This window comes from Triturus cristatus, chromosome 2_2 (assembly GCF_964204655.1).
Source record: "Triturus cristatus chromosome 2_2, aTriCri1.1, whole genome shotgun sequence".
NCBI classification, from domain to species: Eukaryota; Metazoa; Chordata; class Amphibia; order Caudata; family Salamandridae; genus Triturus; species Triturus cristatus.
In genome coordinates, this window is record NC_140582.1 from 597,633,819 (window position 1) to 597,777,997 (window position 144,179).

Genomic DNA, 144,179 nt, shown 5'->3' on the forward strand with positions numbered 1-144,179 from the left:
AAAAACCTGGTAAAATAAGTGGGGGGACGCCGTCCACCCGCGTGGTACCCCGACTCGAGCCCTGCTGTATTCCCTGTAAACACACTTACATATTAGCAGACAGGCCCGGCACACAGATGTATAAGTTCATACCTCTATCAGCCAACACAAACACATATGTTCTCCAGTCTCAAATACACATATGCGAATTTGAGAGAACATACATGACTCGAAGATCATTTTACTTTTCACAAAAGGATAACAGATTAACCACATTAGCCCGCACACGCACGTTAGCATGTATATTCTTGAAAATAAACATGCCTATATTTCCCCTACGTGCTTGTTAATTCACACACATTTCACCCACATGTGCAGAAGGATGGTTTCATCTCTGTTTTTCAGTGGGCTCTACACGTTGATTGTGCTAATAAACAGCCTGCACGGTGTTAGCTCATTCTAAACAGGGGTTGATGCCTTTATGAGACTAATTGCAAATGAAAAGCAAAACGTTACAATGCATGCCATTTTTAAAACGCCACTCGCGCTCCTTCATCTAGCATCTGTACAAGGATGCACGCTTGGTTTCACTGCCATGTGGGGGATGATGGGGCTGTTGGACTTCGGTGGAACATGCCCTGTGCCATCTTTCCACTAAGTTTTAAGTCACTCCCAGAGTACAGACCATCGCGCGCTGGTGTAACCTGCAGGGTCTGAGTGACAGGCACCCTCAGCATGAGCTGCAGTGGGTGAGAGGCCTATCTCTGGGCTGGGCTGGGTGAAAGGTCGCACTGTCTGCATGCACTGGAGTCAGAGCTGAGAGGAGTCCCTGTGGGTGCTGGAACCCAGGGGGACTACGAATGAAACACTAATCAATGTATGAAGAAAAAAAAAAACTTTTTCATAAACGGTGATACAGGTAGGATTATTTAATGACAGTGAAGAATTCTTTTGAAAAAAATACGCTCGTTCTTCGGGTCGACGTCTTGGTTTGTTATGCGTGATATATATAATAGTAAATATCTTTAAGGTGACATGAAAGAACAATACATTATAAGGCGGCAGAGTGGACATTAAGACGCAGATCAGAACAGTTCATTTGAGCTAAAAGTGGCGTGGTGGGCCCGGGCCCCCTTTGAAAGTGAAAGCGCGCATGGAGCGCTGCACATCCTGCCTGCAGGACCAGAAACGCTTTTAAGAAAATAGCGCTTAGAGACAGAAATAAACATGCGGAGTCGCAACGAAGTAAAAGGGCCAGTCCTCATGGAAGGTTTCAAATGGAGACAAGGCGGTACTTAGTATAAGGAGGGACTAACAAGGCTGTTAACGAATCAGAAGCCAGAATTTACAAAGGACAACGACACAAGCCTATACAAAATATGGGCGGATAGTGGGTGGGGCTTCCAGTGCGAACTCAATACAGCATGGCTCACAAAGCAGCACATGCGCTACCCAGGCTCGACCTAAAAATTACAGTGGACATTGCGGATGCACAGGGAACACACTCCAAACACCTAGGGTACGTAGGAGCACAATAAGAGCCCCCTACCCCACAAAATGTGAAGAAAATCGCTGATTTGTGAACCTTATAATGAGGACTGAGGGCTACAGGCAAATTTATGGAGACACAGTGATGCACTTTAGTAGACGCAGCTCGCTCAAGCGTTGCAAATAGTTTTGCTTGACAAGGGGCCCACAAACGTAAGACAATGATTAAATTAAGAGAACCGCATCTGTGTTCAAATGAATGAACAATGAGGACAGGTGGACTAGCTTCATAGCCTCATGCCCACGGAGCAAAAGGCCTTGTGCAGCAGGGGTTCACTTTGTGCAGGGTATTAAAACACATATTGATATCAGTTTACTGCTACAATAGGTAAATAAATAAAAATGGATAAAATAAATATAGTAACCTTTTCAGTGGAACATAACAAAGTGTTCAGTGTATCAATCGTCTCCTGACCTGTTAAAACGGTTATTTAACCAGGAGAATTTTACTTCGGATTGATGAAATACCCCAGCTGTGAGAGCAGATGCTGCTGTAATTTATCTTGACACAAACTCTAAATACGTTTATTAAATGCCTAAAAGAACATTCACTTTTGTGAGCTGCATAAATTGTTTATATTGATGTAGATGTCTTCCAAACATATATTTTTGACTTTGTCCTCGTTCCTTGTGAAAGTGATGTCACAAATACCATTGATATGATAGATGGGCCATCTGAAAATCTAAAATGTGAGTGCTACCCTATATCCGTGATTTGGCTAGTGTATCTTGTAATGTTGCTGGTATGTAAAGGCCCTAGATATCACAACCTCCAACAGTGTTATTGTCTTCCTTGACAAATTAGATAAATTAGTTACACAAGAACTGCTACGACTCCTTGATATAGACACAGAGTGTTATTTCAGTAACTGGCTTGATGATTGTCTCTGCATGTTTTCACCCCCCAAAAAGTCAGATATCATGTTTGAAGAATACAATACATTCACTGGATGATATGTGAGGCTCCTGATGCTACAGTGCTTTAGGATGGTGACTTTGCTAAGATTTCATTCCAATATGACATTAAATTCAATAATGGATAACTAAGGCCAGAAGCGTTTCCCCTACTTAAAATATCACAATCTATAGATGTAAGTGTTAAACGATACCTGGCAATGATTCATGTTCATCAAGCCTAAGCACTGCTCTGTTGGTTCAAATCTTCATGAACAGAAATGATCTAAATTGTGTGACATTCTTCACTATCATAAAAAAACTAAAGAGTGATTGCTTTATGTAATTTATATCCATTATCAATAGCACTAACAAGTTAACTTGCTAAAAACACTCAGACTGTTCAGGGAAATCCATCCCTGTCTGAAAACAATTTGCAGAGGCTAGTCACACATATCAATTTTTTGAACCCAGACAATATTGGCTCTTGATGACCAACAAAGGTTCTACAGCATCCCTTATGATAAGGTGATAGAGGAACTGGAAGACTAACTGTTTCACAGCCCACCCTTAACTGCACAGTGCTGACTATGGGGCCCAGCTAGAGTCTGGCAGAGACGGTACTCTGTAGCAAAGGCAATGGTGTACCTTCTCCTCTACGCCATACTGAAGGTCCCACCACCTTATTTACAAACAGGCACACGTTCAGTATGTCCACAGCAGAAACTTCTCTGTCTCTTCCCCCTACATGCTCCTCCAATGGGCCTAGAGAGTAGCTTGTTGGAGGTTTGGCCATGTGTCTGACTACCTGACTTAGAGTGGGTGGACACATGGCCATTACTTTCACAAACCACCACTCATGTCTCTTGCCACCTCCAGCTTCTTATTGGCTGTTGTCAGTGTCCTTTAATAACGTTGCTTCAAATTGGAAGATGATTCCTGCTTGTCCCGCCTTTTTTCTCAGTTGTTGACTCCTGTGGATCGCCCCCAGGACTTGTCCTCTTCCACTTGTGCAATCGTATGTCCTGTCTTGCAGCTTTTTGTTTTACATAGCGCTGCACCTGATTTACAGCTGCTGTGCTTCAGTGCTTGCCAGCTGGTTATTAATTGGAGAAATGCTTAAAACATGTATCCTTGAGGTATTGCAGCTTTATTTATGGTTTATATTTTGTCCCTTCGGCTTTTTTTTTTTTTTCCTCATTCGCCTCCGACCCCAGCTGACCTGAGGTCAGAAGGTCGCCACTGTCGCTCAAATTAGGAGGAGTAAGCTTTGGGGTAATCCTTCACACCCTTCCTGTCCCCCACTTACCAGTGGCACACCGACTTCCCTCTAGTTGCTGACCTCCCGTTGTTATTGAGAGTTTGACCATGCTCTACAGGATCCTTAAGACCGACGACTAGTGCTGGTTGCCCACTGTTGATCGACAACTAGGACTCCCAGGATAGTAACTCAAACCAGCACAGTCTAAGAGCTTCCCTGAGGCTTAATCATAGGACAAAAAAAGTTGGTGACAAAAAAAAAAGGTCAGACTGAAGTCCAGCCTATCAGGCAGTCCCAAATAGTTCTCTTCTTGGAGTTCTTCAATCTGGCCAGGTCTGTCTTTGATGTTTTATACAGGGCAGATAGCCAATCCGAATGTGTGGGGGGTGTAATCTCAATCCATCTCTTACATATTTCCCGTCTGGCTAATAATATAGCAAAAAACAAGAAGCCTCTGTTACAGCCAGTGATGTCACTTAGTATACCAAAGATAGTAAGTTTAAGGGAAATCTGTATTGGGTGGCCCAAAATAGATGTTAGAGAGACTTCAACCCCCTTCCAAAATACAGAAAGAGATGGGCACTCCCAAAACATATGTACATCAGGGGCACTCTCCAGATTACATTTTTTACATCTAGCATGTGAAGCTTTGAACATTTTAGAGAGCCTTGCTGGGGAAAGATAGACTCTATGTGTAGTAAAATAGTGGTTCCTCCTCAGCCAAGCTGGTTTGACAGCTGAGAAAAGAGTGTTATAGGAACATTGTCACAAATCCACCAAATCTGTCCCCGGGAAGGATCCCCCCCACAACTCTCCGGCTAGCTCAAACTCCCCATCAAGAGCTTCTTCAATTGCCCAATAAAAGAACGAAATCTCTTTCTTCCCTGCTAGTCTATTAGCCAGATGTTCTTCCAAAGGGTTCCCCAACCCTATCGTTTTTTAAATTCCTGGGACCAGCTTTTTAACTGCAAGTATTTAAATCTAGACATACCGTCTTCCAGTTTCTCATTTAATTCGGTCCAAGATAAAAGTGTTCCATTTTCCGCGAAGTCTCCACATGATGATAGTCCAGCTGTTTTTAGTGGGACAGCCAACAAATCTTGAAGACAGTTAGGAGTTCCTGGACCATCCCACAAAGGAGCTAGCCTTGAGTAGTATTCGAGGCCCGTTAGTTTTTTAATTCTGGCCCAAATCTGAGCTGCACCACCTAGGACTTTTAGTCTAACCTTCTTGAAAAAATTTTTGTCCCCATATTTGAATAAAAAACCTTCCGATGGAAGCCCTGATTGTTGTAACATAGCTAAAAACATTTTACCTCTATCCGAAGCGTCTGGAGATTTTAGCAACATTCTAGAGTGCACTACCTAAAAGGCCCAAGCATAGTACTGTATGTCGGGAAGAGTGAGACCCCCTTTCTCCCTTCTACATCTTAACTTTTTCCACGATATTCTGGTGGATTTATAGGCCCATACGAACCCGTTGATAGCTTGCTGGAACTTATCTATCAATGGTTTCTCAAAATTTAACGGAATCATATTAAATAAAAAGGTTATTTTTGGTTAGATTATCATTTTTATTAGATTCATCCTTCCCAATATAGACAATGGAAGATGGACCCAACCCTTCATGAGTTTTTGACTCTCTTTTAAAATATTCCCAAGATTTACTGTAGCTATCTTATCTATCTCTGGGACTATTTTGACCCCTAAGTAACGCAACTCACCCTTGGTTTGGTATCGGCACTCCGGCATATAGTGGTCATTAATTCAGTTTTATCCACATTAATCTCATAACCAGAGACATGGCCGAAGTCTCGCGCCAGATCTATGACCCGGGGAAAAGAAGATTCTAGATCTGAAGAAAGGACAAGAATATCATCGGCATACAAGGCTACCTTCCTCTTCCATGAACCACTCTTAAATGATGAAATAGCTGCCTCATCTCTGAGACGCTGAGCAAGCGGCTCTCTATATAGGTCAAAAAGAAGAGGGGAGAGGGGGCAGCCCTGTCTGGTTCCTCTTTTGATTTTAAACGGCCTGGTCACTCTACCATTCACAACCAATTTTGCTGAAGGCTCGCTATATATGATACGAAAGGTTTGACAGAATCTAGGCCCGAGATTACATTTCTCAAGGACTGCCATAAGATATTTCCAATTGACTCTGTCAAACGCCTTGGTTGCATCCAGCGTCATTGCTGCCAGAGGAAGAGAGAAGTTAGAGGCAGATCTATTGCACCAATGAAGTCATGTGTAAGGTGAAAGAGGTTTCTGCCTTTTACAAAACCCTTTTGGTCAGTATGCAGTAAGTTCCCCACCACTGCCCCCAATCTATCTGCCAACATTTTTTGAAAATACCTTGTAGTCTGAATTTAACAAGGAAATGGGTCTATATGACCCACATTTTATAGGGGGTTTATCAGCTTTCAAAATTAAGGTGATATTTGTTTCTCCCCATGTGGTGGGTGGTTGGACTCCGTCAATTAGAATTTGTTTAAAGACCTCTAACATTACAGGAATTATTACGTCCCCTAGTTTTTTATAGTGTTCGACGGGCAGACCATCCGGCCCAGCAGCTTTACCCTTTTTACTCTCTAAAAGTGCCTTCCTCACTTCTTGAGATGTTATTTCGGCCTCTAAATTGTCGCGTTGAGTTACTCCTAATGTTGCTAGCTGAATTGGTTTTAGCCAATCTTGGATATATGTTCCATCTAGATGTATTTCCTCGTCATACAATTCTTTAAAGTAGGCGTGAAAGGCCTCTCCTATTTCATCTTCCCTACTTATTAGCAATCTAGTGTCCACATTCTCAATTTCTTTGATATAATTTCTGACTCTATCCGATTTAGCCTTCCAGGCCAATAATCTCCCAGCCCCCTCTCCATATTCAAAGTGAGCGAGCTTGCTCACCTCCCACCTATTGGAAATCCTGGTCTGGATTATATTATCCAGAGAGATTTTCAAGGATTCCAGATCTGCCACTAATGTCTGACTAAGTTCCTGTTCCTGGTCAGTTACTTTGTTAATCTTCTTCTCCTGCCACTTCAATTGGCGCTCAATGGATGCGATCTCCTCCCTATATTGTCTATTCTTAAAAACAGTTTTGTTTGTAATTAGGCCTCTCAGAAAAGACTTCAAGGCATCCCAAACAACCATAATATTTGCCGAACCTATATTAATATCCAAGAAAGATGTTGTCTCCTGGATTAAAAATTCAGTTACGGCATCATCTAGACCATCTATGGTCAAAGGTCCATACCTTCTGTTGTTCCTTCCCCAACAGGTCTAAATCTACCCAAACTGCCGCATGGTCTGATAAATGGGGTGTCAGATAGTTTATCTTCTTAATATTTCCTCTTAGATTACTACTAATTAGAACACAATCTATTCGTGATTTATGTCTATATTTTTTATTATAAAATGATACTCCCAACTGAGAGCCAGATCTCTCCCTCCATATGTTGCATGTGGTGTATTGCTTCATCATTTTTTTAAATATGTCCTGGATTTGGAAGGGGTGTTGGTTCTACTTTTTGATGATTTATCTAATTTTGGATTCAATACTATATTGAAATCTCCTGCAAGAATGATTGTATCAGGAAATTCCAAAAGATTCATAAAGATAGTTTTTAATGTTGACGGATCATCCTGGTTGGGGCCGTAGTAACCTACTACCGTAATAAGTATATTTTCTATCATGATCTTAGCTATGACCCACCTGCCACTTGTATCTGTTCTAACCTCCTGAAGGGTAGCGTTCACTTGTTTTTTTATTAAGATAGCCACACCTCTGATGTTAGCCGTCTGGCATGAGGAGACACAGTGCTCCACCCACCTAAGCTTCCCACAGAACTCGCTAATCTCTTTTTTTAGGAGGTGCGTTTCTTGTAAGATGAATATTTGTGCAGGTGAATCTCTTAAATATTGGAAGATTTTCTCCCTCCTGCTCTTGACTCGCAAACCGTTCACGTTCCACGATAGACATTGTAAAGTCCTCATGGGGGAGCGCAAATACTGGGTTTTGACTTTACCCCATCCTACGGAGTTCCAACACCAAACCAGAAATAGAACAAAATTAACCTCAGCTGAGATAAAAGGCGAACAAGTTTTTCTTTTTTCAACCGCCTGCCCCCACACCCGTGCTCCCCCTTCCCCTCCCCTGACACCCCCCACTCTCCCCTGGAGAACCCTACCCCCATTTGCCTGGAAAAATCCAGGTTCTACCGGCCGGTAAACTCTAACCGCTCCAGTTTTATTCTTTAACTATTTTTTTTTTTTCAGAGCTGTATGTATCGTCTTCCTATTTTCTTAGATTACCTTTAGGAGAAAAACCTATAGGTGTAGATATAACAAATTACTAGTGTACATAGATATATATATTGTCCCTTTGGCTTGTGTTAAACTTTTGTGCCTTTGCCTCATTTCGTTACAGCGAGTGCTTTCAAGGTATTCCAGAGTATTTTTGGTGTACATTTTTTCCCTTCTGCTTTGGTTAAAATTTCATGCCTGTTACAGCAACCAACCTAAAGTACATGATTATGAATTTTTTAAAACAGTTTGTAAACAGCAAGTTTATGGTTTGAGGTGAATGGGCATTTGAGAGGAAGGGTCCCTTTGGTTCAAATAAAAATGTCAAAAGATCAAGGAAAGTTCAACGGCGAATGAGTATGGACGTCGGTAGGTGTGTTTCATGTAGAGCACAGTGAATCCCTTGTTACAACACATTAAAAGAAAAATCCTCCCTTGTGCAGGTTTATGTGCAAGCGAGTACCTGAAAAGCTGTGATGGCAAAATTGTTCCTACTTGCGCCTTTATTGCCATCTGTAGTCGTTCTCTTCTCCTACACCACACTTTTTTTCCTCCATTAGCGCATGCTCTTCTCCTCCATTACCCTCCTCCCCAACCTTCATTATGCACACCCCACCCACCCCTCCTTCTCAGTGACCTCTTGTTTATACTTGCAATTGCAGCTGAATATAAGTGAATTGGGGCCTTCGAAACACCTTTACTTCGTCAACCACAATGCTGCAGGTTTATGAATTCTAACATTGAATGTAAGATTCACAAAACTAATTTGAAGAATTTTAAAATTAAAGTATGTGGTTTCAGACTGGGGCGCCGACATTTCACTGAACTTTGATAGGGTATTGCCGGTCTCCATAGCCTTGCTGCTGTCCAATCACACTGCAGTTTGTGATGTGGCTGTGCCATAGACTTACCTTTCTGGTGTCCCTGCTTCATTTCACAGTTCACATTCTCCAAAGGTTCCCTCGGATCAGGTCAGAAGTGATTAGATGTCTCTATTCTCCAAAGATATCTTCAGCCGAGAATGCTCCGGTGTTTGCTGTACTGAATAGATTTGGGAAGAATTACATTTTTTTAAATGTTTCAGGCATGTACTGCTTCGGGGGACCTCATTTGAAGAGAAAGAATCATTATGGACTCACATATTGATCCAAAATATCAGTTTTAATGATAAATGCTTTAATAATTCATTTGGTTCCTTGAGGCAGTGCCATCACATTAGTGACGCCAATAGCTCTAGCTAAACACTTATAAGGTCCCAAAGGCAAGACCTGTTGGCTATGACATTGCTTGTTCTACAGTGTTTCAAACCAAAAGAAGAAAGAGTCAGAGGATGCGAAAGTAGGAGGAGATGATGCAGAGGGAGGAGAGGCAGAAGACGCTGAGGGAAAGTAGGATGAAGCACGTTGACATGGTGAGGATGAAATCACAGCTGGTCTCTGTACCAGAGCCAGCAAGATGATGCCATCACAACAGATGCTGATAGGAGCAACCAAGCCACCATGAGAAATGTACAGACCAGCCAGTTGGTTGCTTACTTGCTAGGTTTGAGGTTTGAAGCACAACACAGAAGTAAAGGGTACACATAGAGGAAAAGTATCAGTCACAGATTACTGTTCCCCTTTGATTTTTTAAAAATAATCCTTTAAAGTCCCAAATTAACTATTACTGATTTAAAATTGGGGAAAGGAAACCTGAAAGGCAAACAAGCAATATCAGGAGACAGGAAAGGACTCTTCTGGTCCTTTGAAACTAAGAGCAGCCAGAGAAACCATAAGGACTGCAGAAGTACAAGAAGTAATAAAATCTTCAGGACCCGGAAAGTCTTAGAAGAGACAGAGAAACCATAAACTAGAACAAGAGATGCCAAATGGCATCTTTATTTGATTTGTACACTTACCTGTGTTTATCTGTTATTTTGTTCGATGGTCTGCAGTCTGGCAGCTCCCCACCTATAAGTGAAAAAGAGTGCATCAAGTGAAGAGGAAACAATAAGAAAGGCACAAAACTACGTGAAAAAGGACCTTTTCAACCCAATTGGTTGGCTTTGGGAGGAAGAAAATTAAAATCGAAAATCCAAAGTACCCCACTCATGGGAGTACTCTTGCCATGGCAGGCGTAAGGTATTCTACTATAGTAATTGTACTAACACATTCTGCCAAACTCTAAATGAGCCCCTATGTTAGGTATATTGTAACTTTCTTGGAATGCTATACTGTAAAAAATAAATGTCCTAAATAATCAACCATCCATATCAGCTTCAACAATCACTGTACTCTAACAACTGGGTGACAATGTCGCTGCTGGATAGGTGAATTTATTGGGTAGGGCTTTGTTGAGTAAAAAGACCCCACTGCTATCTTATCCTTTTGCTTTAAATCTGCTTTTGGTATCATTGATAGAATATTATAGCGGAACAAATTAGCCCTAACTATTCATCATTCTGTGTTGGTGGTAGTACAATCAATATACTCCAACACTTGGGCAACTGTTTGGCCTCTGAATAGCAAGAAATGTACATTTAAAGTATCCTTTAATTAGAGCATTGAAGAGGGGTGTATTAGCCCCTCTATTATTTAACTTTACGTATGAGTCATTGGTATGTTGCTGTATTCTATAAATGTTCTCCACCATTTGATTCTTATCACACACTAGCCCTGGATTAGGAAACATAAAGGAGGCAGATGCAACGGCAGTCAACTGGGGATAGTTCATTCTTATAAATTCTTAGGTCTCTGGTTTAACAGTAGTTCTGAATTTAAGACTCATCTTGCTGAGGTGAAAGCAAGAGCTAAGACTATAGTCAGGGGCTGCAATCATCTTAATAGCCATTTTGAGGACCTTCAACTAAGCCTTTTAAGCTTGACTATTTTAGTAGACCAGTCTGAATTTTAACGTATGAGACTTTGGTCTAGTGTTTGGAAGGTATTCCAAACTTAGAAACATAGAAACTCAATATGGAACAAAGAGTTTTCTTGAGCAATATTCGAAATACTTCTGAATGCTATTTTTAATTGTTTAAAAAATGGTGATACAGCTCAAGGACAATTTCAAGGGTACCTTTTGATCAAAATATTTGATGATGTTTGCACTTTAGGGGCCTGATTCACAAAGGTACTTACGTGTAGTAAATTTACTCTGCGACTCTGTTTGGACCGAAGGTAACTTATTCGGCTTCTCAGCTGAAATCACGTAGGCAGATTTGCATAATGCTTTCTCCCATACCCTAGTCCATGGGGAGGAAGATGCCAGGCGCAACCACTGTGGTTTTTCTCCTAAACCCGTTGCTAGCTCCATTTACCGATCATGGACATGTATGTACTACTAGCTGTAAAATGTTCAGTATCAATTGCCGTTCCCTAGTATGTCATCATGTCAACATTTTTGACCTTATATTAGATCAGTTACAAGATGTACTGTTTCTCCCTGAAACTTAGTTAAACCAGTCAACAAACGCTGAGTCAGCATTAGCTCTACCTCCTGGCTACTACATTAAAAGAGGTGACAGACCCTGCAGGCGGAGTGGGGTATTGCTATCATTCACAATACTACTATTGGATGCAGTCTGGCCCCAAGATTGTTTTAAATTCACTTTAATAAGAATTTTACCTTTTTGGGTCCTCTGAGCTACAGACCCCAGGTCCACTTAGACATTTAAGAGAAGCAGTAACAGACTATATTTCTCAGTTGGCACTCAAACTATCTAGTATTAATATAATTGGCGACCTAAATTTACATTTTTATCTGACTAATGATAACTGCATTCATAATTTTACTGATGACCTAGTAGCCGGGCAACTGATTAAGTTAGTGGTGGGTTTGATGTACACTGTGGAACATCTTTTGCTTCCTGTTTTTTCGAACCTTCCCAACCTTCAAGTGTCTATTCCTATTCCTGTGACATGGTCAGACCATTGTATGGCAGCCATGACTATCAGCATCACAAAAGCTGCTAAGAATACACACTGCCAATCCTATTATGAGAAGGCAATGTCATAAAATGGACCTGCCACATTTTGGCTGCTATATTCAGACCAATATCCTTCAAGGAAATTTCAATATAAACACCGCTGAGCCAAACACGGAGGTCTGAGTCACTCTGTCCTTGGATGTTTTTTACCTGTCCATCAAGGCTGGATGAAAAATAGACCCTCAGCCACTTGGTTTAATGACACATTGATCACCGAAAAAAAAGAACTGCAAAGTGCATGAATGTAGCTGAGGGAAAACCTACAATGGCAAGCATAAAACTGGGATATAAAAAGGGTAATAAAAACCTATTACAAAAATGATTAAATACGCCTGTACTTACTTTTTTACAGATAAAATTAAAAACAGCAGTAACTCTACTAGAGAAATTCATTCCATTGTGAGGGCCATTTGGGGCCGATGGAGGCTTCCAAAAGCCACTGTGATAGATTTGCCGACCACTTTGTAAAAAAGTTTCATGACATCTACTCAAACTTCTTGGTAAGCAACAGACTGTAAGAGTTTGGCCTACCCTGTATGATGGGTGACTTACCCCAAAGGGTAGAATTGAAAGAGCTAGCCCTGTTTGATAACGCTTCTTTTATCACCATGATGATCAAGTTAAGTCAGACTCTCCTTATGACCCAATTAAACCTGAGTGCATTTTAAATCTTCAGGAGTTCATCACACACAGATTTATAAAGCATGCTAATCTTTCTTTGACATGGGCGGTGGTGCCTATGGCATGAAAACACGCCAAATCTTCCCCATTTTGAGGATACCCTCTCTCAATGCTGCTCAGCCAGAAAGCTACCATCCTATCCCCTAGCTACCTTTTTTATCTATAGTAGTTGAGAAACATGAAAAATAACCTCCTCACAACTTTCTTAGAGCAGAACCAAATTTTAGACGCTTCACAGAATGGTTTTAGACCCTCCAACGGCACAGAATCTGCTCTACTAATGGTGACAGAGAGAGACTCTACGTAGTGCTGCGGATGAAAGTAGCTCATCTGCACTTATTCTTTTAGACTTAAGTGCTGCCTTCGACACAGTAGCTTATACAGTGCCTCTATGAAATTAGGGTTTGTGGTAAGGCCTTGACTTGGTTTGCTCCCTTTTTAAGTGATCAGTCTTTTCAAGTGATATCCCTCCCTTTTTGATCATAAGAGCGCTGGAACACAGCATCCTCCAAGGCTCAGTGCTAAGCCCCAGCCTCTTTAATATATTTGTTAGGTTGCTAGCAGATGTATTGAAGTCCTTTGGGGTCTCTGTGATTTTGTATGCGGATGATACCCAACTTATTGTCTCTTTATCAGCAGTTTCGACCGAAGGTATAGCCAATGTTCAATATTGTATGACAGCTGTTGTAGATTGGATGTGTGATAATTGACTACAATTGAACACCAACAAAACTGAGATCCTCCTGTTGGCAAAAAATATTAAGACTTGGGGAGATCATTGATGGCCAGATGTGTTAGGGCCCCAGAGAAAGCCTAAATTGTCTGTAAAGAATCTTGGTGAATGGTTTGAAACACACTTTTCTTTGCGACACAAGCTATAAAACTAGCTGACACGAACTTTGGCGCACTGAGAAGCCTCAAACAGATCGTTGGATTTTTCAATCGACATATTTGGTAAAAGATTGTACAGTCTCTAAAAATTCTGTTCTGTCTAGGCTTCTCTACAAACTTCTATGGCTGCCTCTTGACAAACACACGAAATTCAAAGCCTTGTGCATTGCCCATAGGATAATTAATATGCATTGTGCCCCCAGCTTAGCTGTTCTGGTGCAACCGTATTTGTCTACCAGAGCTCTTTGCTCGTCTGATCCAAATTGGGCCCTTATTACACATACTAAAAGGGCAAGATTGGGAGATTGCTCCTTCCGAGTATTGGCACCAGTCCTATGGAAACCTCTGCCTCCACAACTAAGGAAAGCTCAGAAACATTTGAGTTTTCAGTCTAGGTTTCTTTGTGCTTTTCTATGTCATGCTCTATTGCCATAACAGCAGCCAGCACTGGGAAGCCCCTTTCTGGGGCAACTATGGTCTTTAGAAATCTCCTTAATATAACATAGCATAACATCTGTTTTTGCTCCTGAACTTTTAACTATGTTCACTGGCCTGAGAAAGGGTCCAATTCTACTGGCAAGTAACTATGAAACAGAAATCTGCATTTCCGTTCACCACTAACACATTGGTCCTCTCAACATTCAGCTTAAGCTAATCACTATCCATTCACTCCAAGAAACATCTCATGCAGTGCTGGAAATGTACTTCCGAGGCAAGATCACACTTTGATCAGCAGGGTTCTTAGATTATTGATAATTTATGAACTGCAGGTAGCATACAACAGCTCTGCTGTTGACATAACTCAGTGAGTACAGATATCAGCCTTTTATAATGGCTTGGTTGGGTGCTGGGTTTAGCCTTTTGCCATGCACCTCACCGAGCCACAATGTGGACTTAACCAATTGGGCATAGGCTTCGAATTTGCAGAACAGAGGTAGTGCACACACTCTGATCTTCAGCCAGATCCTGTACTTAACCCCATATCAAAAAAACCCTCTGCATGCAGCTTTTGGCTTTGCAAAGTAGAGGAAGGGTCCAGGGTTTTGCCCACTCCTGGATACTCAGAATTTGACAATGTTTGCCTTTTTTGGTGATGCAGCAAGCACAATGTAAATAGTTTTATTTATTTATTTACTTTCTTTACTCCTGGCCGTCATGTGTCTGACTCCACTACACCCCCACCCTGCCCCTTTCCCGTCTCACCGCCCGCAGCACTCCCTCTGCGAGCCGCCACTGTGGTCATGGGTGGATACCTCATATTGCTTAATAATAGGTTTACAATTTTCAGTTGCTGCCAGACAGATGACAGGGATCAGCGGATTTTACACATTCACCCATCACAGTGTCCACAGAGGGTGCTGTGAGTTTGATATGGAAATTTAAAAAGTGTTTGCTTATGTGTTTCACGAGTCCGCATCCAGATCCACAAACATGACAATTTTCCTTTCTAGCTCCCAAAATAATGTTTGATGTCTACTATAGCAACGTCTGCTGAACAGAATAAAACTAACTTGACATTTAAGTACAACTTTATTCAGAATAGATGCTTCATGTAGGCCTATAAGTTATCATGACATCTGGGTCTGCAGACCATGAAAGTGCCCACAGACCTGAGCAAACAGATAGCAACACAAAACATTGTGTTGATGCTGAGGCAGCAAGCACAGGGTGAGAGGCACAGAAGCTTGCATGCTAAAAAGAACTATAAGGGAGTATAAGTGGGTGAGAGAGCACCCCTCATCCCACATTGAATGTGGTGCACTGAAGCACTCTTTACAAAAACAAACAAGCATTGGCATAGCCAATAGGTCTCGCTTTTGGGACCTTATTAGTATTTAGTTATGCAGCACAATATCCTTGGCGCAACAACATCAGTTGTTGCATAGCTAACCACTTATAAGGTCCCAAAGGCGAAACCTATTGGCTGGTTAACATAGCTCTGTCTAAACACTTAAAACGCCCCAAAGGCAAGACCTATTGGCTATGCCAGTGCTTGTTTTATTTGTGGCTAAATTACAGATAAGTAAGTATGACACAGGAAGCAGATTCTACCTCCTTCTGAGACCCAAATACAGGTTCAAACCTTTATACCAGTTAAACCCTAGATGCTAGATTTTCCATACTATTAGTAGCCAATGTCATTATAAGTGGCTTTGCTTAGGCCAACACCAAGGAGTAGGATTTGTGTGGTTGCTGAGAAATAGTCCTCTGATGCTACAGTTGATAAGAGGCCAGTCTAACAAAGTAGCAAAGATGCTATAATATATCTGGCCCTCTGTTTTAGTAGCTCTGGGTGCAGAAGTAGCTAATTTAGCCACCGGAATTACCAGTCACAAAATTAAAACAAGCTTTGGCAAAGCCAATAGGTATTACATTTGGGACCTATTGGCTTTGCCAATGGTTTGCAGTGCAGCATGGCTAAAGAATGTATTACATTATTTTTAAAAAAGCATTGAGCAGGGCAGGTATAGTAGATGTGCATGCACAAATCTTTTTAATACCAATTAGAGTTGGCTTTGCAACCAAAAAGGAAAAAAACAAGCAAAAGCTTTTTTATTTCTAAACTGTTAAAAGAAATGCAGGTGGGGAAGAAAGCAACATAGAGGCACGGGTGGATGAAAGCAAAAAGGGGATACTGGGAGGCGGGTGGCAAACAGAGGTAGCCGGGTGGAAAAAAGCAAAGTGAAGTGCTGGGGAGCAAATGTTCAAGAGAGCAACAAGGAGCTGGCAAGGAGAAGCACATAGGCGAGAGAGCAAGTAGTCAGGATGAGGCACACGGAGCATGGTGGAGAGAAGACAGCTGGAAAAAACAAACATACTCTGGAGGAGGGCTTAAACAAAAAGAAAAATAATTGTGCGTGAAAAGTGAGCAGAGGAAGTACACAAGTAATGCGTCCATGATCCAGGGGAGGCACAAACAAGATGAGGAGTGAAATACCACACACGCTAACAAATAAGCATTGCTAAATGCATTAGGTTTCACCTATATGAATAAAAATAAGCAGTTTTTGTTGGAAGATGTAGCTTGCTGAGTAATTGTACAGAAAAAGTTGTAGAAAGTCTGAGGAAAGAAGGAAACATATAATGAACATAAATGGGCTCATACAGACCAATGCCTGGACCTCATCCAAAGGCTATCAATACTCGTATTGCTAAACTATAAAGACAGGGATGCAATTCTCAGACTGCCAAGAAAGAAAGGGAATACACAATATGCTGAGTGCCAGATATCATTCCACCCTGAGCTTACAAGTGAGGTATGTGTAGCCCACTGCAAATTCATCAATCTAAAGAAAAATTTGCAAAGAATGCAAATCTCGTAAACCATGCTCTAGTGCGCAAAGCTGAAAGTTACATGGCGCAACAAAGCACATCGGTTTCCAGATGCGTGAGCGGCAGCTGACTCCTTCAAGAAGATTGTTGGGAAGGGGAGAGATGCAGCTGCAATGTCCCTGCCAGAGAGTGGTGCAGAAAAAGGTGCAATGGAACGCTTCGGACGTTCTAGTAAAATAGTATGCATTACCATGGGCACTACCTAACCAGCTACTTTCACTGCAATTAACACAGCCTCCACTGAATAGTAACGTTTAACCTAATTGGTGTAGGTTAATTGACTAGATTGTGAAATTCTGAGATCGTGACTTTAACTCACCATACACAATACTACAGTAACAAGGTAAATGATGGGCGGGTGCCCAACACACTACCTGGTTGGCACACAAACACTGCAATGCCATGATGAGAGGCCATGAGAGTGCAGAGAGCAAGGTCCTTGGCAATCCGGACTATTAGTGGCATTAGCTAAATCTTTACTAAATGTTAATTTCTGTATTGCTAATTTGCATTAACATGGTTATTTTGAGGTTATGCGGTGCAAGGACAGGACAGCAAGCAGTTAGCTGTTGGAATCCGCACCAAAAGCACGTCCCACTTCGTGGGATTTCTTACATGTGGAATAAGACCTCTTCAATCATCTTGCCTACGCTGAAGATTCGTTCATCTTGTTACACAGACACTGTTCTGAGTACCTCCAATGCCTTAATTTAAAAGGGAGAGAACCTGGACTTCTGAGCTATTCTACAATACATTTAAAATAACGGCACTTCCAAAAAGCATACTGGATAGTGAGTAGATGCACTTCAGTATTACCACTTAAAACTTTGCTCTAATCACACACCCTACAAACGGTACAGCAGACAAGATTTTCAGCACCCGATTTAGAGGTAACCCGTGGCGCTAGTAACTCAAATTTCACCCTTCTAATCATTAATGGAGTTTGTCCAATGGGATCACATCGGAATCGGGTCACCGCGAATGTTCCGTAACAATGCCCCCGGATCCCGCTATTCCAGTTACATAGCTCACCTGGTGCCAAGCCCCAAAGCCTGCAACCAGCACGACCTCCGCTCAGCAGTAAGCTGAAGACAAACGATTGGATAAAGTGGACCCACGGAGCGTAAATATCGCAATCGTCCAAGAGGTCATATTTTTTTAGCTAATTAAGGAGAAATACAACCATTTACTTACTGTATTTTAAAAACAAACGAATATATACAATTAAGAAACCTAATGTTCCCAGTTAAAGGTTAATATAAGAAATACATTACTTCTGCAAAAACTGTGCCAATAATTATTTAAAATTCACAGTATGTTCACTTTTTTAAATCAACAACGTTACAATCAAAGTTTTTTAATATAAGTTCAACATAATTTACTTGTAGTTGATCTCGACATATTTAAAGATGGCCATTAAACCGAGGGTAGCTTATTACTCCCTCACCCTCAGGCGAAGTTGTCCATGTCTATGATTCGGTGTATGGGCCATGGACAGTGACAGAAATAGGCACAACTATCTGCTCTAACGGCGGGGTGTGGAAGTGAACGTGCGCATTATAGCTGATTTCGTAACACGAGAGTCTCACATCTTATAAACATTACACTCCAAAGTAGATTAATTGACTGTATAGCACGAGTTTTGATAATATCGTCTCGCTACTTTCATTGCTGGTATCAGAGGACATAACGGTCGGCCCCGCGGTTCATGTACAGGATGTACAGGATGGAGCAATCCAGTCCAGTACCATAGCTCCATGTGGATGTGCCCTGGGCATGTTTGTTGCTAACTTGGTGACTTCTATCTTGGTAGTGTATCACTGGATGCCACCGGCAGCCACCATGGAAGTCGGCAAAGACATACCTTGGAAACGCTTGCAAGGAATCTCTTTTGGGATCTACTCAGCCGAAGAGGTCAGGTGAGGGCAGCTCTTGAGTTAGAAATCTAGAAGTGCAGATACTCCTTGCATCAGACCTGTTTGCTGCTGAGAACATGACATGATTCTTAAGTAGATCTTTCCAGGGCACAAGTCCTAAACAAGCATTGCCCGCGCAGCCGTAAAAGTAACGGCCGCGCGGCCGTAAAAGCGAAAGTAATCGCGATCAAAGTGAAAGTTATCGCGATCGCAAGGACGGGACGCGCTGTGTGGTAAGCACGCGAGTGGTGCACGCGCAGCAGTGATCGGCAGCTGCACGCGTGCACGCTCGCGTGAACTCAAGCGTTAGGCCAGCGAGGTCTGGTAGCACTTTGGAAACCTGTATACTAAATGTCTCTCCGTGCAGCGCATGCGCTGGCTCAGGCGAGACCCAAAAAGCCCCTGTTTTATGGTGTGATCCAGGGCAATATGCACTGTTTCACAAAACTCGCCCAGTGTTCGCAGTCCGATTATAGGGTCCACAATTTTTTCCAATGTACGTTTTTTTAACGCATCTACAACAATATGAAACAAAAGAAAATTCACAGTATAAATATACATGGTTGTGACAGGAGCACTGTGGAGGCTATGTGCACAGTATTACACAAATCAAACACCCACTTAAACAACCATTTACAATGCAACAGGTCTAGCATTTACGCGAATTTAAGCTATTGGCATTGTAAATGACAATGCGTTTTATTTATGTTTCAAAAACCAAAACATACATAAAAGGCATTGTCATTTACAATGCCAATAGCTCAAACTCATGTAAATGCGAGACCTGTTGCATTGCAAATGCTTGTTTTATCAGCTTCAGGTCAGGAACAGTTTTGGCACAGACCCTATCTGTGGGTTGTGACGTTTCCTAAAGTTTTACCGAGAATATAAGGGTTGCCCCCATACTCAGAGAAGGAAGGTCTGGTGACAGGACGGACTCATTCATCCTGTTTGTTTTTTAAATTGAACAGGCCCTTGTGCTTTGCTTACCAGCGTGATGTGCTCTTTAACATCAGACCCCAGGTGAGACACTGCTGCTGAGCTAACACTCTCACCCTTTTTGAATCGGTTTCCATCCAGCAGCCAACTAGAAATTTCTGTATTATCCTTGTGGTCTTCTGTGCACTCTACAGAGAAACCAGTCCCCCAGGGGATTCTCATAATACTTCTAAAAATGCTGCTGGTGAGGAGGGAGATGGGTTGTTGACCTCGATGTTTACAGGCCAGTTCACATGCTCTCAGAAGATAACTACTGTCTGTAAAATCTCTGGATGGGTCACGGGAATGCAACGTGATGTAAATATTGGCATTGGTTTAAAGGGCAGTCGAGCGGGCTCCTCTCTAAGTACCTTCCAAGGCCTGTTTGTTCCGGTTCTGGGCTGGTGAGAGTCTACTTCAGCTTTTCGTCTTAATCTTCATTAACTTTATTCCACCATCAAGGCTTTTCTCCTCCTCTGCTTGTGGTAAATATTTCATTACCGGTACTATTTTTTATGCGGTAAAGTCAAGTAAGAATAACTCAGTAAATATAAGAGGCAGAATCCGTGGTATTAGAGGTTTTAAAAGGCTTTATTCCTATACAAAGGAATGTAATTCGAATTACAGGCTTCTATTCCATCACCACGAAAGTTCAGGAAGGAAGGGCATACATTATTGACAGGTAATCACTTTTATAAGAATTACATTATAGTGTAACAGATGCAGGAGGCGTAACAGCTGATAAGAGAGATAAAATATGCATACGTAACCAAAAAGACGTAAACATGGGTGTAACTAAAATACGTCATTAAACATGATGTCACAAATGGGTGGATCCATAAGAGAATCCTGCAATGTCAGCAGAAATATTTGGCAGAGATGCGTGCGCAGCCGCATGACGTGTGATTGACGTGCAACTAGAGGGTGAAGGGGACTTGACATTTAGCTCTACATGTGGAGACAGAAGTCTGAGGGTCATGTCAACCTAATCCCAAATCATATCTAGTATCCTATGTTTAAAGAACTGTATTATCCAAAAGGAAAGGTCTCTCGGACAGAATCTATTCTATACTGACTGTTAGTGCGTGTACGGGCGTCTAAGTGTCTACATGAGATGCGAGGGGGCAGGAATCTTCCATGGTAACGGGGCTATGAATTACTTGCACGAGGACAGTGAGGCCTGGCCTCTTTGCACGGTAGCTGGAGGAATGTTTACCTAAACTGCTAGACAGGAATGCATCGGATGAGGAGCGAAGCAGATAATCTTGAAGGTGAAATACAGTTTTTGGCAGGCAACTGGCTGGATCAGGCACCGTTAGCCGCGCAGGGAGTAGGACAAAGTTCATGGATACAGATGCAGGCTCGGGCTGGAGCTTTCAGAGGCAGAAGACAGGAAAAGGCTTGATGACAGAATTCAGGGCCTACTCGCTTGAATCTGTAAAATGTGGAAAGTGAACCACATAAAGTCGGTGGCCTTTCATACTTAGGAATGGAATATCTGACCCATTCATGGTGGATCTGAAAGAGGACATGTTGACGGTGGACGCACATGTATTTGCGTCTTCAGAGCTGGAACTGAAGGGAACATACATGTACTTGTAGCATGCACATGGAGCCGTTGGGGTCTACGATAGGGGACATAACTGATCACAAAATTCATATTTCCTCATGCTCATGGACTGGACAGAGACAAACCTCTCAATTCTCACTGATTTGGAGGACGTCACCTTTTCTAGACTCATCTTCACCAGACTCCCAAACAAACAACATGTCGCCCACAGACTTCCCTTGGATCAAGCGCACTGAAAACTTTACTTGTCTTCTCAAAAAATGAATCTATTAAATTCAATAGGTTCTTCCTCCCAAACCACCCCATCATTGAGCGATAGGGCAGACCCTGCACTTTGCTCCAAGCCGCTGAGAGGCACCCCGTGTACTTTCGGCCCGCAACCAGATGTCCATGGAGCAGACACAGCTGCATCACCAGCAGCGGCCCACATAAACAAACAAGCATTTGAAATGCAATAGGACTCGCATTTACGCGAGACCAATTGCATTGCAAAGGGGAGTGCGGCCGGGCAAGAAGGCTCGAACAACGGGAGTGTGAGGGGGGCGAGAAGACACGGACTGCAGGAGGTGCGGGGGGCTAAGTAGTGCTCACAATCTAGAAAGCAACATACTGTGCAACACTGGAAGTGAAGGGGCTAGTAACCATGGAAGGATACAAATGACGACATGGCCATCATAAGGAGGAACTAACAAGCCTAATACCAAGCAGCATTTAAGACACAAGCCAATGAAAAACATGGGCAGAGAGTGGGCGGAGCTTCCACGGAGCTTCCACTCCATACTGAATAGGCTCGACCTAAAAAATCTGCAAAAGCAACATTATAAATATTTTTTATTTTATAACAAATGCTGCTTACAGGATGTTAACAACTGTTTAAAAAACTGAAATTCCTGTGAATATGAAAATCCTGCAACAGAACATGTATTCTCTGTTTATGATATATTTACTGTGAAACTTGAATGGCAGTAGTAAACACTGTTCTATTAGCTATTTGGCATTTGAGCGCATTTAGATAATGGCAGCCCAAGTGTTTTGCAAAGCATCAGAACTGCAGGCTTGGGAAAGGAGGAAGCAGTGTCACAAACTGCCTACAAAAGAGGAGTCAGCATCAAAATAGGGCTAAATCACTTCGTGATCTCTAGTAATAAAGGCATTTTGAAGTACATAGATAAGTACTCCTGAAGTACTGTTTTACGTACTCTTACGTGCCTTTGTAAATTGATCCGAAATCTCAAAATAGGGAAAACAATGAGATTTTCCCCATATTCACTTCAAATCGAAGGACCACATCATTTTTACTCTTTTACTAAAGTAGAGTTTGACATTTTAGAGCAAATTCAGAACCACTTTAAAGAATACATAATAGTACTCCTGAAGTAACACTTCCAGTACTCATAAATTCTTTTTGTACCTCTGTCAATCCCTCTGTGTGGAAAAGGCGCACATAAAAGGACCACCACATTAAAAAGCACATGTTCCCAGAACCTTTCATTTAAGCTTTTCCTCACTTTTTCTCACTTACTAAATGCTGAAAAACCACTATCTCAACATAATTTAAGTATGAAGCCAAAACAGAGGAGAGTCGCACTGCTTTTCTATAACTTTATGTCTATTAATGTCAGGCCTAAATGAGACTTGTGCGTTTTGAAGAACATACTCTTTGAGTTGCACTCTGAATCTTAGACTTGTGATAATGTATTTATACAATTGCTGCAATTATGAGGAGTAGTATTTGATGTAAGTGAAGTAATGGAAAAATGAAAACTGAGAAAACACATCAGAGGAACCCAAACCATGGATAACCAATTTTAAAGAAAGACAGGTTTAAGGTAATATGAATAAAGCGACAATTAAAGGAAACATTTGAAAGAAATTATAAGTTTAAGGAAAAATTCAAAATTACATTAAACATGGCTGGAGTTTAAGGATAGTGACGGGTTTTTGGGTTCGGGACAGGGTAATGTTTAGGGGTGATGAGAGTTTGTTAGGGATTAGGAATGGGTGGAGATCAGGTGTAGAAAGGGTTTTTTAGGGTTTATGGATGGTGGTGAGGGCTTTTTAGGAATTAGGAATGCATGGACTTTATAAGTGGTGAGGGATTTTAGTGTTTACAGATGAGTGAACTTTATGAGTGGTGAGTTTTTTTGGAGTTTTAGGGTTCACAGATGGACAGAGTTTAAGGCTGGTCACAGTTTTTAAAGTTCAATGACAGGTAGAGTTTAGGGGTGGTGAAGTATGTTTAGGATCAGTAATGGTTGGGGTTTAAAGGTGGTAAGAGGTTTTTTTGGGGGGCTAGGAATGGCTGGACTCTAGGGTGGTGAAGGGCCTAAAGGATTTAGGGATGGGTAGAGTTTAGATCTAGAAAGGGGTTTATAGGGTTCAGTGATGGCTTATGTTTAGGGGCAGTTAGTCTTTTGTTACAGTTCAGAGATGTGTGGGGTTTAGGTGTAGAAAGGGTCTTTTTGCTGGAGAAGGGTAGTCAGGAGTTTTAGGGATCAAGTTTGTGTGGAGTTTATGGGTAGAAAGTGCTTTTAGAGTTCAGCAATAGGCAGAGTTTAGGGGCTAGAGATGGGTGTAGTTTTATTGTAGTGAAGGTTTTTTAGCATTCAGAGTAGGGTGTAGTTTGGGGTAAAAAGACTTTTAGGGTTCAGGTATGGGAAAAGTTTGTCAGTCAGCAATGGGTGTAGTTTAGTCATGGTGAGGGAGTTTTCAGGGGGTAGGGATGAATGGTGTTTAAGGGTTGTGATGTGGTCAGGGATGTATGTTGTTTAGGGGTGGTGAGGGGTCAACAATTTAGAAACATCTGAAGAAATTGTTTGACAATGTAAAAGATATAGCTCTGAAAAAAATCTTGTGAAGTAAAGCACTGAAATAAATACCTCAGACAAAAATATTTTTGACATTAAGATCTGCAACCATTGCTTTAACCCCTTTAACAACAAGCATGCAAAAAGCAATTAAAAACACTTTCTAAAATTGTATTTTATAGAATGCTCAATGCCATTAATCCTGCAAATTTCCATAAAAAATCTTGCTTAAATGATTTTTCAGTCATTGTATTGCATGAAATCTTTTTTCTATGAAATCACATACAATCATAGTATCACCTCAAGCCCAAATGAAAAAAGAGCTAAAAATGTGTTACCACAGGTGCACAAACTTTCCCCACAACATTTCCATTAACTACCATCAGCCTTTTTTGTTGGTTGGATTTTCCGTGCCTGCATTAGTCAAAATCATTGTTACATGTAGATATATGTAGTAATGACTGTATGTATTTTATGATTTGTACTGCATTTTCAATGTGCATGAAATTATTTTTCTTGATTCTCTTTACTTGTTTGAGAAACATTGTTTTAATATTTGTTTCATGCCCTTGGGGGGGAAATACATGCATTTGTGTTGCCTTATCTACTAATGGACTGCATGCCAAGAAATAATAACCGAGGGTGCCATGCAATAATTGCAGTGATTTTGAGAGCTATATGTAAGATACATACAATGAAAGGTTCCCTGATGTCTACTGATAACAGACCAATTGATGTAAGAGTTGCTCCTCTGGGTTAAGACATTCCATTCCCACCATTCACTAGTGTTTTATAATAAATATAAACATCACAAGGAAATGCATTTAAGCATGTCAGAACGTTTTTTCAGAGGGCCACAGGGCAAGCAGGGGTTACTTGGCTCAACCATGTGGTTTGAGGCCATTTACACCTGATGTCCCAGGGCACAACTTACCTTTGACTCTGGGTAACTGGGCCAGGTGCCCCTTCTGCACTTAACTCTCAGGGTAGCATAGCCAGAGTAGTCCAAGGCTCCCTGGGGGGAGGTGTGTATTCATATTGGTGAACACAGGCTCATGACTCAAAATGCGCACAGCAGCAGCAATAAATCATTCTCCAGCCAAATACTCACTTTTATGAAAAACCTATCCACAAAGAGGAAGAATGCTACATTCACTAACAATTACACAGTACTCCTCTGAGGTTGGGGCTCTAGTGTCTCTCTGACAAGTCCCTGTCCCACTCACTTATCTTGTTAGCAATCATGGTTATTCCCCATTCACTACTGGTAACATCCTCGGTATGTCAAGCACCAGAAAAGCCACCAGTGTAAATGATAATTTATTCCTCTATGAGTGATCGTCGACCTCAAGCTTATCTATGGACACACACAAAATTGTGACGGTGAAGAACCAAGACCTTATGGGCCTGGTGGCGCAGGGTATGCCTTAATCTCCTGAGTTCACCTGCTTTGTCTTACAGAGACACGAGACACTCCGTTAGACGTAGAAGATAAGGTTTATTAGCTGCAGCTAAGTACAGTTGTCCCAGAAGTACACTCGGTATGTTCTTAGGAGGCTGCCACTTTACTTCATGGCGCACAATCTTTTATAACACACATATTCACAAAGAACACTCCCAATGCATACAGGGTTAACCAATGAGAAGAATGTGAAAACAAGATATTAAGTAACTCAAATAAGCCTCTCTTCCAACTGTGTATGTCACCCTTTCCCACAAGTTAATCAGTGGTAGTGTTTATAAGTCGACCTGCAGGTGGCAGGACACATTTGTATGCCCCGGAGGACAGTTGTGAAATGAGAGAATACGAGTAAAGAATAGCGAAGGACAGAGGATAAGATAAAGTCAGGAAAGAATGTTGCGAACCAACAGATAGTTGAAACAGGGATCAGTCAGACCAGACGAGGATTGGTGAAGTCGGCCGGACCCTGACACCAGCTATAAACAGAGGCAGGAGGTTATTTGACACGTTGCAGCAGGATGAGGGAAAACAACACTTCGTTCACCATGCCGTCTGAGTGAGGGCAACACAAAATGGCGGTAAGACACAAAATGGTGGCTAAATACGAAAACTGAATTACCTCAGACCCTCCTTTTGCCATTACTCAGGCAAGACACATAGACTCATTTTAATCTGAGTAGACGTCAATGGCCATGAGGTCATCAAGCTGTTGCTGCAACATCATTTTAATGCTCTCCGTCTTCCGTGGCACAGGCCTTGGGACACACATAGTGGCACAAAAATCACAGATAGCGGTGCCACACTGCATACAGAGACGACAGGAAAAAATGATGGCCAAAACCACTCCAAGGAATGTTAATACCTTCCATCCCCATTTGGACAGTAATCCCCAAAACCATTCCAATAAAGACCAATCTCCTTCGTCCTGATAAATCGACTCGGAGATCACATGTAATTTGGAGATGGTTTGGTATACCGTAGGGGCACCGTCAGGTATATAAATGCAACAGCTAGATCCGATCAATTTACAGACTCTACCACGATCCACAAGAATAACATCCAGAGGAATCCAGTTCTGCAATGTCATGAGACGATCCGCCTGAAGTTCAGCTGTGAGATTACCCAAAGCACCCACAGTGACATCCATGGTAGTCTCAACAACACGAACCAATTGTCTCATGTTTCTACTGTTGGCCATTGGGCCCCAAAAAGGTAGAAATCCTTTAAGGAAATCACCTCCCTCTTGTCCTGCCGTGTCTTTAGAATCAATAATCCCTCTGCCATATCTGTTTCTGTGATGTTCCGAAGGAGCAGTGTATGTAGGAGGGAGAAGAAAGGCTATATAGCATGTTCCTGAAAAATCTATCGGTAGCCATGTATACGCTCTATCGTGGCAGACAAAATACGTGCCCTGGGATGGTACTAACGGTGGTGAATTCTGAGATGTGTGTATGTATGTATAGGGACAAACACTTTTTTCTTGTCCAGTGTCAGTAGTCTGGCCATTCATTTGTAAACAAAAGTTACCTCGATGAGGCACTGTCCAAATTGGTGGAGATTTTCCCTGTTTAACTCTATCTGTAAGGCTAGTAGCGTAACAAGTCACTTTCCAAGCATCGTATGCCCGTTTCTCATCAACAGAAACCCTGCTATTCTCCACAATTCTGGCCATAGCCACTATTCCTTTTATCAGAGAACTATGACTAAAATCTTGTCCACTACCATATGAACCAACTGGACATCTAAATCGGTTCTGATATGCATTTGAAAACATCACAAAATAGGCCCAAGCGAAACCTTCATAAGAAAATGGAAGGTCTAAATATGGCATCCCTTTTTCTGTGGTATAAGGCATAAGTCCACACACCCAACAGTCGGTTGTGTTGACTACCAATTGGTGTTGATGCAACAACTGGACAAATGAATTGTTAAAATATTCTGTTTTCCTTATTAGTTCATGTTGGGGAAGCGTATATAATTGATGTGGGGAGATAGTAGAATGAAAAGGCAAGGAAATAGAAGTAGGAACAGATTTGTGCTGCATCCCCTTAGATAACACACACGCTCTGGTCAATGCTATCAGTTCAGCCGCCTGAGCTGAATTATGTCTGATGCGTGCTGTCTCCACGATTGTATGCAAGGTGGTAACAGCATAAGCTGAAGTTGTTTCACCATTAGGGAGTTTAAAACAAGAACCATCCACCCATAGGATCCCATCCGGGTCCATTAGTGGTGTATCTTTCAAATCAATCCTACCTTTTGTCTCCTCCTCAGTATGGAGAAAACAATCATGTTTTTCATACCTTTCTCTTCTGGAAGAGGTAACAATGTGGCTGGATTTAAAGTGTTACATAGTTTGATGTGCACATGACTAGCCAAGAGCGTCAGCTCATACCCAGACAAGCGAGCGCTTGTAAGATGCTGCATTTTTGTCCTATTTAGCAAGGTATCCACTGCATGTGGTACCATGACAATAAGAGTGTTATCAAGCACCACTCCAGCAGATTGATGAATAGAAATTGCTGCTGCTGCTGCTGTAGCTTTAAGACAACTAGGCAATGCCTTGGCTACTGGATCTAATGTAGCCGAAAAGTAGGCACATGGCCGCTGCTTGTCTCCAAATCGTTGTGTTAAGACTGACAACGCACAACCCTCTCTTTCATGGACATAGAGCGTGAAAGGCTTACTGTAATCCGGAGTACCCAACACAGGAGCAGAGCACAGGGCAGCACGTAAATCAGAAAAACTCTTCTGACATTTGTCAGTCCAAGGAAGGGGTCGGGGTGTGTCTTTCAAAGTGAGTGCCAACAAAGCTTTAGCCAACAAAGAAAAATTTGGAATCCACTGTCTACAATAAGAGGTAATGCCCAGAAAGGCACGCACTTCTCTTTGTGTGGATGGAACAGACATTTGTGCAATTGCTTGAATACGTTCTGGGGTCAGTCGCCTTCCCTACTTCGACAAGAGATGACCTCGATAGGTAACCTCTTGGCGGGCATATTGTAATTTAGAAGGTGAAACCTTATGGTGAAGGTCAGACAAGTGACGCAATAGTGCCATAGTCACTTTCTTGCAAATATCCTCTGAATCAGCAGCAATCAATAAATCATCCACATACTGAATAAGGGTAGCATCTGGCGGCAAAGGAAAGGCATCAAGCTGGCATTTCAGAGCTTGGCTATAGATGGAGGGACTTTCACAATAGCCTTGGGGTGCGCGCTTGAACCAGAAACTTCGGCCTCCTAAAGAGAAGCCAAAAATATCCCTACTCTCTTCAGCAATGGGGATGCTGAAGAAAGCCTTTTTCAGATCAATAACAGAAAACCAAGCTGCCGAGGCAGGTATCATAGTTAACAGGGCAGTGATATCTGGAACAACAGGAAACTGTTGTACAACAATTTTATTAACCTCCTGGAGATCAATAACAAAGCGATAAACAGGAGGCTGAGAAGGATCAGTGCGTTTAAGAACCGAGAGAACAGGACTATTGCATACATTTCCCCTTGTCTCCTCGACCACACCCTTCTGAACCAAATCATAAATAATAGCAAAAAGTGCTCTTTCACCATCATTGGGAATTTTGTATTGAGGGATGCGTGGCAATTTAGCATTGGGCTTGAGGGTAACAACATAGGGTGGGATCTCAAGACAACCAACATCATTTGCACCCGTAGCCCAAAGTGTTGCAGGGAGAGAGAGCAATTCAGGTGGAAATTGATCTTTAGACAAATACATTGGAGAAGTCAGTTTCCGCCCCAAAACGAGATGCACACCAGAAGGAGAACAATATATCGTTGCATGCAATCTTTTCAATAAATCCAAACCCAACAGATTTTCGCCGCAACCAGTCGTTAAAAGAAGCGGAGCTTCCAAATCATAAGAACCAATCGATAGAGGCAGAGGACAAGAGACCGGGCTATGAACTGGGGCGCCAGAAAATCCTACGGATACGTTTGTTAAGCCAGACAAAGGTGCCCCAGGGAGTTTGGAGTGAATAATAGAACTTCTCATCGCACCAGTATCTAAAAGAAATGGCTCTGAAACACCCATTGTAGTGACATTAACATAAGGCCCATTCTGATCTACTGGAATCGATACAACTCCCTCACTTTGTCTATGGCTGTCCTCGTTAGCGTGAAGACCGTCATTCTCACCTTCAACATAGTAATCATCATTGTAATACTGTGTAGACTGAATATTTTGCTGATCAAAGTAGTTCATAGAATGTGGAGGTGGAAGGGAACGCTGTGTCTGGGGCGACATACCTCGACCTCTACCCCTGGGCGCTAACTGGGAACCACCACGACCTCGTGGAGTAGATAGTCCTCCATTACGCTGTAATAAAACCGGGCAGCTATTCTTAAAATGACCTTCCTCCCTACAATAGGCGCATTGGTTAGGACCTAACAAAGGCCGCGGAATATAGGGCTCAGGCTTTTGAAACACCCTCTGAAATTGGGGAGGCTGTTGAAACTGGTGCTGAGCAGAGCGAGGAGGATAAGCTTGTTGCAGAAGAACCTTTGTTTTTAATTCTTTAGTCTTCTTCTCTTCCTTGTCTTTTTCCTCTTTGTCCCTGTTTTCGTAGTAATGAGCAGTAGCCAATATCTGAGCCGAAGAAGAAACAGCCCATGAACTTTCAGAGTCTTTTAACTTATGTGACAACTCGGGGAGCAAACTAAATACGAATTTATCTACAAATAATCGCAGTCAACCCTCCGTAGTCATATCCTGACCACTGTGATCAATAAACGTCTCCTTAAAACGAGTGAAGAAAACGGAGACACTCTCATCTTTCTTCTGTTTACACGCAGCTAATTTATCCCAATTAACTCGTAATGCGGGCATTATTGTTTTCATTAAAGTAATAATCCTACCAGGGAGTTCTGTGATCAAAACATCAGGCTTAGCACCACCCACTTGTGCTCTATCCGAGGCAGTTATAGCATTCCATGTACCACCCAATTCTTGAACGTGATCCTCTCTACGAATCCGAGCCCATAACGCTTGTAGGACTACATTTCCCATCAACATGTCAATATCGGCTAAATTCATAATACAGGCATCAACAGTCTGGGACAATTCTTTATAGTAACCAGCAGGGTTTTTACGGGGATCCGGAAAAGATTGTTTGAGGGCCAAAACATCAGATCTCTTTCAGGGGACATGTACCCATATACGCTGGAAGTGAGCGGGAATAGCTGGATTATTACCTGCTTGCTCAACCTCTTCCCTCCATATCGGAGGAACCTCTCTCATTGGGTAATGTTTCAATGTCTGCCGAACAGCAGGATCAGAATCAAGAAAATTTTGTGAAGGAAATAACGGCCTAAAAGTAACAAGTGTCCTTACGGCGTCCTCAACCCTAGAACCCACAATGAGTCCTTTATCGAAATTAGCCTGAACATCCAACAGACCCTGGGGAAGTAAACCCAAATCCATATCCTCCCATTCTTTAGCGAGAGTGTCACACATAACATTAAATACATATCTCTGCGTGGGCACCTCCCACTGATGAAAGGTGATCATGATATCTTTCACACTATACTGGGGACCCTTCTCGATCCATTTGCAAGCGAGAGAGTCCAACACCACCCGTTCGTTGGAACCTGGAAGTTGACTACGAGACTGTCTTCGAGAGAAAGCCGGAGACATGTTCAGAGTCCCAAAGAAAGGGGACAAAAAACTAGAGACAGTATCTGTTATTCGTTTGCGCACAGTAGGAGAATTAGACATAAGGACAGGGGACAAGGTAGTAGGCGATACAGGAGAGGAACTGGCAGTTATAAGGGGAGCCGAAGGCAAAGGAGATTGGTGTTCAGGAGATGGAGACAAAGGAATCGGTGGGACAGGAGGTGGGAGTGGCAATACCGGAAGGGGCAAATGTGGAAGAACCGGAACAGGTAGGGGGACAACAGGCAACTGAACAGGTTGTAACAACGGGGGTGCATTAGCACCTTGTACATAGGGTGGAGGAAATCTCAATAGGTGAGACATCAAAGGGTCTTCCTCCAGATCCTTACTTTTATCAGGAGGGGAATTAGGCAACACCGGATAGCGTCTATCTATTGCCATACGATGCTGTCTCTCTGAAATTTCCATTGCATTATCAATCTCATTATCTTTGAACTGCTGGGCAGCCTGTATAATCGTCATATTTTGTGCTTTCTTATCTCGTTTTGCCTGCTTAATTTGTTTCTGTTTGGCTTCCTTATGCCAGAGGCGGAAAGAGTCAAACATTGCCGGCCGGGCTTATCTTTTGAACAATATCGCTTCCAAATTGTCTAATATGTCAGGCTCAAAACTACCATTTTGTGCCCACTGTAGAACGCCATTGTTCTTCGTGTATCGGATCCATGCCTTATTAAAGGCAATGGGGCCGACACCATGTTTTGTATAAAGCTCAAAGGTGGGAGTTCCAACCGGAGGAATCGGACAAGAGTCCTCCAGCCGGGAATCCCTATTACAACCAAAACAACAGAACTTCCTAAACTTACTCAGACCAGGCATCGTTATTTCACTGGACTGTTCACAAACATCAAGGGGTTAAATCAAATAATATAGCAAAAACGTACTCACCCCCCGGCTTCGGCTTTTGCAATAGCCGAATCAAAGACCCAAATCAAAACAAAATAGTGGGAGCTACCCACCAATACTTAACTAAGTGTCTTCTTATGCCAACAGAGGCCCGTCTAATGTCTCGCGATACCAAACATCATCAAAGGGACCAAAGCAGGACAGCAGTCGTCAGCAGCCGTCAGAAAGGAGAAACCGTGCTGCAAAAGACCTTCGGACCACTTCGACATACAGGGGTCGCTTGACGTGGTTCGCGATTCCTCCAGAATTTTCTTGCGGGGCTCCTCACGATCTTCGGGCAGAACTGCTACCTCTGAAGCCGGCCCACGTTCGGGCGCCAATTGAAGAACCAAGACCTTATGGGCCTGGCGGCGCAGGGTACGCCTTAATCTTCTGAGTTCACCTGCTTTGTCTTACAGAGACACGAGACACTCCGTTAGGCGTAGAAGATAAGGTTTATTAGCTGCAGCTAAGTACGGTTGTCCCAGAAGTACACTCGGTATGTTCTTAGGAGACTGCCACTTTACTTCGTGGCGCACAATCTTTTTTAACACACATATGCTCAAAGAACACTCTCAATGCATACAGGGTTAACCAATGAGAAGAATATGAAAACAAGATATTAAGTAACTCAAATAAGCCTCTCTTCCAACTGTGTTTGTCACCCTTCCCCACAATTTAATCAGTGGTAGTGTTTATAAGTCGACTTGCAGGTGGCAGGACACATTTGTATGCCCCGGAGGACAGTTGTGAAATGAGAGAATACGAGTAAAGAATAGCGAAGGCCAGAGGATAAGATAAAGTCAGGAAAGAATGGTGCGAACCAACAGATAGTTGAAACAGGGATCAGTCAGACCAGACAAGGATTAGTGGAGTCGGCCGGACCCTGACACCAGCTATAAACAGAGGAAGGAGGTTATTTGACACGTTGCAGTAGGATGAGGGAAAACAACACTTCCCTCACTGTGCCGCCTGAGTGAGGGCAACACAAAATGGCGGAAAGACACAAAATGGTGGCTAAATACGAAAACTGAATTACCTCAACGGCATGTCATCACACGCCACCAGGTGTCATGCTTCATCTTAGAACTTACCCTGGGCGTAGTTCGTGAAGTAGCGCTACGCGTTGCTATGCAAAGTGCACTTCGCACTACGCGAGCTACGCGTAGCACTTCGCGAACTACGTATTACCCTGTTCACACTGTGCAAGATGCCGTTTTCAATGATTGCACAGTGCGGACAAGCATCCGGCACTGTGCAATCATTGAAAACCGCATCTTGCACAGTGCGAGCTGCAGTTTTCTGCCGCTCGAGTAGATTTTTACTCGAGCAGCAGCTTTCTCAACGCGGACTGGTAGTTTCTCATCGTGAGCGGTCGCGAGCATACGTGACCACTCGCAATGAGAAACCTGACCTCCCAGCGTTGAGAATCACGCTGGGAGGTTTATTTTCCACGCTCGCGATCGCCAACTTGATGTTGCTGATCGCGAACGAGGAAAAAGTCTCGCCGGGAAGTCATTTTGCTCGCAGTTGCTAACTTGACGTTAAGGACCGCGAGCAAGCAAAAAATGACTGCTGCACTATGCTGCGCTACGCTATGCATGTTTGCACTGTGCTACGTGCAATTTGCGTAGTGCGAAGTAGCGCAAACTTCGCAAACTACGCAAGAGTAGCGTAGTGCTTTGCTCAGGCTTACTTAGAACTCCCCTTGCTCTTCAAAAACCCTGCTTGATGAAGATTGGACACTTTATAGTAAAGGTGGCACTTTTATCTATTGAACCTGTGATATAAATATATAAAAACCTGTGTGATACATCAGAACGACTTTTTAATTTGAGAGAGATATCACTTGGTATTAAAAACCAGTGTAGAGACTAGGTGAACCAATTGTTATGCCGCAGGCCAACTCACGACCGGCGGCACTACCTGTTTCCTCTTCACTGACCGCGGTGCAAACCATGGTGCCCCTTCTTCCTCTTCAGGGGTGCCACGGCACAGCATTGCCGCCTGCTGTGGCTATTTTAACGGCATTGCGGAAAGCACCTGCCACGCCTGTTGATTTTTGGGCATGGCGCGGCACATCTGCTTCCTGAAGCACCTTGGGACATTACACTCACCTGGTGTGGGTGCCTGGTGATTCACCCGTCCTTGGGGGACATGTTATTGCTCTCATCTTCACCTTGCTCCCAGAAGTCAATAGGAGAGGGTTACATACCTTCCTAACATGGCGATCATTCTGTAATGCACATCACTCTTTTCTCTATCCAAGATGGCGACACCTCTCCTCCTGCTTTGTCACTTCCTGTTCCTGTATGTCACTTGCTGTTTTTTTCTGTATATAAGGGATCAGAACCTTTCCTTCCTTGCTTTGCAACACTCCTTGTTCCTGCTGGTGTGTCCTCGCCCCGGTTGTCTTCCAGTCTTCTTCTGGTTCCTTTTGGGCTCCTGGTCTGCTTGTGTTTTCTGGATCTTTGTCTTCTCCTTCATTCCTGGAGTCTCATCATCAACATCAGCGTTTTTTTCCATCCGGGGTTTTCCTCTTGGGACTTCTTCTGGAGGACACCGTCTGCTTGGGCTTTCATTATCGGTAGGACCGTGACTACCAGGAGGGGTGGCCCCTATCTCGGCCAAACCATGACTTACAAGAACAAAAGCTGGGAACCTTCCCAACGCCTCTAGGCTAGTAAGAAAGACCCTAAAACCGACACCAATACCCCACCCCCACTTATACCGTCAATATGTTTCTGCCTCTTTGCTCACCAGAATCTGTGACATTTATCAGCATGGAACACAGGGTCATATTGTGGGATGCAATCCTGGTAATGCCACTTTTAACTTGGGCTGACCTTTGTTGTCCCACACTTTCCTTGGTCCCTAGCTACCTAGAAAGTAACAAGCAAATACAATGTTTACAATGATAGGTTATAAAAGACAGACTAACACATAGCATACACATGTGCATGCACAAATTGTGGGTGTGACATTGCACTCGTGCATCACACGTTCCATACTAAAATGATGTGAGGCCAGCTCACATCCCTTTTACCCAAACTTTGGGTCATCTGTGCCTCATAGAGGAAGGGCTCAGAACCCCTAAAGTCACACACTGTGTAGGAGGGAAAAATAACAACTGTCTTAATTGTAGAACCCTTTTTGCAAACAAAACTGAGCCAGCAGTGCAGTGCCAGAGATCTACTGCCCCCCACTACCCACTTCCCACTTACTACTCCATGGTGCATCCCTCGTGGATCTCCAAACACTGCTCATTCGATGATTAGGGGGGTGGAGTATGTGTTAGTGAACATAACATAATAGGGGTAGATCCGAGAGGGAATACCCATTACCCACTTTTTGAATCCCAGAGTGGGGCATTTTACATCCTGGTAGTCACCATGTAGGGAAGTAACAAACTGTCTTTTGAGAAAGATACAGCCCGTGGAGTTTGATTATTTCCAATAAATCATGTATCTTCCAATCTACAAGAGACTGGCTTGTATTAATCATTAACACGGCCAAAAGATATCAGGCCTCCTTTTGATTGACATCCAGACCAGTGAGAACAATCTAAAAACCCTAGTACACTTCTCGGTTTGGATGAAATCATCGCAAACCACTCACTGTATAGGGATTATCTTACTCAATCGAAATTGACGAAACTAAGGAAAGATGTGAAGAAATTCAGTCATGAGACAATGTTCCCATAAACAACGGATGAATATTATGACAAACCTGAAGCACCCCAATCTAAGAGAAGTCAGTAAAAATTTAGATCTATTCCCCTAAAATGGACCTTAAGCTCAAGTGAAGAAAGGACTAGTAGAAGTAGTGATGAGGGTAGACCTCGTGGGCCTCCTAGACCTCATTATCCGGAAACAACTCGCAATCCACATGTGGTACCGTTTGGGTACTTCCCCATCCTTACTAGACCCGGGCGCAGTTCGTGGAGTTGCACTAATTGTAACTCTGCGAAGTGACAAAAAAAAAACTCTGCTTCACTACGCAAATTTCCACGACCAGGAACCAGAAGGAACTGCTTGTTGCACCAGTTCAGGTGATGTTGTACGTCAAAAGCAATGTGATGTGCTTTCTCGCCCCAGAAATCTCGCACAAATGGCACTGCGCGGCCCACATGGGTGCAGCAATCTTGTTTTTGCTCTTTTTATGGTGCTTGGGCCTACTTTTTAATCCTTCCTTATTCTTCTTAATCCTTCCCCATAAAACGTATCTAACTCTAATTTTTATTTATTATATTGTTGTGTCTTTGTGTTTGTGTATTTGACATTTTTTGTAATTTTTTAAAAATTTGTTGGAAACTTTTTTACTTTTTCATTGTTAGCTTTACTCTCTTATTTTTTCCCTTCCTTCCTTTTGCTGGTTCTATTTCTATCTTCTCTCCCCCCCCACCCAGTGCCATAGCAGAGCAGGGTAATGGCAGTGCCAGTCCCCCCAAACTCCAGTAGCAGCACCCACCTACTTTGCAGTCTGAAGCCCCGTGAAGGGTTGTGGCCGTGGCATTTTTTCAGAGGTGGAGGTGGCAGCACTAGTTTTTTATGTGTAGCGCCGCCTCCCCTCCACCCTGGCAGCAGGCGGGAGGCCTGGCAGTGGGTACGGCCTCCAGGAGCATCAGCAGCACTGGGAGACGTTGTGCCAGGCTGCACACCGCAACTCTGGGGTCCAGTGCAACCAACAACAGCTTACGCACCGGTGGGCCGACATCCTGGACAGGGAACAGGACCTTCTGGACCTGCTGGGTGTTGAGGTTGCTGGGCTTGGTGAGTAATAATTATTTATTTGTTGTGTTCTAATATTTTTTTCTAAAATAGCAAGCATGCTGCTCACATTCGGAGGTAAGTTAAGTTTATGTTACAAACATTATGTGATCATAAGCTAGCCAGGTGCTCGTGGTATCTTATCCTAATTATTGGTGCTCGCTTGGGCTGCCTATTTAAGAAGTCATGAAGAGACTCCTCTGTCCTGTTACTAAGATAGTGGTAGTTATTAGTATTAGTGAATTAATGATTGATGGAAAACGGAAAAAAGGATGGAAGGAGAAAGGAAAAGGATGGGTGAAATGTAATATGAGTGAAAGGATATAGGTGGGTGATAGGATGCATGGCTGGTTGAAGGATGGATGAAAGGGAATACGGGTGAAGGGATGCCTGTCTGGGTGGGTGAAAGTGTATGGGTGAAAGAATGCCTGCATGGAGGGGGTGAAAGGAATGCTCGGATGGTTTAAAGCAGGATGGGTGAAAGGAGGCGTGGGTGGGTAAATGGATTTTGGTGAAAGGTTCGTTGAGAGCACTGTTTGGAAGGATGGATATATATGGCCAGATGCTTTTCAATGGTGAAAGACTGGATAAGAGAATGTAAAGCTTAAATGGTGTATATCAAAGCCAAAGGTGAAGATTAAGAATAGCAGAAGAACAATGCAATGATGAATGAATAACGTCTTTGATGAAGAAATAAGAGAGCTCTTCTGGATAGGGGCATGCTCACCTAACTTCACTTGTTTGGAATTGTTTTATCAAAGCTTTGATTCAAAGGGTTGGAGTGGTATTTCAGAGTACTCCCTTGAGGCACAGTATTTAAGCGTGGCAGATATTATCTATCCCACCCATCATCAATCATCACCTCCCTCCCGACAGATGGCATTTCACCAATGCCACTCATGATGATCTATCTGCTGCATGGTTCAATTCGGCACTGCAGTGTTGGCTGTGCAATGTGGTCTGCTTCAATTATTGTGATATTTACAAAGTTTTCAATGGATGACAATGCAAAAACAAGGTGTGTTTCCCCTCCCTCCCAGTAGGCACTCAGTCACTTTCTAGTACTTCACACCCTCATTCGTTCCTAAGTTCTGTCCCAGCTTTCCCCAAAATCTGAAAATCCATTCTTTGCATGCGCCACATTTTTCTGTCCAATTGATATATTTCATCATGGCTTCCATAATGGATTTACGCCTGTTAAATAATTATAAAGTGTGGTGGAGGGTGAGGCCAGAGTAAAGTGGAACTAAGTAAGTGCCTTGACTTTTGCGGAAGGGATAGTCTGTGATGAACACACCAAATACAATCTATGTCCCATTCCTTAATCCTTTCACTGAACTGCAGTGCATTAATTTTCCCACCATCTACTTACGGCAGATAGGATGTCCACATGATTGATTTTATACCTGACGTATATCATTCATATTATTCATCTGCCTTGTAGTCAGGGTGAAATTGAAAGGCAATTTGGAGAAGAGCTAGGCCATTGGAATAAGATAATTGTTCATTATAGATTGCAGAGAGTAGCAAAGTATGGCTAATGGGTATGACTAGGGCGTCAACTGAATTAGCATGTCTCCATTAATTTTGCACAACAAGAGAGAGAAGACTTGTACTCCATAATGCTTAATGCCTTACTCATTAATGAGAGGTAATGTATTTTTATTTTTCCACACAAGGTGTCTGTTTAGTTTTTACTAGGAAATCCTTCAAAAGAAAAAAAAGAATCGGAAGGATTATTCATCCCAGGCAACAAAATTGAAAAAAAAACTGATTTAGTGGGCTATATTTTATAATATCGTAGCTTAACAAACAATTGAGAGCAGACAGAGACTACTACACAACAGAATACCTGATATTGAAAATATGACAATATAACAAGCAATACTTAATTATTCAGAGCACTGGTCAGCTAGTATTTTTATTAAAACTAAAGTTACAAAATACTCCAACTTTGAAGAGGACTCACAGTCTGGAGTGGACATGGTTGAGAGCTTATGCAACACAATGCTTGAATGATGTTGCTGACAAAAGATGTTCTTTAATATATAAAAATATTGGTAACTTATGCGTGGGTGGGTAAATGTAGGGGTGGGCGGAATTTGCGAAATTAACTTTCGCAAATTGTCGCGAAAATGCTAAAAATCTCCGCAAACACGCCGGAAATATCTCGAAGACACGGAAGTTTTTTTCCCGCCTGTTCGCGGTATTTTTTGCGTGATCGCGGGTCGCCAACTTACCCATGCGGTTGCTCAAGGGCGCGGCCATCTTGTTTTCGCTTGTCCCGCCCTCTCACGATGCTTACTTCCTGTTCCGGGTCACGCAATGCATGTTCGCGCCTGTTTGCGACCGCTTTTACTTGATCGCGTTGCTTTTTGCTTGCTCGGGGAGAAAGTATCGCGCGAACTTGCGCACGTGGTCGCAATGGGCGCGGCCATCTTGTTTTTCACTCTATTGCATGGTTCTGGGGCCTGATTTTCAATCCTCCCAAAATCCTTTCAATCCTTTGTTTATAGCCACTTTTTTTGGATCTTTATTACTTAATATTTCTCTAACTATTTTCCTGCTTCTATATTTTTTGTTTTTGTCTACTTTGTTTTTGTTTTTTAGCTACTTTTTCCTCTTTCTATTGCCTGTTATTTATTTCCTTTACTCCTTTATTTATTTTACCTTTTCTTTCCCGCCCCGTCCCCAGAACCATGTCCAAGGGTAGGGCTGTTCGCCGGCGCAGCCAGAGCCGCGACCGCCTTCCTTGCAGAAGGCGGCGCCCACAAGGGGTGCAGGCACGGGCCATATTTGGGGAGGAGGAGTTGGCTGCACTAATTTTCTTTGTGCTGCGCCACCTCCCCTCAACCCTGGCAGCAGGTGGCAGGACTGTGTCCGGGTACGGCCTCCGGGAGCGTCGGCAGCGGTGGGGGAAGGTGCACCGGGCAGTGTCGCGCATCTCTGGGGTCCGGCGCACCCAGGCACAGATGACGCACTGGTGGTCCAACATCCTGGACCGTGAGCAGGACCTGCTGGACCTGCTGGGAGTGGAGGTCCCGGGGCTTGGTGAGTACATATTTAATTACTACAACTTTGTGTCTGTTCTTCTGCTCTGTGTTATATATTGCGAATATTTTTTTTCCTTCCAATCAGCTAGAATGTTGCTGCTTACAATACATTCCAGGTTCATAACGTTTAAAAGTCTTCTGTGATTATGGTGCTCTTCTGCGCTACTACTAATCTTACTTGTTTGCAGCTTTGCGTTTGCGCTTGCTTAGCGTGATTCTTTACGAGTTTATTTTAGAGAAATTAAGTTACGTAATGCTACAGTGACTCTAGTCCACTCCTTACTTTGTCCCGTCACTAATAGATAGGGGCAGATTGATGTTTAGGTACACTAGGACACCTCAGGGTAACAGCGCGCTATACAAGTCTTTTTAACATTAACATAACATTAACAATACTTTGTATGAGCTTCTAATTTGTTAGTGGTATGCGTGATGCCCCCTCACTCAGTTACGTGACGTGCTGCTAGTACGGCAGTCTTTAGAACCTTTTCTAGTTTGTTCAATGAGTCGGTGGTAGGCTTAGCAGTTACTTAGCAGTAGCAGATCAGCATCAATCAAACCAAAATTTGGTGTATACAAAAAATGTAGTCATGTTCATGTGTCCTCCATGATTTGACTATACGCATTGTTGAGGAATACAGTGGAAATGCATACTTAATGTACAATTGGCATGCCTGGAATAGGTGGGCTAGGTTGGGTGGTACGTTGTACTTAGGCTTAGTTGTAACTTAGTTTTCTGGAATCAGAATGGAAGACTGGATTACTGTTGATAAATAGTAACTTAAGTAGTCGAACTGCGAATCCCCCGATATTACATGTTGACCAGATGAGATCGGTCAATGTAGTTATTGCAATTGTTGTTTACATAAGTGTTTTTTGACCGTTGTTGAAAAATATTGTATTTGTTTGACACCATCCATCAATGTTTGTCTCTTTCTTATATCTTTCCTGTTCATCAGCACCCAGGGGCAGACCGACAGGGACTGGGCAGTCGGCGGGACAGGAACAACACCACCAGGAGGACACCGCTGAGGGCTCCTCTGCTGGCCCCAGTAAGTCTTCTTGTTTTTAATAATATTTCTTATTCCATAACTTTTACTGCCCCATATTTTTCCTGAACTATTGTTGGTTTCCAAATGCTATTTTTTTACCACCAATTATCCTTCGATCTGTACGGTTTCAAAAATCTTATCCCTGCCTCCGCTATGATGACTCTGAGTACTACTACTACTACATACTATCAGTCTGTCTGTACTGTAGTAGCTAGTCTTGCCCAGTTGGCCAGTGCCACTCTTTGTGAAAGGTTGTAATATAAAACTCATATTCACCAGTAGCTCGAGCCATTGAGTCCAATCCGTTGGGTCGTCGTCTTGTACTACTTTTACTCTTATTGATCTTGAGGCTTTGAAAATTCACAGCAACAACAGCCCCACCAGATTTATTACTATTTTTATATGATACCCTATAGGACATACTACTGTTGTAGGGATCTTGCACATACATTTGCACCAGAAAATAGGATGTTGGTGATGGTAGGTTGGACCTTCCTTGCACACCTCAATCAGAAATTCCGCACCCACCACAATTCCACTGCTTAACTATAGTACTGTCTTGTCATAACTATTAGGTCTCGGAACCCTCCCCCCAAGATACCCAACAAGTAGACAACCCAGAACATAACACACCCAACCTCTCAGTCGTGGAAGCAATTCACATGCACACCCTTACTTTAATTTGCTCACTCGTGTAAGTTAGTCCACACCAAATACCACCAAGTCTATGTAAGTTCAAAATGTTCATTTCAATTTGAGAAGGTCTGTACACTGTTTTCTTAGCAGCACCAACCGGAAAATCAATTACATTAAAACAATATACATTGTTACACTTATACAGTTGGGAATTAAATCATGATAACTGAACAGTGGTGGAAGGCAGCACCACCATCCCATAGCAATTTAGTTTATATAAATTTATAAAAGAAGATGTGAGTGAAGAGACCCCTCACCTTAGAAGAACCTAGTACTGGTAGTTGTTGCATCACTCAGAAGCTCTGGTTCGTAGAAGGGAATCTTGCGTCTGTAATGCGAAAAAAGAAATGGTGTGCGTTAGTATATTGCAACTTGAAAGCATTTCTCAGCCGTGCCAAAAAGTGTAGCATCTATGGATAAGCAATATGGACTAACAGTAACAGTAGTACACCAGAACTTCCTAAAAAAGTGGCTTGTTAATGTTTGTGGACCGCTTGTACACAGCGCGTAGACTAGACAGTAGCAGTGTGAGGCAGGTCATGTGGGCTCAAAGGTGTCTTAAGAAGCTGCAAGGTAAAGGTAACGTCACATGTGCAAAAATAAAAGCCACAAAGGTAAAATGGTAGCATGGCTAGGGCTAATTAAGCAAAGGCTACAATGATCATATATAACCATTAGTGTCTACTCTACTACTACCTGATTTGTACTAGTGTTGTATGTTAGTATTAACTCATTTTTCAACCTTGCAACTGATCAATAGGGGGGAGGTGTATATGACGCCTAATAAATGTGTAATGTTTTCTAGGCGCACTACCGACCACCAGTGCCGGGGCCAGCGAACAAGGCGACGCGGAGGGAGAGGATGCGGCAGTTGCTGCCGATACCGACGATGGAGCGGTAGGGGGAGTGGCAGCACCAATGGCAGGCGGTGGTAAGTTAGATTCATAATCCTTAACTATTGTTGAACTTGACAGCACACTCATTAGGATGGTGGGCGTATTGCCCCCGCCGGGCCGGCTGGAATTCACTGCCGACACCGCAGGGGCAAACCTCCCGCCATCCCTGTAGAAAATATTCAGACCCCCCACATGTCGACCAGGCGGAAAAGGGTTCAATATGGCGGTGGTGTCTCTCTGAACACACCGCCAGCCATATAATCTGCATTTTGGAATGCCTTTGCGTGGCGGCATTGCCGTCCGCCACGGAAAGGCATGCAGACATTGCAGAGTATGCTTGGGGGCCCCCATGGAGGGTACCTACCTATGCTATGGTACCCCCCCGCCTTTCAAAGCAAAACGTGACAAGCTCCGTGCGGGGCCCGTCATGTTGTGCTTGGAAAAGCAGCACAACATTTTAGCATTGCTTTCAGCAAAGCCAACCAGAATGTAAAAAAAAAAACAGGATGCGACCCGCCACTGTGCCGGGCGCATCATCCTAATTAATTGTCCCCACGGGACCCCCACCCTTTTTAGCATGAGGATGGCGGGCGGACAAAGTCCGCCCGCTATCCGATGTCGTAAGTAAGTATGAGTTGTTGGGGACGTTTGAAGAGTGAACTAGAAGACTAGAATTCCCTTTAATTGGCATAGGACTAGGAGCCGGAGTACTGAGTAACCAATGGCCTCATCTATCTGATTTCAACTCCGCTTTGAAAGTTTTATGGAGAAGAGCACCTGGTGCACTGTTCAACTAAAAAGTGAAAGACAGGTGGAAGGAAGAAGGACGGGCGAGATTTAAAATGTTATGTACTACTGTGCTTTATTTTATAGTGCTACTCTACCATGCCACTATGTGTATAAATAATTACCTTGTCCTACTGTTTTTCTAAGAGTATATTTTACAATTGTCTTGTTTTTTTCTTTTTGATACACAGCTACTCCGAAACTCAACCGGAAGGAGTTGGCCGCCAAGGCACGGCGCCGGAAGCTGGAGGCAATCCAGTGGGAATACCGGCGGCCGGTGGTCCTAGCCGAGGAGGAGGAGGAGACTGCGGCAGCAATTGTTCAAGCCTCCTCCAGTGCCCCGGGCCCCAGCCACCGCCCTCCAGCGGTACGGCGCCACCGTCTGGCAGCTGCCCGCCACCACCGTGCCATCTCCGGTGCCCCCCCCACTGTGGCTGCAACTGCCGCGGCCTTAGACGCCGCGTCGCCCGTTTAGAGGACGAGATGTGCCAGATGCGTGTCCTCCTTCAGTCCTGCCGCACCACTTAGTCCCTGTATTCCTGTTCTGCCCCTTTTTAGGTCTCGCCTGACCAGCGCTTTAGCGCTGCTCTGGCGAGACTTATAGTAAGCGCGTTTTGGAAGTGCAAACAGTGGCTTTGCAGGCCTCCAACTACAGTGCATGTGACCCGTCCGGGCGCGCGCACCATTTGGAGTCCTGCAACCACTTGTTTGCTTTCACTTTAGCCGTGATTCATCGCACCATTTGGCAGCCTGCGTGCCCGCCCCCACTCCCCCTCCCACTCCGTCAGCTTCAGTGCGCGCTTGTTAACTATTGAAGCTACAAGGGCTCTGCGTACTTGATGCTGTTTTAAACTACTGGTTAATCTTGACGCTATATTGGGGATACTGTGTTGAGCCTTGGGCTGCTATTGACGCCGAATTGTGTGCTTTTTGAAAATGGTGGTTGGTCTTTGCATTATATTGGCTGCTGGTTAATACAATGGCTGCTCTTGGTGCTGAGTTGCTTAATGTTTTAAGACAGCATTTACTCTAGGCACTACATGACTGTTTCCACCCAGTGGCCGGGATTGACACCACGTTGGGTGCTGTATGATTCAGTATTTGCTCTTGGCACAGCTTCCAGCAATTTTAATTGCTTGTGACTTACCATTTGCAGCACCCCTCAGCGAAGCAGCTCTTTACTACTGTGCACTTTTAAATCAGGCATTTCTATTTTTCTTTACACAATTTAAATCTTGAATACTTCTGGGCCAATGGCCAATCATTCACTACACATGAAACAACACCATCGCCAAACACGTGTTCTTGTTTTACGTGGATTAAACCAATATGACGCTTTACAATCTGATTGAAAGTTGCATGATATCCTTTAATAAGAAATACAGTAACCTTGTGTGCTGCTAGACGCCATAGGCAGCGCGCCTGTAAAAGATTTGTTATTCAAGAGATCAGGGCTGAAGTGTTCGCCAGCCCCAAAGCTTGCCTTATGCAGGGCAGTGGGCTGACTCTGTCATCAAAAAGGGTTGCGGTTTACGAGTCTCGCTATACTAGCCTCAAACTGAAGAGTTCAATGGCAATATGTAAACCCAAATGTACAATATCTGGTGCCAATAGTATGGTATACTAGAGTACAATAAATATGTTCTCTCAGCCCCACCCGCAAACTCCCCAGTCACATGGAAACTGATCTGGTTTAACAAAGTATTAAACCAAGATGTTGTAAACCTGTTGTAAGTATGTAAAGCTCAGATCAATACTGCCTTAATTTTGGGAGGTAGAGGTATCCTTTCTCCTTAAAAAAAAAAATGAAATATAGGAAAGCCAGCTAAGGATCAAGTGCGTAGGAAAAAAAGCATTTGCAATACAATAGGTCTCGTATTTGTGAGTATTTGAGCTACTGGCATTGTAAATGACAATGCCTTTTATTTATGTGTTTTGAAAATCTGTGAGTAGTGTGTACTTATGGTCCTTGCTTACGAGAAGCAAGGCTGGCATTAAAAGACGTGCAGTTACTGCCAGCCTTGCTTCTCGTAAGCAAGGACTATAAGTAAAATGTGCGTATTTATGCAACATTTGCAGGTTTGCAAAACACAAAAATAAAAGGCATTTTCATTTACAATGCCAATAGCTCATACTCTCGCAAATGCGAGACCTATTGCATTGCAAATGCTTGTTTAATTCTTGTTTGGGTGGGTGGGTGGGAACTTGTTTGGGTGTTACGGACTTCTATGGACATTGGTTGGGGTTAGGGTGGGGGGTGGGTCAGCTTTTGTGGGTTTAGTTTATTTTTGTTAGGGTAAATTAAATATATCTTTCTATGTTACATGCAATGTTGTTAATGTTTTGTAGGTGGGGTAACTGTTTTACATCACACTGTTTCCTTGCTGGTGCATGGCCGCCCATAGCCTGTGTTTGATTACAATAATTTGCTGACTGTATAAGACACAAACAGATAGATGCGACACACCTCGCTCATTGACTGGTCCTTCTAGTACTTTCAGTCTGTCCTGTAGTCTATGCATTCTTTGGAGTGGTGTGTGAAAATGAAATTTATTTATTTATTTATTTATTAATTTATAAAGCGCTCAGCTACCCCCGACAGGGGTGTCCCGGCGCTGACAACAAGAGAATGCGAAGGTCAGGGAGGATAAGCTGAAGAGGAACGATGAGGCTAAAGGCAAGAGAAGAACCAGATCTTCAGTTTCCTTCGAAACAGAGGCTCAGATGTCACAAATTTGAGTTCCATCGGTAATAGGTTCCACAATCTGGAAGTAGCCACGGCAAAAGCCCTGCCTCCCATGCGTGCCAGGCGAAATCGTGGGCAGAACATAAGGCGAAGATGGTTAGATCTCAGATTCCGTGTCGCCTGAGTCAACCTAAGTCTATGCATTAAATATGCAGGACCACGGCCATTAAGAGCTCTGAAGGCAAGAACTAGAGCTTTAAACTTAATACGATAGTTTACTGGTAACCAGTGCAGTTTGGCCAAATAAGGTGAGATCGAATGGCGATAAGGAATGTTACAGATTAGCCTGGCAGCCGAGTTCTGTACTATCTGCAAACGATTAATGAGGTACGCTGGAGCCCCGACATACAGACTGTTTGCGTAGTCCAAGGGAGATGTTATTAAGGCATGGACTACTGTTCTGCGGCACTCAAGAGGCAGAAAAAGGATAATTTTTTTTATCATTCGAAGTTTTCCAAAGCAGGAGGAAGAAACTTTATTAATTTGAGTTTTACAGGAAAGCTCTGTATCAAATTGAAAGCCTAAGTTACGGGCAGCCTGAACTGGCGCCGGGGGAGGATTAAGTTCAGCTGGCCACCAGATGTTGGAAGGAATGGCAGATTTCTGATTGAAAAAAAGGACCTCCAATTTGTCAGCATTCAGTTTTAAATTGTTGGTGGACATCCAGGAGGCGATGTTAACCAGGCAGTGGCGAAAATTAGCTAAAGAGCTTTCAGAGTGATCCTTGAATGAAAACACAAGCTGAGTATCATCAGCATAGAAGATCACTCTGACGCCCCAAGATTCAACCACCTTCGCCAACGGGCTAAGATACACAATAAATAGGAGGGGGCTCAGGGCAGATCCCTGGGGAACCCCCCATATTAATGGTTTCTCCGTGGAGACAAAAGAGCCAAGGGTGACTTGTTGGAATCTGCCCGTCAGAAATGATTTCACCCAGGCCAGCGGAATCCCGCCAATGCCCACTTCCAGAAGATGATTTAGAAGGATGTTATGGGAGATGGTATCGAATGCTGCGGATAGGTCGAGGAGGACCAGCATTGCCTCCTCTCCTCTATCCACACATTCGCGAATTGATTCAGTTGCTTCCAGCAGGGCTGACTCAGTGCTAAAGTTTGGCCTGAATCCTGTCTGGGTGTCATGTAACAGATGGTTCGTTTCCAAGTAATCGGACAATTGCTCTTGTACCGCCTTTTCTAACACTTTTGCTGGTTTCGGGAGAAGTGAAATGGGCCGATAATTACTAAAACATAATGGGTCGGCACCCGTTTTTTTCAAGATTGGTAACAGTAACGCATGTTTCCACGAAGATGGAAAATGGCCCGATTGCAAAGAAGAGTTCCAGATTTTTAACAGAGGAGTAATCAATAGCGGAGCTAATCCATTCAGAATCTGAGCCGGGGCAGGATCAAGGGGGGAGCCGGACTTACATTTTAGAAACAGGGACAAAGAGTGATCTTCAGACAGCGGTTTAAAAGAGGTAAATGCTATAGCGCAGGTGGTGTCATTGGCAGAAGTAGCTGCTATAGGAGTCTGTTGAATAGTTGCCGTAATGTTCACGATTTTCTCAAAAAAGAAGTCCGACAAGCCATCGCTAAGGAGTTGGCTAGGGGTGACAGGGCTTGCCAAAGCAGAGGGGTTTGCGAACTCCTTAACAATATTAAAGAGCGTCTTGGTGGAATTTTCAGCTCTTTTAATTTTGTCCGTAAAGTACTGTTTCATGGCAGTACGTTTGAGTTTGTGGAACTCTTTAAGAGCTGATCTGTAGAGGGCTTTGGACTCTGGGTCGTAAGATCGGCGCCAGATACGTTCAAGTTTTTTGCATTGACTTCTGTTATCCCTTAACGTCAAATCGTTAAAATCATTGACAACATGTCCATTATTAATTCTGCCTCCCCCAAACTTCTCTCTTACCGGTGCTTGATGTTTATGTCCAACTGTGGCACAGCACTGGCTGCATGTTGAAGATGGTTTCCTTTTTCATACATGCCATGATTGGGGTGGTGGTGGTGGTGGTGGTAGTATAGTAGTAGTAGTAGACACTGGCAGGGCGGCAGCATTTCCAAAAAAAGAAAAGGAGACAGTCAATCGCCTTTGCGAGACTGTTAGAGGAGTAGTTGAATGAAGTACAGTACAGAACTTACCGAGCAACAATAATATGCTCCAATATTTGACAAAAAAACTGAATGGTGGTTAGGAGGATAGCCTACTAGACAGAGTTACAAACTATAGTTGTGTCGAGTCACTTGACTATGCCTACAGTCTAACAGTTAGTGCTGTATATGAGGAATGACAACAAACAAATCCAATCAATGCCGGCAATTCATGCTGAGGTATATGTTCCTTTGTTAAATAAAATAACCTCTGAAATATCCTACTCATGGGTGGCCAAGCAGAAGAAGATCATCGCTCTGCCTTGAAATTGAAGTAGTGATGCTTTCACCACATCCGCCCCAGCAAGTGTGTGATTAAGTATTGGTGTACATTTAATTTAGTTACACCTCGACAATAAGTCACACAGCCCGGGGGAAGAGGGTTAGGGTTTGTTGAATGGATGGGAAGGGGGTTTTTGGGAAAGGTTTGACATAGAAAAACAGTATGCATACATAGACAAACAAACGACAATCATTGAAGACTACCATATCCATGTGTTAAGGGAGGAAAAGGCAATGCATGCATGATGATGAGAGACCCGGATTACATACACTTCTAGTTCTTGTTCTGTTGTTCCGGCCTTAATACTTTAACAGATAGCAAAAAGAAATTTTCAATATTGGTAGGGAAGAATCGTAAACACAGAGCAAACCTAATGATGATTGATAATAACAACTCCAAGAACACACTGTTGTAAAGATTGTATACAAGATATTAATCAAATTATTTAAAAGAAGTTAAAAGTGGATACTGTTACTGTCTTATCCTGGTCAAAAATGTGGACTGGATTTTTGCATCTCGGCATTCCTCTTGCTCCTCTCGTCCATCAATCTTGGGTGTGTCGCCTCGCCACTCGCCACTGCCCGGCTGGAAAAAAAAAGGTGATTGATTGGTAAGGTAATTAATATGCATTGTAATGTTTTACAAAGTTTTGGGCAAGGCCCGGCCTGTAATTGTAGATGGAAAACCAAAGGGGATATTGAGAAAGAAAGTGAAAACAAATGCACAAGTGATGGTGTAGTGCAACAAGAACACTTTCCGAGGTGGCATGTATGCATCATCTCTACTCTAGTCTGTTTCCAGCATTGACCTTCAACAGTAACAGGAGAGAGCAGGCCCACAGTGCTTAGCATTAGCACATCCGACGTTAACACTTTAGAGTCCTTTTTTTTTCTCTCAAAGAGTTGGACAAACGCAAAGCACATTATCCATTCCAAACATAGCATTTTACAGTTTAAGTTAGTAAAATCAATGCACTGCAGTCATCCCACCGCTACACTCTATTCAACTTCTACACAGACATTTGGGTCTGCTGTGGTTGTTGTTGACGTGTTTACCTTTAGGCTTTTCCGTTTTATGCCACTCCTGAAACATCCTCCTGACTTCATCATCATCTCTGATACTTTTACTGACTGACTGAAGATCGGCCCGCTGTATAAGTATAATTTTTATGACACAACAAGAGTAGAAATATAAATATTACTTACTTGAGTCATTCTTTATTGTGTACAGAAAGATAGATTACTGCTAGTACACTTTGACATCACTTTGTGCACAACAAACAAACAACGCAAACACAAAGACCAATAGCTCAGAGTCAGGTGTCCAATGCATGCCATTAATTGTCATCATCCATCACCTGTTCCTTCTCATCTTAAGTTAACAGGCCATCTCTTTCGCCATCATCATGATGGACGGTGCTGTTGTGTCACAGTCATTTGCATTGCGCAGATTGAGTGAGTCCCCTTCCTGTATTGAATTAAAAGAAATGTATCACCAAGATGCAGGAGAAGTACACATTTCTTATTTGCAAGAAGGGGAAAATTGAATTCACCTTGAGTTAAGTTTAGTGTGTTCTGTAAAGTTGATTAGTGGCAGTGCACAATTACATAAATTCATGCGCAACAAACACAACAAAATCTACATCATTCAGTCTGCGACTCTGCGGCCAATGCATGGCATCAATCATTACCTGTTCCATCTCATCTTGTTAACGGGCCGTCTATTTCGCCATCATCATCATGGACGGTGCTGTTGTGTCACAGTCATACGCATTGCGCAGATTGAGTGAGTCCCCTTCCTGTATTGAATTAAAAGCAATGTATCACCAAGATGCAGGAGAAGTACACATTTCTTATTTGCAAGAAGGGGAAAATTAAATTCACCTTGAGTTAAGTTTAGTGTGTTCTGTAAAGTTGATTAGTGGCAGTGCACAATTACATAAATTAATGCGCAACAAACACAACAAAATCTACATCATTCAGTCTGCGACTCTGCGGCCAATGCATGGCATCAATCATTACCTGTTCCATCTCATCTTGTTAACGGGCCGTCTATTTCGCCATCATCATCATGGACTGTGCTGTTGTGTCACAGTCATACGCATTGCGCAGATTGAGTGAGTCCCCTTCCTGTATTGAATTAAAAGCAATGTATCACCAAGATGCAGGAGAAGTACACATTTCTTATTTGCAAGAAGGGGAAAATTAAATTCACCTTGAGTTAAGTTTAGTGTGTTCTGTAAAGTTGATTAGTGGCAGTGCACAATTACATAAATTAATGCGCAACAAACACAACAAAATCTACATCATTCAGTCTGCGACTCTGCGGCCAATGCATGGCATCAATCATTACCTGTTCCATCTCATCTTGTTAACGGGCCGTCTATTTCGCCATCATCATCATGGACTGTGCTGTTGTGTCACAGTCATACGCATTGCGCAGATTGAGTGAGTCCCCTTCCTGTATTGAATTAAAAGCAATGTATCACCAAGATGCAGGAGAAGTACACATTTCTTATTTGCAAGAAGGGGAAAATTAAATTCACCTTGAGTTAAGTTTAGTGTGTTCTGTAAAGTTGATTAGTGGCAGTGCACAATTACATAAATTCATGCGCAACAAACACAACAAAATCTACATCATTCAGTCTGCGACTCTGCGGCCAATGCATGGCATCAATCATTACCTGTTCCATCTCATCTTGTTAACGGGCCGTCTATTTCGCCATCATCATCATGGACTGTGCTGTTGTGTCATAGTCATACGCATTGCGCAGATTGAGTGAGTCCCCTTCCTGTATTGAATTAAAAGCAATGCATCACCAAGCTGTAGGAGAAGTACAAATTACGTATTTGCAAGAAGGGGAAAAATAGTGTGTTCTGTAGGAAGTTGATTAGTGGCAGTGCACAATTACATAAATTCATGCACAACAAACACAACAAAATCTAAATCATTCAGTCTGCGACTCTGCGGCCAATGCATGGCATCAATCATTACCTGTTCCATCTTATTTTCAGTTAATGGCCAGTCTCTCTCGGCTCTGAAAGGAGTATAGCTATAGTAGTCATCTGATTCATGTTCAACTTGTTTTGGAAGGATGAGGAAAGTTTGAATTTGTTGTTACCATCATCCAATCATCATTCATGAGGGAAATGGAATTGAGCAGGAGATTCAGTATGATCGAGCGGAGGAGCTGGATTCGGAGGACTGTACTGTCAAATGGCAGACACCTGAAACTTGTATATTAAATTAGAAGAGTAGAAGACGGTGATAATGGATTTGTTGCGATTCACAAGTTTATAACCGGAACGACAGACACATAAACAAAGGGGGAAAAAAGGGAGGAAGACAGTAAGTGCGAGCCTAATTGTCAGGGAAGTATAGCTCGTCCTCAAACTCTGGGGGTTCTTCCAGTAGTAGGTAATCATCTGACACAATACTTCCGTCACCTGAGCCGCTGTCCTCATCTTCCTCTGTTGATTCATGTATTGTGTAATTCGGTGGTATGAAGTGCTGATTCATTTTGATCATTGTTAACCTCTCCACGTTTTTTGGAGATAGACTGGTCCTTCTCAATGTTACAATGTAACCAGCAGCACTGAAAACAGGTTCGGAAGAGACACTTGCGACAGGGCAAGCCAGATAGCTTATCGCCAGCCTGCTGAGCTGTGGCCATTCAGACCTTTTCCTATACCAATACTGCAATGGGTTTTGATCAACGTACACCTCTGTTGGGTTGTCCAGATAGGCCTGGACCATCCGCTCAATGTTCAGGGTTGCTGATGGTAAGCTTTTGTGCTGTTTTTTCTGTGCATAAGCACTGTGCTTACAATAGCCCATCTTTACATACCAATCCTGTAATGATAATGATTGTACTCGGCCTAATGATCCAGTTTTTGTTTCTGTAGTCGATAGTGATGGTGAGTGTTGTGATTGTGAGCCAACCGCACTGCCCTCAGCCGACGAAGTTGCACTTGATTCTGCATGGCCTGCTTCAGTATCAGTACTTGTTGTGGGTTGATGTGGCGGGCTTTTAATTAGCAGCCCTTCATTTTCAAACTTAATGGCTGCTTCAGCTATACAACTTTTGTAGCGGGCAACATCATTGTCGGAAAAAGCAAGGAATGTCTTCACTAGTCCTAATTTTGCACGTGGATCCAGAATTGTGGCACAAATGTAATGTTCTTGTGACAAAATTTTATTTTGTATCCTTACATTTTCAGTTAATCGCCTGGATAAGCTCTCCACCAAGTCATGGGCTTGCCTTCTGTCCTCTACACCTTTGTAGGATTCAGACACATTATTCAGCTCATGCTCTAGCATTTGCAACAATGGGATAGCTTGGCCCATTGTACAGTCCTCCTTGCTGACTTCACGTGTGAATACCTCAAAAGGAGACAGCATCTCAGTCAGGCATTTAATTAGGGTCCATTGCTCCCTCTGAAGGGTCATGCCTTTAACACTAGCATCACTGCTTCTGTACCAGACATATTCATGGAGTGACCTGTGCTGTTCGCACAGATGATCAAGCATGTAATACGTTGAGTTCCAACGTGTTGCCACCTCCTGGATGAGTGCCTTGACTGGCATCCTAAATTCACGTTGGATGATCCTCATCTGCTTCCGAGCTTTAAAAGAATGGCTGAAATGAGTGCATATTCTTCGGCAGATGGCCAGTAAATTGCTGACTATGGGTTCTTTTTTCAGAAAGTCTTGCACTATAATGTTTATGCAGTGTGCCAAACACGGAACCCTGAAATAGGAACCAAGTTCCATGGCCTTAAGTACATTACTGCCATTGTCTGTGGCAACAAAACCAATACCAAGCCCTCTGGGCCGCAGCCATTCCAAAACCTTGGTGCGAAACTCTTCTAAAATGTTTTCAGCCGTATGAGATTTCTCCATGGTGAACATGGCTACAGTTGCATGTTTCCGAGTACCTTCAAAAATCACAGCTGTGTCAACAACACCTCGTGCAGATAGTTTATCTCTAACCCCCACAAAAGAGATCCAGTGTGTAGTGATGCACATGTAATCTGTGGCTTGGCAACTGCTCCACATGTCTGTTGTCAGGTGGATATTGTGCACAGCACTCTGCTGCAAACCGTGACCAACCAATTCCAGCACATCATGATGTAGTGCCGGAACAGCAATTCTTGCGAAATAGGACCGGCTGGGAACTTTCCATTTCGGGCAGATGGCAGACATAAATTCAAGGAAACCCACCCCTTCCACAAATGAAAAAGGAAGAAGGTCCAGCGCTAACATTTTAGCCAGCTTCGCATTGTACAATCGTGCCGTTGGGTGGTTGCGTTTGAACTGCCCCTCCAACCTAAACATGCTCTTAATGGTAGGCTGGCTTACTTTCCTTAGTGGTGCTGTTTTCATTAACCCACTAAGGCTCAACGACACAGATTGTCTCATTGAGGTACTCGCCGGTCGCCTTGGTGTCTCACCCACACTTTGAGTATGGCTCTTACTGCGGTGCCACTCTGATGTTACTGAGGAGGATGTGGGAGTTACCACTGCAGTGACTGCACTACTGGAGACAGGGCTAGAAATGCCTCCCTGTTCTTCACCTGCCACCACAATAATATCGCTCCCTGATTCTGAATCCTGACCAACTTCAATGGGTTTAGTTTTTCTACTTTCTTTTAACTTAAGTAGGTGATGCTCCCACACAATAGTGTGGTGTATTCTGAGATACCATAGTTTGTACCAAGCTTACCACGCCGAACACCTTGCCGACAAATTGAGCATATAGCAACGTTCTCCTCCTTGGCGCTAACAGAAAAGAAGTCCCAAACTGGGGAGGAGAACTTTCTGGCACTGCTGGTTGTGCCACTTTCAACACCAGATGAACTTGAGGGGGTGCTTGAAAATATGTGACCCTGTCCACCTACACTGTGACTTTTACTACCACTTCCTACTGAGATGGTTGAGCTGGATGTAGGTCCCTGCCGGGCCTTGGAAAATATGGCAGCTGGAGGTAGTGGTGGTGTAACCTGTGTTGGTGAGATCCGTGCTACATCCCGCTCAGTAGCAGCCTTTCTGGATAGGGTGAGAATGCCAGTCTCCAATCCCTTTGGGGCGGGAGTAATGTGCGTGATGACTGGCTCATCTTCATCAACATCATCACCCCCCTCTTCTACATCTACCTCAATAACTCTAAGTTTTTCTGGGACCTTCCTTTTCAGAAACATTGTCTTGTGGCGTATATCACTCTCAGACCGAGCTGGTGGGACCCAAGTGTCATCACGATCATCAGAAGCGGGGCTTGAAGAAGAAGATGATGGACTAAGCCTCCTTTTCCTTGCTGGTGGTCTGGAAGACAAAAGATCTTCTGAAACAGTGGTTTGACTTTGCTCCACTTTGTCTGCAGGAAGCTCGATTTCCTGAAATGCCCCTACGTCAGGAGCAACAACTACTATGGTGGGCTGTTGCGGCAGCTGCTGCTGCTCTTGTTGCGGCGGGTGCTGCTGTTCTTGTTGCGGCGGGTGCTGCTGTTCTTGTTGCGGCGGGTGCTACTGTTCTTGTTGCGGCGGGTGCTGCTGTTCTTGTTGCGGCGGGTGCTGCTGTTCTTGTTGCGGCGGCTGCTGCTGTTCTTGTTGCGGTGGCTGCACACTGATCTGCTGAGTTTGCGCCTGCGTTGAACTTGATTGTGTACTACTTTGCGGTAATGACATTTCTTCAACATCGCTGCTCGTTAGTAGACTGGCTACCTCTGCGACACTAAAGCCCTTGGGCCTAGGTTGGTGGGGTTGGACCGCTGTGCTGCTCCCAGCTTGGTTCCCGGACAACGCTTTGGTGCCAAAAAAAACATTGGCCGGCACACCACCAGTCGTGGTTAATGGCACTTCCTTTTTCTGTTCCTTCTTCTCACCGGCAACTTTCTTGGTACTGGACCTGGTACCTTTCTTTGGGGCCATCTTCTTCAGATGTCAGGCAGGATGCAGATGCACAACAAGTTCTGGTCTCACGTGGACGTGATGCGCAGCAGGACTTCTGTCTGGCTGGCAGTACAACGGGTAGCCGGGTGATGCTGATGACACCTCCTACTCTGTCTTTTGTGAACCTAAAAGCAAATAAGACAGGAGAAGAACATCAGTGAAATGTTGCATTTGTTGTTGTGGTTCAGTTACTTAGTACTGTACTAGTGCAAACAAAAGATAGTCTAGCCATTTATGACTTTTTTTTTAACTAGAGCTATGTTATACTACTAGTACTGTGTACAGCCACACACTAGACTCTCAGGAAGGATAGGAAAGTTAATAATAAACAACAAAATAAAAATGTATTGGAAGTGGGGTGGACCATTGCATTATTTGAGCATCTCAGCATCCATTGAGCTGCTGCTGGCAAAGGGGGTGGATGGATGGAAGCAATAAGCCAAAGAGCCAATAGGAAAACCATGCAGGCCTATGGCAAAAGCAGGACACTATTAACTCACAGTCCAAACACCAAAAAAGGCCACCACCCACATGGACACACACAAATCACAAACAAGCCGGGGGCCTGGGAAACACCAGGGGCTGACAAAAGGCCTATAAAAGCCAGGTAAAGGATGCCTGCTAAAGCACACTGCTCTGCCTTTTTAATGCAACAAAATGTAAATACGAACATTCACAGGCCCCAAAAAGCTCTGCAGGGTGCATGCATTGCACACCAACACACCAGACACATACAACAAAAGCATGTCTTTAAGACAACCAACATCAGAAAGGTCACCACAAAAAACACACTTCCTCAACTCAATCCAATGACATCCATGCCCTAAATGATGTCTAAATTCAACAGATCACACAGAAAACACTTGATTAATAAAGCTGTGGCTACCTGCTCTGATCCTAGTGGATGAAAAAGCAGGCCTGTTGGCAGACAAGGCCAGGCAAGCTTGCAGGCCTAGGCTTCAAAATGGCCACCAGCCACATGGCCAGGCCCATCAACATCACAAAGGCCACCCCAAAAAACACACTTCCCCAACTCAATCCAATGCCATCCATGCCCTAAATGATGTCTAAATTCAACAGATCACACAGAAAACACTTGATTAATAAAGCTGTGGCTACCTGCTCTGATCCTAGTGGATGAAAAAGCAGGCCTGTTGGCAGACAAGGCCAGGCAAGCTTGCAGGCCTAGACTTCAAAATGGCCACCAGCCACATGGCCAGGCCCAACAACATCACAAAGGCCACCCCAAAAAACACACTTCCCCAACTCAATCCAATGCCATCCATGCCCTAAATGATGTCTAAATTCAACAGATCACACAGAAAACACTTGATTAATAAAGCTGTGGCTACCTGCTCTGATCCTAGTGGATGAAAAAGCAGGCCTGTTGGCAGACAAGGCCAGGCAAGCTTGCAGGCCTAGGCTTCAAAATGGCCACCAGCCACATGGCCAGGCCCAACAACATCACAAAGGCCACCCCAAAAAACACACTTCCCCAACTCAATCCAATGCCATCCATGCCCTAAATGATGTCTAAATTCAACAGATCACATTTAAAACACTTGATTAATAAAGCTGTGGCTACCTGCTCTGATCCTAGTGGATGAAAAAGCAGGCCTGTTGGCAGACAAGGCCAGGCAAGCTTGCAGGCCTAGGCTTCAAAATGGCCACCAGCCACATGGCCAGGCCCAACAACATCACAAAGGCCACCCCAAAAAACACACTTCCCCAACTCAATCCAATGCCATCCATGCCCTAAATGATGTCTAAATTCAACAGATCACACAGAAAACACTTGATTAATAAAGCTGTGGCTACCTTCTCTGATCCTAGTGGATGGAAAAGCAGGCCTGTTGGCAGACAAGGTCAGGCAAGCTTGCAGGCCTAGGCTTCAAAATGGCCACCAGCCACATGGCCATGCCCAACAACATCACAAAGGCCACCCCAAAAAACACACTTCCCCAACTCAATCCAATGCCATCCATGCCCTAAATGATGTCTAAATTCAACAGATCACACAGAAAACACTTGATTAATAAAGCTGTGGCTACCTGCTCTGATCCTAGTGGATGAAAAAGCAGGCCTGTTGGCAGACAAGGCCAGGCAAGCTTGCAGGCCTAGGCTTCAAAATGGCCACCAGCCACATGGCCAGGCCCAACAACATCACAAAGGCCACCCCAAAAAACACACTTCCCCAACTCAATCCAATGCCATCCATGCCCTAAATGATGTCTACATTCAACAGATCACATTTAAAACACTTGATTAATAAAGCTGTGGCTACCTGCTCTGATCCTAGTGGATGAAAAAGCAGGCCTGTTGGCAGACAAGGCCAGGCAAGCTTGCAGGCCTAGGCTTCAAAATGGCCACCAGCCACATGGCCAGGCCCAACAACATCACAAAGGCCACCCCAAAAAACACACTTCCCCAACTCAATCCAATGCCATCCATGCCCTAAATGATGTCTAAATTCAACAGATCACACAGAAAACACTTGATTAATAAAGCTGTGGCTACCTGCTCTGATCCTAGTGGATGGAAAAGCAGGCCTGTTGGCAGACAAGGCCAGGCAAGCTTGCAGGCCTAGGCTTCAAAATGGCCACCAGCCACATGGCCATGCCCAACAACATCACAAAGGCCACCCCAAAAAACACACTTCCCCAACTCAATCCAATGTCATCCATGCCCTAAATGATGTCTAAATTCAACAGATCACACTGAAAACACTTGATTAATAAAGCTGTGGATACCTGCTCTGATCCTAGTGGATGAAAAAGCAGGCCTGTTGGCAGACAAGGCCAGACAAGCTTGCAGGCCTAGGCTTCAAAATGGCCACCAGCCACATGGCCAGGCCCAACAACATCACAAAGGCCACCCCAAAAAACACACATCCCCAACTCAATCCAATGCCATCCATGCCCTAAATGATGTCTAAATTCAACAGATCACACACAAAACACTTGATTAATAAAGCTGTGGCTACCTGCTCTGATCCTAGTGGATGAAAAAGCAGGCCTGTTGGCAGACAAGGCCAGACAAGCTTGCAGGCCTAGGCTTCAAAATGGCCACCAGCCACATGGCCAGGCCCAACAAAATCACAAAGGCCACCTCAAAAAACACACTTCCCCAACTCAATCCAATGCCATCCATACCCTAAATGTGCTTGAAAATGAAATACATTCAAAACACAGCACACACACCCATGAGGCCATGCCCATGGCTAGCTCGGGCCTACTACTACTACCCACAAAATAAAAAATAAAAATAAAAAAAGGAATGATAATTAATTATCAAAAATAAATTGTAGTTACAACAACTGCAATGCCCACAATCAAACAAACACAACACCCACTTACTTGTAAAATATCCTATTCCAAAAATACTCAAATCCAATTGCAATGATGCAGCAGACAAAAAGAGTGATCTTTCCAGCTCCAAATCCAAAGGCAGAATGAGCAGGAGATGGACAAAGCACTGGGAGGAGCCTGCTGGACAGGAACAGGAAGTTGGAGATTCTGTGTCACTTCCTCCCTCTCTCCACCTTTTAAAAAAATGACTCCTTGCACAAAAAAGGAAAGCCAAATGTCAATGTAAGGAGTTGTTTTCATCCAAAATCAGCATTTGCAGAAGGTTTCATGCTGCTAGAGCCGATATTCCTCTCCAAATTGAAAATTTTACGTTGTTGAGTTCTCGAGCTTCACATTACTTCCGCCGGCGTGTCGAAAACGACACGATCGCGTTCTCTTCTTTGTCCCTGTCGCGTTGGATATGACGTGTTCGGGGTCCCTTTCTCCTGTTCGCGTTCGATTAGACGTGCCCGCGTCCTCATCCTCTGGCTCGCGATGTAGAATGACGTGTTCGAGATCTCAATCTTCTCATACTCGCGCGGTGCATGATCACGAGAAGAAAGACGTGATCGCGCGACAAATGACGTGATCGCGCGACAAATGACATTAATGCGGCCGCGAACTGTCGCGAGACAGTGCAAAATGGCTACCAAAATCCAACATCTCGTGGAGAACGCGGCCGGCTCGGGAAAACTTGTCGACGAACGCGGGGATTCAGGTAAGGCGATCGCGCGAACGCGAGAATGTAGTTTTTTACAGCGCGAGCAAGAAAAAAATTATCGCTAAGCTGCGGAATGCGGATATTTTGACATTTTCGCGCTTTCCGAGGAATGCGAAAATGCCAAAATATCGCAATTTCCACGAACGGAACGGAATTTTGGCCCAGGCCTAGGTAAATGGGGCCAGTGTGGACTATCGTTTCTGTAATAGATCTGAAGATCCTGCACTGAGTTGGTGTTGCTCCCCATCTGCCTCACCAAGTGGGTGATCAATTAATGGTGTACATTTTTAAGACGCGGCTCAATAAATCACTCAGCCCAGGGGAAGACTGTTAGGGGTTTGATGAATGGATGGGAAAGGGGATTCGGGGAAAGGTGTGACAAAGACAAACATGACACATAGACAATATTCATCTGCGCGATGAGCAGTCAACTCTCATAAATCTGTTGTGGGAGGAAACAAAGGAAATGGCTATGAGACAGTTAGCTTAAATGCATTGCAAACAGTCCGTCAGCCCCAGAGAAACCCATGTAATTAAATTATTATATATATAAATGTTCTATCACGTAGGTTTGAAAAACAGCAAATACAAATTATATAGGAGTGAAGTGAACAACACCGTTCTAGAAAATGATTATTAAGATAAAAATGATACTGTATTGCCAAACTGGGCGGTGTATCTGCATTCTTCTTGGATTGTCGGTCAATCTTGGGTGCCTGCCTGGATGAAGCAGTCTGGTAAGGTAAGCATGAGTTTTATGGTGCCTTTTCCTTTTGTGCAAGAGAAGAGAAGGCCTATGGATTGTAAAACAGAAATGACAATGTAGAATCAAAGAGAAGTACAAAAGGTAAGCTTCATGATGGGTGTAAAAAAGAAAACTCAGAGGCAGAACAAGAGCATAGTCCTTTGCAATCATTCATTTTATGACTAATGCTTGATCAATTAAGTAAGAACAATTACAACAACCAACAATCACAGACAAGTGGCTGCATGTATCAGGCTGATCAAACTCATCACTGTCATGATCATCATCATAACATTTAGCCTAGCTCATATATAATGTGATGGTTTTACATCATCCTCACATGCCTGTCTCCAGTTACCTAAAAAAACAGACCCCCACCCAATTACATAGTTTCAAATTTGACACAGCCAACACACACACTCAGCAGCATTGCAGTTCCCAGTTCAAGTAATCAATGCACCTTTCAACAGTCCACAGTTGAGTAGACCTCTTAGAGTCATCACTATGTTGGTTACCGTGAAGTTGATAACTACTTTCTTCTGGCAGTTGTTGAATTAGTCATGCCCTGAGTCTTATCATGATCCTACTGGCTCTGAGTAACGAATATGTCCAACTCCATATCGATTCCAGTTCCGACCCAAATGAGAGAGATCAACCTGTATTGCAATGCTGTTAATGAACAACGAGAGAATATTAAGTATTTTTTTTGTGTAGACTAGATTTGTGTTTGTTAGCTAAAAGGACTGGCCGAGTCTTTGAAGAGTGTGAACCAGAAAACAAAGCAGTGTGGACCCAGCAAACAAATCTCGCTAAGTGTCAAAAGGGAAGGAAATAACCACCTTCAGGGAAAATCAAATAGCACCCATTAGGCCACCAACCTTGTAAATCATAACAAACACAATCCGGCTTTATAATTGTAGTTAAACACCCATTCTCACTGTCTGCCACCTCATGAATCATCTCAACACAATCACAAACAATCACTTATATATCACTCATTGGTGCATTGCTTACCCGTTCCAATTTAAGCACTGTGGTACATTGCCTATCCTCTTTTATTTACAAAACATATATAGCCACTCTTGTTCATCAAATACTGTGGGGCAGTTTTGCTAGGGGATTAAAGAAATGATAGGGAATGGGATGGAGGGAGGCATTGTCTATCCAATGTCCTTGAAGGGATTGGGGAGGCTTCTTTATTGCATACTGCTCCAACTCCAATCTGGCCATACATGTGTCTAAAATGGTGGGACTGCATTAGTCATTCAAACACAAACAAACAAAATAGTGTAATGTTCCCTTAGCGATATCCTTTTATTTGTTTTTTCAAAGTAGTTTGGAGACAGAAAGTTCTGTGGTGGCCCAGCCCTACTCACTAGTCAGGGAATTAGAGTTCATCCTCAAACTCAGGTGGTTCACCCAGAAGTTGGTCAGCTAACACACTACGATGACCTGACTCTGACCAATCACCCTGATCCTCCTCCTGTTGTACTTAAGGTATGGTGTAATTCAGTGGTATAAAGTGTTGATTCATTTTGGTCATGGATCATCTCTCCATGTTTTGGGGTGAGAGTATGGTCTTTCTCACAGTGACACCTGCACTAGCTGCACTGAACACACACTCAGCAGAATCACTGGCTACCGGGTAAACCAGATACTTTATTGCCAACCTGCTGACCACTGGCCTTAGGGGCCTCTTCCCATATCAATACACCAATGGGTTTTGATCCAGATAGATATGTGTTGGGTCATCCAGATGGGCCTGGTCCATCTTCTCAATAATCATTGGTGCTTCACCTTGCTCAACCTTTTTTGCCTCGTCAGACTTAAGCCCTGCCTTTAGAAACCAAAGACAGATTTTAAGACTTATGATCCTGTTCCTTTTGTTGTTACTGGTATTCATGTTGTTTATTTTGCCTACTGTTAGCCAACAGCACTTTCTGGTGTACCAGCGTACATGCCCCGTAAAGCATGGTGCCTGCGTTTCTAAAGAAGAAATAAGGAGAGAGTGGGACGGTTTCTTCTTTTATTAGTAGCCTTTTAGGGAGGAAGTCTTACTATTCTAGCCCTCAGCTTATCCCCCTCTTTCTGCTTTTAGCACCCGATATGGACACATGTGTCTGAGGCTTTATGAGCGGACAGTGCCCATGGAGCTCCCCACCTGCGGCACCTTCCTTAACTTGCTCAGGTGAGAATCAGCTGTATGTCGACTCCCTAGCAGTATAGCATGTTCCTACTGTGGAGGATTGTCCCACTCTCAGCTCCCCTGTTGTTTGCCTCTTTTAGTACGCCTGCACTCTTTTCCATGGACAGCCGCCCAAGCCGAAAAGTAGATTTTGGACTTCTTGCACTTCATTATGAGACCTGGAAGCAAACGGGGAGATCCCAATGGTGACCTATATCTGTAGGTACCTTTCTCATGTACCCATTAAGGAAACGTTTGAGTGATTAACCTTGTGGTTCCTATTGGGGTGCATACATTGTTTTTCCTTCTTTAGAACACCAGCTTGATACCCCCTGTAGAGGCTCCTCGTGAAGATTAATTGTCATCTTTTTTCTCCACCTGGAGGTGTAAGTCAATTTTTCCCTCTCCCAGTTTTCCACGTGGGTCTGAGATTTTTCCCTTATTTTCTTTTTTATCTCCACCTATGAATTCACGCTAACATAGCCTTTCCTGCATGAGCTGTGGATGTCTTAGTTTTTCAGGGTGGGGCATTCTAGATTTAGGGCCAGATGTATTAAGCGAAATAGCGATTGCAAACGCTGAAATTCACAGAATTTCAGCGTTTGCGATTGCAAAATATCCTTGTGTAATGTAGAGAAGATTCCTAAAAAACGAGACCAACCATTCTGCGAATCCTTTGTGAGATGGATTAAGCCACGCCCTATTTACAACACTAGGTTAGAATAAACGAGATCATTGTTAGCAAGCAAGCTTGTCGTTTCTGCTGCGCTGCACACGACACCGTTGTTATGTGTTATTCATTTTAGAAATGCAGACTCGACTTTGCCTTACAGGATAACAAACTGTTGTTTCACATTCTTAACCGTGAAATGTGCCCTTGATCTGTACATCATGCAAAGAACGCGTCTGGGTCACTAGAAGGTACAGAGTGTTGTGTTTAGATTGATCGTACCACTTGTTAGACATATCATGCATACAACTGCCAATATCTGAAGGACAAGCGTCTTTAATATTGCAGAACAGTTTGGTTTTACAATTCATTCGAACCGAAGAGCTGATGCATGCTGTGAGAGCTGATCCCTTGATGTGATTCTACTAAGCTGATCTATACGGTATGGGGTCCCCCCTGTTAGCCTAAGAGACCTTCTAATAGTCTAATAATAATAATGTATTAGATTATAGTGAAAGGAGTGTGGCCGTATACCACTGTCATTAATAGTATGATTGCTCCTTTCATTTTATATGGTATTGTAATAATGCTTATGGTTCTGATCTGTACTGTTAGTCTGCTAGTGTCAGTACTGCATCTTAGGACGCGAGGTTTATAAAATAAACTCTTTAAACTTTACCGTGTCTGTATTATTATGTTGTGGACTAACAAATAAGTACGAACAGGTATTTCGGATTCCCACCACTCCTGAGAAATATCTAAGTCGCTTGTTCTGGTTTGTCTATACATTGGGACCACCTAGCTAGATCTAGGTTAACGAATGGGATACTAAGCTAGTCGGATAAGGGGTTCTGGGTTCTGAGGGGAGTTTTTTGGTACACCACAATTCTCTGAGGTCCTGGTCTCCTGCGCATAGTTCTGTGCAAAAGCAGAATCCCTGCAACACCTTGTTTTGCGAATCTGACCTACATAGTCCCAATTTGCGACTCGCTAACTGCAAAATAGCAAATCGCAAATAAGATTGAAAATTGCTATTTGCGACTCGCAAATTACCACCAATTCAAAGCAGGTGGTAACCAGGTGCACAGCATATAAACCGACCCATAATGCATCTTTTTTTCCACAATGGCAGCCCTGTATGTCATAACAAGGAAGACGCGGATGCAAGCAGCAGCACAGAGGATGAGGAGACGACAGGAACGCATATAAAGAGTGCGCATTACCCTGTTTCAACTGACAGAAGAAGAAATACATGAGAGGTACAGGCTTGACTTCACTGCCATCCTAGACCTGATACACAACCTGCATCCAATCCTGGCGCAGCAGACACGCAGGACCCATGCAATTCCAACACATGTGCAGGTTCTGTGTTCACTGCACCTACTTGCATTAGGTAGTTACCAGGGGGTGATAGCTGTAGCCGGAGGAGTCTCACAAAGTTGCCTGTCACACTTCCTCAACACATTCATGGATGCCATGCTTCAAAGAATGCACCATTACGTCCGGATTTCCCACCACGCAACAGGAACTGCATAAGACCAAAATGGATTTCTATCACATGGCTCAATTCCCACATTTCATTGGGTGCAGTGATGGGACACATATTGCAATCTGTCCTCCCTCTGCTACTTAGTATGTATATCGGAACAGAAAATCCTATCATTCCACCAATGTCCAGGTCATTTGTGATGCGTCACACATCATCACTAATATAATAGCAACATTTCCAGAAAGTACGCATGACTCTTACATCTTCAAGCATAGTGGAATCTATACACGTCTGACTGGGGGAAAGTTTGGAGAAGGATACCTTCTAGGTAAATGCATGTGACACACTCTGTTGTACACCTTGGATGTATCTGTAGTAGCCTGTGATTGATGTTTCATCCTTTCCCATTTAGGTGACAGCGCATATGCAGTGTGTTCATTCATACTCACCCCATTTCTCAACCCATCTACCCCAAGTGAAAGGAGATACAATGCTGCCCATAAGTCTACGCAGAATGTGGTGGAGCGGACATTTGGACTGCTGAAGATTAGTTTCCGCTGCCTCCACAAAAGTGGAGGTGCCAGGCAGTACTGCCACGAGATATGCTGCAAAATCATTGCAACCTGTGCCATGCTACACAACCTGGCCACAAAGAAGGGAACCCCAGTGGAAATCACAGATTCGGACTCATCACAGAGCGGCAGGTGGTGTAGGAGCCGCAGATGGAAGACACAGACGTGACGAGATCACACGCAACTATTTCTAAGTGAGTAATGACACAAAGCTGATAATGCATTTTGAATAACGGTGTTTTATCTTCCTTACATCAGGCAATATGTTTGCACACATCCTCACAATCCAGGCCTCTGTGTACCTTGAGTTGCACATCATGGCATGTCAACACTGCATGCACATTGACAATCCTTTCACTGTCTCACATGGGTTACCTCACCCATCAGAAAATGTCTGCCACAGCATGAACTTATTTCCTATACCCACACACAGCACTGCTACGGTCAGTGTTCACACTTCCCTCCCTTGACGACTGTTCTGTTGCTGGCCCTTGCCTTGCACTCCGCCTCCACCGTCTGGGCTCATCGACAGGCGTAGTGATGCTACTGCGGATGGTGACCTACTCACTGTCCCCACAATCCCCAGCCCCTGTGGCAGCTATGTTGGCTGTCTGAAACAGTTCAACAGCACTGGTGACCTGCACCAGCCCCCTTGCAACATCCTGGCTGCAGTGGGCCATTTCCGCCTGCATGGCAACTGTGCGTCTGCTTAAGACAGCTGTAGCATTGCATAGGCGGTTGACCGCCTTCATGTACACATCCATGCGTTGTTTTTCATGACGCCTTGAGCCATGTTCCCTCTGCATGGTGGTGCAACTGCTGTACTACCACTGTCATGTAGTTCATGCACTCTGCATTAGCCCTCTGACCCTCTGCAACAGTGGTGTTCAGTTCATTAATGCCCTCCTTGATGTCCCTCGTGTTGTTATTCAGGGACACCAGCTGCCATTCCATTAACTTCATTGTTTTCATTTGCAGCCGCTGCATCTTGACCATGGTGCCCTCAAGATCTGCAAAGACACTCGATTCCTCACCCTGCTCAGCAAGACATTGTGGCCTTGGTCTGCATCAGAGACCACTGGTGTGAATACGCTGCATGGTTGATGGTTTGGAGACTGTGCTGGCTCTTCGGGCATTGTCTGTGGATCTTCTGGTGTCTCCTCCAATCCTCCCTCTATCTCCTGTAGCGTTTCCACAGTGTACCTCCTAGGTCTTGGTGTAGGTGTGCTATCTGTGCCTGCCTGGGCCCCTTCCTCCCCTGCATGTTGTTGCCCAGGTGCCTCAAGTGTCTCCCTGTCTTGTGCCTGTGGTGTAGGTTCCCCGGTGGATACAAGATGACCATTTACTGTCTCTCTTTGAATCATTTGAATTACATTAAATTTAAATGACTTGGTATTCAAACTAACAGTTCTCCGCTTGGTTATTGACTGGTGGAGTCCCCTGCGATTGTGTTCACTTGTGTCACTGCTTTGCTATATGATGTTTGGGACTACATCTCCCATGATGCATTGCTGGTTGTCAACAAAATGTGGACTGGAGTGGCAATCTAACTTGCTTATGTGTTATTGGGGATTAGGGAGGGTGAGGGTTCAGGACAAACTGTGCATGCATCTTACCTTGTCTTCTCGGGCTGAGCTGTCCACTTCTCCTATGTCACTTATGCTCTCAGGCTGGAGGGTGGACTCCACCATGTCCTCCAGGGGTGTTGTTGCATGCTCTGTGGATGGTCCTCCACCTGTTTTTTTGGCTTGCTTCAGCCTGTCTGCAGCCCTGTCCTTCGCCCTGGAGCGCAAGTTATACCAGCGTTTCTTTAGGTCTTCAATAGAGCGTTGTGTGACCCCAATAGCATTGACCTTGACTTGTATTTCCAGCCAGATCTTCCTCTTCTGCGATTCAGGAACATGCAGTGATTTCTTTCCAAATAGTAGCCCATGGGTCTTCACTACTTCCTCAATGAGGACCTCTAACTCCTTTTCACTAAATTTGTGCTTTCATTTCCTTTCTGCAAGCTCCTTTCTCTTCTCCTTTGTGTCCATTCTGTCAGTTGGTGTCTGCCTGAGCACTACTGTGCAGCTCCTGGATGTGTGCTCCTGCTCTCTACCTCTCCCACAGTCTCCGGCACTCAGAAACAGCATGGGTGGGGTCAGTTCTTGTATGTGATATCATCAGAATGCATCTGGTTGGCAGATTCGCGAATTTGCGATTTTTTAAAATAGCGATTTCACAAATTCCGAATCGGTATTTGCGATTCGGTATTCGGGATAGCCAATTTTTGGGACTCGCTAATTAATAGAGATTTTTTTCCTACATTGCGGTTTGTTATTCGTAAATAGCCATTCGGTAAAAATTGCTATTTAGGAATCGCTATTTTGGTCCTTCATACATCTGGCCCTTAGTCTTTCCTCTCTGCACTGCTTCTAGTCACGTTGTACACTGTGGTGATTTTGTACTGTGCACATGGTGGTTTTACATTTAATTCTTATACACTTAGTGTAGCGAGCACATTTTTGTGCATTTTGGATATGGCAATGGCCGTGTTGTGTAAGTTTATACAACTATAAATTATTTTGTAGGTTGTTTCTTCCTTGCACCCATGTCCTGAGGAGGCCCGAAGGCCTTGGCCGAAACGCGTCGACCCCACAAAACCGAGGAGTTCAACGGAACTTGAATACCAATAAAGAAATTGGTTACACACTGTTTGTATGTAGCAGAGGGTTGACTGTCCCCCTCTTGTGTGTATTGGACTACCTCATGATTGACTTGCTTAAATATATGTAGCATCCAATTGTATTAAGAATGGGTAAGAAGTAATGAGAAATGATTTATCCAGTCATTAATGTTGTCGTTTTGCAATTTTGTATCCTCTATGTTGTTTAAAAAGATAATGAAGTAAAGCAATCATAAAAGGATATTGAAAAATGATTTCAGTTGGATTTGTAGGTGGTATATAAACAAAAAACACAGTTCAATTAATTTTAGGGATTTTGTACCTGTGAGTAGGGACTAATTCAAGTTTCACCTACAGAAAGTTCTTTATTGATTCCTCCACATCACCCCTCTTTTCGTTGTCTGATATTTATGGCCCACAATGTGGTAGGAGGTTTAGGGCAAACCCCATTGTTTTGTTATCATGCTGTGAGCCAACATCACTGCCCTCTGACTCTATTGAAGTTGAAGGCTGCACCGCAGAACTTCTGCCCGGAAGTGGGCCTCTAATTCCCAGCCTTTCTTTCTCTAGGTTGTAGGCTTGCTCAGAAATCCACGTCTTATCGTTTGAAACATACCTGTCTGAAAAAGGAATGAAATTGGCCAGTAATTGTCTGTTAAATCACAAGGGACACTGTTCTATGTAGAGAGTGCAAGGTGTCACCCAGTCTAAAGAGAGGAAAGATATAGAGTAGGAAAGATCTAGTGGAAGAGGGTGAAAAAGAGAGAGGCAGAGCTTCATCCCCAGTATCAAGGATCCAATCCTGAAGGGGAGGGCCAAGTCTTACCTCTTAATTGCCCTCACACACCCCGAAGGATGTCATGCTTCATCATCCTCGTTGGGCCGTTGCTGCAATGCCCAACGGGCCCCCGAAGGGTCACTTTAACTGAGATATTTAAAGAGAAAAGCCGTTTGGTGAATGCGGGTGTGTGGGGTGGATCTAGTGAGAAAAGTGGTGTGGTGCATGCAGGGTTAGATAAAATTACCTAGGGGTTCCACTGGTGGACTCTTTAATAGTGTGGTTCCCCTGGTAGGTTAAAAAAACAGAAGGTTGGTAAGTTACAATGAGGCCTAATGTGCCCGTGTAACTTAACAAAAGGTCATCATGTTTCATGCCTAAATAGTCAGAATGATCAATGGCGTTTCTTCAGGACCTAACTGATGCAGTGATTGTGCACGACAGAAAAGGAAGGGGTTCCACATGGTTGTGAGGTGACTTGGGGTAGACCGCAGGGTAAGTGTCCCTATAATGTGGTCTGCAATTTCAACTTGTAGATATGTCCAAGCACAAAAGGTACCTACATGGGATGAAAAAAGGTAAAGAGGGAAAGAGGAATTAAAAAAGGCTCATGCGTCAGGCGCCTTATGGAAAACGTGTGTATTAAACCTTTGCACATACTGTAAGGTTGCGTCAATGACAGCGTGACCAGACCAAAAACAGATGAACTCTTTAAAGCACAATAATAATAGGACATAGTTACAGTCAACATCAAGTGGTGCCGGCAGGGAGACTAGGTAGCGCCGTGTCACGTAAAGGAGTCACAGATCGTGAAAACAGCTCCCCTGGTACATCGCCAGCCCACCGGTGGTTGTTGCTGTGGGAGTTATCCCCACTGGCAGTGAGGGGTCCGGCAATATAAGTGAGGCACGCCGCCTGGTGCACACCACGCCCAGAGGGGTTGTAGGAGCTGAACCCCCTCAATAGGCATACCGCGCTGGCCGTGCGGCAATGTCACTGAATCATTCAGTCATCCCAATTTACCAGAAAAGGTGCTGGCGAGACATGGTAAAGCATATATACAGAACATCACTGCAGGATAAAAGGTGAGGGCTGTGCCCTGCTTACCCTCACAAGGCAGGGGAGTAGTGTCCCACGGCTAGTCACCGCTGGAGGGCATCCAGCGGTGACTAGCCGTGGGACACTGCTCCCCTGCCTTGTGAGGGTAAGCAGGGCACAGCCCTCACCTTTTATCCTGCAGTGATGTTCTGCCCACACCCTATTTGCTATATATGGGGAAGAGAATGCAAATGCGGGCAGAGTTGTAATGAAAACCAGCTCCGGCAATGCGGGGCAGCTGTTGTACCCCTAGTGCACACTGCATGGTTATCGCATATCCCCCACCACCTTCACGGGGGTTTTTACACACGGTTGCGTCTATGCACCTACCCTCTCCCAGCTGCTGCCTGTAGTAAGGATTTTAGGAGCCTCCACCTTGTATTCATAGATAACGGGGCTGTAGAGGAGGGCGTCTCCTCCTTCCTGTTCGGTGTACGTGTTGTGCCTAGTCACCCGTCTGAGCTTACTGCGCATGTGTAAGAGAAAGTGTCTGAGGTCGGAGGTGCGCATGCTCTGGGAAAGGGCTGCAGCCGTGCATGTGTTAACGGAGCAATGGCCCAGGGTAAGGTGGTCAGATCCTGGTCAATGTGGCCAATGAAATACCACGTAATGATAACATTGACATCGCATGGATGTCCTGTGAGTTAGGCATGTCTAATAATGTTGCATTGGCTCCCTGGGGGTGGTATGCGTTTTTGTAAAGTACAGAAGTCCAGGGTGACCTACTCATAGAAAGCCCGAAGTGGGGAATGTACGTACCATATGAGCATCATAATATCCCGGGGCCTTTGCAAGGTGTACTTGTGTCTCGGTGATGCCTGAATCTCGTGTGAAATGAAGGCATCGGTAGTCTGTTCACCTAGATCTTTATGTGAAACTGTTAGAGATGTATGTGTCCCATGATGTATCACCCACCCCCCGGTGGCTCAACGCCTTGTTTCAGAAAGCAAGTGTAATAAATAAAAGCCAGGGCACGTGTGGTTGGGGGGGTTTGTTGGGGGGGTTTGGGAGGCTCAGGGTTGACTGAGCTGCAACTGGTCTTACTGCCAGGGCAGTGGCAGATGTAATATTGTCTGTGCAGGTGTCCAGAGTATGGGGTCCAATTTTATAGTTCCACCAGGGTATTTCATCATTCAGTCCATGGATTTGTGTCTGTAAGCGAAAGACCCAACGTTGTTCCTGACGTAGAACGGCCTGTGTATTACAGATGGGTCATGATTCCAGGAGTGTCCATGCCAGTTGATCACAGTTGTGACCCACCTCTAGATAGTGGTTGGTCAGTTTGGTGTCTGTCCTTCCCCGTCATATGGTACTCTTGTGCTCGCTTATTCGTATCCTGACTGGGCGTGACATCATGCCAATGTATTTCAAACCACAGGGGCATGTGATGAGGTATACACAGTTCTTGGTGTTGCAATTGGAGTGCCCCCGTTGTTCCCACGTGAAATCGCCCAGAGTCAGTGTCTTCGTCTGGGTTGTGGTGGGGCAAGTGTTACAATTACCACACAGATAGTGTCCTGAAACTGGTGGTAGGTTCCAGAGTGTGGTATTCTGAGGGCTCCTCTTTTTGTTCAGTGGGCCTGTATTCACCAGGGTATCCAGAAGGTTGGAAGTCCTCTTAAACGCAAAGCGTGGCTTTTCAAGATTCAGTGCATCAGTATTCAAGGTTTTCCAATTCTGTCTGATAATGTTCTTCACTTTGTTGGATAGGGGTGTGAAGGTGGTGACACATGTGAGGATTTTGCTTGGTTCTTTCTATTTGGTTTCGAGAAGGGCCTGTCTGTTGTTATTCCTTGCTCTTTTCCTAGCCTTTTCTACCACCCTCTTCAGGTAATGCCTGTCCAGGGGATTCTCCGCAAGGTGGTTAGCCTCTGTTTCAAAATCCTGGGGGGTAGTGCAGTTACGTCGTATCCGCAGGAACTGGCCATATGGGAGAGTTTTGTACGGCCTTGGGATGATGGCTCCGGAAGTCTAGCAGACTGTTGCAGTCAGTGGTCTTCCTGTGCAGAAAATGTACTGAACTGTGCAACATTTTTCCTTTATAAAAGAAGAAAAATGTCATGCCAAATATAATTACGCCCCTACTGAAACTGCAGGCCACCCACCACAATACATTTTAAAAATCTAATAAAAGACAAATAAATCCTGGTGTATGTCCTCTATCAAAAAACAACACCCTTATACAACAGTTTTTTAACTTACTTGTGATTTCACAAAAAAAACATCCTCTCATCCACTGCTGTATATGCAGAAGACAAACAGAGTGATCCTTCCAGCTCCAAATCCAAATCAGATGTAACCAGGAGGTGGACGAAGCACTAGGCGGAGTCTGCAGGACAGGAACAGAAAGTTGGGAGTCTCTGAAGTGCTTACTCCTTGTTGAATAAAAAAGTAAAATAAAAAAAGGGCCCCGCACACAAAAAAACCAATGCGAATGGTCAGTTTGAGAAGTTTTTGTAACTCCAAATTGTCTTTTTGTGGAGATTTCGCTCTAGGAGAGAAGCTTGTCCAGGTTGCAGCCTCGGTCATTCGCGCTTGTCTATGACACAAAAGTAAGTGCTGGAAGTCACTGGTATAACCTAAAGCAGAGCTACCAGCTGCAAGATCTTGTGGGGGCTCGCAGCTAGAAAATCATTTAGGGGCTCGCAAGCACAGGGTAAGTCTTGCCATGCTGCCTGCGCACACGAAAACAAGTTACAAGAGTGCCAACGAAAAAAAAACTCAGCTCCTGCAGAGTGTGGAGTTTATCAGTAACTCTGTGTTCTCCGTGGAATGCAGAGTGGCTAAATTCTGCAAACTCTGCGAGGGGAGCTGAGTTTTAGGCCCAGGCCTAATCCTTACACACAAATGCAACCGCAGAGGAAGAGGCAGATGAAGAGGAAAACAAAAACAGAGTACACAGACACCCAGGGTATAGAGACAGTTATGAGATCCTGAATGAGGAACCCACTCCTAGATTAATAAACACAAGCAACACAATGGTAGAGGAAACCCAGGCCCATGACTAGATTATGAAAATGAGGATAATTCCTCATTGCAGTAAGACCAAGCATCCGAGGTTTTACACTCTAGCAAAAATTCATAAGCAAAGACTACCACCCCAGGAAGATCAATTGTCTTCGGAATTGGGTCAATGCTGGAACTACTGTCACAATTCTGTGACTGGTTCCTAAAACCCATTGTGAATAAGTCCTCCTTGTACCTATGCGACACACAAGATGTCTTGTGTTTACTTAAGGACATCGTTATCAATGTACCTGAGGATATGATCATAACCATGGATATAGAAGCACTATACACAAGTAGCCCATACAGGCACACACTGGAGGTTGAAGAAAGAATTCTGGAATATACATAGTAGACTTTTATCACTCCAAGCAATTTTGTAATGGAGTGAACAGAACTGGCGCTCACAGGAAACCTTTTGAGTTTGAGAAGGTGGTATACCATCATATGCAGGGAATGTCTATGTGGAATTCCTTCACCCCTAGTATAGCCTGTCCCTATGTGCATCAGTTCGAAGTGGACCACACTTTTACCCAGAACAATCCATACAGAGATAACATCAAACTTTGGCATTGATATATCGATGATGTATTGATAGTATGGCATGGGAATGAGCAACAAGCAATAGAGTTTACTAATTGGGTTAATGCTATAAACAGTTCATTTCAGGTTCACACATGAGATTTTCAGGAAAGAGGCAATACTCTTGGATTTAGTGATCACCATTTAGCCCAGTGGTATAAAGACAGGATTACACAACAAGATTACAGACAGAAACAGTCTTCAACTATACAATAGTTTTCACCCAAGAGCCCTTTGTGAGAACCTGCCATTGGGCCAATTTCTGTGAATCGGCTGCAGCTGCTCCTCTCTGGACACTTTCAAGACCAAGGTAACTACCCTGGAGAAACATTTACTGGCACGCAGCTATCCGAGTAGAAAGGTGAAAAAAGCATGCAAAAGGGCAAAACATATTAATAGAGAGGTACTCTTAGAAATGCATCGAAAACCAGAGACAATTGAGATAGCCTGTGTGACTGAATTGACCCCTTTTCAGAGTACAGAGTATCATTAGAAAACACTGGAAGATTCTAAGAAGTGGATCCAAACAGCAGACCCCTTCACTTTTTGCATTCAAATGCAACACAAACTTACAGGCCTTGCTAGTACATACAACGCACACGTACCCTTGGGTCTGGATGATGAAGTTAGGCTACAGGATGCAGCACTAAATCCAGAGATGGTATGCTTCATCATTAGGGTACCTCCTCGCACCATGAAGCATAGTAATGGTGCGAGCTACAACCCCCTATCTAAGATGGAGAAGCCCAGGGATGTTTAGTTTACTAGGAGGATATTTACTAACTACCCAATGTGAGCTTGATGGTGGTGGGGATGCAATGCAGGAAGTGGGGTGGGTTGAGACTAGATGCAGGGTTCACCGCTTATCTTTACTGTCGACTGTGTAGGATTAAAGACGTGAAAGCACAGTGGGAGACATTAGACTCACTTGTGTTGCTTAAAGATCAACATGTTTCGGCAAGTGGCCTTCATCAGGATATTGCTAGTGCTTGTTAGTGCTACTGTGACGATACGGGAATTAAGAGATTGGCACATTTTCATATACAAAATATACAAAACCAGTGATCCATTGTTTTTCGCAGTGGTGGATTCACTGGTAGTACCTGTTAGGAGACATGAAAACATTGTGCAGTAAGGTATTATCTCTAAGGAAATATGTGCTGAAGTGCCCAAACAAGCCTGTGCTTCAAAATATTCATTAGAATTATCATTACAACATCTAATTCTATTTATGTAAAAGGTCAATATCACCAAGTGAGACTCTGGTGGTTTTGGAACCCAAAAAAATGGATCTTAATCTTCAGACCACTATTATAGGTATCTGAAATTTACTTACTCGCCTAAGTTGGGTGTAATGCCTCAGCTTTCCTTGGCATGAACATTTTCTCTGGTGGCTTTTCTAGTGTTATCATATGTTAATGTTTCCTACCTTGGAGAATATCCGAGGTTTCTAAGACTTGATGAACATCCTGGGTATACCCCACTAGTAGTCCGAGTCTGAAGAATCCACTACAACTCTGATTTAAAGTCAATAGTGTTCCAGTGCACACACACTCAATGTAAAAGTAAGTTCTCCAGTCCGGCCGGAGAAAAGCATTCAGAGTACTGGAGTGCACCCCGTCCATTGGTGCTTGCACCGGCTCCAGCCCAAGTCAGGTGATTTGGCCACATTCGTACTCAGTGGCTGCACTCGGTCTCTCATGGTTGAGCTACTGAGGCAATCAGAGTTTTCGTGCTGTGTAATCAATCACTCCCAATTGGGAAGGGGGGCTACAACAAACCTGTTCTTAGTCACACATTTGGGTGGCAGTGCTCCCACATTTTCCTTACTCATCCAACTAGGTAGAACAAGTCACTGTCCTTGGTGCTTCTGGGGACCTCTTACGATACACGGGGTCAGCACCATTCACTGTCCACAGGTTTTGGCCAGGTCAACACAGCAAAGTTATCCATTGCGACCCCTACTTGCATACGGGTTGGCACACCGCTATTGCACAAGGATTTTTTATCATCACCGCATGGCAGTCTTTCACACTTCTATTGTTGCAGGAATTCTGCCCAAAAACTATGCGTAGGATTATGGGACCTTAGTGCATAGGGACTGAGTCATCCCACCACCTTAGTACCCATGAGCCCAGGCCTGACTAGCTATAGTGTCTCACTTGCTCTCCTACTCACACACAGAGAAACAAGTGATTAGACATCCCAGAACACAACACTCCCAGATCTCTCAGGAACCGTGGTGGCAAGAGACACCCTTTTGCTTGCACTCTTGTACTTGTCCACAACAAGATTTCACAGAGACACAAACATGTTTAAAATGTTTATTTTAACTAACATTCTCTAATATGCAGTATGCGTGCCACAACAAGCAGAAAAATGCATAATACAAATACTGTCAGCATAGCAGTTAGTCCATACATCATCAAAGGAGATGTCACTATGAAAAGACATGTAGCCTAACCTACCTCCCCTTGCATAGAAGTAGTAGTATTATATATTAGAGGATCTCTGGGCTTTGTCTGCAGACCCCATACCTTATCCTATAGAGGGTAAATCTACATAATAGGTGCTGTCTCGCTCTTCTCCCTGGAAAGGTCCCTCTCCGAGTGTCCGTTACCTATTTGTGTATTCCAAGAAGACCAAAGTACCTTGTCCCAAACAACAGCTGCATCAGTATGTTTTGTCTAGGTGCTAATTAATGCCTGGCAGAACAAAATAAAAAGGGGCATTGTTATTCGACCTTGCCTGACAAAGTTCAGACAAAATCCCAGGAACCTACACGATGTGAACACAGCGATGGGTTCTCGTGTGGAAACGGCAATAGTGACAGTTGCAAAAATAAAGTCAAATCAATCAAAATCAAAAAAATATATTATATTAACGTGCGCAAAGCAGCGGGCAATCCGCAGCGTGCTAATGCCAACTTAGAGAAGACGACAATGTCCCCATGGGTCATGTTACACCCTCCCATTGGTCATTAGCTCCGGACTAAAACTAAAGTCAGAGGTAAGGAGAGGCAAAGTGTCTCGATGGTAGGCCAAAGAGCCTTTCAAATTCAATGTAGACTTTTTATGAACTAAAAAAAAAGGAAGCCAAAATGGTACCCAAAAATATATCCATTCACAGTGAATCTTCAGAGCCAAACATTTTGCGGGAAAAGTGGAATGCCAAAGGCTACAGCAGGTTGTCTGAACCTTCAATAGTAAAAAGGTATGCCATCCAATTAAGTAATTCAAACGAGCACACAAGCTCCTCATATCCTGAGGTCGTTAGGAGCATAGCAGAGCAACCAGCGTTCACTTTGATAAAACTCCGATCCAAGAGGCACTGTGCACGTTGTAGGAAGCTGGCTCTGTATATACCGTGCCAAAGTGAGGTATAGTGTGCACAGAGCCCGGTGGAAAGCAAAGGTAGGCAGAGGTAAAGTAGATCGCAGCTCACTCTCTAATTGTGGTAGTGTGGTCGAGCAGTAAGTCTTTATTAAAGGATAGTGTTAAGTATTTATTGGACACACTCAGTCAGCAAATGATTTCACACACTCAAAGACTGAACGTCTGACCAATTGTTTTTGTATAGAAATATTCTTTTAGGTATTTTATTTTCTAGAACCAAGCAAGCCTGGTACAGATGAGCAATACATACTATACAGTAGTAATGCAGTTGTAACACAGTTTGGATTGCAATTGTATATGCACTTTGTTTTGATTACAGTACTGTTACTGAAAAATGCAAGGCTTTGGAAATACAATATATATACTTTGTATAGGCTTTTTAGTAAAATGACCAGTAGACTACTTTGCAGATTACTTTTCTTACACAGTGCAGTATATGTATACTACACTGGGACATTTCCTATAAACAGGTGAGTAAAATGGATTTCTTAGGTTTTCCAACTTCGCACTTTTCATAGAAAAACAGTCAATGTTATTCTAGGGAGGAAAATAGTGTTATCGGTTAACAGGTAAGTACTTTGTTATGGGAGTTGGTATTCTAGGGTTAGACTCAGTGGTCCTCCAGGGTCAAGGATGCACTCTTGCAACACCCTCAGCGGCACTAGGGCGGATGAGTGCAGAGTGCTGAGGCCCAATGGTATCCAACGGGGGATAGGGGGTCACAGTTTGGTGGCTGCTGACGAGCAGGCCACTGGATTGTGGGAACAAAGCTCCTGGATTTAAGCTCAGGGCAAATGGGGGTTCAAGCCAGCACAAAAGGTGCACCCTCAGCGGCACTGGGGCGGCCGGGTGCAGAGTGCTGTTTTGGCATCGGGGGACCTGAAGCTTTCAATGGAGAGTCTCTGGATTGCAAACACACTGCAGGCTCGGGGGCGAAGGTCTTCTAGGTGGAGCCACCACTTGGAGGGGTAAGTTGGGATGCTGGGGGTTGATTAGGCAACATCGGTTGGGCCAACCAAGATCATGGTGCATCGGGTGTAGAGCTGCCTTTTAGGGTTGGATCTTCTTACCAGCTCCTGGTCGCAGTTGGGAGGGACCTTCCGGTTTGAGGCTACATGTGTCAGCTGGAGGCTTGAGGCAGGTCAGGGGTCACCGGATCTTGGGTCAGGATCGCCGGGAGACCTCCTCTTGGTGCTGGGCCACTCAAACTCAGGCCGTGGGCATCGGGTGCAGAGTGTTGCAGACTCATGGATCCGTGCGGAGCTTAAGTCTGTTGTTGAACAAATCCAGAGTTCACAGGAGACAGAGTCTTTGGGATGAAAGGCAGGCAGGTTTTCCGAGTTTCTTGAGGTTGCTGGCTGAAGAATACACCAGGATTTTGCTGGAGCAGGTTTGAGGTGGGGACAGGCCGGTAGGGCTGGGGCCAAGTCAGTGGGCATCCTCCTCTTGTTAGCTTCGGCACGGATGTTAGGTCCTTCTTCCTCTTTTCTTCTTCTGGTTTCTTGTCTGAGGAAGCAAGGTTCACGGGTGCCCCTAAGTACTAGATTTAGGGGCATTACAAGTAGGTAAAAAGGTTGGGACCAATGGGTCCCTTCCCTGGGATGGGTACACCTCCTATTATGCCACTCTCCAGTAGGAGGGGGCATATTCTTCCCTTTGCTTGACTGGGTCCCTCATCTGCAAGATGGCTGGGACTGAGAGTTGTGCTTCACCTCATCCCCCCACCTGAGGGGTGGAGTTGGCAGAGGTGGGCACACCTCTCTTCCTCACTTGCTTTTCCTGCCAGTTCTCCAGCCCAAAGTGGGGGTCAGAAGCAGTGGGGACAATTTGCTGAAAGAAGCAAGTGGCCTGGCAAAGCTCACAAAGGCGGCAAGCCTTTGAAGCTTCCCCTTCCTGGACCTTGCCCATCCTGGGGGAGGAGGCTTGGCACCTCCTCCCAGGAAGCGCATTGTTTCAGGCCCCAGAGAGCAGCAGGCTCTCTACCCAGGGGTCCAGAAACATGTCTGGTGGTGGCAGCTGGAAGCAGCCACTCAGCCTGGACACTAAGTTGGTCGTTTTTCAGGGGGCATCTCTAAGATTCCCTATGTGTGCATTTTTCATTAAATCCCACACATGCATCAGTGTGGGTTTAATGTGCCGAGAAGTTTGATACCAAACTTCTCGGTTTTCAGTGTAGCCATTATGGGGCTATAGAGTTCGTAAGGACAAACTCCCAGCACCATATACTCTTAATGACAGCACTGCACTTACAATGTCTAAGAACTGACGTAGACACTGTAGGGGTACAGGGCTCATGCACCTGCACCCTTACCACTGGTATAGTGCACCCAGCTAGAGGGTTGACTGATCTATGCCAGGGCAATGGGTTGTAAGCATGGCACACAGGGATGTGTGCCATGTCGACTCTTCACTTTGTTCTGCACCAAGACACGCAGCCTGCAAAGGCAGTGTGTGTGTGTAAAGGTACAGGGCCTCTAAGGGTGGCACAATAAGTGCTGCAGCCCTTAGAGGCCTTCTCTAGTCACCGTGCCCTGGGTACCTGTGGTACTATTTACCAGGGGCTGACCTGTGGCCAGAGATGCCAATTGAGTTTTGTTTTCAATGCAGCTTTAGGGAAAGAACATAGGCCCTGGGTATCTGATTGGCCGGAGTCCAGGGCACATTCACTCAAAGCACATCAGCATTTCAGCAAAAAGTGGGGGCAACCATGCTGAAAGAGGGCACTTTCTCACACATGTGCACAGCTACTCAAGCCTGCCGTTGGTGGAAGTAGAAGATTGCACACCAGGTGTCTACCCATTCCTGGTCATGGACCATCAACAGACCCATCAACAGTTCATAATCCAGGGAAGCTTGTGATGTATTGGAGAGGCAGACATCCAGGGCCCATTGAAAAGGGCACCGGAGGCAGTAGAACACATGTTGCATGCAGGTGAAGTGGGCATAACCGAAGGTCAGCCAATAGTCAATGTTAAGAGCTTCTAATGGCATCAAACAAAAAAGCTGCCACATTCGATCACAGTGCAGCTGCAACTGGACCCAGCTTGGCAGCTTCACAGGTTGAGCAGCCATTGTGGAGCAGCAGTAGAAGTACAAGTATAACGCAAACCAAAAGGAGCAATAGGGGTACCCTGCGAAGGGGCTGGAAAAAATAAAATGGATAAAAGCTGGAATTACTCAAAAAATAGTCTAAAAGGAGGTGACAAGGTGGGATCCCACAATATTAAAAAAGTGGTCTAGTGTCTCTGTATCAGACAAATTAAATATATGGTGAATTAATCCCCAAACTGTAGGGGGAGATTCATGTTTAGCAGTGACTGAATCTCACTCGCGGTTCTCAGCACCTGCAATTCGAAGGTCTGACGAGCTGATGTGAGAGACACTTTTTGTTGAAACAAAGCACTTTGAGTCTACTTAGCTTAATGAAATCTGTTTTCAAAGTTGGAATGGAAGGCCAAAGCAAATTATCTACAATCCTGTGTGGTGGTGGAAAATTGCTGCAACATGTAACATGTTGTGAAACTGTTACTATATACCGGATGCCTGCCCGTAAGCTGCAGCAGTTGTGGTTATTTAGGATAAGGCAACTGCTGTTAGAAAGCAAGGTCAGTGCGGGTATGATAGCTGGGACCGGGGTCCCTTTTAAAAAACAAGCCAATTAGGGGCCGAAATGTTGCAGGCACCGTGAAGCTTCACTTGTTTACAGACCAGGGAGTGACCCACTGTGCAATCAGAATACTTCCTTGTAAGGAATATCTCCTTGTCCACTCGTTAACACCGAAACAGGAAAGGCAAGGACCATAATTCAGGAATATAGCTACTCCTGAGGGGTTTATATCTTCCAACTGGATAGTGTTCCATACAGGCCTTAAACTGGAAAAGTGAGATAGGCAATGAAATACCCCATATATTAAGCACACAGCTGAATCAGTTTCTGCCACAGAAAATGGTAACTGTTTCTAGTTTTTCAATAAGTTACATCGTATGTTTTGCATCTTGCATTGGCATCAATTTCTGTTTATCTGTCAAATTAAAGTGTAACAACTGTGCAGAAGTATTCAGGTAATCCCATGGTACTTTCTCACTTTTTAGTGTTTGCAAGGTTCAACCAAATTGCATAACAGAACACAGCTGATTTTGACCATGACACAAAACAGACACTGTTTTGAACAATATCAATTACCGATGATACAATATTATCCAAAGTATATATCAGAGAAGACAGTGTATTAATGCTGTTATCAACTACTGCAATAACTTTTTCTGAATTATCTTGGTCTATTTGGCATAGGCTTCCATCTGCGATAGCTTCCAAAATTCATTAATTGCTGCATAAACAAAATGTTTAGCGCATGGAGAATTTGGACCCAAAAGAAAATCAGCAAGATCGATGTCACTTGATAATAGGGAAAGATGTTGTTTCACAGATGACAGTGTGGAATGTTCCAACCATTGCTGACATAATTTACCAATAGAATATGTTTTAACTGAATGAGAATACGGAAAACGAGGATCAGGTCTACTTTGTGTAAACCCTTTTGTGGTATTCATAAAGCGTAATTGACATGCATTTGAGCTTGTTGGCCACAATACCCAACACAAAGGGTCAATATTGGAAGAATTTAGTGTACTGTTCTGAAACATGACCGTTAAATCCGCAATCATGTAGTTGGTATGTACATGCCATGTGTCATAGGCAGCCAAGAACAGAATGGAGGGAGTATTCAAATTTTTAGTGGTGGCTAAACAAAAACAAGTAGTTTGCTGTACCGTCTAATTTAAAATATGAGGTGAGACGATATTAAACATGCACGATGCAATGATTCAGTGGCCTGCACTTGCCATTTTTTGGTATCCCAAATTGATGTCAAATCTACTGTGTCCCTCCAGTAATCAAAAACTTCCAGGGACAAGTCGGTTATGAAGGAAAAAGAATAGACCAATTTAGTATGGATCAGCATGAATTTGGCGCGGGTAGGCATCTGCAATTTATAAAATTGGACACAGGGTCTGAGAAATTGTAACCAGTAAAGTACATACTTTTACTCCTTTGGGTCTTTGAGCTCCCCTGTAATGGGGTTGGGCGATGCTCCCAAAACGTGATCTCTGAGTATTGGTTTTGTGTCCAAAAAGATGACCATAATGTTGGTATTATAATAAATCAGCATAATTTGCAGAATTTAAATGCAAATCTTCGGTGTCAAAAGCAGTATCATATTTCAAATCAGATAACAATGAGTAAACAGCATTATCATCCAAGTCATTGGAGTGTATCCCAGACAAAACCACATCACCTAAAGAAACGCGGGATAAGCATGGAATTTGCAATGTTTTTCTCAGGCCATAGATATCGAATGCTACCTCATCCCAAATGATACCATCAATAATTGGAAGGCTGAAATATTTACTAGGGCTTGATCTCTTTTCACTTTATGAAACGAGGTGTAAGGGGCCAGAACTCCGTCAACTAAGTCTACAGCAGAGCGTTCAGGGAAGAAATGCCATTAATCAGTAGGAAAAACACTGTCACAAATCCATTCCACATGAAGAGGAACGCCATCATCTGCAGAATCCAGACATATGTCCATGGTGGGACCAGGTATGTTTTTTTAACCAGAAGATAAAAATCCAAATCCATGTAGGGGGCTCTGCCACAGACCAAGACAACGAAGATGTATCTGAAGAAAAGTTATCACAGTCCATATAGTAACCACTGGACCCCAGCTGAAATAACTGGGGCTGTTCTGCATTGGAAGGTGAATGTATAGTTCTTTCAGGAATTTCAATTATAACTTCAATTGGTGGGGATGCAAACTCATTACCCTTAGTTGTAGATGTTGAAGGTAAAACAGGCAACAAATCAATTGAAGATTCCATCCCCTCCTCCATTTCTTGGGGAGTTATTGGGGAAACAGAAGCCATTGGATTCAGTGAAACATCCCGACTTGGAATGCTTGTAGGCATACTATTTAGTACCGGCCTTTTAGTGTAGCTTTACAAGCTCGAATGAAATGTATAGCTTCTTCTTACGACCAGGTAGTGGAGGCAGAATCACAGTACGGTGCCCTTTAACTTAAGGACTGGGACCGGTGCACGGTATGATGGACCAACTTCTTTTTTGTTTTCCACCTTCTCTTGGACCAGATCTCCAACTTTAGGAAGCCAGACAGAAACTGGAATCAGCACCGCTGCATCCTTGGTAGAGGGCAAATGAGCTTTCGTCTGTGAGTCGCAAGCCTTTTGTCGATCCTGTAACATAACACAATGGTTACTTATGTCAAATGCTGCGGCAGCCAACACAATGTCTAGACCATCAAGGTCTGACACTAACATTTTAATGCCAAAGAGCAACTCGGATGGGGTCCGCCTACCCAGAGATCTTCTAGGGAGATTATTAAGTGCACGTTGGAATCCATAAAGATGAGTCAACCAGCCCCTACCAGTACCTAAAACCCTAGCTGTCACAGATTGCTTTAAGTCACGGTTCATCCACTCCACAACAGAATTGCCCTCAGACCCATATGGAGATAAGAATTGCACCTGCACCCCCAGAGACTTGATCGCATCCCGGTAAGCCTTAGAGGCAAAACACGGACCTTGGTCTGAATCGAAGGTGCCACTTTCAAATGTCCCTAGAAAGACATGCAAATCTTTCATAACAGTTCGAGCGTCAGCACTAGGTTGCAGTCAAACCAAAAGGAATCTAGTGCATGAATCCACTGTAACCAAGATATACTTAAAAGCATTATCTGATGTTAAAGGACGGCAGTGATCAAGATAAATGCAACCAAATGCTTGATTCGAAATATAGAGTTGAGTATGGAGTGGACATGAAACAGTTGAAGGTTTAATCTGTTGACAAATGTCACAGCAAAGAACATATTCAAGTGTTTGCTAGTATAAGCCATGCCATCAAAAATGTTGCTGTAAAAGTGAAATAGTTTCAGTTACCCCTGCATGGGCAGAAGCCACGCCTTCATGCGTAACCACAATCAATGAAAGTCTTTTCGGTCCTCGTTGAGAATCAGCCGATCACCAACCGATGGTATAGTTACAAATGGAATTTGATCGAATGTTAAATGATAAGTGTAATGAGAAGGGAACCCTTGTAGGAACTGCGTTCGCTCTGTCGTAGCGGCAATAGCCGCCAGAATATCATCATCAATTTTAGTTTTAGATAACCCTCAGCGGTAAAATCCACTCGCGGAGTTCGTGGATTTTTGCCAACTACGCTTTCTGCGTAGAACACGGAGTTACTGAAAACTCCACGATCCGCATCGGATCAGAGTTTTTTTCCTCTTCACACTTTCAAAATGCATTTTTGTACATGTGGTAGCGACTTACTTGGATCCCTGCATTAGTCGACGAGATTATCGATCCGTTCGCGTGCTCCACAAGATTTGGTAGCCGGCCGCACAGTCCCACAAGTGTGTGCGATCGCAAACACGTAATTCGGACGTGCCATCGGGCATCCCGCGGAAGTTCTGTGATGATCGCGATGCTGAACAGATCAATTATGGAATTCAACTACTATATTGTTGTCAATGCGATGTCTTTTTAAAACTACTATCACTATTTCACACCACGCTTTTCTTATTTTGTGAGCATTCTAAAATTGACTTTGTTTAAATAAATACCTGCTATCTTTTGACCTACATGACCCTTTACGTACTTTGTCTCCTGCTCCCTACGGAATTGATTTCACTTATCTTAAAAAACAAGTGACCCTGCCTGGGTCACCTTTTCTATTGGACCCTTTTGGGCCATCCTTGAACCATTGTTCTTAACTCTTCATTATCACCCCAGGTTCACATATCGGGGTACCGTTGTCTCCTAAAACCGCATCTGTGAGGCCTGCAAAAATTTCATGACTACATTTGTCCTTCACTGAGAACCAAACACCGAATTGTAGCGCCTGACTCTCAGAGGGTAGCGTTGCAGAGCAGTCTGGGGCATGTATGCACATCATCTTGCCCCCAATGCAGTTGGTTGAACATAACCTGGGGCGAGGGGCCGGTGCACTAGCACCATCCCAGTGGCGATCCCCCCCCCAATATCTCAACAAGCATTTAAAATAGGTAACCCTGCCTTGGTGACATATAACCCTGACTGAGCATGTCCTACTGACCATAAAGTATGCACCTCTATGTCTTAAGGGTAGCAGTCTGGGTTTCTTCACCTAAGTGCAGCAGCAAGAATACATGTTTAAGCAACACTTTAGAATGACAGTACTCATCACATTTGTGGATCACTAGAATGTATCGCAATTGCAGCCCCTAAAGGCATCACAGATAAAATCATAGGATTACGCATATACAGCCAGACACCATAGGAGGAATGTCTGGCAACATAACCCCACTTTGCTTATGACATCACCTCACATATACTTCACATTAAAAACATGAACTTTAGTTCCTCTAAAAGAAATAACCATTAGTAAATGCATTTCTGGTACAAATACACCTCTTCACCTCCAGGGGATGCCCTTCTCCAGACATACCCAACTCAGCCCTTCATTCCATGATGCACTTTTAAATTCACCCTCAGCTGTAGAACAAAAGTTCCAGCCCAGAAGTAGTTAAGTACTGGCTGAGCCCTTGAGGGGTTATTCTTTCAAATCCCCAAGACACTTAGGGTGGGACTTTTCTCTTCGTGTAGGGGGGAAGACTGCGCCTCTCCAGCAGCTCCCCCAGCACCTTCACATTCATGTTGTGGTGACCCCGTCCTCCTGGGGCCACGACAAGCAAAGAACACACTGGTTTGACCCAGCAGGCCGGTCCTGGCCTGTAAGTCATTATGGGTAGGCTCGCATATGGAAGCAGCAGCTCTCCCGCTGGGCCGAGGAGAGCCACTATCATCTTTATGGCGCTCCGCGCCACCTCCTGGGCCTCGGTGGGAGGCCCGGTCCCACCTGGACCCCCATGTGAGGGTACGGCTCGAGGAGCCCATCCCCGGCCGATCTGCTTCATTTTCGGGGGCACGGTCCCATCCGGTCTCCGTGCAACTCCTCCTTGGTTGAGGGGGTTGGGGGTCCCGGTCCCACCCGGGACCCCAGCAGGCCATCCTCGAGGGAGGGCAGCACATGGTGCCCACCCCCGGCTGCCCCCGCCAGCTTCCCATGCGGCCCGCACTTCCGTGTGCGGCCGCGAGAGCTGGCACAGTCTTCTGGTCTGCCCGCGTGGGCAGGCAGATACAGAGGCTCCCGCTGGTCCGGCGGCCGTTGGGGGAGTGCGACAGTACTCCCCCCTCCCTCCATCTTCTAGGCCTGGGGATGGGGCCCCAGGCCCCCTCCATGACTTTGGGGCCCGGGGATGGGGTCCCGGGCCCCCGCCTCCCTCTTCCCGGGGAGCGTGCCTGCGCTTCCCGTCATCACGGGCTCGATGGGGGGCAGGGTGGGCTCCTTGCACCCCCTCCTTCAATTTTCACGGGGAGTGCGACAGCGCTCCCCGACTTTGCTTCGGGCCCTGGGATGGGGTCCCGGTCCCATGGACCTATTCACGGAGGGGGGACGCGATGGCACTCCCCCCTTCTCCAGCTTCGGTGAGGCTGCCCCCAGGACTTGACCCACCCCGGGGGCCTGATGGTGACCGGCGACGGAGCCCCATGCGCTTCATCATCGGATCGCCTACCTTCTGGGGGGCATATCTCGGCCCCCCGGAGTCCGATTTGCATCCTTTTCATGTCTTCTCGTTCCTCTCGGCCAGCCTCAGCCACTGGAAACAATCTTCTTGGCCTTCGGGGCCTGTGAGGGGGGTGAGGTAATTTAGTTTCCGATCCCGTTCGTATTTAGCCACCATTTTGTGTCATTCCACCATTTTGTGCTGCCCTCACTCAGGCGGCACGGTGAACGAAGTGTTGTTTTCCCTCATCCTTCTGCAACGTGTCAAATAACCTCCTGCCTCTGTTTATAGCTGGTGTCAGGGTCCGGCCGACTCCACTAATCCTCGTCTGGTCTGACTGATCCCTGTTTCAACAATCTGTTGGTTCGCACCATTCTTTCCTGACTTTATCTTATCCTCTGGCCTTCGATATTCTTTACTCGTATTCTCTCATTTCACAACTGTCCTCCGGGGCATACAAATGTGTCCTGCCACCTGCAAGTCGACTTATAAACACTACCACTGATTAACTTGTGGGGAAGGGTGACAAACACAGTTGGGAGAGAGGCTTACTTGAATTACTTAATATCTTGTTTTCACACTCTTCTCATTGGTTAACCCTGTATGCATTGGGAGTGTTCTTTGTGAATATGTGTGTTATAAAAGATTGTGCGCCACGAAGTAAAGTGGCAGTCTCCTGAGAACATACCGAGTGTACTTCTGGGACAACTGTACTTAGCTGCAGCTAATAAACCTTATCTTCTACGCCTAACGGAGTATCCCGTGTCTCTGTTCGACAAAGCAGGTGAACTCAGGCGATTAAGGTGTACCCTGCACCGCCAGGCCCATAAGGTTCTGGTTCTTCAATTGGCGCCCGAACGTGGGCGGGCTTCAGAGGTAGCAGTTCTTGCCCGAGGATCTTGAGGAGCCCCGCAAGAAAATTCTGGAGGAATCGCGAACCACGTCAAGCGACCCCTGTATGTCGAAGTGGTCTGAAGGTCTTTTGCAGCGCGGTTTCTCCTTTCTGACAGCTGCTGACGACTGCTGCCCTGACTGCCGCCCTGCTTTGGTCCCGTTAATGATGTTTGGTATCACGAGACATTAGACGGGACTCTGTTGGCGTAAGATGACACTTAGTTAAGTATTGGTGGGTAGCTCCCACTATTTTTGTTTTGATTTGGGTCTTTGATTCGGCTATTGCAAAAACCGAAGCCGAGGGTTGAGTACGTTTCTGCTATATTATTTGATTTTAGCCCCTTGATGTTTGTGAACAGTCCTGTGAAATAACGATGCCTGGTCTGAGTAAGTTTAGGAAATTCTGTTGCCTTGGTTGTAATAGGGATTCCCGGCTGGAGGACTCTTGTCCGATTCCTCCGGTTGGATCTCCCACCTATGAGCTTTATTCAAAACATGGTGTCGGCCCCATTGCCTTTAACCCCTTCAGTGCCCCGCCCTTTCCCCGCTCTGTGCCGGCCCTTTCATTAGCGGGAGGGGTTCATGACAAGATAGTCTCGTCATGGGCACAGCGCAACCGCGCTCCATGACGAGACCATCTCGTCATGGGCACTGAAGGAGTTAATAAGGCATGGATCCGATATACGAAGAACGATGGCGTTCTACAGTGGCCACAAAATGGTAGTTTTGACCCTGACATATTAGACAATTTGGAAGCGATATTGTTCAAAAGACAAGCCCGGCCGGCAATGTTTGACTCTTTCCGCCTCTGGCGTAAGGAAGCCAAACAGAAACAAATGAAGCAGGCAAAACGAGGTAAGAAAGCACAAGACATGACGATTATACAGGCTGCCCAGCACTTTAAAGATAATGAGATTGATAATGCAATAGAAATTTCAGAGAGACAGCATCGTAGGGCAATAGATAGATGCTATCCGGTGTTGCCTAATTCCCCTTCTGATAAAAGTAAGGATCTGGAGGAAGACCCTTTGATGTCTCACCTATTGAGATTGCCTCCACCCTATGTACAAGGTGCTAATGCACCCCCGTTGTTACAACCTGTTCAGTTGCCTGTTGTTCCCCCACCTGTTCCGGTTCTTCCACATTTGCCCCTTCCGGTATTGCCCTCCCACTTCTCGTGCCACCGATTCCTTTGTCTCCATCTCCTGAACCTCAATCTCCTTTGCCTTCGGCTCCCCTTATAACTGCCAGTTCCTCTCCTGAATCGCCTAATACCTTGTACCCTGTCCTTATGTCTAATTCTCCTACTCTGCGCAAACGAATAACAGATACTGTCTCGGGTTTCTTGTCCCCTTTCTTTGGGACTCTGAACATGTCTCCGGCTTTTCCTCGAAGACAGTCTCGTAGTCAACTTCCAGGTTCCGACGAAAGGATGGTATTGGACTCTCTCGCTCGCAAATGTATCGAGAAGGGTCCTCAGTATAGTGTGAAAGATATCATGATCACCTTTAATCAGTGGGAAGCACCCACGCAGAGATATGTATTTAATTTTATGTGTGACACTCTCGCTAAAGAATGGGAGGATATGGATTTGGGTTTACTTCCCCAGGGTCTGCTGGATGTTCAGGCTAATTTCGATAAAGGACTCATTGTGGGTTCTAGGGTTGAGGACGCCGTAAGGACACTTGTTACTTTTAGGTCGTCATTTCCTTCACTAACTTTTCTTGATTCTGATCCTGCTGTTCGGCAGACATTGAAACATTACCCAATGAGAGAGGTTCCTCCGATATGGAGGGAAGAGGTTGCGCAAGCAGGTAATAATCCAGCTATTCCCGCTCACTTCCAGCGTATATGGGTACATGTTCCCTGGAAGAGATCTGATGTTTTGGCCCTCAAACAATCTTTACCGGATTCCCGTAAAAACCCTGCTGGTTACTATAAGGAATTGTCCCAGACTGTTGATGCCTGTATTATGAATTTAGCCGATATAGACATGTTGATGGGAAATGTAGTCCCACAAGCGTAATGGGCTCGGATTCGTAGAGAGGATCACGCTGAAGAATTGGGTGGTACATGTGTTGGAGCCGGCCTCGTGGCGTGGTCCTGTTCCCCCTCGCAAAGCCGCACGAGGTCCCATGCACCTCGGGGCTCCTCCATTTTGGATTATACGTCACTCCACGTGACCACCTACGTGACCCCGCTCCACCCGGCCTCGGTCCCAGCGAGGCCCGACATCGAGGCGCCAACCCCTGGCCCGGGGGATACCACGTGAACCCTTCCCACTCCCGGCGGAGGGCAGTATCGATGGGACCCCCAACCGTCCTTCCACACCTAGGTGCGATCGCCCCACAGCTCTCTGGGGCCTGGCGCCTCTCCTGCTGGGCGTCTGGCTGCTCCCTACCCGGCCTCTCCGCCCCCCCCGGGCTCAAGGGTCCGGACATCAAAGGGCTCCATTCCTATATCTGGGGCGACCCGGCAACAAGACAACAGTTGTATCCTGGAGTCAAGAGCCCTGCTGATCGGATCGCGGCTGACCCTACGGAAGAAGACTCATCCTGAACCCACCCTCTGAGCTCTGCTGACGACATCGCGGCTCCACCGTGCTTAAAGACCTTCACGAACCTTGGGGCCCTGCTGACGCTGTCGCGGCCCGACCTTGTTGAAACTTACCACCAGAGCCCAGCTGACCTCGTCGCGGCTCGACCGAAGCGGACCTACCACCGGAGCCCTGCTGACTGTGTCGCGGCTCGACCCAAGCGGAACTACCACTCGAGCCCTGCAGACGCCGTCGCGGCTCTCCCCGTCCGAGCCGCTCTGAGACCAGCACTCAAGGTCTGGCGCAGAGCCTTCCCGTACCTGGCTGGTACCAAGACTGTCCCGCTACCCTATCCCTCCAAAGACGTTGAGACTCTTACTGGATCCCTCGATCCCACTGTAAATATTGAACGTACTACTATTGATAAAGAACCAAGCTAAGCAACTGATACGGAGTCCTGTGTGGTGGTATTACTGGGCCTAGTACGATCATAGGAGAAGGACCTCCCCTAGGGGGCTTCTCAGCGGCGCTCGGCTATAACTTTGCGGTAGGAAGGTGCCCCGGAGTAGTCTCCCCGACTCCCCGGTGGTCCTCCCTCCAACATTTGGTGGCCAGCGACGGGATCCGAGCCAGACGCAATCGTACAGGCAAGTAACGCACCCACTACCTAACCAGACGGAAAAAGAAAAGGGAACCATGGACGGCCAAGAAGCAACCGTGGCCGCAACCTTCCAACCGGAAAGGCTGGAAGAATACACCCACAAAGAACTGAAACAATTCTGCAAGGACAAAGGGATCCCAACCACAGGATTGGGCACCAAGGAAGAAATGCAGAAAGCCCTGAAAGCCTGGGCAGAACCCGAGACCACTCCATCCCGAGCCGAAGGGACCTCGGCCCGGGACGGGAACCTGCCGACCCCAACCCCGACAGATGGGGGGCGAAACGTCCCAGAAGCCAGCCTTTCCCACGAAGAAATGCGAGAACGGGAGAGGGTCCGGACACACGAAATGGACCTCGCCCGACTACGGCTGGACGGTGAGCTCCTACTGGCGGAGAAGAAAATATCTTTGGAGCAACTGCGGCTGCAAGAGGAAATCGAAGAAAAGAAACGGCATCGGGAACTAGAGGAGAGACGGCTAACCCTCGAGCACGAGAGGAGCCTCAAGGAACTTGAACTAAAATCCAAAACGGGGGAGGCCAGCACCCCCGGATCCCGGGACGCTCTGCCACTGACCGAGCCAAAGGTTCATATCCCCAAGGATGTCGTCAAGGAGTACTATAAAAATGACGACATCCAGCAATGGTTCCGAGCATACGAAGTAGCCATGACCTCCCATCGGGTACCCCGGAAGGATTGGGGTGCCGGCCTATGGGGGACGTTCCTCAGCGAGGGCCGGGATACCCTGCTGCAACTCCCCGACGCGGTGATGACATCATACGACCACATGAAAGAAGCCCTACTCACACGCTACGGACTATCAGCCGAGATGTACCGGCAGCGCTTCCGGGACTGCAAGAAGCTCCCCGGTACCACGTGGGTCGAATACGTAGACTTCTTCAGCCGAGCCTTTGAAGGATGGATAAAAGGGAGCAAGGTCACCTCGTACAATGAACTGTTCGACCTTATTGTCTGGGAGCACCTTGCCAACAACTACTTTGTTGAACTAAGGCAACACCTCCTGGACAGTAAACTGACCGAGCCCCGGAAGCTCGCCGCCGAAGCCGGCCGATTGGTCAACACCCGGGTCCCCCGGAACCCCGTGGGGGACTACCAACGGAGTACCACGGGACCTCCCCGCCAGCGAGGTGGAGGAGGGGGGTCCCACCGCAGTCGAGAATTCCCGGCCGGGCCGCCCAGAAGCCTGCCACGAGGCCAAGCCAACAACCACACGTCCCCGACCCTGGGCCGAAGGGGGACCCCTATCGCACGGCCTGGACCCCGACCGTCAGTGACCTGCTTCGGCTGCCAGCAGACCGGCCACTATGCGAGCGACCCGGCCTGCCCCATGAACAGACGGAACGGGACCGCTGGGCCCCCTCCCCGGCAAATAGCCGACGCAGCCCTGAGGGAAGGAGAGGACGAGGAGAAAAACCACGACGGCGGGTCCCCCGAGTGGGAACCAGCTGCCATGTCGCTCGTATGCCTGGGCTCCCGAGAAATGGTGCCCCGAGCTGCCATCCCAAGCAACACCCAGAAGTACCAGCAGTGGGTCACCATCAATGGACGACGGGCCAAAGCCCTCCGGGACACTGGGGCCAGTGTGACCGCTGTCCGCTGCCACCTGGTGACCCCCGAACAAATCCTGCCACATGTCCTATGCCCTGTCCGGACCGCGGACAACACCGAGAGCATGTGCCGGATGGCCAGGATCCCCTTCGAGTGGGGAGGAGTGTCCGGCACCCTAAAAGTAACTGTCCGCGATGACGCCCCAGTGGACTGCCTCCTGGGGAATGACCTAGAGAGCTCCCCCTGGGCCCAGGTGGAACGCCGAGAGCATCTGGGGATGCTAGGGCTGCCCGAGTGGGACTGCGCCACCACCCGGTCCATGACCGCCCAACCAGCCGCTGCCGCGGCCCCCGACAAGCCGACGGGCCCCAAACTACCACCCTCCTCCGGCACAGAGGAACCTGACGATGAGGCCGGGCCATCCGAACTTTCTCCTGACGAGGCCGCCTCCCTCAGCGAGATCCCCGAGCTGGCCCAGTGGCGCCACGACGGGGGCCCCACCCGCGAACAATTCCAGCAAGAGCAGAAGGCCTGCCCGTCCCTCGAGGGGGCCCGACAGCAAGTGGCCGCCCAGGCCGCGGGGGACCCCACGGGAACCCACTGGATCTATTGGGACAATGACTTATTGTATAGCGAGCAGAAAGTCGCCGAACTGGGGGCCAGCCGGGTGTTGGTGGTCCCCCTCCGATTCCGAGAGTTCCTCCTGAACCTGGCGCATGACGTGCCACTCGCCGGACACCTCGGGCGGGACAAAACTTACAGCCGCCTAGTGACCCATTTCTATTGGCCCCGAATGAGGAGAGACGTGGACCATCACTGCCGGTCCTGCCCGACCTGCCAGGCTAGCGGGAAGACTGGGGGTCGAGTTAAAGCCCCCCTCCAACCATTTCCAGCCGTCCACACCCCGTTCGAACGAGTGGGGATCGACATCGTGGGGCCCCTCGACCCCCGAACCGCCCTGGGACACCGCTTCATCCTGGTACTGGTCGACCACGCCACCCGATACCCCGAGGCCATCCCACTCCGCACCGTGACAGCTCCAGTGGTGGGCCGGGCCCTGATGGGCATCTTCTCCAGGGTGGGGTTCCCCCGAGAAGTGGTGAGCGACAGGGGTACGAACTTTATTTCAAAGTACATGAGATCCCTCTGGCAACAATGTGGGGTCACCTAAAAATTCACCACCCCTTACCACCCCCAGAGCAACGGACTGATCGAGCGGTTCAACAGAACCCTGAAGGGGATGATCAAGGGCCTGGAAGAGCCCCTGAGGAGGAGATGGGATGTCCTGCTGCCCTGCCTCCTGTTCGCCTATCGAGAGGTACCACAGAAATCCCTGGGCTTCAGCCCCTCCGAACTATTGTATGGGCACCCCGTCCGAGGGCCCCTCAGCCTGGTCAAGGAGGGCTGGGAGGCGCACGTCCAAGATGCCCCCCCCCCGACGTCTACCGGTACCTCCTGACCCTGCGGAACCAGACTCGGAAGTTCCGGGCCCTGGCAGAAGCCAACCTCGAAGCCAGCCAAGAAGACATGAAACGCTGGTATGACGAAAATGCCTCCACCGTCGAGTTCGAGACGGGCCAGCAAGTCTGGGTCATGTCACCCGTGGACCCCTGCACCCTGCAGGACAAGTGGACCGGGCCCTTCAAGGTAGTTGAGAGGAAGAGCCCTGTCACGTACCTGGTCGACATGGAGTCCCCGAGGAACCCCCTCCGGGTCCTGCACGCCAACAGGCTCAAGCCCCACTTTGCCCGAACTGAACTAAGCCTGCTGCTGGCTACCGACGATGGGGGCGAAAGCGACTCCGAGCCCCTACCAGACCTCCTGGGGTCCTCGGGCCAAGACGGCTCCTTGGAGGGCGTCCGCCTCTCCGCCACCCTGACACCAGAACAGCGCCATGACTGCCAGAAGCTGCTGCAACCCTTCGCTGCCCTCTTCTCTCTCACGCCCGGGGTGACCCCCTGGTGCGTCCACGACGTGGATACTGGGGACAGCCCCCCTGTGCGACACCGCGCCTACAGAGTACCTGACCGAGTCCGAGCCTGCATACAGACCGAGGTCTCCAAGATGCTCGCCCTCGGAGTCATCGAGCCCTCAGGCAGCCCGTGGGCCAGCCCGGTGGTCTTGGTGCCGAAGGCCGCCGCCCCCGGCACTGCCCCAGAACTCAGATTTTGTGTAGATTACCGGGGCCTTAACGCAGTCACCAAGACCGATGCCCACCCCTTGCCCCGGGCAGACGAGCTGATCGATCGCTTAGGGGCCGCCCGCTACCTAAGCACCTTTGATCTCACCGCTGGGTACTGGCAGATCAAGCTCACTCCCGGCGCCCAGGAACGATCCGCCTTTTCCACCCCCGATGGGCACTACCACTTTCGGGTAATGCCCTTCGGTATGAAGAACGCCCCAGCGACCTTTCAGAGGCTGGTGAACAAGGTCCTGGCCGGGCTAGAAGCCTTCAGCGCGGCCTACCTCGACGACATTGCAGTCTTCAGCGACCACTGGGCCGCGCACCTCGGACACCTCGGAGAAGTCCTGGCCGCTCTCCAAAGAGCCGGGCTCACCATTAAGGCCAGCAAATGCCAGATCGGTCAAGGATCTGTGACCTATCTGGGCCACCAGGTGGGGGGTGGCCAGGTGGCGCCCCTCCGGTTAAAGGTCGATGCCATCCAGGCGTGGGAGCCCCCCGCAACCCAAACCGCTGTCCGGGCCTTCTTAGGCCTCACAGGCTACTACCGGCGATTCATCAAGGATTATGGCAGCATTGTGGGCCCCCTTACGGAGCTCACTTCCAAGAAACAGCCCAAGGCGGTGCACTGGACGCCCCGCTGTCAGACCGCTGTTGAAGCCCTCAAGGCGGCCATGTGTGCTGCCCCTGTGCTACAGGCCCCTGACTACAGCAAGGAATTTGTGGTGCAGACCGATGCATCAGAGTACGGGGTCGGGGCGGTCCTCTCCCAGATGGACGCCGAGGGCCTCGACCGACCTGTGGCCTTTATCAGCCGCCGACTGCTGCCACGAGAACAGAGGTGGAGCACCATCGAGCGGGAAGCCTTCGCTGTGGTATGGGCTCTCAAGAAGCTCCGGCCCTACCTTTTCGGCACCCACTTCAGAGTCCAAACTGACCACCGGCCCTTGCGGTGGCTAATGCAAATGCGGGGCGAGAACCCCAAGCTGTTGCGATGGTCCATCTCGCTGCAAGGGATGGACTTCACCGTGGAGCACCGTCCCGGCAACGACCACGCCAATGCTGACGGCCTTTCCAGATTCTTCCGCCTCAGCGAGGAGAACCCCCAAGGAGATAGGTGACTCTCCCTGCCTTCAGCTGGGGGGGACGCATGTTGGAGCCGGCCTCGTGGCGTGGTCCTGTTCCCCTCGCTAAGCCGCACGAGGTCCCATGCACCTCGGGGCTCCTCCATTTTGGATTATACATCACTCCACGTGACCATCTACGTGACCCCGCTTCACCCGGCCTCGGTCCCAGCGAGGCCCGACATCGAGGCGCCAACCCCTGGCCCGGGGGATACAACGTGAACCCTTCCCACTCCCGGCAGAGGGCAGTATCGATGGGACCCCCAACCGTCCTTCCACACCTAGGTGCGATCGCCCCACAGCTCTTTGGGGCCTGGCGCCTCTCCTGCTGTGCGTCTCGCCGCTCCCTACCCGGCCTCTCCGCCCCCCCGGGCGCAAGGGTCTGGACATCAAAGGGCTCAAGTCCTATATCTGGGGCGACCCGGCAACAAGACAACAGTTGTATCCTGGAGTCAAGAGCCCTGCTGATCGGATCGCGGCTGACCCTACGGAAGAAGACTCATCCTGAACCCACCCTCTGAGCCCTGCTGACGACGTCGCGGCTCCACCGTGCTTAAAGACCTTCATGAACCTTGGGGCCCTGCTGACGCTGTCGCGGCCCGACCTTGTTGAAACTTACCACCAGAGCCCAGCTGACCTCGTCGCGGCTCGACCGAAGCGGACCTACCACCGGAGCCCTGCTGACTGTGTCGCGGCTCGACCCAAGCGGAACTACCACCCGAGCCCTGCAGACGCTGTCGCGGCTCTCCCCGTCCGAGCCGCTCTGAGACCAGCCCTCAAGGTCTGGTGCAGAGCCTTCCCGTACCTGGCTGGTACCAAGACTGTCCCGCTACCCTATCCCTCCAAAGACGTTGAGACTCTTACTGGATCCCTCGATCCCACTGTAAATATTGAACGTACTACTATTGTTAAAGAACCAAGCTAAGCAACTGATACGGAGTCCTGTGTGGTGGTATTACTGGGCCTAGTACGATCATAGGAGAAGGACCTCCCCTAGGGGGCTTCTCAGCGGCGCTCGGCTATAACTTTGCGGTAGGAAGGTGCCCCAGAGTAGTCTCCCCGACTCCCCGGTGGTCCTCCCTCCAACAACATGGAATGCTATAACTGCCTCGGATAGAGCACAAGTGGGTGGTGCTAAGCCTGATGTTTTGATCACATAACTCCCTGGTAGGATTATTACTTTAATTAAAACAATGATGCCCGCCTTACGAGTTAATTGGGATAAATTAGCCGCGTGTAAACAGAAGAAAGATGAGAGTGTCTCCGATTTCTTCACTCGTTTTGAGGAGACGTTTATTGATCACAGTGGTCAGGATATGACTTTGGAGGGTGGATAGCGATTATTTGTAGATACATTTGTATTCAATTTGCTCCCCGAGTTGTCACATAAGTTAAAAGACTCTGAAAGTTCATGGGCTGTTTCTTCTTCGGCTCAGATATTGGCTACTGCACAATATTACGAAAACAGGGACAAAGAGGAAAAAGACAAGCAAGATAAGAAGACTAAAGAATTAAAAACAAAGGTTCTTCTGCAACAAGCTTATCCTCCTCACTCTGCTCAGCACCAGTTTCAACAGCCTCCCCAATTTCAGAGGGTGTTTCAAAAGCCTGAGCCCTATATTCCGCAGCCTTTGTTAGGTCCTAACCAATGCGCCTATTGTAGGGAGGAAGGTCATTTTAAGAACAGCTGCCCGGTTTTATTACAGCGTAATGGAGGACTATCTACTCCACGAGGTCGTGGTGGTTCCCAGTTAGCGCCCAGGGGTAGAGGTCGAGGTATGTCGCCCCAGACACAGCGTTCCCCTCCACCTCCACATTCTATGAACTACTTTGATCAGCAAAATACTCAGTCTACACAGTATTACAATGATGATTACTATGTTGAAGGTGAGAATGACGGTCTTCACGCTAACTAGGACAGCCATAGACAAAGTGAGGGAGTTGTATCGATTTCAGTAGATCAGAATGGGCCTTATGTTAATGTCACTACAATGGGTGTTTCAGAGCCATTTCTTTTAGATACTGGTGCGATGAGAAGTTCTATTATTCACTCCAAACTCCCTGGGGCACCTTTGTCTGGCTTAACAAACGTATCCCTAGGATTTTCTGGCGCCCCAGTTCATAGCCCGATCTCTTGTCCTCTGCCTATTTCGATTGGTTCTTATGATTTGGAAGCTCCGCTTCTTTTAACGGCTGGTTGCGGTGAAAATCTGTTGTGTTTGGATTTATTGAAAAGATTGCATGCAACGATATATTGTTCCCCTTCTGGTGTGCACCTCGTTTTGGGACAGAAACTGACTTCTCCAATGTATTTGTCTAAAAATCAATTTCCACATGAATTGGTCTCTCTCCCTGCGACACTTTGGGCCACGGGTCCAAATGATGTTGGTTGTCTTGAGATCCCACCCTATGTGGTTACCCTCAAGCCCAATGTTAAATTGTCACACATCCCTCAATACAAAATTCCCAATGATGGTGAAAAAGCACTTTTTGCTATTATTTATGATTTGGTTCAGAAGGGTGTGGTCGAGGAGACAAGGGGAAATGTATGCAATAGTCCTGTTCTTAAACGCACTGGTCCTTCTCAGCCTCCTGTTTAACTCTTTGTTATTGATCTCCGGGAGGTTAATAAAATTGTTGTACCACAGTTTCCTGTTGTTCCAGATATCACTGCCCTGTTAACTATGATATCTGCCTCGGCAGCTTGGTTTTCTGTTATCGATCTGAAAAATGCTTTCTTCAGCATCCCCATTGCTGAAGAGAGTAGGGATATGTTTGGCTTCTCTTTAGGAGGCCGAAGTTTCCGGTTCAAGCGCGCACCCCAAGGCTATTGCGAAAGTCCCTCCATGTATAGCCAAGCTCTGAAATGTCAGCTTGATGCTTTTCCTTTGCCGCCAGGTGCTACCCTTATTCAGTATGTGGATGATTTATTGATTGCTGCTGATTCAGAGGATATTTGCAAAAACGTGACTATTGCGTCACTTGTCTGACCTTCACCATAAGGTTTCACCTTCTAAATTATAATATGCCCGCCAAGAGGTTACCTATCTAGGTCATCTCTTTTCGAAGGAGGGAAGGCGACTGACCCCAGAACGTATTCAAGCAATTGCACAAATGTCTGTGCCATCCACACAAAGAGAAGTGCGTGCCCTTCTGGGCATTACCTCTTATTGTAGACAGTGGATTCCAAATGTTTCTTTGTTGGCTAAACCTTTGTTGGCACTCACTTTGAAAGACACACCCCAACCCCTTCCTTGGACTGATGAATGTCAGAAGAGTTTTTCTGACTTACGTACTGCCCTTTGCTCTGCTCCTGTGTTGGGTACTCTGGATTACAGTAAGCCCTTCACGCTCTATGTCCATGAAAGAGAGGGTTGTGCGTTGTCAGTCTTAACACAACAATTTGGAGACAAGCAGCAGCCATTTGCCTACTTTTCGGCTACATTAGATCCAGTGGCCAAGACATTGCCTAGTTGTCTTAAATCTACAGCTGCAGTAGCAATTTCTATTCGTCAGTCTGCTGGAGTGGTGCTTGATAACACTCTTATTGTCATGGTACCACATGCAAGGGATACCTTGCTAAATAGGACAAAAACGCAGCATCTTACAAGCGCTCGCTTGTCTGGGTATGAACTGACGCTCTTGGCTAGTCATGTGCACATCAAACGATGTAACACTTTAAATCCAGCCACATTGTTACCTCTTCCAGAAGAGAAAGGTATTCAGGAACAACATGATTGTTTTCTCCGTACTGAGGAGGAGACAAAAGGTAGGATTGATTTGCAGAATACACCACTAATGGACCCGGATGGGATCCTATGGGTGGATGGTTCTTGTTTTAAACTCCCTAATGGTGAAACAACCTCAGCTTATGCTGTTACTACCTTGCATACAATCGTGGAGACAGCACGCATCAGACATAGTTCAGCTCAGGCGGCTGAACTAATAGCTTTGACCAGAGCGTGTATGTTATCTAAGGGGAAGAGAGTGAATGTATATACCGACAGCCAGTATGCGTTTGGTGTGGCACATAGCTTTGGTCGTTTGTGGAAGGAATGAGGATTCTTTACCTCCCACGGTACTAAAATACATCATGGTCAGTTGGTAGCTGATCTCCTTGAGTCACTTGCTTTGCCTACCCAGATAGCAATCATAAAGTGTAGTGCGCATAAGAGGATTACTGATGATGTTGGTCACGGGAATGCTTTTGCGGATGAGGTAGCGAAAGAAACAGCCAGAGATGCTATAAGTCGCATGTATGTTGCAGGCCCTGCAAATTGGGTCAAGGAAAAAGGAATGTGTGAGGATACAATAGAAAGTGTGAGATCGATTCAAGCAGAGGCTACAGAGAAAGAGTTGAGTAAGTGGAAAGAGAGTACAGGAATGTTAGACGCAAAGGGATGTTGGATAGAATTGTCAGAACATCAGCGTTGGCTGTTACCAGATGCCTATGTACTGCCTGTAGTTGCTATGGCACATGGTCCAGCCCACATTTTGAAGGCGAAAAGGTCCCTTGGTTTGTACCTTTCAGTAGTGCACACCTAGATGGAGCTCGGTCTGAAAAAGAAGATGACGACGTTTTACAAGAAGCTGTACCGCCACATCTCCGATTGAACACTATAGATCCACAGACACTATTTCAGGACCAAACTGTACTGAACAGAACTCAATATAATTTAAGGCCTAGACGGGTCAAGGACACCTGAGATTTTCATCTTTTCCGTGACATGTATCATCTGTCCAGGTTGCAGGGTCACGGTAGGAGTCTTGGTTTGTGACCTGTATAGTAGCTAGGCCCCCAGGACTTGCAGTGTCATAGGACGGCTAATAATCACAGCCAAGTGAGTAAGGAAGATTGCCGTGAGCAACAATTTTAGAGGATGGATGTCAAATTGGGAAAGAATAATAAGGAGGAAGAGATGAGAAAGAAATATTGTAAATTAGTGTACAGTCAATGTGGCATAGCATTGTTTGTTCTTATGTTTTCTAGTATCTTATTGGCTTGTATAGGTTGGATTGTTCATGTTATGCAGCACAAATCTGTTCCTACTTCTATTTCCTTGCCTTTTCATTCTACTATCTCTCCACATCAATTATATACGCTTCCCCAACATGAACTAATCAGGAGAACAGAATATTTTAACAATTCGTTTGTCCAGTTGTTGCACCAACACCAATTGGTAGTCAACACAACCGACTGTTGGGTGTGTGGACTTATGCCTCATACCACAGAAAAAGGGATGCCATATTTAGCCCTTCCATTTTCTTATGAAGGTTCCGCTTGGGCCTATTTTGTGATGTTTTCAAATGCATATCAGAACCAATTTAGACGTCCAGCTGGTTCATATGGTAGTGGACAAGATTTTAGTCATAGTTCTCTTATAAAAGGAATAGTGGCTATGGCCAGAATTGTGGAGAATAGTAGGGTTCCTGTTGATGAGAAACGGGCATACGATGCTTGGAACGTGACTCGTTACGCTACTAGCCTTACAGATAGAGTTAAACAGGGAAAATCTCCACCAATTTGGACTGTGCCTCATCGAGGTAACTTTTGTTTACAAATGAATGGCCAGACTACTGACACTGGACAAGAAAAAAGTGTTTGTTCCTATACATACATTCACACATCTCAGAATTCACCACCGTTAGTACCATCCCAGGGCACGTATTTTGTCTGCCACGATAGAGCGTATACGTGGCTACCGATAGATTTTTCAGGAACATGCTATATAGCCTTTCTTCTCCCTCCTACATACACTGCTCCTTCGGAACATCACAGAAACAGATATGGCAGAGGGATTATTGATTCTAAGGACACGGCAGGACAAGAGGAGGTGATTTCCTTAAAGGATTTCTCCCTTTTTGGGGCCCAGTGGCCAACAGTAGAAACATGAGACAATTGGTTTGTGTTGTTGAGACCACCATAGATGTCACTGTGGGAGCCTTGAGTAATCTCACAGCTGAACTTCAGGCGGATCGTCTCATGACATTACAGAACCGGATTGCACTGGATGTTATTCTTGCGGATCGTGGTGGAGTCTGTAAATTGATCGGATCTAGCTGTTGCATTTATATACCTGACAATGCCCCTACGGTATACCAAGCCATCTCCAAATTACATGTGATCTCCGAGTCGATTCATCAGGACTAAGGAGATTGGTCTTTAGTGGAATGGTTTTGGGGATTACTGTCCAAATGGGGATGGAAGGTATTAAAATTCCTTGGAGTGGTTTTGGCCATCATTTTTTCCTGTTGTCTCTGTATGCAGTGTGGGCCCGCCATCTGTAATCTTTGTGCCACTATGTGTGTCCCAAAGCCTGTGCCACGGAAGACGGAGAGCATTAAAATGATGTTGCAGCAACAGCTTGATGACCTCATGGCCATTGACGTTGACTCAGATTAAAATGAGTCTGTGTGTCTTGCCTAAGTAATGGCAAAAGGAGGGTCTGAGGTAATTCAGTTTCCGATCCCGTTTGTATTTAGCTACCATTTTGTGTCATTCCGCCATTTTGTGTTACCCTCACTCAGGCGGCACGGTGAACGAAGTGTTGTTTTCCCTCATCCTACTGCAACGTGTCAAATAACTTCCTGCCTCTGTTTATAGCTGGTGTCAGGGTCTGGCCGACTCCACTAATCCTCGTCTGGTCTGACTGATCCCTGTTTCAACTATCTGTTGGTTCGCACCATTCTTTCCTGACTTTATCTTATCCTCTGGCCTTCGCTATTCTTTACTCGTATTCTCTCATTTCACAACTGTCCTCCGGGGCATACAAATGTGTCCTGCCACCTGCAAGTCGACTTATAAACACTACCACTGATTAACTTGTGGGGAAGGGTGACAAACACAGTTGGGAGAGAGGCTTACTTGAATTACTTAATATCTTGTTTTCACACTCTTCTCATTGGTTAACCCTGTATGCATTGGGAGTGTTCTTTGTGAATATGTGTGTTATAAAAGATTGTGCGCCACGAAGTAAAGTGGCAGTCTCCTGAGAACATACCGAGTGTACTTCTGGGACAACTGTACTTAGCTGCAGCTAATAAACCTTATCTTCAATGCCTAACGGAGTGTCCCGTGTCTCTGTTCGACAAAGCAGGTGAACTCAGGGGATTAAGGCGTATCCTGCGCCGCCAGGCCCATAAAGTTCTGGTTCTTCAGGGGCCATTCTGCAGGGAGTGCTCTTCGCTGGCTCCCTGCGCCAGCCTTTCACCTGATTATCCTCCTGGGTCTCTCTTCTCCCTGCGCATAGGCCCCTGCTTCTGCGCACTGGTCCTGGGCTCTTCTTCTGGTGCCATTAGGGCCCTGGGTGTCTCCCCTTCCAACTGCCCATTTGCAGGCTCCAGCACCTTTCGCCTCCTTAGACCACACCCCAGAGAGAGCTTCTCTTCCTGTGCAAGCACTTTGAGTAGGCGGCTGGCAGGAAGTCTATGTTTGGCCTATCAAACAGTGACACATCCCTTCCCTGCCCCTGCTCCCTCCTCCTTGTCCAGCCTCTGGGTTTGTTCAAAATGGCGCCGTCCAGGGTCTCTGGCCACATGCTCCCCTTCCCCCAGTTCTGCCTTCACCTTGGTTCAGCTTGGTGCCTGGCACCCAGTGACAGCGGTCGATGGATTGGCCTGTAGCTCCACCTATCTCCTTTCCCTTGGAGGGAAGATCTTCGCTCTGGGAAGAAAGGTCATTAATCTAACCTGCCAGGGCCAGAGCCCAGCCAGGGACTCAGAGAAATATGACATTTCTGGATGATCCAAAAGCAGTACAAATATGACTTTGGACTCTGCAGAATACTTCTTTTCACATCCGCTACAATGGACTTTAGTGCGTGTCTGGAATCTGTAGGCCTTGTGGAAGTCCCTCTAGCCATGGGCCCCACATCCACATAGGGGAATAATGAAGTGAAAACGCAGTAAAACACACTGACTTTCCCTGGCATGTTTCTTTCCAGTGTATAAAGCCTATTCCATGTCACCACCCAATTCGGCATAAGTCCTGCCACACCATTCAATTTGTAGCTGCTCCTGGACTGCGCATGCTAGGAATCTCCCCTGCGCAGCCCATACACGTGTGCACACGCATGTACACATGTGTCTGCATGTAACCAGCCCGGTGCCCCATACTCCAGCTGTTGCGCAGCGGCCTAGTCAAGCCAGGGGGACACCAGTAAAACCTCCATGCAGTCTCCTTCATTATGAGTTCACTGTGGGTGAGTCCCAGATTATGAGGCTCCCCCACAGTAAAAGCTCAACAATTAGGTGCTCAAAAAAGCGAAAAATCCAGGAGGCCCCTAGTGTCAGAACCACCTTCTAACAGCCGTGCATTGATTTAGTTACTTACTTTGGAAAATGCTATATTGCTCTATATGTGTGCTCTGTCTGGCTCAGTCAAAATCTAAGCTAAGTTAAGGTTGGATGGGCGCCATGGGCCTGCTCAGTCCTGTTGCTGTTCTAGGTTAATGCTGGAAACAGACAACAGAGTAGACATGATGTAGCCATGCCGCCTCTGAAAGTGTTTGCACTCCTCCGTAATTTAGACTTTTTTTTCTCCTTGATTTTTCAATATCCTTTTTGTTTTTCATCTACACTTACAGGCCAGCCTTTACCCTGTGCTAAACACAGAAAAACAACTCACACTCACCTACCAATCCACATCCGCCAGGTAGGCAGTGGCACCCAAGATTGATGGAGGCAGCGTCCATGAAAGGGAGGACCAAGAGGAATGCCGAAATGCAACTCCCCAATTTGACCAGGATAACAAACAGTAACTTTAGTATCATTCATCATCTTTTAAATAATTTTTTTTTTTCTCCAATCATTACGACTATGTGTTGTTGTTATTATGTCTGCTCTTTGCTTATAGTTGATCCCTGAAGCTATTTTTTAATTTTCTTTGCTAGCTTTAAAAGGAAGCCCGGTACAACAGAACATAGAAATGTATGTAATTTGCTGTCTCTCTGAGGGCAGACAGGCAAGGCAAATTGCATAATAATAATTAATAATATACTACTGCCCTGTACTGTCTACTAGTCTAGTTAGTAAGTACTACTATAGTCATTAACCATCAAGTCATCATCATGCATGCATTTCCTTTTTCTCCCTTAACAGATATATGATGGTCGTCTGCCAAGATTGTGTGTGTTCAGTTGTTGTTGTCCATGTGTAGTGTTTGCCTTTGTCAAACCTTTCCCTCAGAAACCCCTTCCCAACCATTCATCAAACCAAGCCTAACCCTCTTCCCCTGGGCTGTGTGATATATATTGAGGTGTGACTAAATTAAATGTACACCAATAATTGATCACCCACTTGCTGGGGTGGATTTGGTAAAAGCAACACTAATTCAATTTCAAAGTAGGGCAAGGATCTTCTTCTGCTTGCCCACCCATGCTCAGTATATGTGCAAGTAATTTATTTTCTCCAAAGGAGCATAATCCATCCTAATTAATTGCCGGCATTGATTGGATTCATCATCCTCCTCCTTACAGCACTAAAGGTTACGCTTGTGTTGAGTGACTAGAGTCAGCTACAGTTTGTAACTTGTTGTACTAGGCTATCCCCACCACCATTATGTTTTATTTTATTTTAGCATTGCTAATCATCATTATTATGGTTTCTTGTTTGGCAGTCTTCTTGTGTACTGTACTGCACTTCATTCTACTACTCCTCCCAGAGTCTCTCTCAGGCGACCAACTGTCTAATTTTCTTTTTTTGCAAATGCTACTGCCCATGTCTACTACTACCACCACAACCATGGCATCTTGAGAAACGGATCCATCATCACCATGCAGCCATCGCTGTGCCTAAGTTTAAACATCAATCACAGGTAAGAGAAGAAGATTTGGGGCAGGCATAATTTTTAATGGAAATTAATTCATTAATTCACACACCCACACCCTTGAGTCCAGTTGCAGACTCCATAGACTAGGAGGAGAGACTGACATAACTAGTAGGACAAGTCACTCAGTGAGGGTACCACATCTATCTGTTCGTGTGTTACAAAATCGGCAGATTATTTAAATCAAAAACTGTCTGCAGCCCTGCAGCAGCAAAGGAAGGAAACCGTGCATTGTAAAAGAGTACCCCCACAAAACATTTATATTGTATGTAAAATTTAAGTATAAATATAATTTAATCCCCTAACAAAATAAACTAATGTAAAAAATCCCACAACACCTGACCCATCCCTCTCCCTAACCCCAACCAATGTCCAAAAATATGAAGAAATGTCTGTTAAATTCAAAAATAAAATTGTCCATAAATATATAAACCCCAACTTCTCCCCAGCATATGTCCGATGCCCACCCACCACAAAAAGTAAGAAAAAAGGGGCAATCCAACGGGATCTCAACGGCGGGCTCGCAGTCGCCGGTTTTTCGCCAGGACCTCCTTTACCTGCTCTTCTAGGCGCACCATTCGGAGGAGCATGTGGCACTTGAAAGCTCATCAATTGCATCCACGGGGGTAGCAGTGTTGGATAAAGTGTGGCGTGCAGCTGCCAGACTGCGGCAGCATACCACTCGTGGGGCCTGGCTGGGGCCCATGGCTTTGGAGGACGCTGAAGCTGCTGCCACCTCCTGCCCCTCCTCCACCAGAACCACCAGCCCACGATATTCCCATGCGGATGGCCTCCAGCTTCTGGCACCAAGCCATGGCTGCCAACTCCTTCCTGTCTGGTTTTGCTTTTTTTGGTTGGGAAGGAGTAGCTATATCATGCAGAAAAAAGACGATTGTAACCAATACTGTTAGCAAAACAGTAACACAAAATTAATTCTACACATTGGGGCCGATTCCAATCCTGGAAAAAGGCTGTATGAATCATTGTACAGAGCGTTTTCTCCGTACGACTCGTACCCGGTAAACTTTTCTTACAACCTAGGAAGTACAATTCGTACAGAAAGCCTATTTCCGTACGTTTCGTACAAAAGCCCGTACGGGTCAAAAAAACCTACAATTCTGATCCGGAACAGCTTGTACGCGATGTCCGGATGTATTCAGGCAGCGGTTTCTGGCCCAGCAAGTACGATTTGTCCCTACATCACTCCGTACGGCTCTTTTTTTACGGGAGCCAAAAACAGCCGGAAAAGCAGAGTCCTACGCGAACCGCTACGCAACGGAGCCCCGGTACGCGACGTACACGCCATAAACCCCATCGTACGTGTCATCCCGGTCCTCCTAGCCTACGACCTGGTGCACCGGACCCGACGCACACGCCGCAGAAGGTGAGAACAACACCCAGGGCCAGGGTGGGGGTGAGGGCCAGGAAACACACCCCATACCCAAATCAAAACCTATAATATGGAGCCCATACATTACCACCAGGGTCTGGTCACCTGAAGGGGCGTGGCCAGCAACCCCTGCATACTGCAACAACGGAAGTGGACGTGTACTGTGCATTGCACACGTACCCCTACGGCACCAGTACAATAGTGATACGGACCGTACACACGCAATGAATGCAATGCGTGGGTACGGTGCGTTTCACACGTACCCCTACGGCACCAGTACAATAGTGATATGGACCGTACACACGCAATGGATGCGTGTATACGGTGCGTTTCACACGTACCCCTACGGCACCACTACAATAGTGATACGGACCGTACACACGCAATGAATGTGGGTGTACGGTGCGTTTCACGCATACCCGTACGGCACCAGTAGAACAGTGATACGGACCGTACACACGCAATGAATGCGGGTGTACGGTGTGTTTCACACGTACCAGTACGGTACCAGTAGAACAGTGATACGGACCGTACACACGCAATGAATGCGGGTGTACGGTGAATTTCACACGTACCCATACGACACCAGTAGAACAGTGATACGGACCGTACACACGCAATGAATGCGGGTGTATGGTGCGTTTCACACATACCCGTACGGCACCAGTAGAACAGTGATACGGACCACACACACGCAATGAATGTGTGGGTACGGTGCGTTTCACACGTAATCGTACGGCACCAGTAGAACAGTGATATGGACCGTACACATGCAATGAATGCGGGTGTACGGTGCATTTCACACGTACCCCTACGTCACCAGTAGAACAGTGATACGGACCGTACACACGCAATGAATGTGGGTGTACGGTGCATTTCACACGTACCCCTACGGCACCAGTACAATACTGATACGGACCGTACACATGCAATGAATGCATGGGTACGGTGCGTTTCACACGTACCCCTACGGCACCAGTACAATAGTGATACGGACCGTACTCACGCAATGAATGCGTGGGTACGGTGCGTTTCACACGTACCCCTACGGCACCAGTAGAACAGTGATACAAGGCGTACACACGGCAGGAATGGAGGTCTACGTGTCGCACAAGGATTTCCATCAAATATTTCTCATTGCATACTTTCAGGTGCAGGCCCTAGGTGTGTCAGCCAGTGATATTGCACAGGTCCACTCATCTAGTTGCACAATTGATGTTTGATGACCTGTGGACACATGTCATGTGTGATGGGGCACTATGTGGCACACATCACCTTGCCACTTGCCACATGTGTGTCTGTAGTCCAACTGTGTCATGCACAGCAGCAGTGGGATGGCACAGTCATCACCACCCGCACCTGTCTCCTGATGCCAGGGACAGGGACACTCTATCAACTGACATGTCACGATCAGCGTGCCCCTATGTGACTGTCAGGTGTGTGTCATGTGTTCCCATGAGCTTGCTGTTAGTGTTCCATCAACTGCATCTGTTGTTGGTGCATCCAACATGGGTCTGTGTGGAGATGGGCATTCGACACATCTACGCACACCATGCCACATGTGGATTCCCACAGCTGTAGGGACTGTGTAAATTGGACATCATATTTTCCCAGGCATACATGTCTGCGTTGTCTCAATGGCTGTGTTTATTTGTTGTCACGTGTACCCCTTCATCGCAATGTGTTTCATATGTACATTTGACATTCCATGTGACCTGTGCGTGTGCCTTGCAGTCAACTGTCTGGATGAGATGACATCCTTCCAATGCTGCTATGTGGATGTGTGTCACTCCGGTGATATCCCTGGCTGTTCACTCAGACTTGCCCCCAGCTCATTTCAGGGCATGTCATGTAGACTTGACAATCAACAGGTGTATCTAGCTTTTCGTAGGCGTGCCAGCAAGCTGGCATATGTGTCCTGGATGTATTGCACACACCAGACTCCACAGTTACCTGATGTTTAGTAGCAGTTTAGCATGTGCTATGTTCATTGACATTGATGTTGACAGACTCTCAATCTTCATTATTCCTAACAATGTCTTGCAGGGCACCGCCTGTCCCAAGAACAATGCCAGACTTGGCTGCCATGAGGGGACGTGCCTGCATCCGACGTTACAGATTCACTCAACAGTTGATTGAGGACTTGACCGACAAGCTGGCACCCCACCTCCAACCGCGACACAGGTATCGTACTGCGCTGACCCTAAAGATGAAGGTGATGGCAGCCCTACATTTTTTTGCCACAGGTACGTTTCAATTGACCATAGCTGATGTTGGTGGGATGTCACAGACAATGTTCAGCAGTGTCCTGCGTGATGTTTTGGCAGCCATGTTGGAGCACCTTGATGAATTCATCAAATTTCCTACTCCTGAGGAGTTGACAGATGTGAAGGGTGATTTCTATGCCCTGGGAGGGATGCCCCATGTCATTGGGTCCATTGATGGGACACATGTGGCTTTGGTACCACCATAGGCACCGGAGCAAGCCTATCGCAACCGTAAACATTACCACTCAATAAATGCCCTTGTGGTGTGTCTTGCTAACATGCTGATTTCCCATGTCTGTGCACGTTTTCCAGGATCAGCACACGATGCCTACATCATGAGGCATAGCAGGGTGCCACAAATGATGCTGCGGCTGCACAATGAACGAGCATGTCTTGTTGGTGGGTGTACTCTGTTGGTCCTGTGTGTTGCGGTATCTTTGGCTCTTACGGCATCTCCTGACCCACTTATTTACATGATGTTTCCATGTAGGGGACTCTGGATATCCCAACATGCCATGGCTAATGACACCTCTCCGCAACCCAAGAACAGCTGCAGATCACAGGTACAACAATGCACACAGGCAGACCAGGTGAGTGATTGAGAGGACCTTTGAGAGCCGATTCCGGTGCCTTGACAAGACAGGCGGATCCCTCCCATATGCACCAGAGAAGGTCTGCAAAATCTTCATTGTGTGCTGCATGCTGCACAACATGGCCGTTGAGAAGGCAATGCGTCTCATCCTTGATCCTGATGAGCAGCAACACCCACCCGTGGAGGATCCAGGGCTTTTTCACGAGGCAAGTGATGAGGAGGAGGATGATATCCGGAGTCAGCTCATACGCAACTTCTTCTCATAATGGTGAGTCACTGGGTATGAGTGTGCAAGCTTGTAGCATTGAGTGGCATGTATTGCAATGTGTGTGTCCAGCTGACTGAATGCAAAGTGACTTGGATGTGTGTTCTGATGTGTCACTAGAGTGATGATGTCATGCCACACAGTTTTGCGGAGAGACATTCTTTGAAATGTGCATGTGTCCAACATTGTTCATGTTTCGTAACTGACCATGTGTGCGGCGAGATTTTTTTAGGTGACTTCTTGTGTGTCTGTCATTCCCAGGTTTTTGCGCCTGTTGTCTGCTCGTGTCATCTTTGTCCTCCTGCTATTCCTCATGAGGATTGCAACGTGTGCTGAATCAGCGTTCCATGCACGGACATGTGGAAATGTCAGTTTGGGTAAGGATTGCAGCAAGGCTTTTTGGTGGTGGTACAGGTTGGGAATGTGTGGGGGCTGCTTCTGTGCATGTTATGGTACCATGCATACATGTCTTCTCATCATGGAGCATATAACATGTAGCATCACTCCCATGACATGATAGTCACCCTTCTTGACAGTCATCTGTAGTGGAGTGTGGAGTCTGATGAAGGCATCAATGTGCGTAAACCTTGCCTCTGAAACATTGCTGATGCTACGGGTGGACATAGTGTGGGACATCACAAAAACAGGCTCTATGGTGATTTGCAGCCTCTCCGTTTGCAGCAGGATGTGTTTGGCTCATCTCCTTAACTTGTGTGCCAGTTCATTGGGATTTACAACATCCGTGTTGTGAAGGGGGGGTCCAGCGTATGTCCCACATGTTCTGTCAACTGACCTGTGAGTCTGTTCGTATAGATGCATTTCCCTTTGTGTGAGTTTGTGCAATAAAGGTGTTCAGCACAATCCAAAGTGCCTCATCTCTGTCACTGCAGATCTCCTGCCAGTTTGCATGCGTCATCTATGGCATAATTGTCAAAGATTGAGCATATGAGTGTATGTGTACTTCGGCAACCTGCATGCATTTCTTCATGGCTAATAATCTCTATTGTGCATGAAGTACCTGGTTGTGTATGTATTTGTGCAGGTTGCTCCCCACAACGGGACGTCAACGCCTGCTGACGGTGTGTCTCCTGTGCGCAGCTCTGCATTTTGTTGCCTGATCCTGTGGCCGTCATTTTTGTTGATTCTTCATACATTTTCTCGGAGTGACCCATGAGTAACCTGACACTCCTTCCTTTACATACACCTGTTGCACTGTGCCTTTCTGACCTCCTTGTCTTTGTGTGCTACGTTTTGCCTAGTTTCTCACCCCTTCCGCCTGCTGCTGCCTCACCTGCAGCACCGCCCCACCGAGTGCCCTGATTCTGCAACCCACACGCCTCCAAAATGCTCCTCCCTTCCCCCTCCACCCATTCCTAATGCAGCCAGCAGCTTGTCTGTGCCACTGTTGCACCTACGCCGTGCCAAAGGCAGGACCGTCTGTGCCTGCAACGTGCACAGTGCACGACCCTCTGGTCCTTGCATAACCCACGTCACACAACAGGCTCATGCTGCAGCCATCCCTCCAAGCTATGTCCATCAGACAAGCAACCGCCTGATATCAGGCAACCCCTAAGCGCACACACAACACCTTTGCATGCTGAGTGTGCAACTCCAACTGCCTACACAGCGCTGCCCCGCCTACCAGACCCTGTCAGAACAACCAGGTCATGTGCCTCCTACTCCACACCCGCTCCGTCCACCAGCACGCCATTGGACTTTGTTACCTCCTCAACACAACAGCCCCACACATCACCTTCATGACAGTAACCTGGATAAAAGCATACTCAGCACACAACTTCTTCATTGCCATCTCTGCCGGATACAAGATCACCCGCAGGGTCAGCACCAACAATCCCGGTGGATGACTTGCAATTTCTTCACAAGTACACCCTCAGAGTCACAAATCCGGTTTTGCACCAACCCCTTGGCAACCCTCAGAGTAACTCTCATCTACAGATCTCCAGGCCTACATCCACAAATCCCCAAAGCCATCAACACGTACATCTGCACGCACGCCCTCACCTCCACAGGCTACATGTGGCTGGGGGCCAGTAACTTCTTGCTGGAGGAGAACCACACCACCATCCATCATTGGTCCATCAACATTTGCATCCACGTCTCCGACAAGTAGGGGTGGGCGGAATTTGCGGAATTAACCTTCGCAAATTATCGCGAGAATGTTTAAAATTATCGCAAACAAGCAGAAATATCGCGAAGATGCGGAAGTTTTTTTCCGGCATGTTCGCGCGATTTTCTGCATGGTTGCGGGTCGCCAACTTACCCATGTGGCTGCTTGCGGGCGCGGCCATCTTGTTTTGAGTTGTTCTCGCGGTGCATGATCGCGAGAAGAAAGACGTGATCGCGCGACGCATGACGTCACTGCGGGCGCGAACTGTCGCGAGACAGCGCAAATGGCTAAAAACAATACAACATCTCATGGAGAACGCGACCGGATCAAGAAAACTTGTCGGCGAACGCAGGGATTCAGGTAAGGCGATCGCGCGCGCGCGAGAATGTATCATTTTACAGCGCGAGCAAGAAACAAATTATCGCCAAGCTGCGGAAACCGGAATTTTTGACATTTTCGCGCTCTCCGCGGAACGCAAAAATGTCAAATTATCGCAATTTCCGCGAACAGAACGAAATTTTTGCCCAGGCCTACCGACAAGCAACACACTGCCCCACACCCCGCTACCGATTCCCCAAAGATGCTTGATGTAAGTCACCACAGACAAGCTGTGTGGGACACTCGAACCAACACCCCCACCACACCCTGCAACCTCACACACTGGATCAGCAACTGATCCAACAATCTTGCCACATTGACGGACTTTCCTGTGAAGCACAACAACAGTTAAGCCACCTGGGACAAGGCAGACCTACTGGACTCATACAGATCTAGCCGGACTCTTGTGCAAACCTTGCAACACAAAGAACCATCAGTTACCTTACAGCCCTGGAAAATGCCACACACAGCCATCACCATATCATCAGCAAGGACAAGCGGATATCCTTCAGATAGGGCCCAGGCACCACAACACACAACATAAAGGAGCTCATGAGCATTGTGAGTGGACTGACAGCAGCTCTCCATCCAAAAGACACCCCACCCTTGCAAGGCAGATCAAATCCCTTGCAAATTTCTACCACTGCAAGCTCATGGACATACACAACAGCCTTGGCACACAGAGGCAGACAGCACTATTATCCGCGGGACAAACCCCCCTCAGGTTCTGGACTCCCGTCAGCAGCAAATACAACACCTGGCTCATGTGCACCATCCCCTCTGGCTCTCCATCAGGCCCCTTCCCACACAACATCTCAACCACATCATTCCCCATCCTTGAAGCCCACGTCCAGCACGTCATGAATGTCTCCTTTGAGTTTGCAACATTCCATGGGAGCTGGAGGCATGCAGAGACCCAGGCCCTTCTTAAACAACGGACGGCAGTACCGCCGGAACTCCTGGAACATCACCCTGCTTCCCTAGCTAGCAAATGTCATCAGGGAGACACTCAATGAGCAACTGACAAACTTCCTCCACGCAAACAGCTCCAGGCAACCGGCACCAGACCATCTTCCACAGTAATCACACCACTGGAACCGTCATAATTGCCACCACCAACGACAACTTTGCCCTGCTCAACAATGGTGAGACCACCCCCCTTGACCTCTCAATGGCATTGTACACCATGTGCTACCACACTATCAGCTCACACATCTCCAACACTGGTATCCAGAGGAGGGCCCAGGATTAAATCAACAAGTAGCTCACCAGCAAGGCCCAGGGAGTCGGCCTCTACCCTTCCGCATGTGGTACACTGGGGTCATCTGGCCCATGCCCCAGGGCTCATCTCTCAGCGTGACGATCTTCAATGTCTCCATGACCCCCATCTCCACCATCACATGCGCACACGTCCTCATCATCATCTCGTATGCCATTGACACCCAGCTGCTCCTCACCCTCACCAAAGACCCAGCCATTGCCAGATCCAACCTTCAAGAAGGCATGAGATCCGTTGACAAATGGCTGAACATCAGCCACCTGAGGCTGCATTTGGACAGGACTGAGGTCATCATGTGAGGATTGTCCCCTTATGGCTGGGTCAACTCCTTGTGTCCCACCGGCCTGGGCACCGCACCAGCACCCAGTGGCCACGCACACAAGCTTGTGTTCATCATGGACTCATCGCTCACAATTACCATGCAACTCAACACCATCTGTACCTCATGCTGCAACACCCTCCGTATGCTGCAAATGATCCACAGATAGATCCACTCCAAGGCAAGACAGACCGTCCCCCAGGTCCACGACACCAGCCGGGTCAACTACAGCAACGCCCTGTACAGAGGGAAAACAGCAAAACTGCAGGAGAACTTGTCCACATCCAGGGTGCATCTGCACACCTCATCTTCAACATTCCCCGCCCCAGCCACATCACTGTCCGCTTGAGATAGCTACAATGGCTCACTGTCTGCTGCAGGATCACCTTCAGACTCCTCACCCACACTCAGGAGGCAGTCCACAACCCCAGACCCAAAACCGACCTTGGACGTCTGTCATCCAACACCCCGTTTGCCCAACTTTGTGCAGACAACCTTGCTCTGGCCACCATTCATCACATCCACAGAACAACTGCATGCAGGAGATAGTTCTCCCACCTCGCCAAACAGACCTGGGAATCCCTCCCCAGGCACATCCACATGACCCATGACCTCTACGCCTTCATGATACTCTACCAAATTGGTCTGTCCGAGCAGTATTGCAAGCCCCCCGTCAGCAGCTTGAGGCCATCACGGGTGAGTATTGGGCTCCATGTCTGTATTTGATGATACATTGTGACCCATGTGTGTCCTCGACCGGACTCAGATCCCAGTGTATGGATGGCTGGAGTTAGTTCCACACTCACGCATACTTTGACATATCCCCACACTTATGTTGTGGACTCATGCGAAATGACTGCAACATCAATTTTTTTTTTTTTATTATAGCTCTGGGCCGTGATTTGTGCAAGAAAAAGGTGCAAAATAGGGACCATAGAATCCAAAGTTCCCAGGGGGAGGTGGGATCCTTGGCATTTGAAAGCAGCAGAGTCCAGACCACAGTGTTTGGAATCATTGGTCAGACTGTGACCAGCAAGTCCATGTGGCAGAGAATGTCAGTCAATGAGGTGATGTTGTTGCACATGAAGGCCAGGTGCCAGGCCAGGTGACCTGGGAGATTTGGATGGCCCGCTGCCTCTCACGGTCTTTTCCGTGGACGACCCACCTTCCTCAGGGGACCCTCAGATGCAGGCCTTGACGATGCTTGGGACGCTCCGTCGGACAAATCCTCCTCCTCCTCCCTCCCTGTGGCTGGTGGTGGTCTTCACCTGGTGGCACAGGGAGAGTTGCCCATGTTGTCTGCGATCCGACAGAGTGAATGGCTATGTCCCTTTGCACCGCCAGGAGCTCAGCCAGTCTTGCCTCCATCCGTCCTTGGTGTTCTTGTTGACTGGCGTGTTGTTCGGCCTGCTGGTTCTTCATCTCTGTGATGGTCCCCTTTATCTCTATGAGTGTCCCAACTACCTGGCTGATCTTCCTGGTGTCACGCCGGTATGCCTCCATGATGTTGTGTATGTGTGACATACCGGTCTCTTCAGCTGGCTGGTCAAGTTTTCGCCTCTTCCTGCCTCCACTCCCACCACCCCTGCCCACACGAGCCTGTCCTTCTGTTGTGGGCACATCGAGTCTACGGGACCCCTTAGGGATGTCAGTGGTGGTGTTGTCTGCCTCCTCCTGGGTGCCCGGCGAACCTTGTCCCTCCTGGTTCAGACTGGCTCAGTTGTTCACTGCGGGCAGGGCTCATCGGTGTCTCTTAGGATGTGGCAGGAATGGGGGTGGTGGTTGGCACAGATGTTCCTGAACCAGGTGCTGCAGGGGCTTGGACAACAGAGGGTCCAGGTCAGTCAGGGTCATCCACGGAGTGTTGAGAGGCGTCGCTGCTGGTGGGATCAGGTTCCTCCCGAGCCTGGGACTGTGATTCCTCACCCCCATTGTTGGGGGGAGATTCCTCACGTTGCCCTGTGTGTGAGAGACATTCAATGTTAATGCTGTTTCATGCAACATCCATGTTTCATACACATTCTAGTTGGCACTGTTCCTCCAGGTAGTTGTATGTGCTTAGCATTCTCCTCAAAGTTCACTTGTGGATGTGTTTGTTGCAGGGGACAGATTGATATGTGCTCCTGAGTCTTTGACTTGTTGATTTTTTGCTTGGATGCTTCTTCGGCTATGTATTGGTCTTGTTGTGTTACATGTCCATTGTGACAGTGGGTAAATCCATTGCCTGTTCCGGGGGTGTCTGCTTGTGTAAGGGGTGTGTGTGACAGGGCCTGCTGGTGGGTGTAGTGTGATTTTGCACTGGGGCTCCCAGGTGATGTAGCTGTCCCCCCATGGAGCATGCTGCCATGACAGTGAGTGTGAGTTCCTGTCCTAGATATCTGACCTTGTTGTCTTGGTGTTTGTGTTTGCACTGGTCACAGGAGGGCCTTGTGCTGCCTACACCAGGGCTCAGTGTCAGCTATCTTGTCAGTACTTTCACAGTCCCTGTGCATTGAGCATGGTGTTATGTACCTGGGCCATATGGGATGAGGGCAATTGTGTCTGATTTGGAGTTCAACAATGCGTTTTGTGACACCCACCCTCCCAGCGTACCGGACATCCATTCTTGGGTTAGTGCTTCGTGTATCATGGGACATAGCATGTCCTTGCTTTCTCAATGGGGCATACACATGTTAGTGGCATTGGCATTGTTTTTGACTATGGTTCTGGCCAGTGAGTGTTTGGAGGTAGTTGCGTGCATTTTGTGTAGTTGGGATGTGGATGCCATTACCTCCATGTTACATAAGTTGTTTGTGTACTCACCAGGCTCTGGAACTCCTTGAAGTCCATGTACTCCCACCGGCGGAAGCAGGGCCATCACCTTCTCCTCTCAGGGATGGAAATGTACTGGTCTGCGGGGCCCACCACCTCCAGTGATGTTGCTCTGGGCGTAGTCATCATTCATTTTGCGCTTGACTGCCCTCCGCAGATTGTACCACCTGGCTTGGCATTCAGTCCTGGTCCTTCTGATGGGTGCAACAGCATTCACCCTATCGACGATCCTCTGCCACAGGCGTGATTTTTCGGCTATATCGGACTGTCTGACCAATGTTCCAAACAGCTGTGGCTCGACTCTGATGACTTCATTGACAAGGATCTCCAGCTCCTCCCTTGTGAACTTTGGATTCTTGTCTGTGGGCATGGTGTGGGGTGAGGGTGTGTATGGTTGTGAGTGTGTGGGTCTGAATCTGAAGTTGTGTGTCTGAATGTGAAGAGGGGGGTATGTGTGAAGGTGGATATGTTAAGGTGGATGAGTGCAGTTGTTGGTGTGTGCTCTCTAGCTGCAGTGAGTCTGTTGTAAAGGCTCATGGTTTGTGTGTGTGGGCCCTTCTTATTGGTCCATTTGTGGGTGGGCCTCAGTTTGAATTTTTGGTGGGTGTGTTATAAGGGGTGGTTGTGAGTTTGGCCCGCTATTTGCCTGTTTGGATGTGGCCAGGTCAGTCATTTCCATGTTTTGTGCACTGTAGACGTGTTTTGTGGTGTTGTGCGAGTCGAATAGACCCTCCTTGTGCTGTTTAACATTGCCTATGTACGGTGTGTACATACACAATGTTTTTGTGAGGTGCGTACATATGTGATGTTGGGGTATGCACCGTACATACGCGATGATGTTGTTGTTAGGTGTGTACATATGTGATGATGTTGTTGTGAGGTGCGTACATACGCGATGTTGGGGTACGCACCGTACATACGCGATGATGTTGTTGTTAGGTGTGTACATATGTGATGATGTTGTTGTGAGGTGCGTACATACGCGATGTTGGGGTACGCACCGTACATACGCGATGATGTTGTTGTAAGGTGCGTACATACGCGATGTTGGGGTACGCACCGTACATACGCGATGATGTTGTTGTGCGGTGCGTACATACACGATGTTGGGGTACGCACCGTACATACGCTTTGATGTTGTTGTGAGGTGCGTACATACGCGATGTTGGGGTACGCACTGTACATACGCGATGATGTTGTTGTAAGGTGCTTACATACGCAATGTTAGGGTACGCATCACACATACACGATGATGTTGTTGTGGGGTGCGTACATACACGATGTTGGGGTATGCACCGTACATACGCGATGATGTTGTTGTAAGGTGTGTACATACGCGATGTTGTTGTGAGGTGCGTACATACGCGATGTTGGGGTACGCACCGTACATACACGATGATGTTGTTGTAAGGTGTGTACATACGCGATGTTGTTGTGAGGTGCATACATATGCATGGGGTGCCTGTACATGATGTTGGGGTACGCACCGTACATACGCGATGATGTTGTTGTTAGGTGTGTACATATGTGATGATGTTGTTGTGAGGTGCGTACATACGCGATGTTGGGGTACGCACCGTACATACGCGATGATGTTGTTGTTAGGTGTGTACATATGTGATGATGTTGTTGTGAGGTGCGTACATACGCGATGTTGGGGTACGCACCGTACATATGCGATGATGTTGTTGTAAGGTGCGTACATACGCGATGTTGGGGTACGCACCGTACATACGCGATGATGTTGTTGTGCGGTGCGTACATACGCGATGTCGGGGCACGCACCGTACATATGCTTTGATGTTGTTGTGAGGTGCGTACATACGCGATGTTGGGGTACGCACCGTACATACGTGATGATGTTGTTGTAAGATGTGTACATATGCGATGTTGTTGTGAGGTGCGTACATACGTGATGTTGGGGTACGCACTGTACATACGCGATGATGTTGTTGTAAGGTGCTTACATACGCGATGTTAGGGTACGCATCATACATACATGATGATGTTGTTGTGGGGTGCGTACATACACGATGTTGGGGTATACACCGTACATACGCGATGATGTTGTTGTAAGGTGTGTACATACGCGATGTTGTTGTGAGGTGCGTACATACGCGATGTTGGGGTACGCACCGTACATACACGATGATGTTGTTGTAAGGTGCGTACATACGCGATGTTGTTGTGAGGTGCATACATATGCATGGGGTGCCTGTACGTGATGTTGGGGTACGCACCCTACATACGCGATGATGTTGTTGTTAGGTGTGTACATATGTGATGATCTTGTTGTGAGGTGCGTACATACGCGATGTTGGGGTACGCACCGTACATACGCGATGATGTTGTTGTAAGGTGCGTACATACGCGATGTTGGGGTACGCAGCGTACATACGCGATGATGTTGTTGTGCGGTGCGTACATACGCGATGTTGGGGTACGCACCGTACATACGCGATGATGTTGTTGTGAGGTGCGTACATACATGATGTTGGGGTACGCACCGTACATACGCGATGATGTTGTTGTAAGGTGTGTACATATGCGATGTTGTTGTGAGGTGCGTACATATGTGATGTTGGGGTACGCACCGTACATACGCGATGATGTTGTTGTGGGGTGCGTACATACACGATGTTGGGGTATGCACCGTACATACGCGATGATGTTGTTGTAAGGTGTGTACATACGCGATGTTGTTGTGAGGTGCGTACATACGCGATGTTGTTGTGAGGTGCATACATATGCATGGGGGGGCCTGTACGACTAGTACCCCTGTACGACTCGCACCCCGGGAACTACTTGTCCCGGGATACGAGTCGTACAATGTTTGCTTTGTAGCGAGTGAAGTCATTCCCCGTGTACGGAACGTTTTCCGTACGAATCCTAAATCGGAAAGCCGGTCCTGATCGTACTTGTACGGTCGGACTGTATTTTTAGGCTTCGTACGGAAAAGTGTCAGGGTCCGTCCCGTACAACTTTTCCCGATTGAATTCGTACGGATCGGGTCGATCCGTATGTATTTTTCCCGTACGAATCGTACTTCACGGGTGGGACTGGACTTGTACGATTCATACGGGAAAAAAAAATACAGGATCGGAATCGACCCCATAGTGGCACAATAGCACTAGCAAGCGCAGTACATAACATTTGTGGTATCTATCTTCCCACTTCCTCGGCCTCTAACATTTGTGGAAGTTTCAGGCATTATACTAGCACTATGGACTTGAGTACTCCAGTCTTCTTCTTCTCTCTTGTTTAGCTAAATTAAGAAACCTTGTTGTAGCTGGCATGCCAGCTCCGTCAGCTTGCGCCCAAGACAAACATACTTGTGACACAGACTCACGTTATTTTTATTTACTACTGTCTGCAGGTGGGGAAGCTGACTACACAATCATCTTATGTTTTCTATTATGGGTGGCACTGGCCATACTTTGTTACATCAAGGGCAACAGCGCAGTTTCACTTTCACCCTGCCCTGACTACTACAACAAGGCAGATGATATCTGATCCAAATGACGATTGCTTATATATGGGACGACATGAGATTCTTTGTTTTGATCGATTGTGTAACCATGCAGCCGATAGGCCACCCATGGTAGCCTGATACATTAAAAAATAAATTAACATAGGTAGGGAGTGGGTCTCGGAGTCGGGGGGAGGCGCTTGATAACAACATACATACACAATATATATGCTGTGCTTGCAAACTACTGTGAGTCAAGGGAGTATTCTGAAAATACAACTTCTATTCTCCTTGGCTTTGCTACTCTGGTGCAGTTTAATTTCTTTTACATTCTCTTCAAGGACTCTTCATCCATGACAGTCTCCACCTATGCTATGATGAATACCATCCAGGCATCCATCCATTCAAAGTAAACATGTCTATCAGTCTTCTTAATCTCTCAACAAACCTTAGTTTGTTTAATCAACAACAAACATTTATTTTTATTTTTTAAACCACCACCCATGCGCCCTTCCTTCCTTGCTTGCCTTTGAGTTTGACCCATGAAACACCCCTGAGCATTCTTGCTATCACCCATACAGTTTCACCCACCCAAGCAGGCATCTTTTTTTTTCACCTACCACCCTTCTTTCAAACAGCCATGCATCTGATTACTATCAGCCACCTATGCATGCATCCCACGTATCCATCTCTGCCAGTCACATATATTACATTTGCCCGTCCGTCCTCCTTCCATCCTTCTTTCCCTTTTCGTTCAACCCATCCATCAAGGTCATCTTATCTGACTCTTAGTGTTCTCCATAAAAGTTTCCCAGCTGAGTTGAAGTCAGATAGAAGAGGCCATTAGTTACTCAACTACTACTCCTGCCACTAATGCTATTGCTCTAATGCTAAGTAAAGGGTGTCTTCTTCAACCATTGTTCTCAACAACTTAGTCTCTCTCAACATACAGTGTACACCCTTGCAGCGAGTATGTAACTATTGTCAATAAGTAAGGAATATAAGTAAAACTTACCACTGCCCGCCACTGCTGCTGGCACACCCACCCTTGTGGCAGCTGCCACATCCACTGCTCCCTCCTGGCTGGCGTCGCCTGCCCCCCGCTGCTGGCCCCGGCACTGGTGGTCGGTATGCCTAGAAAAAACATTACACATTTTTTAGATGCCATATACACCTCCCCCTATTTATTCTTTTTCACTAGCAGGATTGAAAAAAAGGTTAAAATACATACATATACCACATACATCACTAGTACAAATCGGGTACTAGAGTTGAGTAGATACTAGTAGTAGTATGTTCTATCCTATCAAAAATAGTAAAATATATGGTTGGGCATTTTGTTGGTGGGAATTGTCGAAAAGTCTCTCAAGATTAAGAAGATTAGAAAAGAACAACACAAAGGACTGAACTCAGTGGCTAGAGCTATTGGTGAATCTGAGTTGTAAAACCTTTTAAATAAAAATAAAGGGTGGCCAACTGGGCAAGATTAGCTACAGACAGACTAATATAGTAGTAGTACAGAGAGTCAGAGCAGAGGCAGTTAGAGGCAGGGATAACAAGAATTTAGAAACAGATAGTCTAGATCGAAGAATATTTGGTAAAAAATAGAATTAGGAAACGGAAATGATAGTTTGGAAAAAATAAGGTGCAGTAAAAGTTAGGGAAATATTATTATTAATATTAACAACTGGAGGACTTACTAGGGCCAGCCGCAGAGCCCTCAGTAGAGGAGCGGTCCTGGACCTAGGAGGCATCTTGTCCAGCTCCTGCCGACTCTGACCCCGTCTTCTTGCCCCCGGGTGCTGATCATGTAAGATATAATAAATAAAGAGACAAACATTGATGATTGATGTGAAACAAATAAAAAAAATTAAAAATGCTCAAAAAATATTTTTAGAATTAACAATTGAAATAAAATTGACCTATCTAATCTGATCGACTAGTAGTATCGTGGGATTCGCGGACCGTCTAGTTCTTATTTATGAATGCGAACTTCGCCCAGGGTTAGTCTTAGACCGAGTAACTGCTGCTACTGAGAATGGGGCTACTGCATATTTTGCTGCCTTATAAGCCAGCAAATTACCAACAGCCTGTGCGCCCACACGTTGATGGCCCAATGTATGGATAACATGTGTGAGTGACAAACATTCCTTATGAGCGGCCTCTGGAACCCAATATCTTTTATGCTTTATTGCGCTACCTTTAGAATCACGAAAATCATTTTGTTTACAGAAGAATAAGTTGTCATTGAAGGATTGTACACAGTAAAATGAATCGCACACTACAAGTGTAGTGACGTCTGGATCAGCAAACTCAAGAACTAAAACCAAAGCACGTAGCTCGGCCAATTGTGCCATGCAATCCCCAAGGGATTTTGTGTGCACCAAGGAGGATTTGGAATCACCATCTACTATCGTGCCTGCCACAATTGCGCAGGCTGCTGCATAAACATGTTTAGAACCAATGGCTGGCTGTGCAGTGTAAATAATGCATATATACTGATCATGAGGGAGCAATGATAAAGGAGGAGGACGAACATGTTCATATTGTAAAATCTCTTGTGTTTGTAAAGAAGTGTCAAATATAAATTTGACATCTCCGGATGTCAAAACACTAGCCCATTGTATCCAACGGGGATGTAAGGCTTTTGAATTCCGTACACTAGCCTCCGGGACTGCTTCTAAAACAGGCACTGGTAAAACCATGAAAATGCACAGTTTTCTTTCAGAATCACCATCTGAACAGCTGTAGAAGAAAAACGCATTTCAGCTTGAGTATACAGGGGTGCCCCCTTCATTGAAAGTCACGTAGTGAATCCTAATGCACATGGTACAATCCGTATGACCAAATTAGTTGTATTGTCTCTCGTTAACAAGAATTTAGTTGCAAGCAGATCAGATTGCAAAGACCTAAGTACTGTGGTATGTTCCGGAAGCCAACTGGAAGATGAAAAAGAGGGTTGTATCAATGCATAAAGCTGTATGATACACTGGGCATAATCAGGAATGTAAGTCCTGCCAAAATTAAAAAAATACAGCAAAGACTGCAATTTTTGAAGGGTAGAAGGAATCTGTAACTGAGCACATTTTCCCAAAAGGTGGGGGCCAGCCCCCTACCTTAATTATTGAGCTCATAACCAAGGGAAAGTACTGACAGAAAGTCAATATGTGATTTCGCAAAATTACATTTGTAGCCTAACTTCACGAAATGCGTGACAATGCAGTCTACGTGCATAAGTTGCGGATTCATCTCATCATCCGTCAAATAAATGTTATTGACATGGGAAAAGGCATCAGGGTCATTCTCATGTAAAAATTAAACAATGCGTCCCACAAACACGCCTGGGCTATTCTTATATCCCATAGGCAATCTCGCATAGCATCTCTGATTGCCTAGAGCACTGAATGCGGTCAAATCATGGCTTTACGGAGCCAAAGAATAGCTAAAAAAGCCATTGGAAATATCCAACGTAGTTTTATACTTTTTTCAAACAATGTTGTTTACTAGCGCAGAGCTATGTGTGTTCTGAACCGCCAAGGTATGAACATGGCTGTTCAAATGTCTGTAGGCTAAAACTATATGATATGAACCGTCCGGTTTCAATATCGGAAAAAGAGGATTATTATTCGACGAAACACAGGGATCAATTACACCCTGATATTCCAATTGAGTCAAGATGTCACTTACGGATGCTTTAGCGTCACATTTAATTGGATACTGCAGTTGGGGCTGTGGTGTAGAACGCAAAGGAATCACATGACCTGGGGAATCCATGTCCCAAGCAGCCTGATTGCGATATAACGCAGAAGCCAGGGATAATGCCCACCCCGAAGCATAAGCAATTTTATCCTCGGCAGGTACATATTGCGAAAAACTGGGAAGAATAACATCCTCCCCTCTGGAAGAAGCAAGGACAAAAGGGGAGGACAATCAACCTCTGCCAACATAATATCATAAGAAGATGTTAGATTATCCCAAAAGACTGCTCTAACAGTTTAATATCACCTACAATTTGGAGGATCACTTCTTAAAGCCTATCAGGAGGAGCGCACGAGTATCGGCTGTTTCTACGGTAATAAAAGTGTCAGTTGCTTTTGCCTCCACATGCTGGTGGAGTGTCTGCTGCACTATGGTCACCTCTGCTGCGCTGTTGAGGAGGGTTACTGCCCAACTCCTGTTGAAGAGGAGGTCTTTCACCATCTGAGGCATACTTTGCAGTCAAAGGGGCAACTTTTTTCTTCCGAAATGGGGCACAATATTGAGGTGGTTCCTCCTGCTTGACTTTTATGTAAAACTGGCGCTGCAGGTCACGTCTTGCCAGTGAAGACTCGCCTTGTCTGCGATCCTGCCACCCTCCTCTGCCGAATTCTTGATCCGGCGATTCCTGAAGGTAACAAGGAGAATGAGGATCAGGAACCTGGGACCTCTCACTGTCTTAATTTTAAAGCGGTCACGCAAATCATATCTACACTCAGAAGCGTCTGGTGGAGGCGAATCTGCCCGAGAACCAGGATTCTGTTGTTGCTGCCCTACATTTTGGTTGCACGCCATTTTAGGGAAGACTGGAGTACCCTCCTTTTCAGAGGTGGGTTTAACTTGCTGAGTAAATGTCAAATCCCTAAACTATTGCGACCCAAAGATGTATAGACATCTGCAATAATAATCAGCAACTGTCACTCCCGATCAACGTCCGCCACTGCCGCTGGGTGTTGGCGCACTTGAAAGCAAACTGCTTTTCCTTTAATGTTGGCCAGAATCATATCGGAGACAATAGGGAACATGCCCACAAACTTCATCCTCAAAACCAGGGCTGGACCAGCCCCGCGTTCATCCTGTACCATCTTCAGAACGCTTGGCAGAATACTCAGGGAGGGGGTACCAAAGCACGGTGTATACACTGAAGCAAACACCGACCCCCAGGTGGTGCAGTCCACAAAAGGAAGAATCAGACCACTTGGCATACTCATTGTAAGGATTCTGTTTTTTAAAAGAGATGTATGTGTAAAAATAGCCTCAAGCTGCTCAAATTTTTGTGCGAGCCAAAATGGCAAGTCATCACGATTTTGAGGACATTTACACTTCACAGAGTTAATCATGGCAGAACTAATCCCAAGTCCTCTCCCGTGATCTGCTGTCGGAGGAGCAGCTCCGGCCAGAGCTGCCTGAAGTGCACGAGACATAAACTATATGACTCATCTATGTAGATGAACCAACTGTGTGTACAACAGATGTAGCACCATGTTAGTAACATTGAGAACATTTGGATGTGATGTAGAACCAGCCAAAACAAGTCAAGTCGCCCGTCGATAGACAAGGGACCCATTTGAACAAAAGAGACAGGGTGAGGAAGGGTACCATTAAACCAAATGGTATGCTACCAGGACGTCAATGGAACGTCAATGAATGCATAAGGACGATACGCTGCTGGAGGAGCAGCGGCAGTGTAAGAATGAAACAAATTATTTTTTGCATCTACCCCAGGAAATGTAACCCAAGAATAAAATAACACAAAGCGGTATGCTGGATCCGCCTGAACCACAAAAATAATGTTAGCCCCTGCATTTGGGACTCCGTGTTGAGTTAAGTAAGCTGTGACCACCGCTCGTTTATGTGCCGCAATGGCAACCGGTTGTGCCACGTGTAAAAAGAAATGAACAAGTAAAACAGCAGTGCGAAATAGGTTCGAAAAACCTTTTAGCCTCCAAGATTCAAGAACCTATAGAAATAGGTATACCCTACAAATATGGGAGGCTAAGCCCCACCACCACGGACGTCTCCAGGAACCGGTGAGATGCTATCATGGATAAGTACAATCGCTACTCAGGGGTCTTGTGAATAAATACCAGACCAAACGTTGGGCGCCATGTTGCAGGGATTCTGCCCAAAAAACTATTTGTAGGATTATGGGACCTTAGTGCATAGGGACTGAGTTATCCTACCACCTAAGTACCCATGAGCCCAGGACTGACTAGCTATAGTGTCTCACTTGCTCTCTAATTCACTCACAGAGAAACAAGTAATTAGAAACCCCAGAATACAACACTCCCAGATCTTTCAGGAATAGCGGTGGCAAGACACACCCTTTTGCTTGCACTCTTGTACTTATCGACAACACGATTTGACAGAGACACAAACAAGGTTAAAATGTTTATTGTAACTAAAATGCTCTATTATGCAGTATATATGCCACAACAAGCAGAAAAATGCATAATACAAATACTGTCAGCATAGCAGTTAGTCCATAAATATTGAAAGGAGATGTCATTATGAAAAGACAATATAGCCTAACCTCCCTCCCCTTGCATATAAGTAGTATTATTATATATTAGAAGATCTCAGGCTTTGTCTTCAGACACCATACCTTAGCCTATAGAGAGTATATCGCCATCATAGGTGCTGTCTCGCTCTTCTCCCTGGAAAGGTCCCTCTCCAAGTGTCGGCTTCTTATTTGTGTATTCCAATAGAACCAAAGTACGTTACCCCAAACAACAGCTGCATCAATATGTTTTGTCCTGGTGCTAAGGCCTGGCTAGAACAGAATAATAAGGGGCATTGTTGTTCGACCTGCCCACAATGTTCAGACAAAATCCCAGGAACCTGGAGAATGTGAACACAGCGATGGATTCTTGTGTGAAAACAGCAATAGAGACAGTTGCAAAAATAAAGTCTTATAGAAATGTGCGCAAAGCAGCGGGCAATCTGCTGCGTGCTCATGCCAACTTAGAGAAGACAACAATGTCCCCATGGGCCATGTGACACTATCTTCATGACAGCCATCTACTGGCATACAGGGGTCACTGACCCATTCCTGCGCATGGACAATGACTCAATCAAAGCAGCAGCTGTCTCCTCATATCTCACACAGGAAGTCTACTTGACAGGGCTCCTCACTGGACCTTGATCCCTCCAACATCTCCTCTTCCTCACAGAGCACACTGGTCTTGGCAAGCAGGCAGGAGCTTGTGCTCCAGGCTCTAGACTACAGTGCAGGTGGTCTTGGATTCCCTTAGTGATGTTCTCTCACTCAACAGGGAGTCTAGCAGGCCTTGGCCCCCCCAGTCCTGAACACACGCTGAAGTCTTTCAGAGTTTCACCTCCTCACACAGCCCTACGGGCTGCTTGACAGATGGCCACTTTTGGGGCCTCAACTTCCCTTTCATATAGTCCATTTTCAGACACCCTGGGGGCCGATTCCGATTGTGGAAAATTTTTCCCCGTACGAATCGTATCCGGATTTTTTACCGTACGAATCGTACAAGTAGCGTACAAACTGCCAAGTACGATTCGCATGGGAAAAAGTCCATACGAATCGCATTGGGAAAATTTCCCCACACGTCCTCGGGTCGGAAAATGTGTCCGACACATCTCCGGACGATTTACCGTACGATTCAGAAAAATGAAGTCCGACCGCGCAAGTACGATCACTCCCATCCTTTCGATTTTACAACTGTATGGAGAAAACACCGTACGGACCGAACTCCTATAGCAACCATGGAGACATGTGCCGGCATACGCGCCGAACACCCCACCCCAGACCCCGTATGTACGCGCAGAACACCCCCAGACCTCGTATGTATGCGCCGAACCCCCCCCATCCCCCGCATGTACGTGCCAAACGCCCCCCGGCCGCGGATGTACGCGCCGAACCCCCACCAGTGTATGTATGGAGCGTACCCCCACCCGTGTATGTACGGACCGTACCCCCACCCGTGTATGCATGGAGCGTACCAACTCCCCACCCGTGTATGTACGGACCGTACCCCCACCCATGTATGAATGGAGACTACCAACACCCCACCAGTGTATGTACGGACTGTACCCCCACCTGTGTATGTACGGACCGTACCCCCACCCATGTATGCATGGAGCGTACCAACTCCCCACCCGTGTATGTACGGACCGTACCCCCACCCGTGTATGTACGGACTGTACCCACACCCCACCAGTGTATGTACGGACCATACCCCCACCCGTGTATGTACGGACCGTACCCCCACCCGTGTATGTATGGAGCGTACCAACTCCCCACCCGTGTATGTACGGACCGTACCCCCACCCGTGTATGTACAGACCGTACCCACACCCCACCAGTGTATGTACGGACCGTACCCCCACCCGTGTATGTACGGACCGTACCCCCACCCGTGTATGAATGGAGCATACCAACACCCCACCAGTGTATGTACAGACCGTACCCCCACCCGTGTATGTACGAACCGTACCCCCACCTGTGCATGTAAGGAGCATACCAACTCCCCACCCGTGTATGTACGGACCGTACCCCCACCGTGTATGAATGGAGCGTATCAACACCCCACCAGTGTATGTACGGACCGTACCCCACCCATGTATGTATGGACCGTACCCCCACCCGTGTATGTATGGAGCGTACCAACTCCCCACCCATGTATGTATGGACCGTACCCCCACCCATGTATGTACGGACCGTACCCACACCCCACCAGTGTATGTACGGACCGTACCCCCACCTGTGTATGTACGGACCGTACCCCCGCCTGTGTATGAATGGAGCGTACCAACACCCCACCAGTGTATGTATGGACCGTACCCCACCCGTGTATGTACAGACCGTACCCCCACCCGTGTATGCATGGAGCGTACCAACTCCCCACCCGTGTATGTATGGAGCGTACCCCCACCCGTGTATGTACAGACCGTACCCACACCCCACCAGTGTATGTATGGAGCGTACACCCAGCCCCCCCTGTATGTACGGTGCGAAACACCACCACCGATGGACGGTGCAGACCAACACCCTGACCGTGTCTGTACGCACCCTACCCCAGGCCCACACACCAGCACCCTCACCCAACATCGCGCATGTACGAGTCGTACTAAGCCATAGCAAAGGACAGCACTGTGCAACAACATGGCCCATGTACGCACCGTACAGACGCAAAAAACACTTGCACTGAACCAGGACAAACCAAAAAAACACAAGGAGAGTCAATTCGATGCACACAACACCACTAAACATATACAACAAGCCCAAATACATCCTATACACTGACCTGCAACTGACAAACAGCTAAACAGAGGCCCAAACCACTACCACTCCTTATAACACACCCACCCAAAGTTCAAACACAGCCACACCCACAAATGAACCAATAAAATGGCCCAGCACACACAAACCATGATCCTTTGCAACAGATCCCCTACTGCCAGACCACAGAGACAACGCACTGCACCATACTACATACATCAATACACCTTACACTTGCACTCCTTCACACAACCACCATCACAAACACCCCCTCATCACATTCACACACACACCTGCACAACCACACTCACACACCCACAACCATCCACACCCACACCCCCACAACCATCCACACCCACACCCCACACCATGCCCACTAACAAGAATCCAAAGTTCACAAAGGAGGAGCTGGAGGTCCTTGTCGACAAAATCGTCAGAGTCGAGCCACAGCTCTTTGGAACATTGGTCAGACGGACCAGCATATCCGAAAAATCTGCCATGTGGGAGAGGATAGTCAATTCTGTGAATGCTGTTGGGTCCACCAGAAGGACCAGGCATGAGTGCCAAGCCAGGTGGTACGATCTGCGGAGGACGGTCCGCCGCAAAATGACGGACGAGCACAACCAGGCCAACATCACTGGAGGAGGGCCGGCCCTCAGACCGGTACACTACCATCCCTGGGAGGAGAAGGTGATGGCCACGCTGCCGCCGGTGGGAGTAGACGGAGTAGAAGGAGTCCGAGATCCTGGTGAGTACACAAACAACTCACCTCACATGGGGGGAACGCCATACACAACCAAAATACCAATCATGCACGCAACCCCCCCAAAGCCTGCACCGTACACAACCACACTCCAAAAACACACACATGTCACTAGCGCCTCCATGCCCCATGCCCCAAGCAAGGCCATGCCAAGTCACAGGTCACACAAAACACCAACACAAGACAGGATGTCCCCGATGCCGGGAGGGTGGGCCTCAAGACTAACATAGAGCAACTCTGAAGCACACAACAATGCCCTCAGCCCATATGGCTTAGGGCACAGCCATACAAACAGTGTGTCCCCACACAGTACTGTTTTGCCTGCTAATGGTGGCCACGTTGCAGGACGATGGGTATGAAGGCACAATTTGCACATAACAGCAGCTAATGAAGACGCATCACTCTGAAAGAGTGTCAGCACACACCGCCACAGCAGCAGCGCAGACTCAGACACTCCGCCCAATGGGTGACCGCACAGAAGAAACAAACCCACATGAACAAGCCAATGGCATTTGAAAGACCTGCAAACTGTGTGTGCCCAGGAAGCTGGGCTGAGGTGACAGAGGGTGACACACAGAGGGAGGGAGAGGGGCAGAGAGAGGGTCAGAGACAGAGGTGGAAACAGGGAGACAGACAGAGGGAGGGAGGAGGCTGACAGAGGGAGGGAGAAAGGGAGACAGAGGGAGACGGACAGAGGGAGGAGGCTGACAGAGGGAGGGAGAAAGGGAGACAGAGGGAGACGGACAGTGGGAGGAGGGTGACAGAGGGAGGGAGAAAGGGAGACGGACAGTGGTAGGAGGCTGACAGAGGGAGGGAGAAAGGGAGACAGAGGGAGATGGACAGAGGGAGGAGGCTGACAGAGGGAGGGAGAAAGGGAGACAGAGGGAGACGGACAGAGGGAGGAGGCTGACAGAGGGAGGGAGAAAGGGAGACAGAGGGAGACGGACAGAGGGAGGAGGCTGACAGAGGGAGGGAGAAAGGGAGACAGAGGGAGATGGACAGAGGGAGGAGGCTGACAGAGGGAGGGAGAAAGGGAGACAGTGGGAGACGGACAGAGGGAGGAGGCTGACAGAGGGAGGGAGAAAGGGAGACAGAGGGAGACGGACAGAGGGAGTAGGCTGACAGAGGGAGGGAGAAAGGGAGACAGAGGGAGACGGGACAGTGGGAGGAGGCTGACAGAGCGAGGGAGAAAGGGAGACAGAGGGAGATGGACAGAGGGAGGAGGCTGACAGAGGGAGGGAGAAAGGGAGACAGAGGGAGACGGGACAGTGGGAGGAGGCTGACAGAGGGAGGGAGAAAGGGAGACAGAGGGAGACGGACAGAGGGAGGAGGCTGACAGAGGGAGGGAGAAAGGGAGACAGAGGGAGACGGACAGTGGGAGGAGGCTGACAGAGGGAGGGAGAAAGGGAGACGGACACTGGTAGGAGGCTGACAGAGGGAGGTAGAAAGGGAGACAGAGGTAGATGGACAGAGGGAGGAGGCTGACAGAGGGAGGGAGAAAGGGAGACAGAGGGAGAGGGAGGAGGCTGACAGAGGGAGGGAGAAAGGGAGACAGAGGGAGACGGACAGAGGGAGGAGGCTGACAGAGGGAGGGAGAAAGGGATACAGAGGGAGATGGACAGAGGGAGGAGGCTGACAGAGGGAGGGAGAAAGGGAGACAGAGGGAGACGGACAGAGGGAGGAGGCTGACAGAGGGAGGGAGAAAGGGAGACGGACAGAGGGAGGAGGCTGACAGAGGGAGGGAGAAAGGGAGACAGAGGGAGACGGACAGAGGGAGGAGGCTGACAGAGGGAGGGAGAAAGGGAGACAGAGGGAGACGGACAGAGGGAGGAGGCTGACAGAGGGAGGGAGAAAGGGAGACAGAGGGAGACAGACAGAGGGAGGAGGCTGACAGAGGGAGGGAGAAAGGGAGACAGAGGGAATCGGACAGTGGGAGGAGGCTGACAGAGGGAGGGAGAAAGGGAGACGGACAGAGGGAGGAGGCTGACAGAGGGAGGGAGAAAGGGAGACAGAGGGAGACGGGACAGTGGGAGGAGGCTGACAGAGGGAGGGAGAAAGGGAGATAGAGGGAGACGGACAGTGGGAGGAGTCTGACAGAGGGAGGGAGAAAGTGAGACAGAGGGAGATGGGACAGTGGGAGGAGGCTGACAGAGGGAGGGAGAAAGGGAGATAGAGGGAGACGGACAGTGGGAGGAGTCTGACGGAGGGAGGGAGAAAGGGAGACAGAGGGAGACCAAATAACCCTTGGGTGGTGTGGCCATGTCCGCTCGTCAGCAGGTGGACTGTGTGCATGTAGACAAGGTTTGGCAGTACGTGAACCCCTCCTTCAACCTTTGATAAACACTGGGCCATATGTCAATCTGTGCATGAGTACATCCGTGCTGCAGGCACAAACATAACCTGACACCCAGTATACCCACCCACTGTGTTTGTCAGAACCCTGTCACAAATGGTTAATTTACCTACCTGCATTCTCAAATAGCATGGAAAAAACACCATTTGGCCACGTACAGTGCAACACATAAGGCGGCTCTGCATGGCTTGCTACGCCCGCTCACTACACTGCTGACTGCCTTCCCAAAAGATGCATCAACTAAGATTGTGTCACACATAGATAAAGTGTCGAAAGCTGTGGCCAAGGGACATACCCATGCACAAGTGCACTGTGAGAGGAATGCTAGCCAAATACAACCACCCAGAGGAACTGTGCCAACTCAAAAATGAATGAAACATGGATGTCGCATGTAACACAATTAACTCTGTCTCTCTCACACACAGGTCAACGTCGTCGATCTCCCCCAACACTGGGGGGGAAGACTCACAGGACCAGGCTCTGCATGAAGAGGACCCCACCGGCAGTGACGACTCTCACCACTCCGTGGATGACCCAGACCAACCTGGCCCCTCTGGTGTCCAACCACCTGCAGCACCTGCGTCAGGTACAACTGTGCCAACCACCACCCCCATTCCTGCCACATCCCAGGAGACACCCAGGAGCCCTGCCCGCACACAACAACACAGCCAGTCTGTCCAGGAGGGACAAGGTTCTCCGGGCACCCAGGAGGAGGCAGGCGACACCGCAAATGCCATCCCTCAGGGGTCCCGGAGACCCGATGTGCCCACAACGGCAGGCCAGGCGCAAGTGAGCAGGGGTGGTGGGAGTGGAGGACAGTGGAGGCGCGAACCTGACCAGTTGGCTCAGGAACCGGTAATGTCACACGTCAGCAACATCCTCGACTCATACCGGCGTGACGCCAGTGGCATGGTCCAGATTGCGTCCACCCTCACAGACATCAAGGGGACCCTCGAGGAGATGAAGACCCTGCAGGCCGAGCAACATGCCTGTCAACAGCGACACCAAGGACGGATGGAGGCAAGACAGGCTGAGCTCGTGGCGGTGCAAACGGTCATGACCCGTGTACTCCGCCGAATTGCCGAAAACATGGGCAACCCTCCCTGTGCCACCAGGCGAAGAACATCACCACCCACAGGGAGGGATCAGGAGGAGGAGGATTCATCCGACGGAGCATCACAAGCATTGTCACGGCCTGCTTCTGAGGGTCCCCGCAGGAGGGTGGGTCATCCACGCAAAAGACCGTGAGAGTCAGTGGAACATCACCATCTCCCAGGTCACCTGGCCTGGCACCTGGCCCTCTGGCCCAACAGCAGCACATCAGCAAATGACATTCTCTTCCACATGGCCTTGCTGGTCACTGTCTGACCAATGTAGACAAAGACTGTGGCATAGACTCTGATGACTTTCAATGGCAAGGATACCAACTCCCCCTGTGAACTTTGGATTCTACACTCCCGCCAAGCACCTCTTGTCATCCCCCCAAACACGTGCCCCACCACAAATAAAAATCATCACAATCACCAGATGATGCCGTCATTTTGCATTATTCCACTACATGTGTGTGTTGTAAAGTCAAACCATGCCTGATTTCAGAAGTAACTCCAACCATCCATACCCTGGGGTCTGAGTCTGGCACAGGACACACATGGGTCACAATGTATCATCCAATACAGACATGGAGCACCATACTCACCCGTGATGGGCCCAACCAGCTGAGGGGGTGCACGCACAACTGTGCCTACAGACCTATTTAGAAGAGCAACAGTCATGCGCAGAGGTCAGGGATCATGTGGAGTGTCCTGGGGTGGGAGTCCCAGGTATGTGTAGACATGTGGCAGAACCATATCCTGCATGCTTGAGTCAGGTGGATGTGGAGAATGGTGGGCCGGCCAAGGTTGGATGCATGGAGATGGCACAATGGGGTGTTGGATCACAGTGCCACAAGGTTGTGTTGTGGTTGTGGGCTGCATCCTGACTGTGTGCGTGGATTGAGAAGGTCATCCTGCAGCTGGCAGTGATCCACTCCCCCCATCTCTGTTGGACGTTGATGTGGCCTGGTCACCGGATGTAGAAGCAGAGCTGTGCAGATGCACCCTGGATGTGGACAAGTATCATGGGATTTGTAACGCACATGTCCGTAGAGTGCAGGGTAGGATTAGACACAGATGTCGTAGTTGACCTGGGGGATGGTCTCCCTCTTGCCTTGAGGTGGATGGAACTGGGGATCTTGTGCATAATGCAGAGTGTGCTGCCGCATGAGGCACAGATGCTGCTGATCAGCATAGCACATGTCAGCAAGCAATCCATGATGAACACCAGCTCGTTTGCGTGGACACTGGGTGCCCTTGCTGCCGGGCCTGCAGCAGCATGCGCCATGTCAAGAAAACAATGCCACAAGTAGCACACAAAGACAAGGATGTCAGGAAGGAACTATGCAAAAGGTGTATGTCAAGGAAGGAATGTCTGGTTCAACATGGCACACACACACACAATGGATTCACATGCAGCACAGTGGCCGTCGTGGATACTGACATGCCACAATACCTACACAGCCATGGAAATCATGCACAATACAGATTCTAATCTCTGACAAACAGCTTGCATCTTGCTACTCTACACATAGACTCATATGCACCATCTCTGAGAACAATGCCAGACATGCCGCATGCACAGTGGCAACAGACCACCATTGACAGAGATGAGGCACCTTGGAGGCAGAGGGACACCTTTATTACTCATGTGTGTCGGAATGCTAATGCAACTCTGTCAACACATACACAGGTCATGTGGATGAACACGTGGGACCAACACTGGCACCCCCCTTTGCACCACAGATGCTGGAAATCTATAGCACTGGCACACAAGTGACGGGTTACAGCTAAACACCCCCTGCTGCTCACGGAGAGGCTGCTATACACCATTGAACCCCTAATGAGGAATTCACACACCATGTCAACCCGGTGCAACCCGTATGTTTCCGAGGGCAGTGTTACACACATTGATGGCTTCATCACAATCCACAATCCCATTACAGATGACTGTCACCAAGTCTGACCATCAATTCAGGTGAATTCAGCTCCATGTCATGTGCCCCAAGGTGATTCTACATGTATGTAAAGTATCCAAACATGAACAGGAGCAGTGCACACACATTCAAAACAAATACCACTCCCAAAAAGCCGTGCTGCATCCCATACCCTAAGGAGATTTTCAAACTTGTCCGTGCATGTAATGCTGATTCAGCACATGTTGCTGTGTTCATGAGGAATAGCAGGAGCACAACAATGCCACCAGCAGACAGCATGCGCAAGTACCTGTGGATGAGAGACACACCAGAAGTCAGCCAAAAGAAGCACATCCGCATGCATGTGCATGTACTCGACACGTATAAGGTTGTCTACATGCTAGGTGACAATGATGACTCTGGAAAAACATTCTTCCATTGCACCATCACTCGAGTGACACATCCAAACACACCTCTGACTCACTTGGCAGACATGCAGATGGACACACACATTGCAACACATGCCACACACGGCCCAATGCATGCACACTCAGACACTGGAACTCACCACTAAGCAAAGAAGTTGCTTATGAGCCGACTCCGGATGTCTTCTACCGCCTCCTCCTCCTCCACATCACTTGCCTCGTGACCAAGCCCTTCATCCTCCAAGGGTGGATGGTCCTGCTCATCTGGATCCAGGATGAGTGGCACAGCTTTCTCCACTGCCATGTTGTGCAGCAAGCAGCACACGAGGAAGATCTTGCAGACCTTCACCGGTGCATATGGGAGTGCACCACCGGTCTTGTGGAGGCAACGGAATCGGCTCTTCAGGAGGCCAAACGTCCTCTCTATCACTCGCCTGGTCCGCCCATGGGCGTTGTTGTAGCGGTGATCATCAGCCGTGCTGGGGTTGCGGAGAGGCGTGATCAGCCATGGCATGTTGGGATAGCCAGCGTCCCCTACATGGAAACATCATGGGCAACAGTGGGTCAGGGGAAGCAGTAAGACAGGAATATGACGTTAAATACAGGACTGCCAGAGTATACCCACCAACAATACATGCTCGTTCGTTGCGCAGCTGCAGCATCATTTCAGGCACCCTGCTACGCCTCATGATGTAGGCATCATGTGCTGATCCTGGAAAACGAGCACAGACATGTGAAATCACCATGTTGGCAAGACACACCACAAGGGCATTAATGGAGTGGTAATGCTTGCGGTTCCTATACGCTACCTCCTGTGCCTGTGGTGGTACCAAAGCCACATGTGTTCCATCCATGGACCCATTGACATGGGGCATCCCTCCCAGGGCATAGAACTCACGCTTGACACCTGTCAACTGCTCAGCAGTTGGGAATTTTATGAACTCATCCAGGTGATCCAACATGGCCTCTAAAAAATCATGCTGAACATGGTTTGGGACATGCCACCGACATGGGCAATGGTATGTTGAAAGGTACCCGTGGCAAAGAAATGTAGGGCTGCCATCACCTTCATCTTTGGTGTCAGTGCAGTAGGATACCTGTGTAGCGGTTGCCGTGTCGTCAAGTCCTCAATCAAACGTTGGGGGAAGCGGTAGCGGCGTATACAGTCATGTTCCCTCAGGTCAGCCAAGTCCGGAATTGGTCGAGGGAGAGGCGGAGCCCTGCAGTGAAGTAGAAGGGACAACGAAGAGTGAGTACAGTACACCACCAATGTCAATGTACTGAGCACATGTTCAACAGGCAATACACATATGCTACATACAGAGTCAGGTCTGTGCAATATGCCCTGGACACGTATGCCAGGCAGGTGACACTCCTACCAAGAACCAGCTACAAACGTTGATTCTCAACCTCAATATGCCATGCCATGAAACTAGCTGTGGGCCAGTGTAAGTGAGCAGGCAGACGCATTACAGGAGTTACAGACATCCAAAAATGTGCAGGAGAAGGATGTTTATTGTACAGACAGGTTGCGGAACACTAGAGGCACAGGTCACATGTCATAGAAAAAGGACAGACCACACACCTTGCCATGAAGGATTACATGTCAAGACTGATCACACATACATTTAGAGTATGCAGATATGTCCTTGTTTTGAAACTCCGTGTCGATGCATATATACACACCTTACGTCGGATTACACATGTGTGCTGGTGTGCGTAACAGTGTGCCATGCCCATCTACACACAGACACATGTTGGTTGCTGCAACTGCAGATGCATTTGACCAAACACCTACAGCAAACCTATGGGAACACATGACACACACATGACATAGTTACAGCGTGCAACGCGGGCATTCACATGTCAGGGGTGATATTCCGTGTACCTGGCATTAGGGGACATTTGCGGGTGTCGGTGACTGTGCCATGCCAGTGACGCATGGCTCAACAAGTCTGTACTACATGTACACATGTCAAAGGAGTGAAGGGGGTGTGTGGCACATAGGGCACCATCACACATGACATGTGTACACAGCTCATCATACTTTTATGAGCTTCACACCTCAGGAGTATAGTGCCACATAACAGCCTGACCCACCTGTGCCCGACACATGTAGTACTGCACAGACAATGCCTTGATGTCCAGCCTTGGCCAAGTATGACAGCTCAATTCCTTTCTGTGTGCCGCCTATCACCACTGTCAGGTGTGAAACGCACCGTACATACGCTCTGAGGGCGTGAGTAGGGTCCCTATCACTGTGGGAGTGCTGGCGTATGCGTACGCCATAGTGATATGGACCGCACACGCGTGTGTAGGGTCCCTATCAGTATGGGAGTGCTGGCGTATGCGTACGCCACAGTGATACGGACCGTACAGGCGTGTGTAGGGTCCCTATCACTATGGGAGTGCTGGCGTATGCGTACGCCACAGTGATACGGACCGTACACGCGTGTGTAGGGTCCCTATCAGTATCGGAGTGCTGGCGTATGCGTACGCCACAGTGATACGGACCGTACATGCGTGTGTAGGGTCCCTATCAGTATGGGAGTGCTAGCGTATGCGTACGCCACAGTGATACGGACCGTACACGTGTGTGTAGGGTCGCTATCAGTATGGGAGTGCTGGCATATGCGTACGCCACAGTTATACGGACCATACACACATGTGTAGGGTCCCTATCAGTATGGGAGTGCTGGCGTATGCTTACGCCACAGTGATACGGACCGTACACGCGTGTGTAGGGTCCCTATCACTGTGGGAGTGCTGGCGTATGCGTACGCCACAGTGATACGGACCGTACACACGTGTGTAGGGTCCCTATCACTGTGGGAGTGCTGGCATATGCGTACGCCACAGTGATACAGACCATACACGCGTGTGTAGGGTCCGTATCAGTATGGGAGTGCTGGCGTATGCGTATGCCACAGTGATACGGACCGTACACGCGTGTGTAGGGTTGTTAGAAGGGCTAGCCCCAGGGGAGGACAGAATGTGTGCTTGGCCACCCTGCACCCACCCTTCTGGGAGAAATAGCCGAGCACCGGTCGGAGACCCCTTCAGAACTTGGTCTCACACCTAAGATCGTACACGCTGATTCAGCACCAGGCAGCACAGAGACACCACTCCGTAGATTCTGGAATACGTATGCTTTATCTAGCAATATCATGATCTTTATGATCCGCAGGAGTATGTACAAGTAGAGCAGGGGCTCACAAAGTCTCGGTTGGGGTAGGGGTAGCGGGACAGTCTTAGGATCGGGGACAAGGCGGGTGCGTATCCGGCACACAGCTCTCAATCCTCGAGCCGGGGATACGAGATGATCTTTGGGGTCCAGCCGGACCGGAATGTCTCTTGAGCGGGTGTCCACTCTGCGGGACTCAAGTCCGGGTGTCGGAGGTCGGACAATGTTCCAGGAGCCGCGAGTCACTCAGCAGGGCTCAGAGTTCTCTAGGGTGCAAGGGGAGCCGCGACCACGTCAGCAGGGCTCGGATGTCGTTTAGGCAGAAGTCCGTCTCTGCCAGGTAGAGCCGCGACATGGTCTGCAGGGCTCACCAAGGTTCCAAGAGTTCCATAGGATGTTGTGGGGATGTTCTTCAGCCGCGACCAAGTCAGCAGGGCTCGTTCGTTCCAGGATTCAACTGCCGAGGGTCCCAGGGCGCCCCTTGTTATAGGTCGACTCCTCTTTGATGTCCGGAGTCCTCACGGGCAGGGGTCTTAGCGCCTGGGGGTCATTTGTTGGGGGTTCCTGCCACGCGGCCCTTTGATCCTTTCAAAGCGGGGTCGGGAGGGATCCCAGACACGCAGCAGGCGTGGAGCCAGCCCTCAGGGTGGCCGGAGGGCCGATCGAAACCATCTCTTGGGAGGAGGCCAGGTGTGAATGAACTACTCCTCCCTCTCCTGTTCACCAGGAGCTCTTTCTCCCCCAGCCGGCATGGCGCGACTAGGCCGGGGTTGCGTTTGGGTCGAGGCGGCCATCGGGGGTGCTGGGCCGGGTACTGGAGGCCGCGAGGCCGATGGAATGGGAAGGGTGCCTGGTGTCGGGAAGATGGAGGGGAGGACAGGGGTAACCCCGTGTTCTGGGTCGGGGAGGCTACGCTATTCAGTGTAGTGTGGGGTGTAGGGGGTAGCCTGGTGTCGCTATGGGTCTGAATGGGCCACGCCACGAGGCCGGGTCCAACACGCGTCCCCCCAGCTGAAGGCCGGAGAGAACTACCCATCTTCTTGGGGGTTCTCTTCGCTGAGGCGGAAGAATCGGGAGAGGCCGTCAGCGTTGGCGTGGTTGTTGCCAGGGCGATGCTCTACTGTGAAGTCCATCCCCTGGAGGGAGATGGACCATCGTAGCAATTTGGGGTTCTCCCCCCTCATATGCATGAGCCACCGTAAGGGTCGATGATCCGTCTGGACTCGGAAGTGGGTTCCGAAGAGGTAGGGTCGCAGTTTCTTTAGAGCCCAGACTACGGCGAACGCCTCACGTTTAATGGTCCTCCATCGTTGCTCTCGGGCAGTAACTTTCGGCTAATGAAGGCCACGGGCTGATCTACGCCCTTCTCATTGAGCTGGAAGAGGACGGCTCCGATGCCATGCTCGGAAGCATCCGTTTGGACCACAAACTCTTTGGGGAACCCTACCCGGAGAAGATCCCCATTAAGGCCCGGCCCACCACGGGGGCCATGACGGTGCGGAGGGGGATGGCCTCCGGGTATCGTGTGGCATGGTCCACTAGGACGAGGATAAAGCGGTGACCCTGGGCGGTCTTGGGATCCAGGGGCCCCACGATGTCAATTCCGACCCGCTCAAAGGGGGTACTGATGACTGGGAAGGGCTGGAGGGGGGACTTGCGCTTCCCTCCACTTTTACCACTGGCTTGGCACGTGGGCAGGACTTGCAGTGGGCCTCTACGTGGGCTCGCATTTTTGGCCAATAAAAGTGCGTTACTAGGCGATGGTAGGTCTTGTCCTGGCCCAAGTGGCCGGCCAGGGGTACATCATGGGCCAAGCCCAGGAGGAAGTCTTTTAAGCGTAGGGGTACCACCAGGACCCGGGCTGACCCTAGCTCGGCAGCCCGCTGTTCGCTATACAGGAGGTCATTCTCCCAATACAATAAGTGGGTTTCCGTTTGGTCGCCCGCGGCTTGGGCGGCGGCCTGCTGCCGGGGTCCGACCAGGGAAGGACAGGTCGCTTGTTCTCTGCAGAACTCCTCTCGGGAGGGGCCCCCTTCTTGGCGCCACTGGGCCAACTCGGGCAGATCACCTAACTCCGTGATCTGCGCGTGGTTGGGCTGAATGGACCCGTTGTCGGTGGGGGGCTCTTCTCCTGGGGACAGGGTGTGAGGTTCAACAGGATCATCTCCGGGTTGGGCCACGGAGGGGGTGCTGGGGGCTTCGTCCTCGACTCCCCCGCGGGGGGGGTAGTTGGGCCGCCATGGATCGGGTGGTGGCGCACACCCATTCTGGTAGACCCATCATCCCGAGGTGGGTCTTGCGCTCGACCTGTCTCCAGGGGGAACTTTCCAGGTCGTTTCCCAGGAGGCAGTCCACGGGTTGTGCGGTTCGGACAGCCACCCGCAAGGTTCCTGTTACTCCCCCCCATTCGAATGGTACCAAGGCTACCTTACACAGACTCTCAGTGTTGTCGGAAGCTATCACAGGGCAAAAGACATTGGGGAGGATCTGGTCCGCATGGACTAAGTGGCTGAGGACACCAGTGATGCTCGCCCCGGTGTCACGAAGGGCCTCCACCGGGTGGCCATTGACCTTTACAATCTGGCGGTACTTCTTGGTGTTTGCGGGTAGGGGAGTGGCCCCGGCAATCATATCTCAATCTCCTAGAGAGACTAGGGCCATGGCTGCAGGTTCCCATGCCTCGGGGTCCTCAAACTCTTCCCCTAGGTGTCGGGCTGGGGGAGTTGTCGTAGGGGGCTTCTGGGCCATGGGGCACTGAGGGTCGCTGGCGTAATGCCCTAGCCGTTGACAGCGGAAACATGTGATATTCACCCAGGGTCCTTGTCTGCCGGGGGTGGCGGCACTGCCTGGCGGAGGAGCTGGGAACCCGGGGGTGGGTTCCTCGGGGGGCTACGCGGGGGCCCGGATGGGAACTCCCTCGGTTTCCCCTGATCCCCCCCCCTCTATGACGGGGAGGTCCTTGCTGGCTGCGGGTGTAGTCTCCTGCGGGGTTCCGGGAGACCCGGGTGTTTACCTAGTGATCTGCTTCGACGGCCAGCTTCCTCGGGTCTGTGAGTGTGCTGTCGAGCAGGTGCTGGCGTAGTTCTACAAAACAGTTGGTGGACAAGTGTTCCCAGGCAATGAGGTCGGTCAACTCTTCGAGGGTGGTTTCTTTGCTGCCCTTGATCCACCCTTCTAGCGCGCGGCTGTAAAAGTTTACGTATTCCACCCAGGTGGTGCCTGGGATCTTTCGGCAGTCCCGGAACCGCTGCCGGGAGTGCTGGCGTATGCGTACGCCACAGTGATACGGACCGTACACGCGTGTAGGGTCCATATGACTGTGGCGTACACATATGCCAGCACTCCCATAGTGATAGGGACCCTACACACGTGTGTACGGTCCGTATCACTGTGGCGTACGCATACGCCAGCACTCCCATACTGATAGGGACCCTACACACGCATGTACTGTCCGTATCACTGTGGCGTACGCATACGCCAGCACTCCCATAGTGATAGGGACCCTACACACGCGTGTACGGTCCGTATCACTGCATTTGGGGTGCCCTAGGGCCATGGAATGGACAGTACCTGTGTGTAAATATTAAAATAACATAGGGGACACATGAGGGACAAGTATAAGAGCCTAAATGCATGCTGGTTGTCATGGAGACCCAGTTAAAAGTTTGAATTTTTGCATCAGGTGGCCAGCAGCAGTCGGTTGGAAACAATATACTTTGTTGCAAAGTAGTTGTTGACTTGACATCATGCTCAATTTTTAAACCATGCAAAACAACTCACTGGGGTAGGTTTGAAGGGATTGGAGGAAACGTAGGATGCTAATGTGACTGACCAATCACTCTGTACTCCTGTAAATGAAACAGGCCAGCAAGGCAGATATAAGGCAGCCAGGTCCCATGAGAGAGCACTTGCCTGCACATCCTTTCATTCCACAACACTGCTGCTGCTCGTGATTCCTCTGGCACCATGTCCAGGTCTGTGGAGAGGGCCCAGCCATTCACCATGGAGGAGAATATGGCGTTGGTGGATGTGATCCTCCCACAGTACACCATGCTGTATGGTCGACCAGGGGAGCAGGTGACTGCAGACTCCACTAGCTTAGACTGTGCCCCTTTTTTGTGACTGTGACTTCTGCCATTGTGTCCCTGTGTGACAGACATGCAATGTTGTTTGGAGTGGGTCACAGGGTGGGGAAGGCCTCATGTCTCCCATGCAGAGCATGCTGTGGTTCCTGTGTACACTCCTCACTTGCATTGTGCTTACTGTGACAATCAATGCATGGTGCATGCCACATTCTGCCTGGCTACTCCTCCTGGGAATGTTGTTGCTACAGTCCTGATGTGATTCTGTGGTCCCCCCAGTGTGACAGGTGACAGTACCCATAGATGTGTGTTTGTTTAGTGTACCTGTGCTGTGAGTGTCCAAATGATGTGTTCATCCCCTGGACATTGGTGTGTGTGTAAGTCCCCTGTCATGTGGGTGAGTGCATATGGGGTGTGTTGCACACCAGCTGCATGAGGGATGGATATACCCTGCCCATGTGATGTGAGCAGGGAGCAGTGCTGTGTGACTGCCGTGCTGAGCCAGCCCCACACCTGTGACACCCCCCAGTCTAGTGGCACATGGGCAGAGTGATGTTTGTACCCGCAGTTGGCAATGGCAGGTGATTGTCCTGTGCCTGTGTGTGTCTGTGTACTCTGCTGAGGTAGCGTCAGTGGGCTGGGGCATGTGACTGCTTTGAGGTGCTGTACATAATCCTTGTGTAGCTTGTGATGCACAGTGTGATCCAGGATCATTGATTGTGTGGCACCCCTCATGCCACCTGTGTACTTTCAATGCCACGCAGTGCATTTTGCCTTCCACAGTGGATTATGTCCCTATGACAAATGTGCAATGAGTTGCCTGCATACCATGGCCTGTTCAAAGAAGACAATTTGTTAATATGTGTGTCTCTGTGTCATTGCTCAGGTGAATTAAAGTATTCTCACTTTTGCATCCTCACAGGTAGGCGTCCATGCCAAGGGGGAGATATGGAAGCAAGCCGTCAGTGCCGTGAGGAATACGGAGGGTCGGAAGCGGCGCCTAGCCCAGGTGAGGAAACGCTGGCAGGATATCCGGTGCTGGACGAGGAGGATTGCACGGGTCCTGCTGGGGGACTCACCTGAGAGCGGGATGAACCGTGGGCGCCGGCATCTGACCCACATCCAGAAGCATGTGCTGGCGGTGGTCTTCCCCATCTTGGAAAGGCGCTTACAGGAGAAGCAGCAGCAGGAAGGGGGTAGGTACATGTGTGTTTGTTGTGTGTCACCAGCTTTTGGAAGTGCGCAGT